This window comes from Dysidea avara, chromosome 10, assembly GCF_963678975.1.
Source record: "Dysidea avara chromosome 10, odDysAvar1.4, whole genome shotgun sequence".
Lineage (NCBI taxonomy): Eukaryota > Metazoa > Porifera > Demospongiae > Dictyoceratida > Dysideidae > Dysidea > Dysidea avara.
The window spans coordinates 22,695,075-22,813,618 of record NC_089281.1 but is presented as its reverse complement, the minus strand read 5'-3'; the positions used below and the strand labels follow the sequence as shown (position 1 = coordinate 22,813,618).

Sequence of the window (118,544 nt, the reverse complement as noted above, 5' to 3'; positions counted from 1 at the left end):
AAGAGAGGCTCCTATGGAGACTACTAACACTTCAAATTGACTACCTCCGTTACATACTCGTGATTCCATAAAATTCTTATCATTAAACATTCAAAGTATTACAAATTTAATTTTTAATTTTTATTTGTTTAACCAAAAGGTAAGGTGAATACAAAAGGCAAATATGCCTATATGAGTACCACCTACAAAAAACGATACAATACAAAACCAAAGAACTAAGGATACATTACAAAGACAATTACAGTACAGTGAAATAAAAAATTTTACATTAAAAACATACATGACTTAACCAGAAACAAAATTGTAAAGCATTCGCCTAAAAGTAGTGCGAGTAAGAAAGAATCATTTTGGGAACTTCTGGAACATGAAAAACCTGATTTTATCTGCTTATGTGAAACTTGGCTGAACAATAACATTCTAAACAATGAAATTTTACCCCCTAATTACAACGTGTACCGATGTGATCGTGCTGATGGTTACGGTGGAGTTCTTATAGGAGTTACTTGTGACATTTTGTCTGATTTGATTGATGCACCTCCACATTTGGAAATTTGTTCTGTATCGCTTAAACTATCTAGTAATGTTAAGTTAATAGCTATCTGTGCATATAGGCCACCTCGTGCGGATGCAACATACCAAGCTAACTTGTGTAATTACATAATTGACATAGTTGACAAACATCCAGAGGAAACTGTATGTTGTTATGGTGATTTTAACTTACCAGACATCGACTGGGAAAACGAATCAGTTACATCTCACAGATACCCTCTCGAAATTAATGATCTTGCCTTAAACATGTCCACAGAATGTGGATTCTCACAACTGGTCAATTTTCCCACTCGAAGACCCAATACACTTGACTTATTTTTTACCTCCCACCCATCTCTTGTGGAACAGTGTATGCCACTGCCTGAAATTAGTGATCATTGTGCTATTTTGACTACCATGAAATTAACAATTACCTACCAAAAGTCTGTGGGCCACAAAGTTTATCTTTGGAAGCAAGCTAATTTACAAGAAATGAAGAAAAGTATGGTGGAGTTTTCCTCCAAACTTACACAAGATTATTCTATTGAAACACCTGTAGAAGTACTATGGTCACTATTTCATAACAAATTATTAAGTCTGTTAAACACATTTGTCCCATCAAAGATCAAACACACTAGCAACCTTAAGCTTTGGATAAATCATAAGATCAAACAGTTGAGAAGACATAAACAAAAGGCCTACAACAAGGCCAGACAAACGAATTTATCACTACACTGGACACAATTTAAAGATCTTAAAAGACAAATGCAAAGAGAATGTCGTAAGTCTTATAACAAGTATATGTCTGACATTATCCATGATTCATATGTAAATAGTAAAAAGAAAAAGTTATTTAATCCCTACGGAAAGACTATTGTGGTGTACCAACTTTACAAAAAGATGGACTTCGGCATGATGATAACCAAGCTAAAGCTAGTATTTTAAACCAGTATTTTTCCTCAGTTTTTAGTAATGATGAACATCTCCAACCACCCCCGGATATGGGGTCTAGCCCCTATCCAGATATACCTAATATTGAGATCTGTTGTGAAGGAATCACTTGCTTACTTAATGATCTAGACCCATCAAAATCCCATGGTCCTGATGAGGTACCTGCTAGATTACTGAAATCCATGGCTGCTGAAATTTCTCCTAGCTTGAAGCTGATATTCTCTGCTTCCCTTCATCAAGGTGCCATCCCACAAATTTGGAAACAGGCTATCGTGACACCCTTATTTAAAAAAAGGTGATAGATCTAACCCCTCAAATTATCGACCAATATCACTTACGTGTATATGCTGTAAAGTTCTGGAACATATTGTACATACAAACATCATGTCTCACTTCTCTGACCACAGTGTACTCTCTGAATCCCAATTTGGATTTCGTAAGAATTATTCAGCTGAATTACAATTAATAAAAACATCTCATGATTTTGCTTCTAGCTTAAACAACAAAGGCCAAACTGATGCCATATTACTAGATTTTAGCAAGGCTTTTGACCGAGTACCGCATCACTTACTGCTCACAAAGCTTCAACATTATGGTGTAAGTGGTAACATCTTGAACTGGATTACTGACTTTTTGGACAGCCGTACTCAGCGTGTGGTATGTGGTGGTGTCGCCTCTAAACCTATAAACGTAACTAGTGGCGTACCTCAGGGAAGTGTGTTGGGACCATTATTATTTTTAGCATATATTAATGATATCACCACCAATTTATCATCTTCCTGTCGTTTATTCGCTGATGACTGTATTTTGTACAGAAAGATTGATACACCGGATGATGCTAAAATACTTCAAGAAGACTTGAGAAAACTGGAAATATGGGAAGAGACCTGGGGGATGAAATTCAATATAGAGAAATGCATGATATTAACAATCACATTAAAACATAATCCTTACATTACGGGATACACCCTCCATGGCAAAAAACTGAATCCTGTTGTAAATGCTAAATACTTGGGTATCAATTTTGATAGCAAGCTTACATTCAATCATCATGTGGTCACTGTTTGCCAAAAAGCTAATAACACTTTAGCATTCTTACGAAGAAAATCTGAAACACTGTAACCAAAGAGTTAAGCTAGATGCCTACAAGATATTTGTTCTACCAATTATAAACTATGCTGCGACAGTTTGGTCCCCACACATGCAATACTACATCAATAAACTAGAAGCTATTCAGAAGCGTGCTGCTCGTTTTATTGTGTCAAATTACCGCAGATTAAGTAGTATATCACATATCCTAAATTCACTAAAGTTAAAATCCATAGTGTACCACCATACAAGGCTTCGTCTCTTGATGTTCTACAAGATTGTCAATCACCTAGTAGAGCTTCCTATCCCCAGTTATATTGTACATTCTACAAGATGTTTACGAGGAAACCAGGATAAATTCATCTAACCATCTGCTACTGTTGATGCATACAAATTTAGTTTTTACCCAAGATCAATTACCCTATGGAATCAACTACTAATCAATGATATTTTTTCCCTAAATGATTTTGATAGTATTCTTCAATCAACACTGACACATTCAATGAAAAACAGTAATTAATAATCTAAAGACATTGTTTTTATACTCAAATTTGTGAGTTTTAAAATCATAAATATATATATATATATATATATATAGATAATAGACGGGTGTCTATTATCTATGGTATTACGTTTACAGCCTGAAACGCCCGTGAAACTCATTTCTTAGATAAACGCGCATCCGCCACGGAAATCACGCGCACCAATAAGTAAAGTTAGGTGCGGCCATGTCGATGATCAAGAGGCTCAGTATTCAAGGTATCGTGTACAATTAACGCCACCTTACGTGTGAAAAAAGTTAACAATACTAGGTATCCGGTGTTATGCCCCTGGGGAAGATCAGCGAGTAGAAATCAATTTCAGGACACCACTAACTGTCATCTATGGCGCTAACGGAACGGGCAAAACAGTAAGCATTTCATGAGAAATCGCGTATTGCGTAAGAATTTTGAAATGTGACCCAATTTTGGAAAACCATCCTTTTTGGCACATTGGTCAATTTTCTCTTTTGTAGAAAGTGAGGGTACTTATTTTGTGTTAAAATTTCAGCTTAATATCTTAGAGATATAGTCAATTTACCGTCTAATACATTATAAACTAACTTTTCATATATAATGCATTGAGGGATTAGGTCACTCCAAATAGATTCTCTTAGTTTCCCATCCTGGACTCAGGCATATTTAAGCTTGTTCCTTCCTTTTTGAGTTGTAAAAGTAACACAAACCTGCCGACTTGATATCACTGCTGACATGTGAGCTGACGCTGTTGCAAGATGGCTTTTACTGAGCCTGTACTTTATGCAAGAATAACCAGAAGATTACAGAATAATGGAATATTTAGAGCTGATAGTAACCAGATGGACAGGAAACAGAGAAGTTATTTGGAATGTCCTTAAGTGTGACAAATGTGACTGGATCTGCAAGAATCCCATATGTTAGTGCAAGCCTAATTTTTCCGAAATCGAAAAAAACCCATAAATTTTGAGTGCTTTTCACAATGAAGGAAGGTGGTAATGGCAAATACCTTGGTACCATCGTTGGTCCCCAAAGCAAGAGGAGTTCAGAAATCTTTTGTTTCGTGTCAGTGCTCCCAAGGAGACAAGCATTAGTCTGCCTTGCATTGGACGAGCAGTTTACTATCTTTTTTTCACATTTTGCATTTGCCTTGGTCGTAGGAAGGGCCTGTAAGGCAAAATTTACCCAGCAATGGATTCACCTGTTCCGATGGTGTAAGTTTCATCTTGGTATAGGATTGCATTCATAATAAGTTATTACCATTGCCTGTAGTTTATTTTCTGTATTGTCACTGTACAAATTGATTTTCCTGTTGTTGCCACATTGTAGCGTTGTATCTTCAAAAGTTCAAGGCTTCTAGTGCTGAAACTTTAGTTGACCATTCCTTTGGTTATCTAGATAAAGAAAATGTAATAAAATGGTATTCAAAAATGCACTAACATATGGATCCGGTCACAAATGGTAACAAATCACTTTGTTTATAAATAATTCCATTCCTACTACCATCTAAAAAATACATAAAGAGACTTCTGGTAGCTAAATCAATTGTTTTTTATCCTTTTCTTCAATTAAATTACATAATTATATAATTATATCATTGTTATTTTAACCATTCTATTACCTGAACAAATCACCCCATTTGTAAGTTAATTGGTGTGTGAAATCACTGAATGGTCTGATAAAATCATCCATATATCTCCTAGCAGAAATAAGTTTGGGTGTGAGATTTTACAGCAAGAAGGATATTGCTTTATCCAGATGTGCAAAAAGTTAATTTTTAAAAAAAAATTGTCAATTGAGTTTTTCTGCAACTTTGGATGGTTTTCCAAAATCTGGTCACAAATGTGGTTGCATGGTACGGAATTTTTTCAACGGGGATGAAATCCACAGTACTGTATAGACCTTTTTGTTTCTGTTTGAACACCTGCGTATTGGAAGCTACAGACATTTTTGCTTCCATTTGAACACTTGTGCATTGAGTGAACCACATGACATGTAATAATTAAGGAATAGTTACTGTAATCACGCATCCAAGCTTCTGTTTGAACACCTGTGTATTGCGTGATTACAGTAACTATGCCTTATTGCACCTATCAATGTCAAGTCCCACCCCCACCCCCTCGGGGGTACCCATACACCTGATGGGGATTTGACATCTACATCTTGTCCCACCTCAGGGGCTTTTGAAGGTGGCAGTTTGCTGAACCAAAAATTATTTTAATAGGTAAATCAAATCCCCTATATAAACCCCTCTTTTGGGGTGGTGGCGCCTGCCCCTTCACAAAAAGGAAGGGTCTGGTCACTCTAGCATTCAAAATTTGTAGCGTGTACTCCAATCAGATTGCGTTGTTGGCAATTAGTAAATTTTTGTGACATTTGTTTTGGAGCTATCGTACAGAATTATGTGATATGTAGAAGAGTTTGTTACGAAGTTTTGTGAAGATGCGTTATGAACTAAGGCTGCTTTGTGAAGATGCGTTATGACTAAGGCTGCTTGTAGTTGACAATAGAGTGTTCTTTAAAAGGACAAAAGATGGAGGTAGTATGAGGTCTTTTAGTTGGAACTGATGTACTCATGATGTCACCTAAAGTATCTTTGTTTGTGTTAGCAGCCATTTGTTATCCTATTTCTCGAACTACTTACTGTTAGACGTGCCATTCTTGCTGCCATTATTGTGATGTCATTGTCTAATTACATCCCATAGTTATAAATCTGTAATGTTAGAGTGACTAGACTCTTCCTCTTTTTGCAAACGGACATCGCCAGACTAGGTGGGGACATAGTGAGGTTTGACAAGCTTCTTAGCTCCAGTACTGGGAAATTTGACAGTAGACTTTGTCAAATCCGCTGTATTGCCCCACCCTACCCAGGGGTGGAGCACGACATTGATATAGTATGTACAAGTTGAGCTGGATCCTGAAAAACAGCTTAAAATTAAAAGTGGTTTTTTTTCTCAAGAGGGTAAACATTTTAGCCAACCAGATGATTAATGGTAACAGCAAAGATGTCAACAACAGACATGTGCAGTTTGACTCCATTAAAAGTTTGGGAAAGAGCTGCAATGAACACAGCAGTTTTATGGCTTCCCATAGAAAATGTATGACAAAAATTTTGATTGGCATATTATGTCAGACATTTGAACAAAAAAATTTTGAAATATTTTTAGTGGGTCAAGCAGTACTACAAATGAGCCAAATTTCAAGATCGTGTGTAATTGCATCCATGAGTTATTAAATGTTTTTGAGGATCCAGCTCAACGCGTACATACTATAGGTGCATAATCATTACGTGTCACGTGGTTCACTCAATATGCAAGTATTCAAACGGAAGCTAAAAGGTCTGTACAACTAGTCTAGCACAGCCAGACCACTTTTTGTTTTGTATTGAATCTATAGTAGTCTGGCTGCGTGAGACTAACATGATGTCATGATGTGGTTATTGAGTCACCCAGGGGGGTGGGGTTCCCGCATCCCTACACAATGAAAAAAGAAAAAGTAGTCAAGCAGGAGACTATTTGCTAGGAGGAGACAAGTGGACCAAATACTGCCAACCAGGGCTGCTGAAAGTATATTTATTTGAGTGAGATAATATGACCTGCCCATCTGCACTTAGACAATGGCATTTGGAGAATGCTTTGATATTTGCAGGGTTTCATAGGTGCTAGGGAAGACACCTAACCACAAACAAATTATATACTTTGTGGGTTACAAAATTTCAGTTACAGGTGCCATCGTCTACACTAATACATGCTTGCTAGGATTCTTCAATGGATAATCACCCTCAGGAATGGTGTAATAATCAGCCTCAGTGATCATAATACATTATTTGTTTGGGGTTGTTTATCCGCTGAAGAATCCTAGCACTGCATGTCTTACCTATACTAAATGCTGGTGGGAACGGGATGGAAATGGAAAGCGAGAATGGGAACGACCAGGGGATAAATGTCATCACGTGAATATACAGGTTGGATTTTACTGCACAATATTTTCTTATATATACACTAATCTATGACAGCTATAGTCCATCAATTCACAGGCGTCCCTGGTGGGATAGTGAACTAAACTTTCTAGACTGCACTATTAGGTGGCTGTTCTATTAGAGTGTTTCAATCGTTTTAGCAAAAGGATCCAACAATGCTGCAAAGGAGCATTTTGCTATTAATCCATCCTGTATGACCTTTATCAGGTATTTTCCCTTAGTCGTTCCCATTTCCGTCCCGTTCCAGTTTTTGTAGACTTCTACTTACCTACTAAATGTAGTTTGCAGAAAATCTAATGGAAAGCTTGACCAGATATAAAATAAAACTGTATATTTTATGGTGCTCTATATACAATGTTACAGACCATCATTGAATGTCTCAAGTACGTTGCTACTGGAGATATGCCACCTAACAGCAAAGGAGGTGCTTTTGTTTATGATCCCAATATTGCTGGGAAGTGTGAAGTAATGGCACAAGTGAAGCTGGAGTTTAAAGATACTGCTAAGAATGAAGTTACCTGTTCCCGTTCACTTCGGGCTACTCAAAAAGTGAGTGCAAAAAGTATGGCTACGCAAAATTAAAGTATTGACCGTAAAATTAAACCCAATGAAACAAGGAAGGTTGTAAATGCTCACTAATATAGCTTTACATGTAGACGACCACCATCATTGTATTTTCTATGATTCCTACTCGATTTCCTAAGAGCTAAGGAATGTGGTGGTTATTATGGTGTCCTTTAAAATGTATTAAGCCTATGGGAGTGAGGTAAGAAACTTTCACAGGAGCTTTAAGTGTACCATTTTTCTTGTTATGAGACAAATTATAATCTTCAGGTTGTTAGCATCATAATGGTATATTGTTAGTGGAGATTTGTTGTTTTATAAAGCAGTAAGAAGCGGCTTTATCATGGGAAAATACTCTAGTGACATTGTTTTCAGCATGTAGAAAATCTACTTAGTGAGAAAAACGTTGTTACTATGTTTCTAGGGAACAATGCTATGTGATATTTCATCATGGATATAGGTGATCTTTCACTGCATGCTGTGATTCCATCAATACTAGACAATGTTATATATAATAGGTTTAGTGGCCATGTTTTGTTACCTATACTTATAACAGTGAAACTACCTTGCTTCAGGAAAGATGCAGGCTTTACACTTGAGATATCACTACCAGTTGACACAAGATCGCTGATTTCTCGATCACAACACAGCGTGTGTTTCCAACTTTCATGTCATTATTGTATTGTACTATAGTGAAGATACATCTTTATAAGTTGAATAAATGGTATGGTTGGGTTCCCACGAAGTGTAAAGATCTTAGTCTTCAAAACATGTAAAGACCTCCCAAAGGACACAGGATGTTGTGCAACCCATCATTACCATACTGTAAATACTTTAGATTGTTTGGAAATCCAGTTTACTTTTTTGAAAATTATAACTGGTGAACGCACACGTACCACATAAAGGGAAGACATCTATAAAGTTAATTCACATTAGGGCTGAAATTATTATGGATTTTTAGTATTTGTTGAGCAAGATCCTAAGTGCTAGCCTTACCAAAATGATACAGTGACCAAATTCATCATCTGCCTGCCTCATCTCTCTCTGTCTCTCTCTCTCACACACACACACACACACACACACACACACACACACACACACACACACACACACACACACACACACACACACACACACACATGCACACATGCACGCACACACAACACACCCTTATCCCTGCTAAGGGACCTCCCCCAACATGAAAGGAGGAGATAAAGTCAAATGGTTTGGCAGTTCACATGTAAATCTTTATTTAATATGTACTGTTAGCTAAATCCTCAAATCCAAAGCAATCATAATGAAACCAGTACTCACAATAGTTGGACCAATGTTTATATAAATATTTCTGTTCTTTACTTGCAAAGACTGAATTAACAGTTCAAAGTGTTTGGTTATTCACTTGTTCCTTTATGTGGCAGAATCTTTTTAATTGCAATTTCATATACTCTTAGTGCTGAATAGCTTGCATTAGTATGTATAAATACCTGTCAGATTGTGTTTTGTTATGTGTGTGCTTTGGTAAGGAAGAATTGTTTGTACTAGAGTTTATGATCTGTAGAACCTTTCTTTTTTCATAGTTCAGTATACACTGCGAACAGGGTAGGTAAACAGAGAAGATGTAATCAAAGTCTGCTAACCACTACTGGGAGAAAAATTCTTAGCTGTGTTTGGATATCAGTTTTCTTAGTCACCTTTTGTGGATGTCTGCTTCTTTTACAGCCAAACTCAGTATAAAATGGGCTCACTCATGTCATGTATCTTTTGGAGTTCTAACAATATTGTGTACACTTTGTGGTTTCCTTTCACTTAGAATTACATTCATTATCATCATCTCTGTCTTGAAACTAGTATTTGCATCAATCCCTCTCACTTAAATTAATGCCATAAAATTATTTTAGCATCTGTACTAGTCAAACAACTGCTTGACTTAAAAAAGCATCATGCATGAGCACACCCCTAAACTATTTACTGAACAAAGGAGTTTATCCAAGACCACCAAAACTGAGATATCCTAATAAAGCAGTCTTTCTAATACAACAGCTGGTAAGGAGTTTATCCAAGACCACCAAAACTGAGATATCCTAATAAAGCAGTCTTTCTAATACAACAGCTGGTATTTAGCCACATGCATCTAGAACTGTTCTATAATAAAAACAAACTAGTCAGGGCTTCATTTTAAGGGTGATCACTCCCCAATACTTGACATGTGTATTTTGACAGGTACAGTAGCTGAGAGCTGTACCTAAGAATGCACTGGGAACAATAATCACTTCTAGTTATTCTCAGGTACCTGAAAATGTACCAGAAGCAATCTGAGATAGTCTATAGAATAATTCTGGGGAGCATGAAATGTTGTGTACATACACACACATAGTAAGCACATGGATCTTACACCATCGCCCCCTTACCCCATAAAACCTTGTTTTCCCCTCCCCCTCCCCTTGTATCATTTCCTAGATGAAGCTCTGCTAGTGTAGTGTGTGAATTTTCCAGATTGCACGTATGTGTATTGTCACAATAGGATAGAGGTCCACTGAAAAATGAGACAATCGACTCGTCCATGCTAAAGATAGAAGATGGGAAGGTATTATGTACAGTGTCTGCATAGCACAAACTGCTACATGGAAATAATTTTTCAGAAAATAAAAATAACTTCACGTTGTGGTGATATGAATTCAGAGGTAACTAGAAATTTTCATATGCATTTTTTATGGTACAGAAAAATGTTCAGTAACAATCTATTAAAGCATATAAAAACTTTAATTTATTGTATGCTATTACCATTGTTTTAGATGGCTAGACGTTTAGGTGTGTCCAAGGCTGTACTCAAAAACGTCCTCTTCTGCCACCAGGAGGATTCATACTGGTATGTATGCACGTGCATATACATATCTTGCTGTGTGCATGCAGTGTGTGTGGCACTCTGTGTGGACTTGAAAGCCTTATTACTAAATCTCAAAGTATACCATACTCTATATACTCTATATAATAATTCTCAATAATGCATATATCAAAACAAATGGTAGTAGCCCGAGAATCTTGTGCATATGTTATTAAGAAGTACAAAAATAATGTAATTTTCAATCCCATGTTTCTTTTTCCAAATAGATCATTGTTTATTGTTGAATTTTACACCAAACTGGGTAGTTCCCATGCCAGGTTTGTGGAGAATTTTCCATATGTATGTAGCATGACCAATAGAATTCTTCCTTGTCTCTTCATAATATGTGCAAAATCACCATAAAGAACAGTTTCAGTTGTCACTGTAAAGCTTTGATAATAAAATAATAATAATAAAATTTAATCTTTCCTACACTTAAGGAAGATCCCAAGGAGGAGTTAAAGCATAAAAACCAACAAACACATGACTAATAAAGTGATTGATGCTCTACAGTGAATTATATTAACAACTGATTGATAAAATAGCACATGCTGTCTTGAATAATTCTGTTATTGCTATAGAAACACAGAAATGTGAAAGAAAGGCTGAGCTATATATATCTAATCAAAAACAGCCAAGCTGTAAAAAAAGGTGCGGCCCCCAAAAAGGCCATGGTGAAAAAAGATGTGAAATCCAAGGTGGCGGCCAAGAAATGGCTGTGATGGTAGGTTAATGGTAAAAATTTTAATAACGACAATTCAGGTGAATTTGATGCCAAGACCAAGTGGCACAAAATTCATCTGAATTGTCGTTATTAAAATTTTTACCATTAACCTACCATCACAGCCATTTCTTGGCCGCCACCTTGGATTTCACGTCTTTTTTCACCATGGCCTTTTTGGGGGCCGCACCTTTTTTTACAGCTTGGCTGTTTTTGATTAGATATCACTTCTTTTTGTATTTGTATACTGCAAAGCCAGCCTATGGCTGGCTTTGGGGCTTTTTTAACCCATGTGTTTTTTTATTTACCACAGGAATAAGAAAAGAACTTATAGAAGATTTTTAATACTTCAATTACTTTTGATTTTATTAGTAATTATACAAATTATATACATATATTTATTACATGCCCATTATTCCCCACAGTATATTTTTTAGCAGCTGATCTCTCTACTGGGTGACTTAAAATATAGCTGAACTATATACAGGATGGTTTCTTTGTAGCTGAACTCTCTACAAGATAAATTCTTCTAGCTGATTTCTCTACAGGGTGATTTGTTTCTAGCTGAACTGTCTACAGGTAATTTGTTTGCAGTTAAACTTTCTACATCCATGGTGGTTTCTTTGTAGCTGAACTCTCTACATGATGGTTTCTTTGTAGCTGAACTCTCTACAAGGTGACTTCTTCTAGCTGAACTCTCTACAGGGTGATTTCTTTGTAGCTGAACTTTCCACATGATGGTTTCTTTGTAGCTGAACTCTCTACAAGGTGACCTCTTCTAGCTGATCTCTCTACAGGGTGATTTGTTTCTAGCTGAACTCTCTACAGGTGATTTGTTTGCAGCTAAACTCTCTACATGGTGCTTTCTTTGTAGCTGAACTCTCTACATGTTGGTTTTTTTGTAGCGAAACTCTCTACAAAGTGACTTCTTCTAGCTGAACTCTCTACAGGTGATTTGTTGGCAGCAAAACTCTCTACATCCATGGTGGTTTCTTTGTAGCTGAACTCTCTACATGATGGTTTCTTTGTAGCTGAACTCTCTACAAGGTGACTTCTTCTAGCTGAACTCTCTACAGGGTGATTTCTTTGTAGCTGAACTCTCCACCTGATGGTTTCTTTGTAGCTGAACTCTCTACAAGGTGACCTCTTCTAGCTGATCTCTCTACAGGGTTATTTGTTTCTAGCTGAACTCTCTGCATGTGATTTGTTTGCAGCTAAACTCTCTACATGGTGTTTTCTTTGTAGCTGAACTCTCCACATGACGGTTTCTTTGTAGCTGAACTCTCTACAAGGTGACTTCTTCTAGCTGAACTCTCTACAGGTGATTTGTTTGTAGCTGAACTCTCTACAGGTGATTTGTTTGCAGCTAAACTCTCTACATGGTGCTTTCTTTGTAGCTGAACTCTCTACATAACGGTTTCTTTGTAGCTGAACTCTCTACAAGGTGACCTCTTCTAGCTGATTTCTCTACAGGGTGATTTGTTTCTAGCTGAACTCTCTACAGGTGATTTGTTTGCAGCTAAACTCTCTACATGGTGCTTTCTTTGTAGCTGAACTCTCTACATAACGGTTTCTTTGTAGCTGAACTCTCTACAAGGTGATCTCTTCTAACTGATTTCTCTACAGGGTGATTTGTTTCTAGCTGAACTCTCTACAGGTTATTTGTTTGCAGCTAAACTCTCTACATCTATGGTGGTTTCTTTGTAACTGAACTCTCTACATGATGGTTTCTTTGTAACTGAACTCTCTACAAGGTGACTTCTTCTAGCTGAACTCTCTACAGGGTGATTTCTTTGTAGCTGAACTCTCCACCTGATGGTTTCTTTGTAGCTGAACTCTCTACAAGGTGACCTCTTCTAGCTGATCTCTCTACAGGGTGATTTGTTTCTAGCTGAACTCTCTACAGGTGATTTGTTTGCAGCTAAACTCTCTACACGGTGCTTTCTTTGTAGCTGAACTCTCTACAAGGTGACTTCTTCTAGCTGAACTCTCTACAGGGTGATTTCTTTGTAGCTGAACTCTTTAGGTGGTGATTTCTTTGTAGCTGAACTCTCTCCAAGGTGACCTCTTCTAGCTGATCTCTCTACGGCGTGATTTGTTTCTAGCTGAACTCTCTACAGGTGATTTGTTTGCAGCTAAACTCTCTACATGGTGCTTTCTTTGTAGCTGAACTCTCTACATGATGGTTTCTTTGTAGCTGAACTCTCTACAAGGTAACTTCTTCTAGCTGATCCCTCTACAGGGCGATTTGCTTGTTGTTGAATTCTCTACACGGTAATTTGTTTGAGGCTGAACTCTCTCTTCTTTGTAGCTGAACTCTCTACAAGGTGACTTTTTCTAGCTGAACTCTATACAGAGTAATTTGTTTGCAGCTGAACTCTCTACATGATGGTTTCTTTGTAGCTGAACTCTCTATAAGGTGACCTCTTCTATAGCTGAACTCTTTACATGGTGTCTAGTTTCTACCTGATCTCTCTACAGGGTGATTTGTTTGCAGCTGAAATCTCTACAGGGTGATTTGCTTGTAGCTGAACTTCTTACATTGTGTCTAGTTTCTAGCTGATCTCCACAGTGTGATTTGTTTGTAGCTGATCTCTCTACAAGTTGATTTGTGTGTAGCTGATCTCTCTGCAGGTTGATTTGTTTGTAACTGATCTCTCTACAGGGCAATTTGTTTGTAGCTGAACTCTTTATAAGGTGATTTGATCTCTCTGCAGGTTGATTTGTGTATAGCTGAACTCTCTAAAGGGTGATTTGCTTGTAGCTGAACTCCTTACATTGTGTCTAGTTCCTAGCTGATCTCTCTACAGGGTGATTTGTTTGTAGTTGATCTCTCTGCACATTGATTTGTTTGTAGCTGAACTCTCTACAAGGTGATTTGTTTGTAGCTGATCTCTCTACAAGTTGATTTGTTTGTTGCTGATCACTCTAAAGATTGATTTGTTTGTAGCTGAACTCTCTGCAAAGTGTTTTGTTTGTAGCTGATCTCTCTACAGGATAATTTGTTTGTAGCTGAGCTCTCTGCACAGTGATTTGTGTGTAGCTGAATTCTCTAGAGAATGATTTAATTGTAGGTGAACTCTCTACAGGGTGCATGACTTGTTTATAGCTGAACTCTCTTTAGTGTGACTTGTAATGTTCTGAATCTCTACAGTGATATAATTGTAGCTTAATTCTCCACAGGGTGACTTGCTTCTTGCTTAACTGTCTATAAGATTAACTGTTTGCAGCTGAAGTCCCTACAGAATAACTTGTAATGTAATAGAATTCTATAATGGAGTAAATAAATTAGCTGAATGCTCTATTAGGGTGACTGTTCTATTAGAGTATCTCGATCTCGCATTTGCTACACAGAGTTGGCTTTCGAATCATAACTCAGTGGTTTGTAATCCAATTCTTCTATACTACTGCAAGGACTTTCTATGAAGATTATTCCAGCTATACACCGATTTTCAGCTCATTGCTCTTAGCGGTTTGCCTAGTAGGCGTAAAAACTAATACTTTTTTATTACTAAAAATCGATCGCGTATTGTGACACAGGTTGGATTTTGTGTCATATCGCCGTGGTCTTAATCTCGATTCCTTTCAAACTACCAAAAGGCACTCCTACGATGGTTACTCCATCTACATAGCAATTTTCAGCTCATTCCATGAAGCGGTTTACCCTGTAGGCGTGACAACAAATCGATCTTGTTTTACGCGAATAATCGGTCATAACTCCTGAACCATTCATCGGATTTGCACCAAATTTGATGCTAGGATGCGCCTTTGGACTCCCTTTCTGTGTGCCAAATTTCAAGGCGATCGGAGCACGCGTTTGCGTTTTATAGCAATTTTTGCAAGTGTGCGAAAAGACGAAGAAGAAGAAAAAAAAAACGAAGAAAAAAAAACGAAACTTTGGCCGCTCATATCTCGGAAATGGCTTGAGTGATTTCCTTCAAATTTGGAATGTAGACTCCCCTAGCTGGCGGGCAACTCTGCAGCAAATTTGGTTTCAATCGGATAAGCCATCACCGAGATACAAAAGTGTGAAAATGACGTTTTCTTTCTTCCTGTCAATATACTCACGGTGTGGCGCGCCGGCTTCTTGGGCCGCACGACACACTACCGTGTGTCTTGATATATATATAAGCCATACATGCAGCTTTGCTACTTGTAATTATAGTATAAAATCAGACACACTATGAAAAAATGAAAAGTCAAAAACTTTGCTAACTTACTGTAGTAATCACCTTTTACAGGCCACTTAGTGAAGGTAAAGCAGTGAAAGATGTATTTGATGAAATTTTTGCTTCAACACGGTAAGAATTTGTATTCATCAGTCCATAATTATGATCTATACAATTTTCTCAGATATCAAGTTTTATACAGCTAGATATATACTGCTGGTAAACTACTGTACAAATTAATCCCCCCAAAACAGCAAAGCTGTATAAAAGGGTGCAGCCTTTAAAAGCCTGGGTGAAAATTTTATGAAATTTAAAAGTGGCATCCAAGAAATAGCTGTAATGATGTTGATGCTAATAAATTCAATAGCAGCCATTGTTAAATTTATTAGCATTAACATCATCACCTTTGATTTCACAACTTTTTCACCCTGGCTTTGAAGGCCTCACCCTTTTTATAGTTTGTTTGTTTTGTGTGGATTTCACTTCTTTTTGTATTTTATAGGGCCAGCGTATGGCTGACTTTTGGGTTTGATTTTTCCACAGTTCTTCTTATCATACAGTACAATAGTACTGTATAGTAGGGACGATGAAGGTGTGGGCGTGGTCCACGAAAAAAATCTATCCAAAGTCATCTTCAGAAATCCTTCACGGCCGTTTCACAGTATTCCAAACCCAAATGTGTTTTCAGAGCGACCTGAAACATTTCCGACAAGGTGCTACGAAATTTAAAAAAAATATTATTTTAGCGAATTTTCTACTGCCTCACTTCCTGCCTCACTTCCTGCCTCACTGATGCGTTCAGTCAAACGTAGCGGAAAACTGGCTACAACTACAGCCTTGCTTCTTTGGCGGAAATGCTTCGAATTTTGTGAAGAAAAAACCTCTCACAATATTAAATAGCTACGATGTGTGCGCTACTGTCTTACTGTTTTATTTTTGATCCTTCTTTATCGTGGCCACATCTCTCATGGGTACGGCTTCCATCAAAGCACGCACACCACAGCGCCCCAACATATTGGAATAAACATGTAGCATAATTGTAGAAAGCATGTGATTTTAATGTTGGGATACACCTCGGGATATGCTGCTGCCCGTTCAACATCAGCACTACACGTGTAAGGATTAGAGTGTTTGCTTTGGCTCGAAGGTGGTTTCTTTTCCGAGTTTAAAAACCGGTTGTATATGACGCCTCTCTACAGACTCTATGGGTAGCTTTCCCAGAGCACTTTTCAGGGGTACTACAACTGAAAAACACCATAGTAGGCCTCATAGGCTCGCATATCTCATCTAGAAAGTGGGCGTGACCCATACTCACGTGAACTAAAAGTAAGAGCAGCCCTGAGGCTTTGTTGAGAGAATTAGTGGAAAATAATACTGTAGACACACTGAAAAACAGTTGAAAAGATACTTCTGTGGGTAATGTGTTGTTTAAAGCGGTTTGTTAAAAATCCGCATCCTTAGGAACGTTTAGCTGTGTATTTTGTGAATTGCAGAGGGGGGTGAATTACTAAATACGATTATTCAATAAAATTTACAACAAAAAGTACACAAACAAGTGCAAGTAAAAATTAGGAATTTTCCATATGAGTAGGGACTGCAGCAATAAAAAGCACTGAAACAAGCCGCTGAGATAAAACACAACTGAATGATTGCATTTTAATCCCTACTTTAGCCTGCTATGATGTATGGTTAAAGTAGGGATTAAAATGCAATCAATCAGTTTTGTTTTGTCTCAGCGGCTTGTTTCAGCGCTTTTTATTGCTGCAGTCCCTACTCATATGGAAAATTCCTAATTTTTTCTTGCACTTGTCTATATAGACACAGTGATGATTATTGAAGACAGAATTATAAATGTATTATATTGTTTTATTTGAATATTTGTTAATATTATTGTCGTACTGTAATAGAGTGCACATCTTCTTAATAGAACGTACATAGAACAATCTAGAATTTCTATTGGTAGATCTATAACATTTATTAAACAGATTTCAATTTTATGAAGTAGAAAGTAAGTGAGATGAACAGCCAAGATAGCAGTGGAGGATCTGGGTATTATAGGTATATGCAGGTCCCTGGTTTGAACCCTAGTAATTTTTTTTGTCGACTTCTGTGCACTTTTTTACCCTACTGTGGCTGCTCTATTATCAACCCCACGATTTTACACCTTTTTGATTTTTGCTTTGTAACTTTGTAGTGTAACTCCATTGTTTTTCAAATCATCAAAAAGCACTGGTATGATGATCAGCCTAAGTGCACACTGAATTTCAAACTATTCCCATATGCAGTTTACCCGTAGCCTTGACAAAAGTTTGATTTTTACACAAAGAAACATTCATAACACCATGTATATTTGTCAGATTCATAGCAAACTTAGTACATGAATTTACTTTTATATGCTCTTTATGTGTGCCTAAGTTCAAGGCAATCAAGATACATGTTTGCATTTTATAGCAACTTTTGCAAAATACAAGAAAAGAAATCTAAGCCCTGTAGACCCCTTTTGGGCTTAAGAAAAATGTATTAAACTTTTGAATGCCAAGATCTAGCAAATGGCTGGTGAAAATTTAATTTAATTTGCTGTGTGGCCTGCCCTACCTGGTAGACAGCTATAATGCAATAATGATTGTGCTTGGAGGAGGGACCATGGAGCTATGCATGCGTGATATTTGCATTTTCTTTCTTCCTGTTAATATACACATGGTATGGTGCACCGGCTTTCTGTGTGTCTTGACATACCTGCTGTATTGTTACAGTACACTGGGATTTGAGCTAATAGAATATCAGAAACTAAGGTTATGATATACCTGGGAAAAATGCATGTCTATTTGCATACTTGTTATACACTAAAGCCAGTCTTCAATCATGGAGCAAGTGTTTTTACTCACAGCCGTAAATTCATTTTTGTTTGTCAAATTACAGTATTCAATGTAACCATTTTGCATTGTTTTGTGATGAGAAAGACACATGAAGGATATGTTATGGGCTATCATTAAAAGGTTGACTGCCAATCAAAAATTTTTGAGAAGATCATAAAACCAGTCTAACAGATGAAAGGTTTAAAGTGAATGTAAACCCCTTCATATTTAATGTTTCAAGTTATTGTAAACACAGGGGGTAAGCCTAGAGCCCATACATTGTTCACACTCCCAGTATCACTACCTTGTTTTTTCACCACACTAGACAGCAAAATCTGTAGGCTCTATGGGCATTTCTGGGACATAGCGATAATTTTATTAGGGGTTGTGGAAGTGTTTTTGGCATGCTTCTTCCAGGTGACAGAGAAGCTGGCTTTGATAGAGCTTGTTTCACTCGGAGAAAGACTAAAAGTTTGCTAGAACTTCTTCACAAACAGAGAATCTCTTCCACAAGTCCTAGTTGTTTACTTACTTTTGTTAAAATTTTAAGAGTTCGTTAATTTGTTAGTCTAGTTTTTGGTAGCAGTTATTTTATACAATGCCACCATATCGTGGAGCGAACACCCAACCATAGTTGTTGTTCTACAAGCACAAGTAATTGTGTTTTTAATAAAGTTGTTGAAATTATTCATCTCTGCTTGGTTTTGTAATTTCCATGCCCGCACTTACCATACAGTATTACAGTACAATAGTACTGTATAGTAGGGACCGCAAAGGTGTGGGCATGGCGCATGAAAAACATCACCCAAAAACCAGCCTCATTTTCCCTGACGACAATGAAGCAGTATTGGTTAGGTAAAACTAAGCCCAAACAAGCCTACAGATTGACCTGAAATGCTTTTACAAGTTGCTACGGATTTTTTTTTTTAATTATTAAACAGAATTTCTGCTGGCTGACTAAGTAACTGACTGATGCCTTCAGACAAGCATAACTTGATAACAGCTAAGGCTACAAGCTTGATTTGTTCACTGTTCAACGTCGCTTCCGCCCAAGAGGTGCCTTTTGGCATACTGCAGTATGTACAATGCATTCTTCATGGACTTACCAGTGTCCTCCTTTGTGTCCCATTCATCTTTGCTGACAGCGAATAGTGTTGATTTGGCGGTAGTACGTGATGGCTTCCCTTCGTAACAGAAATCATCCATATTTTTCATAGTGGCTACTTTGATTGCAGAGGTGCTTTTCAAACGTACAGTTCTTGATTCGTACTGCTGTGTAACGGGTTGAACATAGCTGACAGCGAAGCATAATGGATACTTCACTTTTCAGATGATAACTAATAGCTGGGGTGCATGGCACCATTTCTTTCTTTTGATGAGGTATGCGTGGGTTTACCAGTCATAATAATTTTATTTTACAAAAAAAGTTAACAAACAAGCACACACAAAAAATTTGGGATTTTCAACAGAGTAGGGACCATAACACATCAATAAAAAGTACTGAAACAAGCTGGAGTAGTGCACGATATAAATCACAGTGAAACAATAAGAAATTTATATCCTTACTGTGCTCAAGATACCATAATGGAAATGCACGGTAGGAATTTAACACTTCTTATTGTTTTGCTGTGATTCAATATCATGCACTACTCCAGCTTGTTTCAGTACTTTTTATCAATGTATTATGGTCCCTACTCTAGTTGAAAATTCCAATTCTTTTGTGTACTTGTTGTAATATACCTTAAACCATAATCACAATACTATATAGACTGACCAGTAATCTAGACCATCATAATTTGCTAGTTGTAAATATAGCATTTGCTACAACAGCAGGAGCTACATTTTTTCACCACTGGTCGTGAGGTTATGGTTGGTTCAAAACCTTTTTGTCATTTTTAGAAGCTTGATGCTAAATTTGGAATCTAATGCATAGTAAAAAATTTCTTCTATGAAAATATTTTGTCACGTAAACTTTAAATGACTACATTATTGAGGATACCATTTTTAAGAATTTCTACTACCATACTTGATGACAAATCATAAACTTTAATAATATGATAAGATTATATGCATGAGTGTAATGTGGAAAACAAAAGTGGGAGTTACTATTGATTCTGCGATAAGACAAGATGCTTTTATAGCAGATGCACACACATGCAGTTTGAGGGAATATGTATATTATATTTGTAACCAGAATGCAGTTCTATAGTAATTAACATCTAAATTGGCATATTTTAGTTACACCAAGGCGTTAGAGAAGGTGAGAAAGCTTCAACAAGAACAGGTATGTAGTTAAGTGTATGCTATACTTATGGTAGCATTTTTGCCTACAGAATTCTGATTGTAAAGTGTATAGAAGTCAGTTACCATTTTTGAAAGATAGAAAAGAAGAAGCTGCTAAAGTAGTTCATTTTCTGGCAATGACATCAGTTTTTGATATCCTGGCATATTTTGTAGATACAAGCAAACTTATCAGAAGTACAAAAGGAAATAGAATCATCTCAGGCCTCCATTTCAGACATTGATGAACAGTTAAAACCCATAGAGGTAAACATTTGGTTGTATTTAATAATACATATACTGCACAAAACCACAAAACAGTAGATTAGTTCTCACAGTACACTTTACATGTAGACGTTCATTATAATTCACAGTACATTACCAAGAGTGTATAAGGAATTAGGGATCATCATATAGTACAGTAGTACTATTAGGGATCATGGAGGTTTAGGTTTTTCTGGCCAAAAGCATCACCTTTCACAATACCATCCTGGTGCTTTGGCAGTATTGGCTAGGTATAACCAAGCCCAAAAGTGCAACCCTAAATGCTTCCAATAGGTAGCTACAAATTTTTTTTTCGATTGGATTTTCTACTGCACTAACTGCCTGCCTGCCTGCCTGCCTGCCTGCCTGCCTGCCTGCCTGCCTGCCTGCCTGCCTGCCTGCCTGCCTGCCTGCCTGCCTGCCTGCCTGCCTGCCTGCCTGCCTGCCTGCCTGCCTGCCTGCCTGCCTGCCTGCCTGCCTGCCTGCCTGCCTGCCTGCCTGCCTGCCTGCCTGCCTGCCTGCCTGCCTGCCTGCCTGCCTGCCTGCCTGCCTGCCTGCCTGCCTGCCTGCCTGCCTGCCTGCCTTCATACAAGTGTAACTCGATAACGGGTAAGGCTACAGGCTTTATTTTGTCACTGTTCAACATCGCTTCATCCATTGATGTGCCTTTTGGCGGCATACTGCAGTACGTAAAATGCACGTATCATGGACTTACCTTTGTCTTCCTTTGTGTCCCATTTCTTTTTGCTAACAGTCCAAAGTGTTAATTCGCAGTAGCGCGATGCATGGCTTCCCATTTGTAAATGAAAATCGTCCGTATTTTTCATGGTGACTTGACTGATTGCAGCGGAATCTTCAAACGCTGTGTAATGTGCTGTAAATAGGTGAAAGCAAAGCGTAAAAGCCACTTCACTTTTCAAGTTAGTAATAATGATAGTTGGGATGCATGTATCGTCCATATTTTTCATGGTGGCTGGATTGATTGCAGAGGCATTTCTCCTGCTGTTCTTCATTTGTAGCACTGTACAACAGGCTGGATATAGCTGAAAGCAAAGCATAATAGCCACTTCACTTTCGAGTCAACAATTAATAGCTGGGGTGCATGTTCAGACAGAAACATTACCTCTGGTGCCATCCTTTCTTTTGATGCGGTATGCGTGGATTCACCAGTCATAATAATGGTACAAAAAAGTAAACAAACAAGTTTAGGAATTTTAAGTTCATAGAAAAAAAGGTAGGGAAACAAGGGAGATCGCCTACACCTGCAGATATACCAATGAAAATTTAATCCCTAATTCAATCATGGGTGTAGACTGAAGTAGGGATTAAATGTTCACTGGTATATCTGCAGGTGTAGGCAACCTCCCTTGTTTCCCTACTTTTTTCTATGATCCCTAATCAAACTTAAAATTCCTAATTTTTTGTTATACTTGCAGAAAAAAAAGTAATAATAAATATCTTACACCTGCAGATATACTAGTAGACGTACTTTAGTCTATACCCATGACTGAATTGGGGATTAAATGTCCACTAGTGTATCTTCAGGTGTAGGCGACCTCCCTTGTTTTACTACTTTTTATTTTTATGATCCCTAATTGAACTTAAAATTCTTAATTTTCCTTTACTTGTTTGTTTACTTTTTGTAACATTATTATGACTGGTGAATCCACGCATACTGCATTAGAACAACAAGAATGGTGCCATGCAGGCTTATTGAACACATGCCCCAGATATCAACTACTGAAATAGCAAAGTGGCCATTACACTTCATTTTCCTTGTCATTTCAGCTATGTTCAGTCCGTTACACAGCATTACAAATGAAGAAACACTAGAAAAAGCACCTCTGCAATCAATCATTTGCAACGGAAAACTTGGAAACTTGGACGATTCCCATCAAACATAGGAAGACCATCATGTGGCACTACCACGAATCGACACCTTGTGCTGTAAACGCAAATATAAATGGGACACAAAGGAGGACACCGTAAAGTCCATGAAGCATAAGGCACCAGTAGAGCTGAAACAACGTTTACAGTGAAAAAATCAAGCCCGTAGCTTTAGCCATTATCAAGTTATGCTTGTCTGAAGGCATCAGTCAGTCAGGCAGTCAGGCAGTCAGTCAGTAGAAAATTCCACTTTTTAAATTTCATAGCAACTTTTTGGAAGTGTTTCAGGTCGTACTGAGGACACTTTTGGGCTTGGTTGTACTTAACCAATACTGTCAAGATGCTGTGAGGTTGTGTCACGAGGACGATATTGAACTACTCTCAATACAAGAAATTCAACAACTGATACAAAAATAATAGAGTCTCTCTTACAAAACATAGCCCTATTGTGTGTACATCAACAAGTCACAAGTGTTAATAATTACAAAGGTTTCATTACAAGTGTAGATATTTACAAAGACTGTATTACTCAATGTCATACATACTGTTACACTATCCCCCTTTCTCTAGAAGACGTTCCGTCTTTCCTTAATGGCAAATAAAGCTGTCATAACGTGATGGGGGCCTTCTATCTCTAGAAGGGTATCGAGTGCTGGGGGCTGCAGCTGTTAAGGGCATTGCTGGCCCGGAGTGTTACCAATTGTCATCCTCTTCCAATAAGTCAAGGTGTTCACCAATGGCAGGTGTGTGAGACTGGGTGACGTTATGTCTGTCTGTTGACAGACTGTCTGCTGATACAGGATTGTCTATTGTTGTTGTAGAGTCAAATCTCATGTTAGCTGGGCAAGGCTTGAGGTGATCAAAATGGACTACTTTACATTGTCTTCTTCCATTGAGTTTTTGAATGCGGTAGGTGGCTTCTGATAGTTGTTTGACTATCTTGTATGGTCCAGTCCATGGATGGTAAAGCTTACGTGATACTCCTCTGCCTGTGAATGGGGAATGTAGCCAAACAAGAGTGCCTCGCTCATATGGTTTCCCATGTATTTTCTGGTCTTAAAATTCTTTTTGGCATTGATGTGTTGTTGCCAATCGTTCTCTCACTAAAGCAAATGCTGTTGTTAGTCTTTCCTTCAGTGTATTGGCATATTCAGATGGAGATTAAGCGGCATGATGTTCTTCTGTCCCATACATAATGTCTAAAGGTAGTCTGGCTTGCCGACCAAACATAAGGTAAAATGGGGTATAGCCAGTGGACGCTATTATAAGCCATACACACCTTACGAATATGCTTCTCCCAATCAAATGGGTGATCACTTGCACAAGTAGCCAACATGTTAAGCAACGTTCTATTAAATTGCTCAACTAGTCCATCGCATTGAGGGTGGTAAGGGGTAGTCCTTGTTTTGTTAATGTGTAACAGCTTGCATACTTCTCCCATCAGCTGAGATTCAAATTGTGCACCCTGATCTGAATGTAGCTGCTCTGGGATAGAGTATTGAAGAAAAATCTTGTCAACTAACTTCTATGCAACAGTAACAGCCTTTTGATTGAGGACTGGGAGAGCTTCCATCCATTGGTAAAGTAGTCACCCACTACTAGAATGTATGAATTACCACTTGGACTCTCTGGCAATGGTCCTACCAAATCCATGCCATAACTTGTGTAGGGTAGCCTGCCTTAATTGTTCCCATGGGTGCTCTTCGTACTGGTGTAGGGGTCTTTCTGGTTGCACAGTCTTTACAAGTCAGGCACCAATTACATACATCATTGTAATGGCCAGGCCAATAGAATCTCTCCTTTAACCGGTGTAAAGTCTTCTCTTGACCCAGATGGCCACCACTTATTCCTTCATGAGCTTCCTGCAGAATTTCATCCCTTAAATTATGTGGTACCACCAATTGCAACCATCCCTCATCACGACTAGGGTGAACAAACTGTCTCCATAAGATGTCATTTCTAACAGTTAACTGCTCCCACTGCTGTAATAATCTACGGTACTCTAGGTCTTTACCTTTGGTCTGATCTTGTGTAGGTTTCTGGTTCCTCTCACGTGCAAGTAGCAGTTCACCAATGCAGGGATCATTAAGCTGAAAATTTCTAATATTCTGGACTGAGTAACCACCTGTACAATTGGAGGTTGATATTGCAGCAATTCGCTCTTCAGGTTTGTCCAAGTGTGACTCTCTTCCACACTGGTTACATGGTAACCGTGACAATGCATCTGCATTATTATGCTTCTGCCCTGGTCGATGAATGATATTAAAGTGATAACCCTGTAAAGTCTCAAGCCATCTGGCCATTTGCTCCTCAGGAGATCTAAAGTTCTGAAGCCACGCTAGTGCTCCATGATCAGTTTGCACTGTAAAGTTGAGACCAACAAGGTACTGACGGAAATGTTTCATAAAGGTGACAACTGCTAGTAGTTCCTTGCGGATCACACAATAGTTACGCTCTGCCTTATTCAAGGTGCAGCTGGCATAGGCAATAACATGTTCACTGCCATCCTGGTGAATCTGGGATAGCACAGCTCCAATACCAGTATCGCTGGCATCAGTATCTAACACAAAGGGGCTTGACCAGTCAGGTAGAGCTAGAATTGGGGCTGAGGTAAGACAAGTCTTCAAGGCAATAAATGCATTTTGGCAGTCTTCATTCCATTGAAACTTAGTATGCTTCCCTGTAAGATGGTTGAGTGGCTTAGCAATTGTAGCAAAATTGTGAATAAATCGACGGTAGTAGTTTGCTAATCCAAGAAATTGTTGTACCTCTTGTACTGTACATGGAGCTGGCCATTCTTTTACCTTAGATGTCTTTTGAGGATCAGGTAGAAGTCCATGTGCAGAGACAACATGACCAAGGAAGTAAACTTCCTGTTGTAAGAACTGACATTTCCCAGGGTGTAGCTTCAGGCTAGCTTGCCTCAGCCTTTCAAATACAGCTTGTAGGTTTCTCATATGATCATCGAATGTTTTACCCATTATGATGATGTCGTCAATATAAACTAAACAAGCTGACCATTGAAGCCCTGCTAGCACTGAGTCCATTAGCCGTTGAAAAGTGGCAGACGCATTACATAATCCGAACAGCATAACATTAAACTCAAAGAGTCCTTCCTGTGTACAAAATGCTGTCTTTGTTTGGTGTTCTGGGGCCACTTCCGCTTGCCAATAACCACTTCTCAAGTCAAGTGTTGAAAACCACCTGGAGCCTGTTAGGGTGTCCAAACTGTCATCATCCCTGGGGAGGGGGTAGTCATCTTTGCAGGTGACTGCATTAAGCCTTCTATAATCTACACAAAACCTTGTTGACCCATCTTTCTTTGCCACTAACACAATTGGTGAAGCCCAAGGGCTCTGTGATAGTGATATAATATTTTTAGATAACATGTCCTGCAGTAAATTGTGCACAGTTTCTCTGCTAGGAAGAGGTACTCTCCTGGCTTGCTGATGGATGGGTGTGGCACTACCAGTGTCAATACTATGCTTTAATATTCCTGTGCGACCTAGTTTGTTTGGACTGTCTGCCAAGATGTCAGAGTAATGTGCCATCAGTGCAAGGAATTTCTCTTTTTGATCTGGTGTCACATCATCAGGTAGGGGCTTTGTCAAAGTCATTTGAAATGGTTCATCACTTTTCACTTCTTGGTCACTTTCCCATTTGAGATTTCACAAATACTGTGCTCTTCAACAGGCTCAGCATTAGCAATTTTCATGTTTTTGTGGAGTTTCACTGGTGTTAATTCTGTGTTCACTACCCTCACTACCATGTTACATTGATGAGGCACAACTATAGCTCTAGCAACTAATACAGGACTATCGGTACCTTCAACTAACCAAGTGCCTTGCTGCATTGTGTCAACATGGACCATCAGTTCCATTTCACTACATGGTGGCATTGTGACTGTTTCCTCTACTGTGACTTTCAGACATTGTGATTCATTGTATGTTTGCAGGAGTTGCAAGGGTACCAGTTTGTTTTGGATGTACATCTTCTCATTAGCAAGATCCAGCACACATTTGTTACTTTCCAAAAAATCTAGCCCTAGTATGGCTTCAGTTGTTATGTGGTCTGCTATCACAAACTCATGTTTGAACTTGATACCATTAATTGAAAATTGTATCACAGCAGAACCTCTAACACTAATTGGTATGCCATTCACCCCAACCAATCGATGTACAGTTACAGTCTTTAGCTTATGGTTTTGAGGTTTTATCTTATCCCAAACAGCACCTTGTAGGAGGGACACTCCTGCTCCAATGTCTACCAGGAAAGATACTGGAACGTCATTCATGCAGCATGGCAACAAAATAACTAGAAACATTGTTAATTGAAAAAGATTGAGCACTATGATTCAAAGGCTGTTCAGTTTTGGGCTCCTGGTTTCGCTCCTTTTGCTGGCTGTAGCTCCTCCCAGCTGCACATCCTCGAGCATAGTGGCCTGGCATTCCACATCAGTAGCACGTGATCTCTCTTGGTATGCCACGTTGTTGTCTAGGTTGTCTCAGTGGCCTCTGCTGTGTCTTGGCTGCGGCATCTGTGTTTCATGCTGCGGTCGTGTTATCTCCAGCTTCTCAATACGATCTAGCAGGTGCTGCAGTAGCGAATGTTCACTTATGGCTTGAAAAGGAGTCACTCGCGGTGTCAGAGTTGTAGCTGGTTCAAATGCAGTCTCATTCACAGCACGCACAGGTTGATCTTTTGGCAGGTATGACTCTAATTCAATGGTTGAACTCACAGCCTCTGGCAGGTTCTTGGGGCGACGTTGCTTCACAGCGAACGATATCTGTGGTGGATCTAACTGGTCTGGGTAACGGCTAAGGGCCAGCTGCTCACATGCTTCCAGTTGTAGAGTGGGAAAGGCCTTGTCAGTTAATCGACGTAAGTCATCTCCAAAATCTGCCCACGTTTCAGCACTCTTCTTCCTCCAAGTTTCAAATTCAGCTTTATAGAGCATGCGCTCACTTTCTGGTTCAAATCTTCCTTGTAGCGCCTTTTTATCAGTTGCATAAGATCCTTGGGTCTCGTGAGACAGTTGACCAAGTGCCACATGTACCTTTCCTGTGAGCCTAACTCACAACCAAAGTAGTTTACCGTTGTCGGTCCATTTATTCACGGCTGATACACTTTCAAAATGACTGATCCAGTGATCAAAATTATCATCTCCAGTAAACGTGTCTGGCAATACCAATGGCCGCGTAGGCTGAATGCATGATGCCCCCTCTCCATCAGTCATCTTCTTCTCTGTACTGAGCTAAACAAATTGCAAAGAAAACAACAGCAATGAATATCACACTGTACTTTTCCGGGTACTGTTAAATGAAACGAAACCACGGCACCACAGTTGAAACGTTTGCCAGTTCTGCCACGTGTAGCTCAGTCAGCACTCAGACTCCCTGCCTTGTCCGGTGTTGTCAAGATGTTTTGCTAATCCTGCCGACTACACCACTGTCACAAGGACGATATTGAACTACTCTTATTACAAGAAATTCAACAACTGATACAAAAATAATAGAGTCTCTCTTATAGCCCTATTGTGTGTGCATCAACAAGTCACAAGTGTTAATAATTACAAAGGCTTCATTGCAAGTGTAGATATTTACAAAGACTGTATTACTCAATGTCATACATACCGTTACAGTCGGTTTTAGGGTGATATTTTGGCTAAAAAAAGCCCAAACCTTCATGATCCTTAATTCTGCTAGACTGCTTTTACTGTGGTGTATGTGGGCAGAGAAATAGTACCATCATTTTGCAATTTCCAAATTCGACCACACACACACACACGCACAAAAGAAACGGTGGCCTGACTATGCCATTTTCTAATGAGAGTTAGAAGAGATGGAAAATGTTGTATTGATTGTATGGTTTTCAAAGTAACTTTAAAATGGATGCCATTAATAATAATTTACATTTTGCTTTGGCATCAGTTAACTCAGCAAAGTATTTAGGTGTCACAATAGATTCTAAGCTATCATTTAATGAGCATATTGATATAATCTGTAAGAAAGCTAACTCTACACTTTCTTTTCTTTGTAGAAAAGAAAGTTCTTGCCAGCATAAAATTAAATGTAAAACCTATCATTGACTATTCTGTATCAGTTTAGGTTCCTCATACTAACTGTGAGCTAGCTAAACTCAATCCAGTGTCATGGTGCTCGTTTTGTCATGTCTGAATATCACCACACCAGTAGTACCACACCCATGTTGTCATTGTTGCAGTGGTGCAGTACTGGTCACAACTCAAAGAAGTTTGTATAATGGTTTACAGAATTATTCATGAGATTGTTGATGTTCCACTTCTATTTGTCAGCCATCAAGACCATTAAGGGGAAACCAACTTAAATGCAGTCAGCAGTCTATGTAGACCTTACAAATTTCTTCCCTTACGCTCTGGAATAACTTACCTTTAGATATTGTCGATTACAGTTCATTAAATAATTTTAAGAACACGTTAAGTGTATATTAACTTGATTACCTCTTTTTTTCTCCCAATTGTTAATTATACTCATTAATATGAGGTTATGCAAATATATATATAATAATTTCTACATGATAGACAACATACAATGCCATTTAAGTGCTACTTACCTGCAAATCAACACCTTGCACGTAAGCAAAAAAAGACGTAAGTCAATGATGCATGCATGCATTGTTCCTCCTGTGGTATACGCCAAAAGGCATGTGTCAGGCCAAAGTAATGCCTGTAAGGCCAGGTAAACTTGTTTCTCACCCCCCTCCCCCCCCCCCCCACATTGCTCTTCATCCTACCACCTCAAAATTTCAGTATTGCTGTTATTATTAATCACATCAAAACTTCATAATGAACTCTTGATCACATGCACACATATTTTGATGCTGAGAATGCTGGCTATATCAAGACACACTGTAGTGTGTCATGCGGCCAAGAAGCCAGTGCACCACACCGTGAGTATATTGACAGGAAAAAAGAAAACAACTTTTTCACCCGTGCATAGCTCCATGGCCCTTTCTCCAAAGCACACCATTTTTGCATTATAGCTGTCCACCAGATAAGGTAGGCTACGCAGCAAATTTGATGAAATTCACACAGCCATTTGCGAGATATAGGCGTTCAAAGTTTTGTTTTAATTTCTTCTTGTTTTCTTCTTTTACCGTACGGGGGCTTCGATTTATTTTCACACACTTTGCAAAAATTGCTATAAAACACAAACGTGTAACTCAATTGCCTTGATCATTGGCACAAATGAAGAGCGTGTAATGGTGGATTCACATACCAAGTTTGCTGTGAATCTGAGGAATATCCAAGGAGTTATGAGCATTTATTCTCTTAAAAAAAGTTCAAACTTTTATCATGGCTACAGGATAAACCGAATATAGGAATAACTTGGAAATTAGTGTGTAGATAGGCTGATCATCGTAGCAGTACCTTTTGATAGTTTGAATAGCAATAGAGTTACAGCGACAAAGTTATAAAGCAAAAACCAAACAAGTGTAAAATCACGGGATTGAGATACTCTAATAGAGCAGTCAATACAGGGTAAAAAAGATGTACAAAAAATGTCAAAAAACCTTACCAGAGTTTGAACCAGGGACCTCCATACCTAACACCTGCATCCTTAACCACTGAACCATTGCTACCTTGGCTGATCATCTCACTTAATTTCTGCTTTGAAAACAAATTTCTAGTTTAAATCTGCTTATAATAATCAAACGTTTGTAATTTCATAGATCTACCAATAGAAGTTCTAGATTGTTCTAGAACATTCTATGTATGTTCTATTAGAAGTCCTCAAAAAAATGTGCACTCTATTAGAGTATTACAATAATATTATCAAATTTTGAATTAAATCATGCAATGCAATACATTTATAAGCCTGTCTTCAATAATCATCATTGTGTCTGCATAGAAAAGAAGAAATATGAGTAAAAACAAACCTCAAAGTCCTGGTTTTGGGGCCTTATAAAGTACAAAAAGAAGTGAAATCCACACAAAAACAGCCAAGCTGTGAAAAAATAGTGCAGCCTTAAAAACCTGGGTGAAAAAAAGTTGTGAAATCAAAGGTGGTGGCCAAGAAATGGCTGCAATGATGTTAATGCTAAAAAATTTTAATAATGGCTGTGTTCATTGTTAAACGTTTATTAGCATTGCAGTCATTTCTTGGCCACCACCTTTGATTTCACAACTTTTTTCACCCAGGCTTTTTAAGGCTGCACCATTTTTTCACAGCTTGGCTGTTTTTGTGTGGATATCAGTTACAAAAAAACATATCTTGTACTTCAACAGGCTATAAAATGTTAGTACATGTATTAGCTTTTAGAAGGCTGCTAACCTTTATAGTGACAGATAGCCAGGAGCTGGCAAGGGGAGGGGTGCAAACAGGCTGGTTGGGGAGAGCAGATTCTCTTGTTAGTTGCTGTATTTTTTTTAAGTAGCAATGATCACTCCTTAGTAGGTTGATTTTTGTCATTATTGCCTTAGCAGATGTCTAAAAAGCAGTTTAAAAGGCTATAAAGTCTTAAACACCAGCGACACGATGATTGTTTTTAGAGGTGCTTAGTACATACAAAGGTGTTTGTTGACAGTTTGACAGCTGTTTTATCTTTGATTTCAGGTGAGTTTGCAATAAATGGTGTCATCCTGGATCTGCCACTGATGATAGCCAGCTAAAACTGTGGTTGGGGGAATTTTCTTTAATAACAAATAATAAAATATGACCACCAAATTTTGTAGATGAGAAACATTTAAAAAAGAACCATGAGTTAGCTATTTTCAAGGTGTATACATTCGTCTGGGAGAATTAAATTAGTTTCATGATCCACTGTACAATAATTGTTACACCCAATCTCTAATGCATCAATTTGCTGTTTGTAATTGAAGGAGTTACATAATTTACCTTTAAGTGTTGTTAATTGTAGCTTTATGTATTTAACATGAGTAATATCAAGAGTACATAATATTTTAATAGCTTCTTATGACAAATGCATGTCTGCTTTATTTTATCAGGATGAATTAAATGAGTTGGCTGGAAAGCAAATGGATTTTAATGAGAAAAACCAACACATTAGTAAGACCATAATCACAGATGTAACACTTTAGGTGTTTTTACACTATAATTGTAATGTTGACTCTCTAATGTATATCTTAGCTGCACTTAGAAGTAAGAAGGAACAATTAGAAAAAAACCAATGGCAACTGCAAGAAAAGATTGGTCACACTATAACTGGTACAATGTATTATAATGATTGTATTGTGAATATTCTCTAAATAGATAGTCTGGTTGAAGTACAATGTAGCCATAAGGATTATGAGAAACAGGTGGAAAAGGAAAAGAAGCAATTACAAGAGGTCTGCAATGTTAATGGTTTAATATTACCATATGTATACAAAATTTTAAGGTACAATTGCAGATTACGATTTTCACAGTTTTATTCTCGGGATCACTTGTTTCTTATACTCAAGTTAACTATTGTGTGACAAGTAAAACTTCTTCAGCTAATTAACTATAGCCAACTGACACGCACCTCTTTATAGTAGTTATTGTTTGGGGTACTTGTTTAGTTGTATCTGGCACCATTCTTACCTTTGATACAAAGTACTGTATGTGTAAAAGTTAAGTATGCAAATACAATATATGAATTCATCTGGATAAACAAGTCATTCATTTATGTAAGAAAACTTTCAATTGCTTTGATAGAGCATCTTTTACTCTAATAGAACACACACCTGTTGACAGCTAACCACTTGTGTTTGATATTAGATGGTTCCTAACAACACATTGCAAATTTATGTATTTTATATATTTCAGTGTGAAATTAGTATAAAGCAATTAGAATCTGAGAAGGAAAGAGTAGATGAGAAACGAGACCAGCTATTAAAAGATCAAGGTAGATGGCGTTCAAAAGCAGAAGTATGTGAGACCATGTTTTGGGACCTAAATAATGATACTCTTGCATTTTCAGGATAACAAAAAGAATGTCAATGACCGGAACTGTCTTGTCTGTGATCTTTCTACTAAACATGGAATTGATGGTAATGTTGGTGTTTAATATTAGTTTTTTTGCATAATGCGTACGACCTAATTTTGCTTTCTGTTCTAGTCTCATCAAATCAATCTCAATCTAGTGCAGAACAGTTTCTTTCATTACTGACTCAACAAAGAAAGTCAAAAGAACGTACTGCTCATACAAAACAGGTACAAATACAATTAAATGTATATACTTGCAGTTACACACAATTCTTGTAGGAGGAATGCAGTGAAAAGATTACTGCATTACAAAATCAGTTGAATACTTTAAAGGCAGATCAAGCCAAATACAATGGATCAAAAGAAATAAAGAGTGGACAAATGGTATAGACATGATCAAGTTAAAAGTCCACAAAGCTAATGTAAATTATAATCAAAACTATCACTAAATTTTCACTTCTTTATGGATTCATTGCTAGAAATAAGAATCAGAGATTGTCATAAGATATTGTAATATTGTAATGGTTTTCCCACTGAATATATGTATACAGTTAATTTGTCCTGCATTTTAGTAAGACATTTCTAGAAGAAATGTAACCAATGGTGGACTATTATTTGTAACACTTTGCAATTTATATGAAGCACTTTTGTCTGTGTGTACGTGTGTAGAAGGAAAATGAAACAAAAACTATTGCTATTGATGAAGAATTGAAGAACATTGCTGAACTGGACACTACTACAATAGAAGCTGTTGAAAGGGAATTACAAGAAGCAGTAAGTAGCTAATGTGCTGTACATTGTGTAGTTCCCTATGCTCTATCTAATACAAAGAGCATTTATATTTCCTTGGAGTAAAAGTCTTTGTACATACATGATTGTATGCATAAAAAAAATTTCAAGTTAATAAAATTGATGTGTAACTTCTTAAAGTCTTATAAATAGTACTATCTAATCCAAAACAGCCAAGCTGTAAAAAAAGAGTGCGGCCCTCAGAAAGGCTATGGTGAAAAAAGATGTGAAATCCAAGGTGGCGGCCAAGAAATGGCTGTGATGGTTGGTTAATGGTAAAAATTTTAATAACGACAATTCAGGTGAATTTTGTGCCAAGACCAAATTCACTTGAACTGTCCTTATTAAAATTTTTACCATTAACCTGGCTACCATCACAGCCATTTCTTGGCTGCCACCTTGGATTTCACATCTTTTTTCACCTTAGCCTTTCTGAGGGCCGTACTCTTTTTTTACAGCTTGGCTGTTTTGGATTAGATTTCACTTCTTTCTGTATTTGTATATACCCCAAAGCCGGCCTATGGCCAATTTTAGGGCTTTTTAACCTATCATTTTTTTCTTTACCACAGGAAGAAGAAACGATGAAGCAGGGTGATTTCTTTGTAGCTGAATTCTCTACAAGGTGATCCTTCTAGCTGATCTCTCTACCAGATGGCTTGTTTGTAGCTGAACTCTCTACAGGGTGATTTTTTTGTAGCTGAACTCTCTACAAGGTAACTTCTTCTAGCTGATCTTTCTACAGGGTGATTTGTTTGTAGCTGAATTCTCTACAGGGCGATTTGTTTGCAGCTGAACTCTCTACATGGTAGTTTCTTTGTAGCTGAACTCTCTACAATATAACTTCTTCTAGCTGAACTCTCTACAGGATGACTTGTTTCTAGCTGATCTCTCTACAGGGTGACTTGTTCCTAGCTGAACTCTCTACAGGTGATTTGTTTGCAGCTGAACTCTTTTACATGGTGGTTTCTTTGTAGCTGACTTCTTCTAGCTTATCTCTCTACAGGATGACTTGTTTCTAACTGAACTCTCTACAGTGTGATCTGTTCATAGCGGAACTTTCTACTGGGTGATTTGTTTGCAGCTGGGCTCTCTGCATGATGGTTTCTTTGTAACTGAACTCTCTACAAGGTAACTTCTTCTAGCTGATCTCTCTACAGGGCAATTTGTTTGTAGCTGAATTCTCTACAGGTGATTTGTTTGAGCCGAACTTTCTACATGATGGTTTCTTTGTAGCTGAACTCTCTATTAGGTACCTTCTTCTAGCTGATCTGACTACAGGGTGACTTTTTTGTAGCTGAATTCCCTACAGAATAACTTGCAATGTAATATAATCGAGTAAATTATTAAAGCAGCTGAATGCTTTATTAGGGTGACTGTTCTATTAGAGTATCTCGATCTCGCATTTGCTATACGTAGTTGCCTTTGAATCATAACTCAGTGGTTTGTAATCCGATTCTTCTGTACTACTGCAAGGACTTTCTATGATGATTATTCCAGCTACATACTGATTTTCAGCTCGTTGCTCTAAGCGGTTTGCCTGGTAGACACGAAAACTAATAATTTTTTTTATTCATAAAAATCAATCGCGTAATTTTGACACAGGTTGCGTTTTGTGTCATATCTCCATGGTCTTTATCCCGATTCCTTTCAAACCACAAAAAAGGCACTCCTATGATGGTTGCTCCATCTACATATCAATTTTCAACTGACTCCTCCAAGGGGTTTACCCTGTAGGCGTGACAGACCTTCGATCTTATTTTACGCAAATAATCGGTCATAACTCCGTGAATGTTCATCGGATTCCTACCAAAGTTGGTACGGAGATCCGCCTTAATACGCCCTTCAAGTGTGCCAAATTTCAGCCCGATCCAAGCACGCATTCGTGTTTTATGGCGGATTTTACGAAGTGTGCGAAATGAAGAAGAAAGAAAAAAAAACGAAGAAATTAAAACGAAATTTTGTTTGTTCGTATCTCGGAAATGGCTGGAGCGATTTTCTTCAAATTTGGTGTGGACTCCCCTAACTGGCCGGAACTTCTCTAGCAAATTTGGTTCCAATTAGATAAAGGATCACAGAGCTACATAGGTGTGAAAATTGCGTTTTCTTTCTTCCTGTTAATATACTCACGGGTGACGCGCCGGCTTCTTGGGCCGCACAACACACTACCATGTGTCTTGATATCATGAAGGTTTGGGCTTTTCTAGCCAAAAATATCACACTAAAACCATTCTCACAATACCTTCATGGTAGGTATAACCAAGCCCAAATGTGCCTTCAGTGCAACCTGAAATGCTTCCCATAGGCTGCTACTTTTTTTTTTTAATTATTCAGTGGAATTTTCTACTGGCTGCCTTCAGACAAGTGTAACTCGATAACAGCTAAGCTGGCCCAGGCTATATACTGGGTTGATTTTTTCACTGTTTGGCATCACTTTACTCCGACGGGTGCCTTTTGGCATACTGCAGTACATGCATACTTCATGGACTTACCTGTGTCCTCCTTTACGAGAAGCAGGGTAGAGATGTACATATGATCAAAAATAAACTTGTAGAATACTGACACAGAGTTAGACACTCTCCCCTATAAAATAATATTATGAACTCTTGCTTGGAATATAACAAATGTAAGGATAAATGTGACTGGATCTGCAACATAGAAGTTTTTATGCTTTACAAGAAAACTTAGCTACAACTGCAACATACTTGCAACCTTTTCAGGATTATACGAATGCAACAATGCTATGGCAGCTCAATAATGTGGAAATAGAATGTATACCAAGCTTCAAATATCCAGAAGCTATCTTGGAAACAACTATAGCTATAGTGCTGAGAATTGAAGCACATTCATCAACATAATATTATAATGCTAAAAAATTTAGAACACACTTTATGATTCTAAAGCCATGCTTTAGCTACCCCAATAAACTTGGTCACATGATATTTTGAAGAAAGAGTACATGGTTATGTAGCAATTGCCTATAAGGGTACTAGCAGCAACTACAGCATGCTGAAAGAATGGTTTACTGAAGTGTGCATTGTATATGCAATGTATCATTGCTGCATGTCCTGTGAAAAGGCTGCAAGGTAAGCAGTACAAGTTACGTAGCCATCTTATAAAGCATAAGTTAAACTAGCTAGTGTACCAATGGCTTCTATATTCAATCCATCTGAAAGTGGTGACCTTAGTCATGTGGCAACAATTTTTAGCTCAATTTCCAGTCTTTCCCTCTCGATTTTTATGTACTTCCCATAGTAGCAGCTAGTCTTCAAATATTGGGCTGTCAATCCGTAATCCACTGATCTGTGATCTGCTATATACAGATACCCCCTAAATGCACACAACATTATCAATTAATTTAATTTAGGTAATTGTCATTTCATTTATTCTGTAATTAATTTTCAATTATTAACGTATTTGTTTAAATCTGTTACTATGGAAGAATAAAGATTTTCAATTACACTTTTCAACTATTTGTAGTTTGTTCATCTTGTTTCTTGTAAAAGAAATTTAAGCCTTAAAGCTGCTCTTTTTATTTTTGTACACATATAAGAATTAAGGACATACCCCTTTTAACTCAATCGATTTGCTACTTCTGCAATGGTGGATCCAGGATAGGGCATTTGGGGTAAATGTCCCCCCCTCCCTCACCTTGTGGAGTAGCTACTTTTTTGATTAAAATACTCAGGCCAAGATCAACTTATAAATCATGAAAATATGCACAATTCACTAGTATTTATTATTACAAATTCACCTAAAACCAAGCAAATCCGTCAAACTAGCTGTGAAATTTAACCAGCACCTTTGTACGTCCTAAGCGCCTCTAAAAATAATTATTGTGTTGCTACTTTTAAAGACATTAATAGCCTTTTAAGACTTCATAACCATCTGCAAAGGCTAAAATGGCCAAAACAACAGTGAGACACTACTAAGAGGTGATTATTGCTGCTTTGAAAATGCTACAACTAAAAAGAAATCTGGCTCAATCTCCCCAGCCAGCCTGTGTGTGCCCCTCCTTTTGCCAGCTCCTGTATCCGTCCCTGTTCTGGTAGTTTATGAGAAAACCTATGTAGCTTTTGGCCAGGATTGGTCTGGCTGTGAGTAACCTAGTTTAAAAAGTGCACACATTTGGCTATATTTACTAGTATATTTAAAAATTAGGGATCCAAGTGATAAAAAGTAGTGAAACAAGGGATGAATGATAGTATTACAGCATACGTAGCTCGGTGGGAAAATCCCTACATTGGCATGTTATAACAATCATTGTGTTCAATGCCAAAGTAGGGATTTTCCCATCAAGCTATGCTGTAATGCCATCATTCATCTATTGTTTCACTACTTTTTATTGCCTGGATCCCTACTTCATTTTTAAATATTAATAATTTTTAGTATACTAGTTTGGTTTTTTTTTTGTTATAGCATACAGCTATATGACAAGTGTGACTGTTCTATTAGGATGGCTGCTGTATTAGAGTATCTCGAATCAGCCTTCACCTACTCAACCACAATGACCACAACCCCTTACTATTGTATTCATAATGTTAGTGTAGTGAAAATATGGAATAGTGACATGCCCCTGGTAAATAGATGTGTGGTTCCTGCACTCAATCGTTATTAATCAAACAAGTTTGTTAATGGATGTTGTCTTGAATCTATTGTGAAGTTACAGGTATCTATTGAGCGAAATAGTTTTGTGGCGTCGAAATATGCTCCTCAGGAAAGATGGTGATACAGAAAATTAATGTTTTGATATGGTTTCTTTGCATCAAGAAGAAGACAACCAGCCTGATTGAAGATAAAAGGAAAGACAAGGTGCAAAGGTCACACACTCGTTGGGACCCCAAAAGGCACATGCCACTGGTAAGTTTGTTATTGTGGCATAAAATAATGGTCGTGTTCTGCTTCGTTTGACTTCCAGCCTTGCAACTGTGGTCAGGCAGGCAGGCTGGCAAAAATTCAAGTTTGGGTGATTTTTTAAAAATTGTATATCTGGTCACCTGTAAGTGTTTTCTTATTTTTAATGCTGTATTTGATGTTACATGGACTAATATTATTCCGTAAAGGTAATTTTTTTCATATAAGATGTCTCTAAGATAGTTTTTAAAAGCGATATTTTAGGCAGCACGCGTCACTTTTGGAGGGATCCCTAGTTATCCATACTACTGTACTGTTTGATTCAGTTGTGTATGGTACTATGTAGTATTGAGGCCCATGTTAACAGAATCTAGTGACAATCTTGTGTCTGAAAGTTTAAGCCACTCTAAATACTGAGTCATATTATTGATAGTAATGCTCATTAAGTGCTGCTTCATTGACAAGTCTATGTGGTTTCTTGGTAATTGTTATATAGAACTTCCATTATGTGAACTACCATCATGGTTGAAGTTGTAGTATTCTACCTTTATTATTTTATCTGTCACACACTGTGCAGGAGGATAAACTAAAGAAGCTTCAGGAAAATACAGATGCTGGTTCATTAGAGTACACGTCACTGCAGAATCAAAGAAAATTGATAGATGACAGAGTATCAAAGTTGGAGGAAGAACTGGGCAAGCTATACAGCCTTACTACTCTGAAGAAGAGAAAGAAAGAGACTGAAAGTACAGTTAATAATCTGTAAGTCCATACCTAACATCTGTGTATGTATGTACTGTATACCAAAACAGCCAGGCTATGAAAGAGGGTGCAACCTTCAATGGTGGCAGTCACCTTTGATTTCATAATGGCCATCAGGGCTTATGAAAAAAATTTAGCATTAGGACAGATTTCCTAATAAACTTGCAGTTGGTTGGGCATGGTCAGACAAATATGTAGTTTGCTGAACACACTAATACCCTGTATAGTGCTTTTGCCTGTTGTGCTGCCAGTCATAGCCACAAAATTGTTGTACAGCTGATTGTATAGGTTAGTACAGCAGAGGGGTTGGCATTGGTACATTTGTGTTCCCCCCTTGGTTTGCAAGAATGTATATAACATCTCCTAGCAACCAACTCATAGTTGTTGAATAAACAGTCATGCGCAGCTCAGACAGTAGACTTCCCCTATTATACTTTGAAAAGACATAATGTTCTGCAAAATCCAATTATGTTCAGAAAATGGGCAGTTTGTCAGGAATTTGTCTGTTGTCCAACCATTATCATAAGCCCTGGGTTATGCTTTTTACCCACAGCTTGGCTGGTTTAGTATGGATATCACTTCTTGCATTTGCCAGCTGCAAAGCTGACCAACTTAACCATCATTGAATAAATTCTACCAATGTATGAATAGTTATCTCTGTTGTATATTCCTGTACAATAAAGACAGGTAAAGCAAGCCACAAAGCCAGCCGCATAACATGTATGTAATATCTCTTGTTCCTGGGTGGGCACGTGCCCTCCCAAATTTCCCTATGACAGCAGTGCCTGCTCGATGTTGTTAATATGAACAACTGAACAACAAACAAGTAGTGCATACCTTGGCAACGCGATATTTTTGTTGTAAATCAGCTGTTGATATTGAGATGAGTTCAGTAGTTACATCATGCGATCCAAGTAGTTTCAGTGCTTTCTACTTAGCACACAGTATCATGTGGTCCAAATTTTAAGTGGGGAAGAGAGAGGAACACGAGTAAGTAGGGAATCCAGTCTGTTTTTTACATCTGGAATGCAGAGTTGTGAGTAGCAACATAGATTCTTTTGTTTGCAGGGTTAAGTGACCTAAAATGATAAACAAAAATTAAATTCTCTTGTGGTACAAGTCAGTTGGAGACGAAAATTACAATCGGTGGCTGATTAAGCCATACAATTACATCAAGAGTCAGGAGGCTGGAGTATAAAGAACTGTGTACAAGTACAGATGAGTTAAAAGAGAACAAGACAAGGAGGTGTAATAAGTTTTCGTTTAGCTTTTATATTATTCATGCAGTAGCATTAGACTAGTGAAATAAGCAGCGGCGTAGCATATTATTAGCTAGCTAGATACGTTAATGCAATTTTTGAAACAGTTTCTAAACCAAATGTATGTAGAGTACACTAAGGATGGACTCATATCAGTTTTGTGCTACATATTAGTTGCATGGGGTGAAATGTGTGGGTGAGTGTGCCCACCCATCCCTGAAGGCCTGGCTACGCCACTGATTGGATCCCTGCTTCATTTTAAAATTATATTTAAAAGCACAACTATGATATATACATAAGACTATTACTGTATAACAGCTTATTTTCAAAGGAGTTTAATTTTTGAGTTATTTGAAGAACACAGCTTCTACGAAAATTTAACTGTTCGAATATAAAGCTGCCTTGTGCCAGGTAGGCTGAATTCTGTCCACTATTAAACAGAACTTCACATCTCGGGTAGACAAAATACAGAGCAAATACATGATATCTCCTTCTGTACCTGGTAGCCAGGCCAACGCCTTTAGTTTCTATACAACGGCCACTGGCGCCCACAGCAAATCAACAGTAAAGATTACTCGTTTCCCATCAGCAAAACCACCTTTCCTATAGAGTGGAGCAGTCTATATTTCTTTATAATACAATAACACTAAATGAATGTCTCAATTTCGATTGTACCGCTATGCGTAGTCACCGTCTTTACTTAATTTAATGTGTGCACTTACAAAAAATAATTTTAGTGGCACTAAGCATGACAATAGGACATTTGAAAATTATACCTTCGAAATTTATTTTAGCAGCTGCTCTTCGAAAATTTCCTATTCAAAATTAACCTGTTATACGGTATATTAGATTAGCTGTTATGTTACGGTGGCTATTTTATTAGGGAATTGTTGCTGATTTTGTGGTAGAAGCACCCAGTGTGATAGATCATTAAGGAGTACGGTCGTTGTTTTCTGTTTGTGTAATTAAGTGCAACTATTTGCTCCCTCTTATAGTAACTTAATACACTTTAAATATTGTGGCATATATACACGCCTGTAAGGGAAAGTGTTGATATGATTTCCTTTAATGTAAGATTGGCAATGAAAGGTAAAGGCAAGGCACAGATGGTGAACATTTGTCAGAGCCTGAAAAGGCACATGTCCATGTGAATTTGTTATTATGATTGGATTAAAAATGGTAGCTGTACAATATGTCATATAGCCTCTAGGCTTTTGAGTGTAGTCAGGCTGGAAGGCAAAGGTTTTGACAATTTTTAACTTCAATACTGGTGATTTTCTTAGTTTTAGCAATAGATTTTATGTTAGATATGATAAGATTCATCTTAGAAGGCATTTTGTCATGTAAAATACTTCTATAGTGATCTTTGATGGCACTATTTTTGGGGATGCCAATTTTCTTAAGAAAACTCTCTGCTATACAATATTATCATGTTGTATGATACAACTCTGTAACTGTTTAACAGACTTACATATAAGTTAATCACCTTTAATTATTGGCTTGTGTAAATTAAGGTGAACTTTGAGAGTGTGCAGCATAAGTTTTCAACTATCGGCATGTAGGTACCAATTTTTAGTACTCATTAAGTGAATGGACTACCTAATATATGGAGATTATCCAGTATCACAGTAGGCTGCTTTACCCTATAAACATTTCTCACAATCATTTTAATTCAGTACTAAAGTGCTCCACCAGCTTTGCTTGCTAACAGTGAGGTTCCATTAAAATAAGTTTCTATTGGAAACCAGTATAGTTTTCTGTGTAACCTAAATGTTTCTTAAATGGCTAGCCTCATCTTCTGTGCATGGGGTTTTCCAAGGGTTGTGTACACTATCAGGAAACAACTTCACTGTGTGGACTACCAATCCTGAACGGAAATTCCACTGTAAAATCATCCTATTTGGAGAAAGCTACAGTCTTGTTTACTGTTGTACTGATAGTAATATGCTGTTGGTTTGTGGAGCTACATGACACGCTACCATGTAATACTTTGTTATTTGTAGTATGACTGGTATGGAAGAAACTTTAAGGCAAATCTTTGATGTGATGCCTACAGTGGATGCTCTTGAATCTGAGTTGTGTACTAAAAAGCAGTAAGTAAATAAAATGTTGTGTTGCTTATTTAGGGGTATAAAATGAGAAGTGGCTTAGTCATCTGAATAAGTAAAGTTCCTAACTTAACCAAATTTTGTACCATATGGTGTGTGAATTGCTCATACTGGTTTGACTTATGGTGGTGTTTCCCTTCCAATTTTTTTTTTTGTTTTTTTTATTTTAGCCTCCTATTTATGCCATTAACTTTTAAATCTAGATTAGACAATTATTGGTCTGTAATAGGATATGGATACTGCGAAAGGCCTCAGACCTAATGTGTATACATTGTTTTATCCATTAATAAATAAATTAATTAATTAATTTAGCTTACATACGTATCACCAACCACAATAACAATAAACATATTATTGATTACTAGATTACTTGAAAGCAAGGATTACTAAAACAATGTGCACATAACCAGGAGAGATACTGTATATTGAAAATCATTCACGGAAGAAAAAAGTTGCAATCTAAGCAAATATTTTCTTGTATATTTTTCTATTTCATATCTATAGTAAAAATATCTTTCTTTCTGAGAATCTGCTCATTCCTGTAGAGGGCGTATATAACTGTACAGAACCTCTAACCCTCCTTGCATGATTTCATACCTTAGTTCAGCATTTATACAGCAAGTTGGAATAATTATACTGAGGTTGGTAGTAGTGTTTGAATCAGGCAGTGATCATGTAGGGTGTGTAGCCAGCTTTAATCAAGAGGCTATAAATTTTACACCACGCTTATAAACTGCTATGCACAATGCTACACACTGCCATGTGATTTGAGCCGAGATGCAAATGTGAATAGGTGCCAGTGGAAGAAAATCAGTGTTACTCATGAGAAATAGGGCAAATACTTCAGCGATTCACTATGGTGTGCTTAGTGTGCGCACATGATTGACCGGTTGTAGACACACACCTGATTCATAAATTGCTTCACACAATAAAATCACAAACGTTTTCTCACAAATGAGAAAAAGATACATAGTAAATCATTCATATAATATTTTCTTTTGTGAATCATTTCCAATATATGGTATTAGGACAGGCACTCTATGCAAAATACATTTTCTATAACATCCATTTTGTTGGTTTTTACAGTAGAGTCTCTATTATCATACTACAAGCATCTTAAGGACCAAAGTGCCAAAGTGTGCTGTATTTCCATACAGTAGCAAGGGTTTTGTATGCAGTTATAAAAATAATGATTTATTTCATGCTCAACCACACCTACTCAGAACAACCTCTTAACAATGCTTAAAGGTATGTTCAATGATTTGCAACCGACCATCATCTTATACAGCTCCATAAAACACTTTTGTAATTGAACTAAGCATTTGTAATTGCTTACTGGTATGGTAATACCCTGACATTATTTTTAGACATACATTGCACCATCCTTAAATTATGATGAATGTTAGGTCGTGTAAAAAGAAACTGAAGAGTCTTGATGAAAAGCTACGGCAAACTCAAGAAAGGAAGACAAAACTTGTGTTTCATCAGGACATTTTAAGGTGCGTACATATTTTAAATACTGTATAAGGAAATTATGCCTAAATCCATAGTGATGTCTACAGAAGATGCATTTATAATCATGAACCACAGTAGTGGTTCATAATAAAGATCGCCTACGTTTTTTTCTGAAATCCTAATAGAACACTCACCTAAACATCACCTTAGAAACCTCTTCCAACCTCAAAAGAAGCCTTAGAAGTCAATTTGTAAAAGTTTAGGTCCACTAGCAATTATGAAATCAAAAGGACCTGATAAAAGGACTTTTTAAAGGCCTTTTTTTCTACAGGCCTACAGCAAACTCCTCCTTTGGGGAAGAAAACCATGTAGAATTAAAGGGAATGCTATTATGTACAGGATTTAGCAACTGCCATGGTTGTGGAGTGAGTCATTCTTCATGTCCACAACCTATTTTTAAATGCATATTGCAATGTTAACATCCACTTTGAAGCAAATTTGCTTCTTGTAGAGGCTCTGATCTTCTGACTTAGTCTCTACTAGAGAGTAAACTAAAGTATGCATGAATATGTGTTAATAAATATCCAATCTATTCATTTTAACATGTTCATTTGGAAACCCTATCATTATCTATATTTAACCACAGTATATACTGTTGTTGTGTACCACTAAGTATTTGACTTATTGTGACCACATAGCATTTATCAGAAGCCGTACAACTGCTGACCACGGCATGCTATACACTGCCTATAGCAAAGCTATATAGTACATATACATTCAATTGTAAGGAAACAATACACTGGTGTTTGTTAACTTTGACAGTTTGTAGCTATCTACTTAACAGATAATGTACATGATGACTAACTTGATATACACGCTTAGTACTGTGTAATATCAAGCACCACCAGCACCTCTTATTATCATGTTAGCTATCCATAAATGGATTTATAAAAATGAACAAACTAGTGTAAAAATAATTAAAACATGGGAATGGGGATCGCTAAAAAAGTAAAGAAACAAAAGTCAAACAAGCCAGCATGCTAAACACACAGAGATCTCTATTTGGATTTAAATAAACATTTATACAGAAGCATTCTCAGTACTTATCTGCCCCTGAATTACGGAAAATACTGTAGTTTCTACCATATCCATTGAATCCAAATAGAAACTCTGTGTGTTTAACATGCTGGCTTGTTTGATTGACTCTTGTTTCTTTACTTTTTTCAGCAATCTCTATACCCATGTTTTAAATTAATTTTACACTAGTAGAAATATTCATGTGTTAAAACATTAATTTTAGGTTCACCCATCAATCTATACACATAATGTGTGTACAGTGTATATATATTAGTATACCATGGCTGTGAGGTATACATATATAATCCCGAGGAGTTGTATATAGCAAAACAGCCAAGCTGTGAAAAACGGTGTGGCCCCCAAAAAGCCAGGGTGAAAAAAATTGTGAAATCAAAACTGGATTGGTAGACTATTAATTTGGCGAATGGTTGCATCTAGGTCACAAGCAAAGTAATTCTATTTTGGCAAACAGTTACAATTTGCTTAAATCCTTGCTGATCAAACCACATATACTCATGCCCAGCCAGGCCTGCGCAAACACCATCTGGTAACAACAACGCTTGAATTTCTTGGGCTCAGAATGTGATCTAGCCAAACTATTGGCTGGCCAATCAGAATCAAGGATTTGCATAATCATGTAATAGAGGCAATCTCTTTTTATCTTGTATTAGTAGAAAATATTGTTTCATTTTTGGTGAAACATTGAGTCACAATTCTTCAATATTTAAGGTGAGATTGGAAAGCACAATTTGACAGCAGACGTCTTAAACAACCTAGGTGAAAACTTGTAATAAATGGCTTTAAATTGTCTGCTTTTCATATTCACACAATTATGCGACTTGTCAATTCTAACTAGCCAGCCAATATTTTGGCTGGATCACACTTCCAGGCCAAGTATTGCCACCAGACTTGAAATTTCTGTGCATATAATTTGTGGTTTTTCAAGTTGGCTTCCTTTATTGTAGTGTATAGCATAATTAACACAATACGGAATTTATTAATTACAATATTTAATTAGCTAGCTGAATAAATTAATAGCATAGTGTTTGTACAAACTAAATTTTATACATTGTTGATTATTTGCCATTTTGTAAGGGACTCAGGATAGTATTAACTGCATGGGCACCTGATATTAGAAGTAGCACATCAACATGTTTCTTTACCATAGTAATAAGAGAAATACTTTTATTTGTATAGTTACGTGCCTATTAGTATTTGCACTGTTTTGCTGTTTATAATTTTACAATTGTAGTATTATTATATCGTAGCTAAACAGTTATTTAACTTGTTACATAGCTGAAAATTCTACAGGGTGACATGATACATAGCTAAACACTCAACAGGATGACTTTTGTAGCATAGCAGAACGTTCTACAGGGTGACTTGTTACAGTAAGGAATTGAATGCTTACACATAACTAAGTGCTCAACAGGGTGATTTTTATGTAGCTGAACATTCTACAGGCTGACTTGCTACATAGCTGTTACATAGCTGAATGCTCTACAGGATGACTTGTTATTGCTGACTTTTTACACTGTAGCTGAGCACGATATTACCCAAAAAGCACACAACTCTGCAACTTTGTTGATTAATCGTAAAACAGTGGCAATAATACAGCAGTAATATAGTACAACAGTAGCAATGAACAGCATTACAATTTCACCAGCAAACTACCAGGCAGTACAATGATAAAGCAGCCTATTTATAGTCTTAGTCTGAGGTCATAAGGTTAATTGAAGAATATTCCAGAATCTGCCAGATGTGTAAAGTTTACTATTTTATTCAACATTGTTTTTTTGTTGTTGTTGTTTTTTTTACCGTTCTACAACTTAAGTCAGCAGTACTGTTTGTTATTTCAGTTTTGACCTTTATTCCAGTAGCTGAATGCTTTAACAGGGTGACTAGGCTAGCAGAACTACAAGTGATAAAAAGTAGTGAAACAAGAGATAGATGATGGTATTACAGCATAGCTTGATGGGAAAATCCCTACATTGGCATGTTATAACAATCATTTTGTTCAATGCCAAAATAGGAGTCCCACCTGGACCACCTGGACCTTCAACTGCTATGTGAGACATGGGCAGTTGAGCATTTGCTTCCCCAGGTACCCATTGATGTTACAGCTGGGTGGGCTGCTTCCCAGTTGGCACCAGGCCACTCAGGTCCCCATTTTAACAGCTGGGTAGACTGGAGCAATGTGAGTAAAGTTTCTTGCTCAAGGAAACAACAACGACACCAGCTGGGAATCAAACCTGGAACCTTTCAATTACCAGGCCGGGTGCCGTAACCACTTGGCTATGCTGCCCTCCCACACACACACACACACACACACTTTGTGCTATATCCCCATAACCTTTATCTCAATTTCAAACCATCAAAAGACACTCCTATGATGGTTAATCTCCATGTATCTACAAATCGATTTTCAACTTGCTTCTTAAAGAAATTTACCCTGTTGGCACAACAACAAATTAGTCTTTTTATGTGAATAATTAGTCATAACTCTCTATGTGGGATAGCTACATATTCATATGGATGTACGCATAGACACATGTATACATGTATATATATATATATGTACGTACTTACACATGTGTATAGCGAGAAGATGGAAAATCTCAAGAAAGAGAAAGACGGTTAGTCCATAAAAGATTACAGTGGAATTTGTCTTAAAGGGCCACCTGTATAGAAAGGCCACCTGTCTAAAAATGCCAACTTTAAATTTCCCTAGTGAGACATTTCTACTTTAACACAACTGTATAAAACACATTAAGCCCATGGCCCATAGGTGACCTGCATAGACAAGCTCCACTGTATACATTATGGTGATTCCTAGTATATATGTGTACTAATAGAGCTTCAACTAAAGATACACAAAGTGTGTAATGGGAATGATTACCAATTTCTGGTAACCAAAGTGCAAGAAGATATTGAATCAATTCAAGCGTAAGTTATGTACGCTATCTCTATATTATTGTACTGATGCTGCTTGCTACATGTAATGTATAAATGATATGCAAATAATGTTTGAATCAGGCATATACATGATCATGAAAACTTTGCCCTAAGTCAATTACTGGGCAGAAACTTGTAGACATATAAATACTGGAACAAACCGTATAACAGGAATGATTCATGGAAGGAATCATTTGCAAAATACCTTGTTTTTTTATTCACGAGAAAACGTTCATGAAAGTAATTTAGCTGATCAGGTGCACCAATCAGATTTGAACACATATGGTTTTAAAATATCAGCAGATAGCCACTGGTATATGTCAGCAGATAGCCACTGGTATCGATAGAAGCAAGGATGGAAGCTAGTGTGACAAATTACATGCATGGGTATTACATATATCAACACAACCATTTATAGGTGAAGTTCTGATTTGTGGAAGACAGGAGGATAACAGCCACGATAGATACACTTGGCAAAATGATGTATGGCTGTAGTTGTGTGTATACTTTCAAATCACAAAAAGTTCACGCTACAATGGTCAGCCTATCTGCATACTGGTTTTTAACTTGTTTCTGTCAGTAGTTTATGCTGCAGGCGTGACAAAAAAGATTGCACTTGTAATTTTGAAAATCACTCGTAACTTTGTGCCACTTTTACCAATATATGCACCAATTGGAAGATATACGCACTATAATATGCTAATTATGCCCTCCAAATTTGAAAACAATCCAATAAATCTTGCAGGAATTCTGACAATTTTTTAAAGTGATGCTAAAAGAAAAATTAACAGGTGATGAAGAAAAATATGATGAACTTTGAAGGCATGTATCTCGAAGACAGCTGGACCAATTTAGCTCAAATTTGGTATGGAAGATATCCCACCCTGAGGAGTGTTTCACAGAAAAAATAAGCTATTTCTGTCTATCCATTACCAAGGTACAAATGCATGAAAATTGTGTTTTCTTGGTTCCCGTTGCACAACAACCACACAACACACTATTGTGTGTCCTGATGTAATGTTTCTACAACCTCAATATTTAAGAGTGAAACAGTGATGAAAGCATGATAAAACAACACTGGCCTCAAAACTTCTTCATTTCTATATATATTCAAAAGGGCCACGTATATAGTAACATTCTGAAAGCAATGTGAATGACATTTCCTATAGGTTTTATAGGTGTTTAAATAGCTGGTAGAAATGGCAAATTACACTCTTATTTTTCAAACCACCTCAATATGAACCAGGCATGCACCACATGTCTAGATTAAAATGTATTCCAAATTTATTTGAGTGTGCACTACAATGCTGACTTTATATTTTTTGTATAGTAACATTGCAGCACTTCAAGGATCTGTTCCTTTTTTAAAGGAATGTCTGGAAAAAGCACAGACATCGAAGAAGTGTCCAGTCTGTACTAGAAGCCTTGATAGTTGGTCAGATATGGAGACCGTAATCAATATGGTAATGATTTTGTAGATGAATGTATATAAATTTTCATGCTTCCATGCTATTTAGCTTTCAAGTAGGATTACTGAAAGTATACCTCGCCAGCTTCATGATCACTTGAAAGAGCATCAAGAGAAACACAAATGTTTGCAAAACTTGAAGCCTTCAATAGACCAAGTATGTTTATTTTACCATGAACCATAATATAGAACGCTTATGTTCCTTGTCAAGACTCTAATGGAACACACACCTAAAAACCACATTTGAAAGCATGTTACTGATTCAATTCAAAACCAATTTTTAAAGGTTATATACACAAGAAGTTGTGACAATAATGACTTCCTACCAGAAGGAGTTCCACTAGGTAGTATTTTGGCCCTTTATTGTTTTTGGTTTGCATCAATGATCTACCTGTCCTGAACACATCTTGTCCTCCATACAATTACTATTTGCAGATGACACAAAATGCTTCAAGACCATTACCACCTTTAATGACAGCACAGAACTACAAAAATACTTAAATGTTCCTAGTGGATGAGTGTCTAAATTAAATTAAATTAAATTTTTCTGTATGCTGTAAAGCAAATGGTTATGCAATAAGCAGTGTAACTGGTAATCAATAAAATGTTCTATGTTAAAGGCATAAGCCAATGTCCATTGGAGCATCTCAGAATACTCATCAAGCTTTTTTCATAAAGACCAATGCTATTTATAATTATCACCATCTTACAATGTGTATCCATCACAATATTACATGTAAGATTTATTATATGTGACATTTTTAAGTGTTATAGGTTTAGAAGAGTTTGATATTTCCAGTTGTGTGTAGTTTAACTTGTGGAATTGATGTTTGACTCTTGGTCTTTTTTTTCACAGCAAATTCTCTGTTTTTTTGTTGTTTTTTTTCCTTTATTTTAATATTATTTTTATCTTATATACAAATTTACTTACTGTTATGTGTATATATATATACATTGCATCATAGTTGGAAAAAATAGATTCTGATAAAACCCCTTCTAACAATAAAGTTTTGTTATCAACTAACAAGGAACTACAATCAGTGGATGGGGAACTGCAGAAGGTTATTTATTGTGCTTTCTTTTTTCATGTTTTATACATAGTGGTGGTTTGAAAAAGAGGTGGTCTACAAAATGGCTGCAAAACTTGCCAGTGCTTTAACTGATCTGTATACAAGAGTTGGAAGTTTATTAGGATTAAACATGTTCTATCCTAATAAACTCTGCAATTCTCATATAGATCAGGTACATTTTGGAGAGATATATGAGCATGCATATATCCCTCCAGATATGAAGTGAATTGGATAAAGTATGAGTGAGTTGCAGAAATGGAAAAATTACAAAGAAAATAATGTAAATGTTTAAAACTACATATTATGTGTGTTATAGACAACTGTATATTACTATGTCCCACCTGAGGAAATTTACACAGAAATAGTGCTGAGCAATATACCGACTATATTTTGATACCGTCTAATTTCTGAACACTGCAATACTGTGGATTTAAAAAGCAGTCTTACTATATCTGTATGTAGTGTTCATATAAAAGGATATGGATCATCATACAATAATCAACTTGCCAGCACAATATTGTCTAAAGTAAAAATGTTTAGAAACTGTATTTTTGTACTTGGATCTAGTAGTAGAGGTCTAAAATGACATCTAACTAAGACATACCAATAATATAGTTGTACCGCAATATCAATTTACAATATTGTACCATCTATGAAATATCAAAACCGCTCAGCACTACACAGAAAACATGATCTGTTTCCATCTAGGTGTGGAAATCTGGTTGCTGTATAATGCATACTGGTCTAGCACTGGTTTCCTTGGATGAATGACACACTACCATGTGTCTGAGGCTTTGTACATGCATGTGCACAAGATTTGTGTTGAAACTTGTTATGCACCTGAATTTCTTTTTATATAGCTAAAAGCGGAAATATTACCTTACAACAATACTCTGAAGCAAATTCATTCTATTGAGCCAAAAATGTCAATATTGCTTCACCATTATGAAGAATTGAAGAAGCAGGAACAGAAAGTTGTAACAGAAGAAGACAAACTTGGAGATCTCCTTTCTGCTGGACGTAACGATTGTGTGGTGAGGGAAGAACGTCAAAACGCTCTCAAAGAACAGTAAGTGTATGTATGTCTGTTATATGTACAGCATACACTGTGCATATGCTGTATGTGTCGCAACCAAATTTATAATCCATGACCCATTATAAAATGGGTCATGCAAGAATATATAACTTACACCAAGGTTCCAAAATCATGTGAATAGACTATATATGTATCTCACATGAGACACACACATATACAGTATCTCAACTAGCTATACGTGTTCATGGCTGCAACTGGCTACCAAGGTTAATGATTGAATGTGTAATATTTGTTATAAAATTTCATTACAGTAAATAGTGAGATAGTATATATAGCTGATACAGACTTAGACTAAATGCAGCCCAAATCTATAGATATAGTCAATCAATGTTAAAAGTTACAGTTTCATTAGCCAGCTACAGGAAAGCACAACAGCCACACCTCATGTCACACACATGCATGTAAACTCTCAAACTTTCACAATAGTACTTATTAACAGGTAGAATAAAAGGAACTCCAGAAGTGCTTCATCAGTATAAACTTTAACTATAGTTGTATGTATTGTGCAGGAGATCCAAGACACTGTAACAGTCTATAAAGAACTTTGTATGGGAGTATCAAAGTAAAAAAGTGTTCTATATTCACCATAAAAGCCCAAGTGTTCTATATTGGGCAGTTATAGAACACTTTAATAGACCACAGTTCTATATGTATATGTTAAAGCATAGCCGCGAGTGCTATATGAAAAATTAAGCACGAGGTGCGTGGCCGAGATGCTAATAAAGCACGAGGTGAAGCCGAGTGCTTTATTAGCATCAAGGCCAAGCGCCGAGTGCTTTATTTTTCATATAGCACAAGCAAGGCTATGCTTTAATTGATTTATGGAACTTTCTAGTCGTGTAGCTTCGCCATACACTAGGACTCGCAATTAACACATGTTGCACGAACTATAAGCAGCCTGAATGCACACAAACTAGTTTAACAAAGTAACTCACATGTATAGTTTGGCATGGAAGACGTTCCTCGCGTATTTTGGCAGGTTTTGCTTGCAACCCACAATCGATTCTATTGTGAGTCACATGGCAAAATATTTCTGTGATATCTCCAGGACTTGTCCGTTTACATTAACAAACGTAACAGCAACGTTACCTTCTCCCACACATCATCGAAGCATTTAAGTATGTCTATAAAAGCAATCCAGTGGTAGAGTTCGTATTGGCTGGGGTGATTGATCACTCAGCGCGGCGAGGCTATCAGCCTTCACCCGTGTGGGTAATTAGTTGTACTGGCGTGAGCCCTGATAATAGCCTGCACTAAGGCACGTGGGCAACTGTGCTTTATTGCCCACAAAGAGTGCTTTATTGCACCTCAAAGAGTGCTTTATTCGTTCAATAAAGCACTCTCTGTGGTGCAATGAAGCACTCTTTGTGGTCATGAAGCACTGTTGGCCGGCTGAGAGTGTACTTTATAAAATTTAAAGTACACTTTTTCCTTTGATCTTGCCCACGCAAAGTTCTATAACAGGTAGTTATAATAGAACTGCCAGGTCTATTATGTAGGCTGATAGCCTACTTTGAGTGTGTAATCACTCATTCTGGCCAGTACAACCAATCAACCAAGCTAATGTAGACTGCGCTGGCTGACCAGTCAACCCAACCAGTGAGAACAGGACCACTGGATTTAATTTATAGACACACTTGAAGATTTCGATGATGGCTGCTGTGGTCAGCAGCAGTGAACGTTCTTAGTACGTTTTGCTCACATAAACAGACGAGTCCTAGGAATATCACGGAAATATGCTTATTAAAATACCACAATCAAAAACTTTTAGTATTGAGAAGATGGACTAGACTCACAAAACAACTAATGAAGGTGCAACGCAGGCGAAACACAGGCGCAATGCCTATTCTACCGATGATAACACTCCTCCATGAGTTTCTAATTGTTTCGTGTGTCTTGTGTGTACCTCAAGTTGACAGTCCTCTATACCAGATAAAGCACTGCTTTTCGCTCATGCTATATGGGAAATATAACACTCAAAGAGTGGTCTCGAGACATCTCTTACCCACTCTTTTCATGCTATATTTCCTGTATAACATTCGCGGCAGTGCTTTATCTAGTACTTATATTACTATATGTATAGCTGCATGTTACACTTATGCAAAGCAGGAGAATCAGGAAAATCAGGAGCCTTCATTCACGATCAGTGGGTTGATAACTGCTATCCAATGTACCCATTTCAAAATTAGTGGACCCATTGTAAAACAGGCAACCGGTGGATCAAATTTCAAATCATGCAGGTCATAAGATATGCATACATTTATTATTATTCAGTTACTTACAAGTTGTTCAGTAGAATTGTGTAAGGTTTGCCAATAAATATGAATTGGCAGGAGTATTGCCAAAATTTCCTGGGGGTTCAATTCAGAAACCAACATGTGGAGTGCAACTCTGATGCCAGTTTTAAACCAATTTTGCTAAATGTGCCCTTTGGTAATAATGGATATGTGCATGCATCTACCTAGCTGAAGACTTACACACTGTTGTTATTACCTAAACTACAGCTGACTGTACTGTGTGAATTTATACAGAGCTAGCTAGTTTTGTGTAGCTGAACTTTCACTTCAACACATTTCTTCTGTGTCAGATCTCTTTGCTGACAAGTAATAGACTCATGTAAATATCAAGAGTCAGTAATCACAAATCTCAGGACATCTGGTATTCCAATTAATTCACACACATGTACATAACTGAACTATTATCAACTCTTTAACTTATCATACAATACAGTAGTACTGTATTAGGCATAACCAAGCCCATGAATGTTTTCAGAGTGACCCCAACCCTTCCAACGCATTTCTGATTGACCGACCAACCAACCGACCAATTGACTGACTGACCAACCAAGTGATGACTGATGCCTCCAGCCAAGCATAATTCAACTATGGATATGGGCTTGATTTCTTCACTGTTTGATATCACTTTGGTCCCAGAAGTGCCTTTTTGCTAATTTCAGCAGCTACACTACACGTATCGTGGAGTTACCTTTGTCCTCCTTTATGTCTGATTTCTTTCTCCACTACCATATAAGTTTTAATTGGTGGTAACATGTGGCATGCATGGGTTAAGTGCTTTAATTTTCATAACATGACTGGATTGATTGCAAAGGCGCTTCTTGTACTTTCTTCATTTGTAACTCTGTCTGAAATAGAATGGCCACTTCACATTTCAGTGACACATTAAGGTGTAAGTTTACATAGTGAATGGCACAGGCACTTCTCGTACTGTTCTTCATTTTTTTTTTTTTTGAAAAAGAAGCAGAATAGTCCAGTTGCATGTAAGGCCTTAAGAATGCAATCAGCATTAATTGCCCATTGCACAGCCACTGGATGCTGTGGATTCCCATAAAAATGTGTTGAAGCCATTTGGAAAACGATGATAACTTACAGTAAAACTTCCGATACTTACAGAGTATATGGTATGTTCCAATTTTCTTTTACATAGAAGAGTCTAAAGGCTTTTTCACCGCTGATATTCGTAAGTTCAGAGTTCAAGAATGCCAACAAATCTTAACAATAAGCTTTGTAGCGAATCACTTTGCAGGAAAGCACTGAATTGACATAACAGCCAACTAAGTTAATAGGGTGTTCAGCAAGCCAAGATACATTGTCCAGGTAATTGTAACACTTGTTCTTGTATTATACCTTTGGTAGACAGCGAAAACAATCAGCTTCCTGTGTATTTCATCTCCGAAAAACATATTCATCACTATTTCCAAGCTTTACTGGCTCATAACTCGCTATTGGCTTAGCATATTTACAGCAGACAAACATCACCGGGCATAGAAATCAATGTAGTTTCCAGTTATGCTTAAAAAACTCAGGTACCTCCTTTAGATTCAAGGTGACAATAGATTTTGTGTCCGTGGTTGTCTGTTTCCCAATGGTTTCTGTACATTTTTATGCCTAACCACAGCATCCAGTGGTTGTGCAAATGTAATTAAAAGATCAATTACAATACTTCCCCTTACATGCAACTGGACTATTGCCATTGCACTCTACATTTCAGTAATTTATTGTTGGGGTGTGTATTTAGTTGCACAATTAATTTACAATACACATGGTGCCGTTCTTTCCTTTGATTCGGTATACGACAGTTCACCAATAAAAGTAAATAAACAAGTGTAAGGAAAATTAAAAATTTTACATTAAGTAAGGATCATAGAAATAAAAAGCAATGAACAATCAGAGGTTATCTACACCTGCAGCTATACTAGTTGACATTTAATCCCTACTTCAATCATGGCTATACATACTATTTGACATGCAGGCTGCATATGACTGAAGTAGGAATTAAATGTCCACTGGTATAGCTGCAGGTGTAGATGACCTCCCTTGTTTCATTGCTTTATATTTCCATGATTCCTACTCAAGTTTAAAATTTCTAAGCACTTGTATGTGAATCATGCATATGTATAAAACAACCACTGAGTAATATTTCATTGTTGCATTATAACCTTTTGATTTCCAATCATAGCTCTCCTAAATTTGCACTATTCCAACAAGGATTACATATTCATGATGTTTTTGAGATTTGGTTTTGTTATTACTGTAATTAAATCCTCTTGAGTGCACTTTTCTGTAAGTTATGATTATTATAATTAAGGACCAGATAACCTATTATTTTGTTGTGCCTGCTATCTAGAACTTTGTATAAGTTAGTGTTGTTTTAGTAAGGACTTTTAATTTTAGTTTTAGTTATAGTCATAGTCAGTTTCGTCAATAATTTTAGTTTTAGTTTTAGTTATAGTAATTTTTCTTAATTCCTTTTAGTTATTGATTTAGTTATGGCTATAGTCTCTGTGTTATTTTAGTTTTAGTTATAGTTTTAGTTAAAAATGTGAAAATCTTTTAGTTATAGTTATAGTTTTAGTAACATTTCTAAAAACATTTTAGTTTTAGTTATAGTTTTAGTTGTACATAAGAAAATCTTTTAGTTTTAGTTATAGTTTTAGTAGTCTTTTCCATTCTTTTTAGTTTTAGATTTAAAATATTCTGTTGTATTTAGTTATAGATTTGCTTTTAGTTATATTTTAGTTTTAGTTAACTAATACATATTTGTCTTACTAAAAATACTTTTAGTTTTAGTTATAGCTAACTAAACCACCATCAGGTCACAAACTATAGCATATATTGATGTTTGGATGTTACATTTAGCAGTACAGTTTCATTCTGTGCTTTGTTCCACCTGTAGAGCATATGTGAACTTGTACATGCAGTGGTCTGAGCAACATAGTGTTGTTTTAGTAAAGTGTTTTAGTTTTAGTTGTAGTCATAGTCAGTTCAATAATTTTAGTTTTAGTTATAGTAATCCTTCTTAATTCATTTTAGTTATAGATTTAGTTATGGTTATATTGTCTTTGTTATTTTAGTTATAATTTTAGTTTTAGTTAAGAACATGAAATCTTTTAGTTTTAGTTATAATTTTAGTTATCTTTCTTAGTTTTAGTTTTACTAAATTATTCTGCTGTTTTTTAGTTATAGTTTTAGTTAACTAATGCATATTTGCCTTACTAAAAGTACTTTTAGTTTTAGTTATAGTTAACTAAAACAACACTAGTATAAGTGATGGAGGTACTCTAGCAGAACAGTCACAAACAGTGGCAGTCAGATGTAGGTATGAGTTTTAAACTATTTGAACTGTTTCCTTGGCTTTTAACATACAACTTGATCAGGTGGTTTCCTAATCAAGGAATATTGTGTGGGGCAATCTTTACTAATTTGGTCTCATGATATGTGGCCACTGGTTTCTTGAATTAAATCAATGAAATAGTATGGAAGATCCATCTTAACTGGTCATGATAACAAAGTGGTCTCATTACAAGGTAACTACTAAGCGAGGTTTCACATACATGTAGAATAATGATGTTTATCTTATTATAAAATATGGCTTCCTTGTGAAGCGATCCTTTATCTCTGTTAAACTAATTAATCCATTCATTAAATATTATTGAAATCCCTGAACTCAAATAGTGTACTGTACTTGCATGGCTAACCATTATACATATTTTCCTGAGCACACCAGCAAAACTGGCTACTTCTGTAGTAGTAGTAATAATTAATATACATATAATACATACTAATGCTGAAACGATTATTCAGTTATTTGACTATTTGGTCGGTATGACACTATTTGATTCATTAACACACTATTCGAATAATCGTTAGCATTTTGTACACTGTATTTAGATGGGAAAGCTAGCCTTGAAACTTAAGATTGTGAATGAAGTGATGTATCTATGCTGTAAAAATTCTACTTTAGGAAAGATAGAAATATATAGCTTTGTAGGGTTTACCTTGCTCCCTAACAAAAAGTTTCAGTACTTATTCAATAGAAGTATAAGCTTAAAGAATAATCGAATATTCGGTCGATTTGTTCACAACCATTCGAATAGTATTCGTTTCAGCACTAATACGTACCGTATCATATAATACAGTAGAAATTGTATATCAGGGATCATGAAGGTTTGCACTTTCTCACAAATATATATATATATATATTGGCCAGAAACCAGCCCCACAATAAATTCAGGATGCCTTGGCAGTATTGCTTAGGTATAAGCCCAAAAGTGCCTTCAGTACAAACCGAAACGCTTGCTACAAAACTTTTTTTTATTTAAAGGAATTTTCTACTACTTGACTGACTTGCTTACTAAAGCGTAACTCAATAACAGCTAAGGCTATGGGTTTGATTTTTTCACTGTACGCAAACACCCCTAAAACTATTATCATTTATTGCAAAATTTAAGTTTCATAGAATTACTTGTACTTGACTGTAATTTGGTGTACATTTTAGCCAGTAGGAGCCTTTTCTCTTAATTTTCACATTTCTCTTGTTTATGTTTAAACCTAACTTGCACTCATGTGTGCTTTCCTTGAGTGTCACACTTTATTACTAACAAACACATTATTTTTTTTAGAAAAGAGGTCGGGATAAAAATGGACCACAAATACAAAGAAATGGAACTAGAGGGAAAAATACTGAAATTACAGGAGAAGAAGGTTACATTAATTATTTATATCATGGTATAAACAACTTGTGAAATGCAGATCAAGATCATTGAATCAATGAAAAGGAGAGATGAATTAGCTAAACAGAAAGCGGACTTGATGTCAAGAACTGAAAAGCTGAAAATGGAAATAGAAGTACTGTTGCAGTTGAAATTAAACAAAATGTATCTTTTTGTTAATAGGAAATAGATAACAATATAAAAACAATACAAAGGAAGAATGAAGTGCTTGAGGCTAAGATAGAATTAGTTAAAAGAGAAATGAATGAAGCCTGTGCACAGAGAAAAGCTGAGGTATGAAAACATTGGAATATGTACATGAACACAAAAATTAGATACATATAGGACCAGGAAAGCCATTGCAGACACACCATATACAAGTGTCTAATATTCAGGAACCAAAAAATTAATTTATGTTAAACCTTACTACAAGTATAAGATGTTTAGGTATTGATAACTAGATATCCTGTGATTTTAACTGGCCACACTTGAAAATAGTTTTGTTCAATATAATCAGTTGAGTTCATAACAATAATTGTGTAAGCTGTGGTTTCAATTTTTCTGTGCTTGTACCACATCTTCCATACCGAATTCAGTCCAGCCATTTCCAAGATACAAGTTTTACTATTTGTATGTTGTATTCTGCTAATCATCTAATTCCCCCTTTTTGTAACACTCAGAAGTTTGCATAACTCAAGTATACCTTAGTTGATTTACTTCTTCAAATTTGAAGTTAGTAGATACTTATTACAGTAGCAAACCTCACATTAGTACAACACTATAACCAGAAGATATGAGATTACATATACCTCAAACCTGGCTACAGGCCAGCTTTGAGGAGGCTGGCCTTGAGGCTTGCTTTTCCCAATAGTTTTTATTATTCTGCAGGTAAATTGCAGAACTAGTCACAGTTTCATGCATCACTTTTTATTGTGCTCAAAACAGTCAGTTTGAAAAGTGTAACTTATAATTTTTATTAGAACAAAGGACTATCCAATTGGAGTAACAACTTTTACATGTTTGGTTTTCGTATTTTACTCCTCGGCCTTTAATCTGAATTACAAAGAAGTTTGTATGCATTTTAATAGTTTAACAAGGTTTGCAAGCAACTTCAACAAGGAGTTTGGGCAATAAGAGTAGTAAAAACACATAGTAAGGACCACAAAGGAGTAGGCATGGTCCTCGAAATAACATCACCCAAAAACCAGCCTCAATTTTCCCTGACAATGATGAGGTAACAGAATTTTCTACTGACTGTCTGACTGACTGATTACCTGACTGATGCTTTCAGACAAGTGTAACTTGATAACGGCTAAGGCTACGGGCTTGATTTATTCACTGTTCGACGTTGCTTCGGCTCGAGAGGTGCCTTTTGGCATACCGCAGTACGTACAATGCATTCTTCATGGACTTACTAGTGTCCTCCCTTGTGTCCCATTCATCTTTGCTGACAACAAAAAGTGTTGATTTGGTGATAGCATGTGATGGCTTCCCTTCGTAACAGAAATCGTCTGTATTTTTCATAGTAGCTGTTTTGATTGCAGAGGTGCTTTTCGAACAGTTCTCGATTCGTACTGCTGTGTAACGGGTTGAACACAGCTGACAACAAAACGTAATGGATACTTCACTTTTCAGACAACAATTGATATAACTGGGATGCACGGCACCATTTCTTTCGGTATGCATGGATTGCAGAGGTGCTTTTCGAACAATTCTAGATCCAAAATGCTGTGTAGCATAGCTGACAATGAAGCGTAATGGATACTTCACTTTTCAGATGATAATTGATATAGCTGGGGCACGCAGCGCCATTTCAGATGTGGTATGCGCGGGGTTCACCAGTCATAACAATAATATTTACAAAGAAAGTTAACAAACAAGTACACAGAAAATTTTGGAATTTTCAACTAGAGTAGGGACCATAGTACATCGATAAAAAGTATTGAAACAAGCTGGAGTAGTGCACAATATTAAATCACAGTAAAACAATAAGAAGTGTTATATCCTTACTGTGCTCAAATGGAAATGCACAGTAGGGATATAACAACTTCGTATTGTTTTACTGTGATTTAATATCGTGCTTGTTTCAATACTTTTTATGTATGTGCTGTGGTCCATACTCTAGTTGAAAATTACAAATTTTTCTGTGTACTTGTTATGTGTAACTCATCAGTGCTACATCTACAATGCATGCAAAAATAATATTCTGATAACCATCCTTAAATTATATTGCCAAACCAATAATTGTAGCCCATCCAATATAGGAATCCACACCCATGTTTCTGTATGATTTTTGTTGTAAAGTTGATTATAAAGAATTATACTTAGCATGTTTGCAGTGCTTCAACAATAGATGATAGTACATTTCAACAGTAATAAATGTTATACAGGAGATCTCACTCATAAACATTGTCATGCAGGGGCACACAAGCATGTACGTATCTTTTGCATTATTCGTATATCTGTATCTAGCTGTCATATTATGTATACACTACATGGCATGCGTATACATTCTTGATTGTTGGATTGGATTATTAACAATGGCCTTAACTAGTTTTCATAAATTACAGTGTTGCATTGATGCCTGGATCGGAATATCAGGATATACTAACTGTAGTTTTGCTAATTGAAATTTAATAAATTAAACAGAGTTAACATAGAAGCTACGAGTTTCTCCAGGTACGAGAAAGGTGTGCACTCCACACTGCTTAAACCAGTAAACAGGTTTAACCACTCCAATATGTAATCCTATAACAACAGTTTAGTTAAACTTCTAGCTGCTGGTGAGAGCTCAACCTTTTCGCTCAACTGAAATTCAGCTCAACTGAGATTTCGCTGCGAGACAAAGATGTGCAGGCAATAATTCTTGGTTTGGCTACTCATAGGGAGTGTATTGAAAGTGTGACACAATGGGTGGCTCTATCTACACAACCCAATGCTTCTCCAACCCTGGATGCTGCTATTGGTTCTTCTCAGAACCTCTCTCGGCCACCTCCTCCAGCTCAGGACGCTTCTTCTCAGAATCAGCCTCAACCATCTCTCGAGGCCAACCAAGGTATGTGCCCTTTTAACTCGATATGTGTGACCATATATGCAAGATTAACATGAACTAGCCTCCTCTAGCATACTCGCTCGTAGTTCCTCCCAGGCCTTATGGGAGTGACATCATTTTAGTAACTTTTCTCTACTTCTCTGGCTATTTAGTTGTTTGTTTTCATACCATGTTTCTCTTAATATAGGGGCAGTTATACATGCATGTATGTTTATAGCTAATGGTCTGTGTTACTATATAGCTTCTCCACATAGTATTGACTGTTTATAGGCCCCCTATCCTGTTTTTGTATACCTATTCTGTAGGATAATGGACTAGTCATGTTCATTTGAGGTGCACCCCACAGGTGTCGTCAAACAATTCAGCCGGTGGAGCCATGCTGCTGGTCAGCTTGCAGGCAAGTGGTTGATACCCATCGAATCGTATTGTATGCTGGAAACTCAGACATGCCAATCTGGGCATGCATCTATACATGTGTGCATAGCTAGATGCTGCTGGCTTGTGGGCTTACCTTTCATTTGCCAAGAAACTGAGCTCCCTTTAAGTTCCTCTCAATCTTTGCAAATGGGCTGCATGAGGCCAGTCTCAAATCTCTGTGTGAGGTACATAGGGTTTACTTGCACACACTAAGCATTCAGCTATGTGCACATGCTCATAGTGTCTGGGCAAACAAAGGCCACAGGTGGCTTCTACAGGATAACCAAGGTCAAGGAGTATATGCTAGGTTGCACACAATTTACACATGTTGTCTTCATACATGTATGCATTGTGTCGAGTGTGTATGCTGTGCAGGAACACTATCTAGCAGTCAATTATTGTCTACCTCATAGGTAACCGTCTGGCTAATGTCCCATCAGCGCAGAAGCTCGCAGCCAACCAAGTGGGACAGCTTGCTTCTAGTATCCCTAGCACATCCCAGCACTTGGCAACTGAACCAAGAGTAGTACTTGAAGTATGGCAGTTGCAGCAGCTATCCAACCCCTCTGTGTGTATTGGAGGAGCCCTCCCCTCTATCCCAAAGAAATTGATAGAGAAAATCCAAACAGGCCAGTATGTGGACTTTGCAGAGTTTAAAGGACGGATCCAGACACCCCTGTGCACAGATAGGTACAGCTGGACAATGTCACAGGGGCTAAGAAGCTGATCCCGGACTTCCCAACTTGGACTTCAGGAATTCCTTGTACTTATTAATGTTGTGTTACGTTACAGCTTGTTGCCCAAGGCAAACAGAACGTATGCTGTGAGATGTTCAGTTTGGCTGATTTGACAGTCAGATGCAGTAGCTATAATGTTCATTCAAGATAACTATCTAGCTACCCAGCACCTCCTTGGTATCAGCGGGCACACTGTCTCGGCTTTTCAGATGCAAAGACACTAGGCATAGTTAAGATAGCTCTCCTTCCAGTACTGTAGCCGCTCTAGCCTTAACGAAGTGTGTCTGACGTTAATGAATCCTTATCGTTACTATCTCTATTTGTCTAGAACTGGATCAGCCTGTGTTGCCCGTCACCAACAGACTCAGAGAGCTGTACCAATGCTGCAACTTACTACCAGATGGCTCACCCAGACTTCCGGAGCACTGCTGTGTTGACAAAGGTTTTCGCATTGGCTTTAAGCCCAAGGCAGGCTCACCACTAAAGTCTGCAAGGTGTAACTTACTCTCAACAATGGATCATCCGAGAGAAGTATCAGCTTTAGAGGTAGCAGCTCGTCATGTTGTCAAGTTAGACTCGCCTTGCCAAGAACAAGAGTGGGACTGGCCTTGCCAAGCACAAGAGTGAGGCGTTCACCTCAGCCCACTAGGAGTGATCCCATAAAAAGGTAGACCAAGGCAGTGACGCCTCATCATAGGGCCATCCAGCGTGAGTGTCAACGACGGGATCTCACAGGAGCTCTGCTCCTGCCAACATTCCACTGTAGCAGACGCAACCAGACAAGTACTTGTGGCGGGCAAGGGAACACCGCTTGCCAAGATGGACATCAAGCATGCATATCGCAATATTCCAGTAGCCGGGAAGACCGCTATTTACTCTGCTTTCAGTGGAATGAAAACGGTGCTTCCATTTTAACTCAGATTCCTATCTACGGAGATAGTTGATGCTCACTTGTGGATTGTGAGGCAGAATGGCGCTACATGGGGTATTCACTATATTGATTATTTTCTCACGATCAGGGCCCCTAACTCCTCAGAATGCTTTTGTAATGTAGCCATCATGCAGGCAGTGTGTGTGAGCAGGCGGGCTCCCAATTGAACCAACCAAGTCCATCAGCCCTGTCTCCTACCATTGTTTTTCTGGGGATTGAGATTGACACAATCTAAGGCGTCTTGAGACTTCCAGTGGACAAATTTACGGCACTGAAGGACATCCTAAAGTGTGGGGGTGGTGCAAGGTCATGTCAAAAAGAAGAATTGCTGTCTTTAAATGGGCTCCTGGCTTACGCAAGTAAAGTGGTGAAGGAGAGCTGGATCTTTCTGCAGAGACTCATTGACCTTGCATCCAAGTTTGATCAGTCCATGACCATGAGATCCAGCTGAATGTAGAGGCACAGTCTGACATAAAATGGTAGTTTCAATTTGCAGAGCCGTGGAATGGTGTGTAAATTCTGGAGTCCCTGGTTCCTAAGCCCCCAGGGCATACACTAACCTCAGATGCATCAGGATCGTGGGATTGTGGAGTGTTCTGGGAATCCCACTGGTTGCAATTGGAGTGGACAGGCATACTTATTGATGCTCACATATCTATCAAAGAGCTCATTCCAGTTGTACTGGTCATGGCACTTTGGGGTCATCTCTGGACAGGTAAATCGATACATGTGCTCTCTGACAACATGGCATCTGTAGCAGCAATTAACAACCATTCATCCAAAGACACAGGCATGGGTCATTTCTTCTGTTTGTTAGCATTTATACTGGCTCATTTTTATTGCCAACTCTCTGCTCATCACATTTCAGGATTCCATAACACAGTGTCTGATGCCTTGTCTCACTTCATTTCACTCTGTACACCCACAGGCTCCAACAGCCATTCCATCAGAACTAATGCACCTGTTACTACTAGAGGCGCCAAACTGGGCATCATTTCACTGGACAGTGCTGTGGAATGATATTTTCCACAGGGGATAGCATCAGCCACCAGAAGAGTGTACAACACAGGAAGAAGTTTACTCAACTATGTAATCAGTTACATATTTCTCCGTTACCCTCCCCTGAACCCTTACTTTGTAAGTTTGTATCATACTTAGCCTTAAATGGCATCTCCCATAATACTATCAAAGTATATTTATCGGTGGTTCACCAGTTACACATTCAGCAAGATTACTCGCCGCCTGACATTTCAAATGCCTAGACTTCAGCAAGTTCTACGGGGGATAAAAAGTTCTGGTGCATCATCTTAGGCAGTCAAAACCGGCCAGAACATCTATCAATTACCCCAACCATCTTTCATGCCATCAAAACTCAATGGGAGCTACAGCCCCTCACAACAGATGGAATTATGCTGTGGGCTGCTTTCACTACATGCTTCTTTGGGTTTATGCAGTCTGGAAAACTATGCTCAGGCTTGCACAATGACCATTCGGCCAGGGCTGAACTACCAGAAACCATCCCTCATTCGCATCCACCTAAAGATATCAAAGACTGACCCCTTTTTTTCTGGAACAGGTGCAGTACTGTCATGGTGCTGACAGGGACCAGGCCCATTCTTCCACTTTTCATCAGGGGCACCTTTGGCTCATCCCCAGTTTGTCTCGAAACTCCAGCAAGCCCTATATGAGGCTGGAATCCCACCTAAGGGCTTCTCAGGTCACAGTTTTCACCCAGGAGCAGCCATCACTGCAGCTCAAAAGGGTATCTCAGAAACGCATATAGAAAACTGGGTCACTGGAAGAGTCAGGCATATCAGCGCTACATCAAAACCCCTCACTCACACTTGGAAACTCTATGTCTTCAGATGCTCCCGTTTCAAGCAATCAGGAACAGTTGTAGGGGTGACACTACTCATTTATGCTGAATTAGGAACACAGTATTGCCATGTACGTACAGTCTCATGTATTTATCATGTATAATATGTCTGGTGCTTATTATGAACAGTCATATAGCAGCTAGTAGATGTAATAGTTATACCACGGGCACGAGTACTTTGCCTGATATATACGCACAAGCCCGAGGGCTGCAGGCCTGAGGGCGAGTGCGTATATACAGGCAAAGTACAAGTGCCCGTGGTATAACTAATGTGTTCTACTTTAACATGCAGATAGAGGTGTGCAATATATCGAAAATTTATCAATATCGTGCAGTATTATTATCGTATCAAATTCGATATTGTAAATGCTGATCTCGGTATTTTATCGATTAATCAATATATCGAGAAAATTTAGATAAAGTTACAGTATTTTGGTCTGTGATTGCACAATCGTGCTAGAAATAAAGGTCTGTTATGTGCAATTTAGCCATTTTAAAAGCTTATCTACCAGTTTCCTAGGCTTGTTAGTAGTACTATATAATGGTTTTAGTGGATCTATTGTATTTAAAGCACATCTATAAATATCAGCCACCCACGCAATTAATCCACCCACACCATTTAATTAATTATCGATATCACGCTATTTTACTAATTATCTATCGATATCGTATCGAAATCAAAATCCTGATATCACACACCCCTACATGCAGACTTGCCTACTTGGCAAAATCTTTAGCTGCTATACCCTTCTCTATAATAGGGAACCAAGTAAGCTGTGATTGTGGGATTGAATTTTGCCAAACAAACTGTGATTGTGGGATTCAATTTTAATACATCAAATGGTAGTTTGATTTTACTTTTGCTAATACAGCAGACTAGTGTTAATTATGTACTACATTTACAAAAGGAAAAAAACAAAATACTGTTTGATGTATTAAAATTGAATCCCACAATCACAGCTTGTTTGGCAAAATTCAATCCCACAATCACAGTTTGCTTGCTTCCCTATATAAGAGAAGAGAGATAAAATATAACATCAAAGAAATCTAATGATTTCTGGATATAGTGTGCACTCCTATAGGTATGCAATGTCTCAAGTAAACAAGATAATATATGCACTATAGCAGTGTGTATATCTCAGTGTTTAATTAAGGGTGCTCTGTACAGTTCCGTGTATGACTTCCCATAAATTATGTTTTCTGCTATAACTTACGAACGGTTTAAACCATTCTGCTAAACTCTTTTTATTTACAATAAGCTATCACCACTGTTCAGTTTAGTCCAAATCCCATGTCTTAACTTGCTGTAGAAGGCGAGTTATAATTTTTCGCTTCAAACTAGAACTACTCCCACAGTTTACGCCCTAGAGATTTGATTCTTTAAAAATATGTTATTGAAAACTGTACAAGCAAACGTGCGTTTCTATTTTTGTTCTCCGGCTTCTCAGTTATCAGATACTCTTCTTCCGCTTTTGTGTTGGCACTAATCAGTCTTCTTTACCTCCACGTCATTCCTCGCCAGAAGGGGCTATCAAAAAACGACAAACGCTCTTTTAATGCATAAATACCCTCGTTGCCCATCTGAAATTTTCATGCCTATCGGGTCTAAAATGATAAACTGGTTCTAATTTTAGTATCAAAGTGTAGAAACTGAGGTGCCTGCAGCTGTTCTATGGCCATGCACAGTTATTGTTTCTTAATTGCATAACCAGAAGATAATCGGTCAATTACGGATCGCTATATTCATTAGACCACGATGAAGAAGATACAACACTTACTTCACTTCCTTCATGTATATCGCTCTTCTTTCTTCATTTGTGGCAGGTTATTTCATCATAAAAGACATTTTCTCATTAGTCTTGCGTAGCCAGACCCTTTTCTTTCTTTTGTGTGGGGGTGGGGAAAGAAAAGGGTCTGGTGAACATAGTATAGCATCATCGTTGGGCTATCCCGAGATTGTGGGGATTCTACTGCGCAGCTTCCTGATTGTTGATTGGCACGAATGACATGATTTGGTAATATTTGCGTCTTTTGCATCCTGTTATCATAGCTACTACTGAAATATCTATGGTAACAGGATGCAAATGCAACAGATCACATCATTTGCACCAAACAACAATCCGGAAGCTGCACAGTAGAATCCCCACAATCTCGGGATAGCCCAACAACGATGCTATACTATGTTCACCAGACCCTTTTCTTTCCCGCCCCCACACAAAAGAAAGAAAGGATCTGGCTACGCGAGACTATTTTCTCGTTGGGCACGCCACACGTTAAACAAGCCACAGACTAATTAGATAATTACTGGTGACCATGGGAATCCATTAGTAAATCCCAGTTGTGCTAACCTCAGAAGCCATACACGGAACTGTACAGAGCACCCTTAACAAGATATATGCACTGGTAGCAGTGCGTATATCTCATTAACATTTTGAGTCAGTGCAATATATGATATGTATGCACTGGCTTTCCTTTGATCTGAGGTGTGAAAGTGGTACATATGTAATATATAAACCATGGCTACAAGGTGTATTGCACTTATATACACCCCAACTCCGAAGTCAGAGGAAGTTTACTGTTGATAAATGCCGAGGCGAAGCCGAGGTGTTTATCAACAGTAAACTTCCAATGACTGAGGAGGAGGGGTGTATATATGTGCAATACACCGAAGTGAGCCATGGTTCATATGATATAATTATACCATGTTTCTAAATTAATCCGCACTACATTACTTACTAACAACCCATATGCACACAACCCAACTTAAAGTATATACTTACACTTAATTCGCCATAGTTTGGCATGATAGACACACTGGTATCGTTCCTCTCGCAATTCAGCTTGCTCACAATGAAGAATCGAATTGATTGTGGGACTTAGTAAACATATCTCTGTATATCCCCAGGACTTATTCGTTTATATCAACAAACGTAGGAGCAACGTTACTTGCTGCCACCCATTATCAAAGTATCAAGGTATGGTTATAAAATGAATCCAGTGGTTGGACTCTTACTGGTTGGGGTGATTGATCACCTAGCGCGATGAGGGCTATTAGCCTGAGTCATCTGGGTGATTAGTCAGGCATCATTCGCCTGCCCACATCAGGCTATCAGCCTGTAATCATGACACAGTAATGTGTCACATGACTTCCCAGGTGAGTATATATATATATGTACTAGATAAAGCACTGCCGCGAGTGCTATACGGGAAATATAGCACGAAAAGAGTGGGCGAGAGACAAATATAGCACGAGGCGAAGCCGAGTGCTATATTTCGTCTCGAGACCACTCTTTGAGTGCTATATTTCACGTATAGCACGAGCGAAAGGCAGTGCTTTATCTGGTATAGAGAACTGTCAACTTGAGGTACACACAAGACACACGAAACAATTAGAAACTCACGGAGGGGTGTTATCATCGGAGAATAAGCATTGCGCCTGTGTTTCTCCTGCGTTGCACTGTGCTACGCCTTCATTAGTCGTTTTGTGAGTCTAGTCCGTCTTCTCAATACGTAAAGTTTTTGATTGTGGTATATTAATAAGCATATTTCCGTGATATTCCTAGGACTCGTCCGTTTATGTGAGCAAAACGTACTAAGAACGTTCACTGCTGCTGACCACAAGAAACCATCATCGAAATCTTCAAGTGTGTCTATAAATAAAATCCAGTGGTTTTCATCTTACTGGTTGGGTTGACTGGTCAGCCAGCACAGTCAGGCTATCAGCCTACACTGGCTTGGTTGATTGGTTGTACTGACCAAAATGAGTGATTACTCACTCAAAGTAGGCTATCAGCCTACAAAATAGACCTAGCAGTTCTATAACTACCTGATAAAGAACTGTGGTCTACTAAAGTGTTCTGTAACTGCCCAAAGTGTTCTATAACTGCCCAATATAGAACACTTGCACCTTTATGGCGAATATAGAACACTTTTTTGCTTTGATACTCCCACACAAAGTTCTTTATATATATATATATACTCACCTGTGGGTTTGGGGTGTATATGCCCTATATGCAACCAGCGGCACCTTTGAAGTTTCACATGATCATATACCATGATCACGTGAAACTTCAAAGGTGCCGCTGGTTGCATATAGGGCATATACACCCCAAACCCACAGGTGAGTATATATATACCTACCTACCTGAGGTGAGTATATATACTCACCTGCGATGTCACGTGACACATTACTGTATCACGATTACGGGCTGATAGCCCGAAGTGGGCGGGCGAACGACGCCCATGCTAGCATGACTAATCACCCAGATGACTCAGGCTAATAGCCTTCGTCACGCTAGGCGATCAATCACCCCAGCCAGTAAGAGTCCATCCACTGGACTCATTTTATACCCATACCTAGCGACTTCGATGATGGGTGGCAGCAAGTAACGTTGCTCCTACGTTTGTTGATATGAACGGACAAGTCCTGGTGATATACAGAGATATGTTTACTAAGTCCCACAATCAATGTGATTCTTCATTGTGAGAGCTGAATTGTGAGAGGAACGTTTCCAGCGTGTCTACCATGCCAAACTATGGCGAATAAGTGTAAGTATATACTTTAAGTTGGTTTGTGTGCATATGGGTTGTTAGTAAGTAATGTAGTGCGGATTAATTTAGAAACATGGTATATGTAATATATAAACCATGGCTACGAGGTGTATTGCACTTATCAACAGTAAACTTCCGATGACTGAGGAGGAGGGGTGTATATAAGTGCAATACACTGAAGTGAGCCATGGTTCATATGATATATACCATGTTTCTAAATTAATCCGCACTATATTACTTACTAACAACCCATATGCACACAAACCAACTTAAAGTATATACTTACACTTAATTCGCCATAGTTTGGCATGGTAGACACACTGGTAGCGTTCCTCTTGCAATTCAGCACACAATGAAGAATCGAATTGATTGTGGGACTTAGTAAACATATCTCCGTATATTCCCAGGACTTGTCCATTCATATCAACAAACGTAGGAGCAACGTTACTTGCTGCAACCTATCATCGAAGTCGCAAGGTATGGTTATAAAATACCTTTCCAGCTATAAGTCATTAAGTCCAAGTCCTTGAAATTAGGTTAGGTAATCCTAAGGCTGCAGCACATGTTGCTGTAGACCTTCAGTGCTGGTCACTGTAAAGTGTTAACAATAAATACTTTAGGTTTAAGGAAGAAAATCCATCCCTCCTGAAGGAAGACTGAGTGTGGCCCCGACTAAACATTGGGTGACCTGCAGTTCGAATCCTGGGGTTGGAGGGATTTTTTTCCTTACTTTGGCCCCTTTTCTGTTACACCTTTCCAGCTATAAGTCATTAAGTCTAAGTCCTTGAATGTTAGGTAATCCTAAGGCTGCAGAACATGTTGTTGTAGACCGCCTTCAGTGCTGGTCACTGTAAAGTGTTAATAATAAAATGAATCCAGTGGTTGGACTCTTACTGGCTGGGGTGATTGATCACCTAGCGTGACAAAGGCCATTAGCCTGAGTCATCTGGGTGATTAGTCATGCTAGTGTGGGCGTCGTTCGTCCGCCCACGTTGGGCTATCAGCCCGTAATTGTGACACAGTAATGTGTCATGTGACTTCCCAGGTGGGTATATATATACGTACTTGCCTGGGTGAGTATATATATACTCACCTTAGGTAGGTATATTTATACTCACCTGTGGGTTGAGGTGTATATGCCCTATATGCAACCAGCGGCGCCTTTGAAGTTTCACGTGATCATGGTATATATATATATGTAACACTTTCACACCTCAGATCAAAGGAGCCGCCCGGGCTACATTTCGTATGTAGCCCAGCTAGCCAGGCTACATACGAAATGTAGCCGGTCTACAACTGGGCAGTGATTATATAGACGTTGATGCTGAAATCGATTGTGGGGATCAATCAACACTTACGTGATTAGGATGCACGACTTGGATTTTGCTATGAAAACCACTCAAACAGAGAGTGTTTTGTTATCCTTGCCATCCTACGAGTTGAAAAACATTGGGCTAAGGTGAAAACTAGTGCTATAACTTATTCATCAATCATTTCCGCACGTTTTTGAACACAGACATGTCCCAATCACGAAGCTACCACTCTGCAGGGAGTAACCACTCTACAAGCAAGCTTACCTGCCTAGGCCTTCAACGAACTGTGTAGTGTTTCCATAAACGATTGAATAGCACTGATTAAAACACTAAACTCGTGTAACGGAAATTCTCCGTGATATCTCTAGGATATGTCCATTTATCATAACCGAACATAACCAGAACGTACTAGCTGCTGACCCATAATCAAAGATTTTAGGTATGCATATATAATACATCCAGTGGCTGCACTCATATTGGCTTGGGTGATTGATCGCCCTGTACAAGCTATCAACCTAATAAGTGTTACATATTAGCTGTAACATGGGAATTCGGGCTTTGCCTCATATGTATGCCCCCTGCCCTCGGGCAGTCAGGCATACATGTTACAACTATTACACACACACACACGTATATATATACCATGATCATGTGAAACTTCAAAGGCACCACTGGTTGCATATAGGGCATATACACCCCAAACCCACAGATGAGTACAGTAGACCCTCGGTTATCTGACCCTCGTTTATCCGTACCCTCGTTTATCCGAAATTGGAATTGACTGTTCTATTAGAGTATTTTAAGTATAAGTGTACGTTCTATTAGAGTATTTCAACAGAGCTCTGTATATAAATGTATGGGCTTCAGTTATCCAAACAATTCACTTACCTGAACACTTTTATCATTGCCTGAAAACAAAGGAGTTCGAATAATCGAGGGTCCACTGTATATATATGCCTACCTGAGGTGAGTATATACCTAGGTAAGTATATATATATACTCACCTGGGAAGTCATGTGACACATTACTGTGTCACAATTACAGGCTGATATCCCAATGTAGGTGGGAGAATGACGCCCGCACTAGCATGACTAATCACCCAGATGACTCAAGCTAATAGCCTTAGTCGCGCTAGGTGATCAATCACCCAGCCAGTCAGTAAGAGTCCAACCACTGGATTCATTTTATAACCATACCTCGATACTTCAATAATGGGTGGCAGCAAGTAACGTTGCTCCTACGTTTGTTGATATAAACAGACAAGTCCTGGGGATATACAGAGATATGTTTCCTCAGTCCCACAATCAATTCATTTCTTCATTGTGAGCAAGCTGAATTGCGAGAGGAACGATACCAGTGTGTCTACCATGTCAAACTATGGCAAATTAAGTGTAAGTATATTTTAAGTTGGGTTGTGTGCATATGGGTTGTTAATAAGTAATGTAATGTGGATTAATTTAGAAACATGGTATAATTATATCATATGAACCATAGCTCACTTTGGTGTATTACACTTATATACACCCTGACTCCAAAGTCAGAGGAAGTTTACTGTTGATAAATGCCTTGGCAAATATATTACATTATATATATATATATATATATACACCCTCTGTGTAGGCCTGCGCCTATTATGCCGGCATAATCTTGAGAATAATAGGTCACCAATTTCAAGAGAATAATTCCGGAATAATAGGATGGCTACAGGCATAATTTTAGAATAATCGAACGACCACGGGAGAAATCGGTGGAATTAGGGGGCGTGTCTCTTCTTTATTACCTAGAAGAAAGAGTTAAGCTACTACAAATAATATAAAGCTGACAGGAGTGTTGGCTGAAAGGAGCTGAAAAACCTCTAAAGATCGATATACTCTAATAGAGCAGTCAGATCGTTTCATGTTAACAATCTGCAACCAGCATCAGGGATTTAACTACATGATTATCTGCAATTCTGAAACTTGTACATCTTATACCAGTGTATCTTCTTCAACATTATTATCTACCTAACTTAGTAGCTATACAGTAGTTACAGCTTGTTATTATAATACACTAATAATTAAATATACTTGAATTATTACTGTAGATAGCTATTCTAAGTCTGCTGTAACTATTATGGATAGAAAAATGATGTGTAAGGTGGAATGCTTCATATATGGCTATTAATAATCTGGACAAAACTACTTATAGCAGCATCTTGAAAACTAAGCAACTATAGCCACAGATATATACTGAATGAGAATAATTATGGAATAATAGGCTGGATACAAGAATAACAAAAAGAATAATAGGAGAATTTTTTGGGAAATTCTGGAAAGAATAATAGGTAAAATTTTTAGCATAATAGGCTCAAGCCTACCTCTGTGTATGCTTCATCGCATACCACAGTACTCATGTGATTTTTTTTTAATATGTATTTTCTACACAGGGCCACCGGCTGCCTATAGGTATTTGGTCTTTGCGGAGTCCCAGCATACTGTAATGCACCTCATGGAGAGATTAACTATTCCTATGTGAAAAGGCATGGAAGGTTGAGTCAGGCTAGAATCTTTGGGTAGAAGCTTTGGGGTGGTACAAAGATTGGTGAACCAGCGTATACTGCTCTGAAGACGCATCATGTCATAAAAATTACGTCAGAGAATAGATGTACTACAGCTATAATCTCGTTATATCCCTTCAGTCTCTGCAACATGCAGAGACTCAATGTTTACGTCTTCAAGCATCTATCCAAATTCAGCTATAGCTGGAGAGTATGGCCAAAGCTAAGGGGAAATGTAGCTATGTGGGCAGAATAGCACTCCCTTTAGCTCTAGGACTACCATGCGTGCACCTGACCTTCCTTCCAAATGTCCTTTACTGTAGTACCAGTGGTCTAAGGCCACACCCCTGTGGGTTTCAATTAAGTATAAAGTTGTGCAACTATGTTAATCACATTATGATTTAATTTACCATACATTAGTCCCAATAGTAGGAGTCCCAATAGTAGGAGTCCCAATAGTAGGAGTCCCAATAGTAGGAGTCCCAAATCACATGGTTTGTTTCTGTAATTGCACTGTACTGTAAAGTAGCCAATAAAAAAAAAACAGAATTACACAAGCCTTTTAAGTGCAACGAGAAAGTTATATATTGAATAGCCAAACTGACAACAAAAGCCTTTTAAGTACAACAAATGTTGATATTTTTAGTAGCCAATCTGAATTGCTAACATTTAAATGCATCAGCAAAAATATTATCCAAACAGATTAAGAAACCTTTTAAGTGCTGAAATAATGATGCAATCACCTGTTAGAAGTTGATGGCCACAGAGAACTGGATAGATGTGTACTAAGGGTGATCACTATGTGATTAGTAGGCAATCACACACATTTTCGTACAATTAGGGAATAATTGTACTTGTAACAGCCAAAATTACACTTGGCTTCCCCTCGTGCAATTTTGACTGATTGACTGATACCAGTACAAATATTCCCTAATTGCACTCAAATGTGTGTGTGATTATCTATACATATTGGTATTGTGATGATCAGTACCATATGGCAAAACAGTTACGAATATATACACATGCCATATAGTGCATATGATAGCTATGTGAATTTTTATAAAAGTGAGGAAAAGTTTTTGTTTACTGCATATGTAATAGTTGTATCATGTACCCGAGTGATTTGCCTGATATGTACACCCAAGCTTGAGGGCTGTTCAAGCTCGAGGGCCGTTAGGCCCGAGAGTGTGGGTGTACATATCAGGCAAATCATGAGGGCACGTGATACAACTGATATGTACCATGTAGGCTAATAGCCTACTGTGGTGGGCGACTAATCGCCCAAGCCAATACAAGGCAACCCGCTGGATTTATTGTATAGACAGTCTTGTAAAATTTGATTATGGGTCAGCAACAAGTAACGTTGCAGTTACGTTTGTTAACATAAACGGGGAAAATCCTATGAATATCACGGAAACACTCAATTTTGCGATTTAACAAGTGTTTCAAAGTTGCTACATCGTTTAACCACTGTTTACAACGTTTTCTAAACATCCAGAGGGGTAAGCTTCGCTGTAGAGTGGTTACCTCGTGATATACAAAAAGTGGGTGTGGTACATAATCAAACACGCAGACGCTCGATTGTATATTAACCATGACACTAGTTCTCACCTTAAACTTCTGTTTGTCAACTCATAGGGTGGTAAGGGTGTCGAATCGCCTCCGTCTGAGTGCTGTAGAATGCAAAATTGGATTCATGGTTTTCATCATGTGAGCAATAATAAACTCCCACAATCGAATACTGCCAGGATTCTTATAAGAACAAACAACATTACCAAGGCCATGGTACATTTAAGTTAAACCATGGCCAGGCCATGATTTAACTTAAATGTACCATGGCAAGCCAGGGTTTATGAGATATGTACCCTGGAATTCTCCTTTGAAGTTAGGTGGTTTCATGGTACTTACATATATGTATGCATACATCTTTGTATGCTTTTGGTGTGTTTCATGTGTATGTTATGTGTATACACTAATATGTGTTTACTTACTTAGGTTGATGAAATTTGTAGTAATGAAAGCAAGCTAGAATGGCTGGTACAGGAAATAAATAGGTATCTGTATTAATTTTGTAGAATGTCCCTGTTCAATGGTTTAATGTACTGCATGTATGCACACATTTAAGTGTTTTGTGACAGCTATCACCAATTCGGAGAGGAACAAAAACTAAAACAATGTGAGGATGAAGTGACTAAGTGTGACCAAACAACTAAAGAACACAACCAGAAGAGAAGTGCTTTACAGAATGAAGTTGATAGGATGCGAGAGAAACAAGCCAATGTCATGGTAACAACTTATTACATGTCCCATTACCTACTATTTTGGTGAATATGAATAATCACTCTGTCTTGAAGTATTGAACTACAGTAAAACCTGTCTATTCAGGTCACTGTATAATAAGATTACCTGTCTAAACTGCGGCCATTTAGCCTGCCTCACCTGCATTTTAGGGTCTGGAAATTTTGGCTCAAAGGCAACTGAAATAGACAGGTGTCACTGTATCTTGGAATTGAAGGATCCTACTTTTTTGTTATGTAGAATTATTTTAAGTATTGATCTATGTTGCTATTGTAGATCAAATTGAGAGAGTACAAGGACACCATTCAGTACCTCGAGCAACGTGACGAAATTAATGGTATTGATGAGGAGATACGAGAAATTGATACATATCTAAGGGAGCATGGAATAGAAGATTATGATGGGTGGGGGGGGCTACCTTAATAATTTACTGCTATAATTTTTTATTGACATACAGCAAGTGTAATAAGAGGAAGGAAGATACTAACATACTAAAAGAAAAGGTTGATAATTTATGAATAGAACCCCTTGATGTCATATTCATGATTCAATAGCGAGCTCATCAAAAAGGGCTACAGTCAAGCTGGGAGGATAATGCACAGCAACTTCAGCAAAATCTTGATGGTGAATCATATAAAGATGCTGAAACCAAATATCTGTGCAAAGCTGCAGAAATCAAGGTACTGCATGTTGTACACCTCCATGGTGACATTTGCTTTGCTATTATCTTGTGCAACTTGGTACACATACCCAGAGAAGTGTCATGAAATATTTGGACCCCATTTTGTGTCACCTTGAAATACTTTATCCCCCCTAGCATTGGATGTGCAGTACTTATCATTTGTATTATAGCAATATTTTATCTAAAATTGTCATATAATCAGGCACCAATTTTAGCTAATAACCATTCTTCCAGGCTAGATAGACTGCCTTTTCCATAGCCAGCTAGATGTGGGATGATATGGAAAGATCTTTTAGTCAGGGGAGCTAGCCCAGTTCGATTGAGTATGCAAAGCATTTATACTTTCTATCTAGAGTGGTCTGGGGTATTCTTAAATTTTAAGCAATCTAAGATCAAATCTGAAATCAAAGGCAATTTCACATGCTGACTGTTCTATTACATCATTGTTAAGTAATTAAAATCATAAATTGTCCAATAGGGAGGCTGGCACCCCTGTTGTCTTCCCCCTTTCTAAGTTACTACAGCTTTTACTGTGTTGGTCTATAGTTCAAATCATGTTGAAGTTGAACAACATAATAGGCGCTCTTTTTGAGGCCAATGCAAGCAAGCCTTTATGGTAAACAATTCCCATGTTTGAAAGTGGTGAGGCTCTTGCCTCACTTGTTGCACCTACTCTCATGATGCTCCTACAATTCTGTTAGTAAGAAGACAAGTAGCTAATCAAGACAAACGGCAGTGTGTTGCACTGCCAAAAAAGCTGGTGCACCAAATTGTGAATTGTATTGAAAGGAAGAAAGTAAATGCATTTTTCACGCATGCATAGCTAGCATGGTCCCTTTTCAAAAGCACACAATTTTAGCATTATAGCTGCCCTCCACCTTCAGCACCCCCACACCAAAATCACCATGTGTATTTGTAAAATACAAGCCGTCAAAATTAGACTTAATTTCTTCATTTTTTCCGTGTTTTTTAGGAGCCTAATTTTTCGCATGCTTTACGAAAGCCGGTATAAAATGCAACCTGATTACAGTGAAATTTGCATACATTTAGGGCATATCAGGGTGAATTATCATACCAAGTCTGGTGCAAATCTTCCGATAACTATTCACAGAATTTCTCACAAAAAAATTGAGTTTTTGTCACGTCTGTGGGATAAACCACTTATGGGAATAACTTGAAAATTGTTCTGTGTATAGGTCAATCAACATAACTCAAACCTTTTATGGTTTAAAAAGAAATCACGGTGACAGCTATAGTTTAAAAACCATAAATTGCAGTGGTCAAAATATTCTAATATACATAACAGTCACCAAGTGACAAAAGGTGCACAAAAATTATTCAAAAAAACTCTTCAGAGTTTGAACCAGGTGCCTCCATACCTACCCTTAACCACTAAAGTGCTGTTATCAGCTGCTCACCTCACTTTATTTCAAATCTATTCATAATATCATGGATCTACCAATGGAACCTCAAAAGCATTCTATGTGTGTTCTATAAAAGCCCTCAAAAATTGTGCACTCTATTAGAGTATTACCAAAAGAAACATATGGTCAGATAAAATCTACAATGCAATAAATACTACTTCTGTCTTCATAATGATCATTGTGCCTGTAGATAAGAAGAAATTGGGTAAAAACAAGCCTAAAATACAAAAAGAAGATGAAATCCATGCAATTTGTAAAACAGGTGCAGCCTTCAAAAGCCTGGGTCAAAAAAAAGTTATGAAATCAAAGGTGGCAGCCAGGAAATAGCCGCAATGATATTAATACCAATAAATTGCACAACTTTTTTCACCCAGACTTTTGAAGACTGGCTTTTTTACAGCTTGGCTGTTTTTGAAATCAAAACATGATGGCCAGGATATGGTTGCAGTGTTAGTAACGCCAATGCTGCCACCTTTGATTTCATAGTATTTTCATCCAGTCTTTAAAGGCCAAACCCCTTTTTACAGCTTGGCTGTTTTTTGCATGGATTTCATATATAAGAGCTGGCCATGAGTTAGCATTGGATACCAACATTTCATCTTATCTACATATACAAAGGAGATTATGGAAGACGTAGAGGTGCACCGATATCAATATCGGCATCGGTACCGATATCGTGATATCGGCATCGGTACCGATATCGTGATATCGGTATCGGTGAAAGTTGACTTTTTAGCAGATATGAGCAGATATTACACATAAGTACTATAATTGTCCGAAGTATGCTATAGTTGACTTGGTAGCACAATGGTTATAAAGTGTTGGGCTGAAGTTGTAGAGGTTTTCATGATGGTCAGGGTCAAATCCTGAGTTAGTTACACTTGTTTCTTCTTTTTTGCACACCTTTTTATCATCACCTTTTCACAATTCTTTGTTATTTTTCTTTACATAGGTTTTAAGTGACCACCTTTTAAGTTTTTTGCCACTTTTTTAAACATTTATTGTAGTGTCCATACTGAAAACCTTTTATTTTCAGATATTGGTACCGATATCGGAATTGGTAATTTTTGTAGCCAATGTATCGGTATATTGGAAAATTTCCATATTGGTGCACCTCTAGAAGACAGAAGTTACAATTGTATTGTATTGTATTGTATTGTATTGTATAGTTTGTTAGGCTATTTGTTAATATTTTTGTAATACTCTAATAGAGTGCACATATTTTCGGCAACTATATAAATGCAGTAAATAACTATAAACAACCCCAAAGGAATGATGTAGTAATCACTAACCCGGAAGAGCAAGGCCCTCGGTGATTGCATTCCTTCAGGTTGGTGATTATTACATCATTTCTTCCAGTTGGTGATTATTTCGTCATCCTGAAGAATCCTGTAGCACTGCATGTCTTAGGAACATTGCCCATTTTACAGAAGTTTCATGAACAATGTAAGGAGGTAATGATTTGGGCTGGGCATTACAGAGTAGAACAAAACCATTGTTTGATGAAGGTAGGACCTCAACGAAGAAACAAATGTTACCATTCTACAGCATGCATACAGCATTTTTTAATTTTGGTATGTAGATGGCACATTTGAATACGAGCAATGATTTCTGCAATAAATTGGCTGCATAATTTTAATAAGTTATTTTTTGATCTTGTCTAGAAGCAACAATAACTTAATTATATAGTCCATATCCTATCATGATAACGTTTACTTATTTCTGGTTGATGTTTTTTGGTGACAATGCAAGCCTTTAAGTGACCCTTACTATTACATACTATCATGCTCAATGATAATCTCCATTAAATTCTATTAGGCTATTGAGGTGACAAATTCTGACTTGAATAAATTCTACAAAGCACTAGACAGGTAAAGTAGCTATACAATGTATTTCCTTATGATTTATGATTTCCAGAGCAATCACTCAGTATCACCAAGCCAAGATGGATGAGGTCAACAAGAACATACAAGAACTTTGGATTCAGATTTACAAGGGAGGAGGTACAAAAGCAACTTTTGTATACTACCAAAATCCAAGCTACGGAGGTTCACCTATAGCTAGGGGTAATTGTGACTGGATCCAGTGTTGGGGGTAACGCATTACTTATGTAACGAGTTATGTAATATTATTACTTTTGTGGTAACTAAGTAATATAACGAAATATACTATAAAAGCTAGTAATATTACTTACAAATGTAACACGTTACCTAAGTAATGAAGTTACTGTAATGAATAATAATTTTATTACTACAAGTAATGAAGTTGATAATCTCATTACTAATCCACTGATACCACCTAGCTGCAACAAAGTAATGAAGCCCACCTCGAACTAATGAATGAAGCTTATCGACCAGTTACTTTCTCTTGAATACAATTATAACCAAGATTTACACACAACGCAATCATGTCACGTGATAAGGTGGTAGTTGCACACATGACAGCTTAAGGCTGTGGACACAAATATTATTATAGTTTAACTTACTTTCTTTTATGGGTAATATGTAACTGTATCTAGTTGCAAGTAATAGTATTATGTAATGAGTTACTTTTGAAAAGTAATTGTCCCAACACTGCTGGATCTAGGACAACTGGTTTTATCACCCATAAAACACAAACGCAAACCTTTATGAATGCATTATCAAATTTCACTGTCACAGTCAACCAGTGTTTTAGTGGTCTGCTTTTGCTTGCTGCTTTTTCCACTTGGTGGCAAGCCATCTGGGGCCTTGATAGAGCCCTGGCCTACTAGGAGATAGCTGTGTGTGGCTTTACAGCTTCATAGTATTGAATAATGACATGTGATATAAATTTCCTATCATTTTAGCCAGTTTTGAACCCTGAATGGCCCTTAACTTGACCTCCTCTTTACTTTTGTAAACAGCCTCTTGCCACTCTTCTGGCCCCACTACCCACCTCTTTTAGAGCTCGCCTGATACAGTCAACCTCAGTTTTAAAACTATCTAAAATGGTAGGAAACTTAGCTGTTCACTACTTGTTTAGTGGATGATCTGGAAGGTATAATAAAAAAATAGTTGTAAAACATGTGATTTGGTATGCATAGTTACAATTAACCATTGGTAAGTTACAACACTCTGAATACTTAAAACTGATACTTGTAAATGGGTGATAAGACCGGTTTCCCAGAGACAGTCATAATTTTTGGGAACAGTTTTGTTATGTTTATGAATTATACAATTAATCCCATGGGTAGTAGTTCAATTATATAAGGTTTGGGTTAAGTTTTATCATACAGTGTGGTATAGTACTTGTAGTATCTCATGTATAGTTCACAACAAGAAGATTAACAATTCATAATCAACTGTAAACAATCATGCAACTACAGCAAACAGCTAGGATGGAATGACACTTACAACCCATACACATGCACTTACAATCACAATATTACATCATACACTATATAAAGTCAGTTACGTCACTACAGTACTATATAGTAAAAATCATGTACTTTCACACAAAAAAAAATATTGACAAGAAATCTGCTTTACCATACTTTCATGGTACTTTGGCAGTATGTTTGGTTAGGTATGAACTCAGTTCAACTAAAAATATTTCCAGTAAGTTGCTACAAACATTTAGTTTTGTAGTTTAGTGGAATTTTCTACACACTAACTATTCCCTTCAGAGCAGCATAATTCAATAACTGTTAAGGCTATGGACTTGATTTTTAACTGTTAGTTGTTGCTTCAGCTCAACAGGCGCATTTTGACATACCACTGTATGTACAATGCACGTATCAAGATTGTCTAATTTTTGTACCACAGTCAAAGTAATTAGCAGATTGATTGTAAGCTGGTTTCACATATTGTTCTCTCTGTGTAATGGGCAGCAAATACTGCATGGATGGCTACACTGCTTATCAGTAATGGGTATGGGGTGCACATTTTGTCATACAATTATAGCCTTGTCCATTATTTCTTTTGATTCAGTGTTATAGAAATTCACAAATGATGAATCTTGTTACAAAAAATTAACAAACACGCTACTGAAAATTGGGAATTTTACCAAGTAGTGGGGGGGGGGGGGGGGCTGAAGTGCAAATGTAATCTCTACTTCAGCCATTGTAGTTTACTGCTAAGTATATAAGCTTAGGATTTTACCCTGCACTTTTATTGTAATAAACCCTCAAGCTAATATAATCTAAACCAAAACAGCCAAGCTGTAAAAAAGTGCGGCCCCCAAAATGGCCAGGATGAAAAAAGATGTGAAATCCAAGGTGGCGGCCAAGAAATGGCTGTGATGGTAGTTAATGGCAAAAATTTTAATTACGACAATTCAGATGAATTTGCATTGCCTCCTCCACTAGGATTCGGCATCAAATTCACCTGGATTGTTGTAATTAAAGCCTTTTGCCATTAACCTACCATCACAGCCATTTCTTGGCCACCGCCTTGGATTTTACATCTTTTTTCATCCTGGCTATTTTGGGGGCCGCACTCTTTTTTTACAGCTTGGCTGTTTTGGTTTAGATATCACTTCTTTTTGTATTGCAAGCCACAAAGCCAGCCATTAACTAGCTTTGGTGCTTCCTTCTAACTTGCTTTTTTTTCTTTTCTGCAGGAATTGTGGAACAAAGGAAGAAATGTTGTATACAGTTTTTTGTCTGATTAAAAGTATTTGTATATTTAACAATGAAAGATAATCATACTGTAGGTAATAAGGTGACTTCTTATACATAACTGAACTGTAGCTAAACTCCCATTGTTTGTAGCTGAACTCTTTTCAGAGTGACTTGTTTCTAGCTGAACTTTCTACATGGTGATTTGTTTCCAACACATATATTTCTACAGGATGATTTGTTTGTAGCTGATCCCTATAAGGTAACTTGTATCTAGCTGATATCTCTACAGGGTTACTTGTTTGTAACTGATCTCTCTACAGGGTGATTTGTTCGTAGCTGAACCCTCTACATGTTGGTTTCTGTGTAGCTGAACTCTCTACAAGATAACTTCTTCTAGCTGATCTCTCTACAGGTTGACTTGTTTGTAGCTGAACTTTCAACTTGATGGTTTCTTTGTAGCTGAATTCTCTACAAGGTAACTTCTTCTAGCTGATCTTTCTACAGGGTGACTTGTTTGTAGTCAAACTATGGTTTCTTTGTAGCTAAACTCTCTACAAGATGATTTGTTTCTAGCTGATCTCTCTATAGGGTAATTTGTTTGTAGCTGAACTCTCTACAAGGTGATCTGTTTGCAGCTGAACTCTCTACGGGGTGTTTTTTGTAGCTGAACTCTCTACAAGGTGACTTCTTCTATCTGATCTCTCTACAGTGTGATTTGTTTGTAGCTGAACTCTCTACAAGGTGACGTTTTCTAGCTGAGCTCTCTCTTATTTCTAGATGACCTCTCTACAGAGTAACTTGTTAGTCTAGCTGAAGTCTTTACATGGTGGATTTTGGTTGTTAAACTCTCTGAATGAAGACTTGTTTGTAGCAGAACTTCTACAGAGTAAATTGTTTGTAGCTGAACTCTCTACAGGGTGCATGACTTGTTTATAGCTGAACTCTCTTCAGTGTGACTTGCTTCTTGTTGAACTGTCTATAAGATTAACTGTTTGCAGCTGAACTCCCTACAGAATAACTTGTAATGTAATAGAATTCTATAATGGAGTAAATAAATTAGCTGAATGCTCTATTAGGGTGACTGTTCTATTAGAGTATCTCGATCTCACATTTACCACACGGAGTTGGCTTTCGAACCATAACTCAGTGGTTTGTAATCCGATTCTTCTGTACTACTGCAAGGATCTTCTATGAAGATTATTCCAGCTATACACCGATTTTCAGCTCATTGCTCTAAGCGGTTTTCCTAGTAGGCGTAAAAACTAATACTTTTTTATTCATAAAAATCGATCGCGTAATTGTGACACAGGTTGGATTTTGTGTCATATCTCCATGGTCTTTATCCCGATTCCTTTCAAACCACCAAAAGGCACTCCTACGATGGTTACTCCATCTACATAGCAATTTTCAACTCATTCCATGAGCGGTTTACCCTGTAGGCGTGACAACAAATCGATCTTGTTTTAAGCGAATAATCGGTCATAACTCCCGAACGATTCATCGGATTTGCACTAAATTTGATGATAGGATTCGCCTTTGGACTCACTTTCTGTGTACCAAATTTCAAGGCAATCGGAGCACGCGTTTGCGTTTTATAGCAGTTTTTGCAAGTGTGCGAAAACACGAAGAAGGAAAAAAAATCGAAACTTTGGCAGCTCGTATCTCGGAAATGGCTGGAGCGAGTTCCTTCAAATTTGGTATGTAGACTCCCCTGGCTGGCGGGCAACTCTGTAGTAAATTTGGTTCCAATCGGATAAGGGATCACCGAGATACAAAAGTGTGAAAATGACGTTTTCTTTCTTCTTGTCAATATACCCACGGTATGGCGCGCCGGCTTCTTGGGCCGCACGACACACTATCGTGTGCCTTGATGTCATTGGTAGTGCAGGACTTGAATAACAACCTTAAGAAAACATACACTGTTGAAAAGAAATAAGCTAGCAGCAACTAAGAACCAAGTCGATTCGAGACAAAACTTGCATACTCAGTGATTTGCCAACCATGCAGCCAAGTGCTGCTTTGCTCTAAGCACAGTGCTCAAACTTATGTAGACTAGCTTGCAAATTTCCTAACACTTAAGCTAGGTAGACCAATATTAACACTGTCTTACATTGGAAACTGTCAAGCAGCTAGCAGTGGCAGCATAGTGGGTAGGACTTTGATTTGTTACAAACAGTAGTGAGTTTAAGGTTAAAAGTTTCCAGAAATTTGTTTGTTTTTTTTACATGTTTTAAGTTAGCCCCCCAAAAAATTTGCTTGGTAAAGTCTGTGTATTGTGTCTGATGTTTAGTTCACATGCATCCTCATGACCAGTATACACTGTATGATTTCAATTAAAAGAAGGCTGTATGTGATGTTGAAGGTGCAAATTCTTGTAAATACTGATAACTGTTTTCTTTCTGGATTTGACAGGCTGTATAGATATTTCAGAACTTTTAACATCCTTGCATCCTTAGTCGGTATTAATAACAAAGTGTTTTGATTTGAAAAGTGAGCATGGCAGGTTATGACTCTCTATTAAATTACAGTCCTTGTTTTAGCGTATAAGAAATCTGTCTTTGTTCAACTATCTTGTTATGGATTAATTGGTGGGTGGTGAATTGATAAAGTAAACCAGAGATATTACACCTTTGAAATCATGGTGCAAATATATGTACTAGGGCCCAAACAAACTTGGATTATCAACGTTCAAATATTCATTAACTATAAGTTTACGAATCTTTCAAACTTTTAAATAGAACTGGTTCCTGTATACAAAATTACAACATAATATGTATATCTCACTAGTTTGCAACACACGCAGTTGTACTGACTCAACACTTTACTGAAAAAAATTAAAGTATAAAGATACTCATGATTACTAGGTTTTAAAAAAAATCACTACTGCTATACAGACGACTGCATAGATACTAGAATTCTAGTATCTATGATGGTTGGCACAACATGAAAACTTTAAAACCTCACAGTTTACTTTATATAGGCATGGTCTGTGATCACCACTAAACCATAAACACATAACTTAATTAAATACCAAAACACCATAAGTCTAGTTTCCCCCGCATCATTAAGGAATACAACATGATTGATAGGTTAACTATAAACCCACATTCAAATGTTCATTCAAACTGGCTGTACCATAGTAATATGGATTTAGCCATACCCTGCTGTCATCACCTGATCGTGTCATATTCTCAGATATTGATAACATTGAGATACAGTCAGATAACGAATTAGAAGAACATTCTGATATTACTGCACGTCGTCGTGTATTTCACTACAGGGTGAGTATAGTTACCAGTGTTGTGATAGTTTTGTGGTAAAGTTTTGCATTATGTTTTCTTATATGCTGGTCTAGTAACATGGGTAACTATTAGGTTGTTATGCACAAAGGAAACAGAACTAAAATGAATATGAGAGGACGGTGTAGTGCTGGTCAAAAGGTATACCCACAATGATATTAGCATTGTTATTGCAATTTTCTCCACCAGATGCTGGCTTCACTTGTAATACGCTTAGCATTAGCTGAAACATTTTGTTTTCATTGTGGAGTGTTGGCACTAGATGAACCAACCACTAATCTTGATGAAGAGAATTCTAAGGCATTAGCAGAAGCTCTCTCAGAGTAAGTATAGTGTGGCATGCTTTAATTCAACTTTGATGTGGTATGAGTTAAGTATATATTACCCGACTTGTTGGCAGTGGTGACAACCTAGACAGACAGATGCAGACAGAGAGGAGTTGAAATGATGTCTGTCTGACTATCTGTCCATCCGTCCATCATGCTGCTTACTTGCCAATCTCTACATAACATACAAAATAGGAACCTTTACTTGCTATACAGTAGCTATTGCAAATAGTGTTGGCTATATAAATACATAGTACATTAAGAAATAATAATTTTAAAATGAATTAGGGATCTAAGCGATAAAAAGTAGTGAAACGAGAGACGAATGATGGTATTACAACATAGCTCTGTGGAGAAATCCATGTTATAACAATTATTTTGTTCAATGCCAAAGTAGGGATTTTCCCACAGAGCTATGTTATAATACCATCATTCATCTCTTGTTTCACTACTTTTTATCGTTTAGATCCCTACCTCATTTTTAAATTAATAATTTTTAATGTACTACTTTTGTTTAAGTATTAATTTTTTGCTATAGCTACAGCTATGATATGCACATGTGATTGCTTTATTAGAATATTGAACATAGCTGTTGTATTAGGGTGACTGCTTTATTAGAGTATCTTGAGTAGGCCTGAAATGTTTAAGGGGTGCAGTCATGACACCTTGTTTTTCACCATGCTACCAATAAAAAGCATGTATTTAATGGTCAATCATACAGCTAGATAATTAAGAGGCGTGTCCCTTGATCATTGTTGGTCCAGCTATACTAGATCGTAAAGGGACATGTCACTGGTCCAGCTAGTTTGTAAAAGATCCTATTGTGCAGGTACAGTGTCTACTAGAGTTGCAACGATACAGTTTGTAGACGTATCAATATATTGCCTCTGGTGTATCACGATATATTGCGCGATACAAAGTGGAGTCTAAGCAATGGTCTATGTTGTTTTTTAATGTTGCTTTATTGTTTTAAGAGAAATAAGTGAGCTAATTTTTCTTTGAGAAGCATTGCATACTATTCAGTTTAACCACAATGTACAATAATTTGATTGTCAGCCATGTTAATAAGCCACGATATGTCGATATATCACGATACATGATATATTGATACTGTTTGACTTTGTATCGATACAGCGATATTGTCTTAAAGCAATACGATACACGATATATCAATATATTGTTGCATCTCTAGTGTCTACCAACTGTCTACCAGTAATGTATCAGCATGAGCACTTTAAATAAATTTGTGGCATCAAAGTGCTGTGGAGGAAGACGTTTAATTTGTTTGTGTGTGTGTGTGTGTGTGTGCGTGTGTGTGTATCCCTTATTACATGTGTTATCTATTGAGGTATTAAGTAGTGATGCAGAAAATTAATGCCTTAATACGATTTCCTAGCATGAAGAAGAAAACTACAAGCAAATTGAAGGTAAAAGGAAATGCAAGGCACAGAGAGCAAGCAAGGTACATGCCACTGGTGAGTTTGTTGTTATGACAAAAAAAATGATGGTCATACGATGCATCATTAGCCCATAGCCTTGCGAATGTGGTCAGGCTGACAGACCAAAAATCAGGTTTGGACGATTTAATATTAGAGCTTACACATGTTTTTTTTGTAGATTTAATGTTATGTTCGACTTTGAATACACTAACACTGTTCCATAAAGTTACTTTTTGCCCTTTAAAATGTTTCTAGGGTGGTTTTTAGAGGCAGCATTTTGATGGGCACCACTCAATATTGGGGCAATTCCAACTAAACAGTACGGGATTACGCATGTACTGGTAGCGCTATTTACCAGTTGGTTAAGGCCTTAAAATAGTTTCAAGCCATTTCTGACATTGTGATGTAACCAAGAATCATTAGTAAGTTAATAGACAGGTCTACATTGAAAAGTAAGTTTCAATTTGTATATGTGAAAGATCAACATACAGTAGATGGTAAAATATGCATTATCATCTTAATGGCTTTCATTTTATCCAATTCTGTCTAGCCTCATTACAGCCAGAAAGGATCTGCTATCTCATTTCCAGTTGGTGGTTATTACACATGATCCCGAGTTTGTAGAGATGATGGGACGTTCTGACCATGTGGATGACTATATAAAGCTTGAACGAAAGGAGTAAGGTGTATAAGAAACTTTTAAAAATTGTTTATTTGTTTTATTTGGAACAGTGAAACTACCATTGTTAAATCATGCAAGTATTGATCTCAAACCCATCATTTACAAACTATTAACCTATTACAGTGTTGTACGGTGCAAATTATTTTTGTAAGAATGAAAGTTTATGTATATTTTTACTCAACTTGAGTAGTTGAGATATTGTGAGTTGTATAGATTGTTTTCTTAACTATAACTTGTTTCCCTTCATTGCATTGATGAGGCTTGATCTAGAAATTCACTTCACACAGCAACGATCTACCTGTGACAATGAGCTCCCATGCACCTATTTGCTTTGCATTTACCATGACTACTCATGCACTGATGGGAAAAGTGTCATCATTTCTGGAACAACTACTACATTAGTAGGAGAATTGCCCCTATCAGATTATCCTATTAGACAGCAAGCAAGGACTTTCAATGCAAGGCAACAAACAGCTGTGGTGCTTATAAACAGAATAATGAACCAAAACTGTCAACATACAGATGTGAATAGATAAGTATAGATACACACATGATTTTAAAATTCAAAGTTGCCATCACCTAAAAGCTACAAACTTGAATTTTATACCCAGTCCAGCATACTATATGAACAAGAATCACATATAGCAAGCAAGAATGCATACAACCATGGTAGGTATGCAAATGATATAAAATAGCCAAGAGACTCTTTAGAAGCTCCAGCTTTATCAATTAAATGACTGTACTCACACAAAAAGGACACCAGGGTAATTATACAATTCCTGTGCTGTGTTACAGTAGGTTAGTGGCATTCCAAATTTCCTAAGTATTCCAGTGAGCAGACTAAGGAACTGAGTGGCATGACTGTAGTGTAAATGTGGTGTATTGGCAGAGGAGGTTGGCCTTGTGTCACCACCCAACATTTTAATTTGTGTAGCTTTCATCTTATAAATTCAGTGATTGTATGATGTGCAAATTTAAACTGCCATGGTTCAGCAGAAGCTTATAAATGCCTATTTGATATTGTTTAAGTCCATTTCATATAATTATACTAGCAAAATAAAAAGCATAATAGGCTGAAGTGATATGCCATGCTAGCATATTAAGTGGATATTTCAAACTATGGATTCCATGAAAATAGATCGACACTCTCTAATAGAACAGTCACTTTGTAGTGAAATACTCTAGAGCATTTACTGATTAAGTAGTAACAAGCATAATGGGAACACTGGAGAGCATAATAGGTAAACTTTTTGTTTGGGAAATTCCTAGCTGAAAGTATTTTGAGCATAATTGATTCAGGCCTATAATATTGTTATTATCATCGTATTCAGGTTAATTATTTTGTGTTTTTATAACATGTATATGGCTTATAAAACATTTTATTCCATTATTTAATCAATAATCATAAATTTCTATATTCGTGCTATATGTAGCGAGTCACACCCACCTATACATGCAGACCTGCCAGGCTTTTATTAAAGCTCTTTCACTCAGTTCTGCAGACTTCAGTGCTAGTGATGGCTTCAAAGACATTATTATCATCTGTGTTTGCATTAAATTCTGATTAGAAACCACCCATTACTTTAATAGGTGGTTTCTGATCATGATATTAATGCAAACACAGATGATGTGCAAAGTATACTCTCAGTACAAACCGCCTGTGTATAGCTAACCGGCTATTACTGTTCGAAAAGCGATTTCTTGTCATTTATATATGTAATTCAGTTTGTGCATGCATGCATGCGCGCGCGTGTGTGTGTGTGTTGCTATTCTGAGGGATCTGCAATACATATCGATACGGAACTGAATTATTATATTGTTACTGAGCAGACAGCATGCACAGCTGATATGCTCAGCAATCATAAAAAATGAATTTAGCTATGTATATAGACTAGTTACAAAGATTACAGTTATTGAGTTCCATACAATGTTTGCAGTTCCGCTGAAAGAGTCAATATATTGTTGCTCTCAACAGGGGCGTAGCCAGCCAATATTTGATGGTTAGGCATAACATCAACTTAACTATTTATTTTACAGACTTTGCCAAAGCCTTCGACAAGGTTCCTCATCAGCGTTTACTTTATAAGTTGAAATGGTATCACTGTGAAAAAAGAGGGATATAAGATGGTATTTCCAGTGGCTTATTGAATACAAAAAAGCTTGATATAACCTGTATTATACTAACAATCTCATGTAAGGCTTTAGTTAATGTGTTAAACATACTGAAACCATATATGTGATGGTATAGTGTGGGTATTATATTCGATATAAACTTTTTCAGGTAATGTGGTAAATAAAATATGTAATAGTATAGTATGCATTATACTAAACTATAACATGAGTATAATATAGGGTTTATATTAAGGCTTATTTGTATTCAATAAGCCACTGGAAATACCATATTATATCCCACCTTTTTCACAGTGTATGGCATAGACAACAATATTTATCAGTGGATTAAATCTTTTCTAACAAATCGTCATCAACAAGTAATCATAGATGGCTCAATTTCTTCTCCAATTCCAGTTACTTCCGGAGTTCCACAAGGCACAGTCCTAGGTCCCATACTGTTTTCAATATACATAAATGATCTACCAGAAGTCATCAAACACTCCACAATAAGACTATTTGCTGATGACTGCATATTATACAGACAAATTAAATGTACAGAAGATGCTATTTTACTCCAAAGCGACATTAACTCCTTTATGGAATGGGCCTCGATATGGCAAATGAAACTCAACGTAGATAAATGTCACAGCATGAGTGTAACCCTAAGTAAGCTTTATACTATCTCAAGAACCTATTACATGGATAACTCTCCCTTGTCCCAAGTTGACAGTTGCAAGTACTTAGGTGTCATCATCCAATCAGACCTAAAATGGAACATGCATGTCAACTACATAACAGCTAAAGCCAACAAAACATTGGGATTTCTCAAACGTAATATCTCATGTGCCTCAATCCATGCTAAGAAATTAGCATACACCGTATTTATTCGTTCCCAACTCGAATATGCTGCAACAGTGTGGGCACCCTGGCAGTCTACCTTAATATCCCGGTTAGAGCAGATACAACGAAGAGCAGCCCGGTTTGTGACCAATACATACACACGTGACCCTACTGTTAGCGTAACTAACCTTATGGACCAGCTGGACTGGGAATCACTTGAAAGCAGACGATTAAAATTAAGATTATCCATGATGTACAAAATTATCCACAATGAAATTGACATCCCATTTGATTTGTATACTAACTTTGCAACATATTCCAGTACAAGAAATTATCATCCTTTTAACCTCCTATCATTGCAAGCATCAAAGACCTCATTTTTTCCAGCAACAATTTCACTTTGGAATGATTTACCTAACCTAGCTAAAGACTCTAATTTACTTGAAGTATTTAAATCTATAATTTACTTATTGAATTATTTATTTTTTTGTGATTTGTCTGTACATTTTTCTTCATTTCTAAAGTTGTACAGTATAGGTAAATAATAATAAAAACTACACACACGAGAAACACGCTCACTTTCATGTGAGACATTATCAAAGAAAAATATAAAAGTGTATGCACACAAGGCCTACAGCTACCTATACTAGTGTAAATAAATGCTGCTTGCATGCATGCAAACATTTACTAGCTACATGCTATCTATTAAACTTGTAGGGCAAGCATCCACCGACGATCGCCGTAGTTGAGTATCACGTGACATCAAACTGCTGAACCTACAAGAACCAACAAGGTAAACAGTTCATCACATATTTATCACAATCAACTGGCAGTATAGTTTACAGACCAACCACCATAGCGATATGAAATGCTTTCAATTAAACGCCACATGGTCCCAAATGAAGGCCGGGGCGCTAATTTATGAACTATAACACAAATATCAGCATGCCAAGAAAGCTTCGTCCCAGACTTACAGCAGCCAATGTACATTTTGTATGAATCTAGTGTAAACCACAACTCGGTTAATCAGCACAATTTGTGCACGTGACGCTTTATAATGACTTGACCTCCAGCTCCACTTGCATGCCGTGTTATTATAATATCTAGAAGAGTCACGTTTTCCTGTTTTCTTTCATCAGCAGTAAGGTAGGCTATACGGTACTTTCCTTATCAAAAAAAATATGCTTGACAAATCCACTGAAACGAAATCTTTTACTGCCAGCACCATCCACACTGAATCCTACTGACGATTATCACTCACTGTGACTCAGAAATACAGTACCACGACTGTAGTGTACCACGCTTTGACTCCATTTTAAATTTAAACCGCGCCAAGGAGCATGGCACGTGCGCCTTTTATAGGGACTTCCTAAGGGATTTTCCGCGTAATTGATCACGTGATATACCATCTATCTCGATCCCTGCTGAAGTCATGGTTCAAGAAATGAGGTACATGTTTACGCTTTACAGTATCAAAGTAGGGTGATTTTGTGTGCTGCTGTGAATCCTCGCGTGAATCTTAAGCTACTTGTGATGATTGGGCAAAAGTTTGTGATGGTTGGGCAAGAAACTGTGATGGTTGGGCAAATGCCCGCCCATGCCCACCCTTGGCTACGCCACTGGCTCTCAATGATGGAAGATGGTAAGTTGCAGGGGCGGATCCAGGGGGGGGGGGGGGCTTTGGGGGCTGAAGCCCCCCCCCCCCCTTCATATTTAGGCTTTACTTGATCAATATGCTGAGTATTATAATGAAATTTTGTCTTAGCATAATTATATGATCACTAATAATAATATACAAATACCCATAAAACCACCTTATAAACATCTTTCCAAGGTATTATCAGTGGATTTATGCTAAAGTTTATGTAACAAGGACCCGGATCAGCATTGGAGGTGTACAAGATCGAGATACTCTAATAGAGCAGTCAGCTAACTACTCTAATAGAACATTCACTGGAAACATGTAGTTGGTTCTGTTATGGAATTTTTTCAAATCTGCCTGCACCTATACATATATACAATGAAGTGCATTGGTTTGTTTAAAGGGCTTCATTCATCCACTTGTGTAGTTAATATATATGGCAATACTTAATTCAGGTACACAATTTTCATTGAAAATGCTCTCAGATTCAATCTTGTATTGTTCAAATTTCAAAATTTTCCATGTTCAACATTATATTATTCTAACATGCACGTATTCAGTGTTGTGCAATTGTGAGAGGGGTGCATCGTGTACTTGGTTGTCTGTACCTACCCAAACATTTTGAATAGCAAAATGCTTTAGAAAGCCATACCTATAATCTAAAGGCAGTATATGAAATATCTACAGGCAGAAAATATTATGAATTTTATGTGGAAATGTTTCCAAATTGCAGTATTTTAGCATCTATTTTTCAAAAATTTCCTGGGGGGGGCATGCCACCAGACCCCCCTAGTTCCAGCATGCTTTGCATGCTGGGAAGTGTGCTTTGCACACCTCTACCCAACAGATTAGTACCTTGAGTTAGCCCCCCTCCTTTTATAAATCCTAGATCCGCCCCTGAGTTGTTCCAATCCTTAGGAGAAAAGGCTCTGTTGGTATGAATAGGTGGATGAGTTTGGTAGAATAAAACGATGTGCATGGGTGATATAGTCTGGTGGATCTTGTCATTGAAATAAAATGAGGAGGAATTGACAGTGAATAATCTTGATGCAGTGGCGGATCTAGGATTTTTAAAAGGAGGTTTCTGAAAGTTGGTGTAGCTGAATAAGGCATTTCTCCGGAAAATTTTGAGACTTTAGAAGTTCTGCATGAGATTGGATTTTAGGCTATTTTTAGTTACCAATTGCAATAAATCCAATGCTTTAAATAAATGTTATATAGCTAACTATATAGGGCAAAGATGGTGGCTACAAGCTGTAGCTTTGATTGCTCTATTAGAGTATTTACTTGACTGCTCTATTAGAGTATCTCGATCGTTTTTAATGCAGTGAGAGATGAAAAGTGAAGTGTTGCCGAGGGTTTAATAGCTAAAAATGGTGTTAGTTAAGTGCAACTGCATGCATGCTATACTGAAATACAGTGGTATGTAGTTGTTTGCTATGACAAATTGTCAGTGCAACAATGTTTATATATTTATACTGCCACTGAGCTAAATTTAAAAGGGGTTTCTGTCGAAACCCCAGAAACCCCTCTAGATCCGCCACTGTGATGTATAATTTTAAAAAGTGCTTGTAATCTGGATATTTTACGTCTCAGCTGAAGGCTTGGCCAAGAAAGATGCTGTAGCTAACATAGCTGTGACTGAGCTGAATCGATTGAAATATATCGATACACCAAATAAGTATCACAATACGATACTGTACTTAGAAAATATCGATATATCAAAGTTTTCTAGCAGAACAGTCAGTGATTGTAACAGTGATCTACTCGATACTAGCCTCTCTATTTACCTGTGCTATAAAATTGAACGTTACGAGAAGCCACACAAATATGCGTGTATAAGTGCTGCTGTGATGGCTAAAATATTCTTACCCTGGTCTTCCAAAAACAGTAGTTGTTACACTTTAAGTATAAAGAACTGCACCATTAAGCAGTAAACAAATCTGCTGTATGTACTAGCCATGCATCTTAAATTGACAACTTATCAAAATGCGGACTAATCCGGACCCTTTGTGGGAGCACGTGTTAAAATGTTTGTGGTAGCTAATTGCCTGGATAGTGTAATAGAGGCAGGTAGGTCTACCCAGGTACAGGGTTTTGGTATTTTCTGACGGTTATGCAATATTAGACAGACATAGTTGATACCATCATAATAAATGAGACATGTATATACATTTACAAATTCAGTAACCCTCGGTCACATGCGACCACAAGGCTGGTGATCAAGTGATACCAACGTGGGCATGGCAAGGGAGAAAAGTAATTACAATTACAAACAAAAACAGCAATTACGAAACAAAACAAAAATATTAAATTACAAGTACATTATCACAACCACTCTCGGCAATCCCTTGCCATAAAAATCCTCTGGGATGCAGTCATACAAACCTTCGAGGCATCATCCAGCATCCGTCGAACCAGTGACCTTGTGATATTGATGTCCTTATCAATAAAATGTAGTACATTGTAAGTGTTAGTGACTGAAAATTGCTGGAAGTGACCTAAAACGCTGATCTCAAGAGTCTCATAAAAGTTGGTAACATTTAACCGATCTAGCTCTGATAGAATTTGGTGGTATTCAGCCTTATTTTGTTTACGAGATCTAGCCTGCTCAAGATGGTGGGCACTGTCCAATGGACATGTCAGTTCAAATAAAAGTATACTAGAAGTGACGGTATTATGGATAACAATGTCTGGTCTAAAGGGGGTCACAATCACATTAGGTGGAAGTGTAGATGGGGGTGACTCACTGGCTCGCAAGTTAGGAAGGTCAGCATAAACCCGGATATAGGGCAAGTCAATGTAAACCCCTATGAAACTGTCGACCAAAGACCGAATGACTAAATCATGCCGATAAGTGTACCTTTCCTGAGATAACGCAACCGGACAGCCCCCCAAGACATGAGCAGTAGTCGGACGTGAGGAATCACAAAGTACGCATTTTGCATGACACTGTATATGCCACCTTCGCAAATTCATGGCAGTTGGCAGAGTGTCCGAAGCCGCCCGCAAAAGAAATGACAGCTGACCAGGATGCATACTGGATAGTAATCGGTTCCAAGTTCGACAAGAGGTCTCAAGCTCGGCAGAGTCTGCAAACTTGCACTGAACAGAAAGTGTTTGAAGATGATCCTCAGAGGTAGATTTAACCTCGCTAAGTAGCTGAGTCTTAGCTGTCACATACAATGATCTCGCAGTAGGTAATGAAGAGAGTTGCTTCCTGGCTGTGGATAGGATGGAATAATCACAATCCTGAAATTGCAGAAATTCTTGCCCTAAATGTAGATGCACGCCGAGCTCTTGGAGCTTAGGGTCTGAGGAAGCACTGATACATGACAACAAGCTAATCTTGGCCTCCCTTGTAACATTAGATACACTTGGGCAGCATATCCCCGGGTAATAAAGGACTACACGTGTTGCACTTCTTGGTAGATGTAGCCATCTTTTCAAGTAGCGAGTAGCCATAGACTCCATCTTCGATATGGCAGTAGGTGTAACTGCATCCACACTAAGGTGGAAACGCAACAGTGATAAAATGTAGTTTCGATAAATCCAAAGTTTGTATTCTCCACGTATGCGCAGGGTGTCAGTAGCTGATAGTAATCCTGTTATCCGGCCTACCATACCTTTATTAGCAGATCTCTTTGTAGCACTTAATGATACACCAATAAGCTTTCCTAAAAACTTTGTGCCGCCTTCAGTAATTGACCTTGTAACACCTTTAGATAAAACTATTCCTTTCTGCAAACACTTAGAGCCGTCGAATAGGTACGATATACACTTCACAGGTTTGAAAGATAGATCCAAGTCTAATGCTCTACGGTCAACTGTTTGAAGAACACTAACATGTATATCAAAGTTATCAGAAACCAACGTAACATCATCAGCATAACCCATCACTGAATGCTCACTGGAGTTAACTACTTTCAATGAAGGCCTCCATTTAGCTTTACTGGTGACCAGATCTGTCTCAAGAGGAACGAATTTCCTAGCTCTTTTAGAACAGGGTAACCACTGCGTCCTATTGAGATCAACTGTTTCATATACCACTTGTCCATTATCCTCACTATACACAATCTTACAAGATCCATCTGTGTAGTACTCATCAACATAAGCTTTGTACCATCCTGGCAATTCTCCATTGTCTTCAGTCCATTTTATATACACATAGGTACCAACAGGTGGAAGCATCTCAGTGTCCTTGATCTTCAACTGAAACTGATAGCCGTAGGAGGAGTTCAATGATTCTGCTAGCTTGAGAACAGGGTTGAACACAAGTAGGAAGATTATAGGAGAGAGTGTGTCTCCCTGAAAAACACCTCGTTTAAAAGGTATCTGGTCTGTTTCCCAAGAATTACCCTTAACGATGACAAACAACTGTGAATAAAAGGATTGAACGTAATCTTTAAAAGAAGGTGGCACTTTTACTGCTTCCAGCATATCAAAAATCAGTTGGTGGGATACAGAGCCGAAAGCATTCTTCAAGTCGAGGAAAGTCACCATCAGTGGCTTTCTATTTGTCAAAGCATCCTCCATGATAGCAGATAGAGAGTATATGTGCTCAAACACACCCGGCAAGCCAGAAACAAAACCCTTCTGGATACTAGTATCTATAACATTGTTTGCTCTCAAGTAAATCTCAAGATAGCGGCTCAGAATCTTATGAAATAACTTCCCCACCACACAAGTAAGGGCAATTGGACGGAAGTTAGATGGATCACTGGTATCACCAGATTTATGGATAAGCCTTAACCGGGCAACTCCCCAGCTAGGTGGAGCAGTTCCTGTCTCAAGTAATTTATTAAACAGGGTAGCCATGAAATGATGACTTGACGGAAGGTGGTAAAGATGGTAATAGGTGATGCCATCCATTCCTGGAGCAGACTGCATAGAGCAGTGTTTCAATGTAGATTTCACTAATACGCTCTCCGCGGTATGTTATTGCGCATGCGTGGCGGGATAATTGGGGTATTTAAATGAATGATTGGCTGCTACGGCAATTCTAGGCCGTTTATCAAGCTACTGTTGCTTCATTTTCCCTCGTTCGAAATGTCTACTTCTGGAGCAACTGTCACGGTTATAAACCCTCCAGTCACTTCAATGGTAGTCTCGCTCCCAGGGGGCGAGACTACTTCAATGGTTGGTGGTGGAAACAGTGGAAGTAGAGGAAGATCCAGCTGCTCGTTAGCTACCGCTACTTTGGAGACGAATGCTAAACTGGACCGTATCTTCCACATGGTGACCGCATCCCAGGCAACGATTCAGCAGTCTATTGAGGCCTTAAGGGTTGAGTTTCGGAAGGAACAGGAAGAAACTGCAGAGAGAGCAGCTAAGAAAGCTCGTCTTTCAGCAGAAGTGACTTTCAGAAAGAAAGGCAATGAGAGGCAGTTCCGCTTCAACGAGTCGCTCCAGGAAAATCTTCGTGTAGCTTATGTGAGGCTTGAGGACGGGTTACGAGCTCCGGCCGGGCTCTCCTTGCTCTCCCCCTGTGTCGTCCGAGCTCCGGCAAGCACAACTTGCAATAGAGGAAGGTATGCGTCTGTTGAAACTTCGTCAGAAGGCTATTAGGTTGGCGGACTGCTCAGAGTTCGGTTGGTCACTTGTTGCTGAGTATGACACTAACGATTTGGCTGATGATAGTGACGACGAGAGGAAAGCCGAGAAGGCTGCGGAAAGGAAAGCAGCAATAGCTAAGAAGAAGCGCGGTCGTTCCGCGCAGCAGTCTACCGGTTTTGGGCGTGAGGCCCCATCGAATCGCTTCCCACAGGGAAGCCGTAGGATGCCGGAAGTGGTTCCAGTACAGGCCACACCTGTTGTGCTTCCTGGTCGTCAAGCGCGCTCAGTTTCAGGCGCCTGTTTCTATTGTGGGGAGTTTGGCCACTTCAGGAGAAATTGTCCCAAGGCACCAGGAGGAGCAGCTGCAGCATCTAAATAGTATCCTTTTGAATGTGACATACACAGTGACTGTGATTTGTATGACTTACTGCCAGTTAGCAACCCTGATTTTGAAGGGAAGGGCCCTGATGCTGGCCTCAATGGCCCTATTTGGGAGTTAGATGTTGATGAACTTCATAGTGTACAGGTCCAAGGAGGCCTCAGGCAACATATAAGGTTTTGGATAGGTGTTTTGAATGCCCCTGATCGGGTAGTGGATGCAATTCAGTATGGCTATGTGTTGCCTTTGTTTTCTTTACCAACGCCATATTTTGGTTGTAACCATTTGGCTAATTGTGACTTTGTTTCCCTGGCAATCCAAGACAACGTTGAAACCGGGTCACTACTGCTGACCCGGATGACCCACTGACCCGGATGTGACCCGGATTAATTAAAGCCGAGACGTGTTTCGGCTAGTCTCGGGCGAGCGAACGAGTCTACATTTTGAGCGTTTGATTAAATATTGCAACTTCAGCCTAGCTGTAGGTTGAAGACCAAAAAAAAAAAAAAGGTCTTCACCTACTGACAATAGCTAGCTACCCCTCACCATAGATACCCTCAGTTTCGTGCTACATACTGCACTTACTAACAAATAGGCGTGGCTGAGCATATGTTGGTAATGCGATAAGTGGGCGTGGCTCACGAAAGAGCTACGCGATAGCGTTTATAAGTTCCACGTCGTCAAACGAACAATTTCCTTTCTCACGTGATCCAATCTGGGTCAGACCCGGATAAATTGTAAACCGGGTCAGACCCGGATGACCCGGAGAAAATGTGACCCGGATGACCCGACCCGGTTTCAACGCTGATCCAAGAATTGCTAGTCAATAACTGTATTGCTAAGGTTTACTTTCATCCTTTTATATGTAGTCCTTTGTCAGTTGTTGATGGACCCAGTAAGAAATGTCTGGTGATTAATCTCAGACACCTCAACCAGTTCCTGTGGAAGCAGAGTTTTAAACATGAAGACCCGAGTGAAGACCTTAGAACAGCTCTGATGTTATTTGAAAAAGGTGATAAGGCATTTACGTTTGACCTGAAGTCTGGTTATCACCATGTTGACATCCACGAAAACTGTTGGAATTATTTAGGCTTTATGTGGCCTGTGAATAAAGTCCAGACTTATTTTGTGTTTAAAGTCCTTCCATTTAGCTTGTATTCAGCATGCTACTTTGTTTTTTACTAAGCTTCTGAGACCATTAGTTAAGTATTGGAGGGGACATGGTTATAAGATAGTGGTATATTTAGATGACGGTGTTTGCTCTGTAGAAGCTGAAAGGGCCTAAGCTGCCAGTAGATTTGTTCAGGAGTCCCTGGCTAATGCTGGCTTTGTGGCTCGCCCTACGAAGTCCCAGTGGGTTCCTTCCTACCAGGTGTCTTGGTTAGGGTTTGATATCAATCTAGAGGCAGGCCAGATTATTGTCCCCACAGATAAGGTGCATGCTCTTAGAAGTTTGGTGTCTTCTGCAATTAAGACAGTAGTGCTTCCTGCCCGTCATATCACTAGGATCATTGGGAAGATAATTTCTTTGTCCCTTGCAGTGGGCCCAGTTAGTCGACTCATGACTCGTAGTTTGTATACAGTGATTAATGAGTGTTATACCTGGAGTGACATGTTGTCACTTAGTCCAGAGGCTCTCTGTGAGTTACACTTTTGGGAAGCAAATCTTCAGGAGCATGACTCTCAGCCTTTATGGTGTCAGCCCAGGTGCTGTAAGAATTGTGTATTCTGATGCTAGCGATACAGGATTTGGTGGGTATATTGTTGAACATGGTCAGTATGTGGCGCACAGCCATTGGGATGCTGTAGAGGCCCAACAGAGCTGAGCTTAAAGGTGTCAGGCTGGTTCTTCAATCATTGATATCAAAACTTCAAAATTGTTAAGTGGCTTACTGATAACCAAAATGTTTCCCGGATTCTTCTGGTGGGTAGTAAAAACCCGGCCCTTCAACTGGAGGCCCTAGGTATATTTTCCTTGTGTGTACAGTGTGTCTGTTGAGCCTGAGTGGATACCTCGTAATGAGAACCAAATAGCTGTCACATACAAGACTTTGATGATTAGCAATTACACCCAAGTGTGTTTTGCTGGTTGAACAGTAGATGGGGCCCGTGTACGGTTGATCGTTTTGCGAGCTTTTATAATACTCAACTACCCAGGTTTAATAGCCGTTTCTGTAACCCAGGGTCTGAGGCTGTAGATTGTTCACATGTGATTGGACTGGTGAAATGAATTGGTGATGTCCCCCAGTCTACCTCATTCCACGTTTGCTAAGGCATGCTCAGAACTGTAAGTGCAGGGGTATCATTGTACTACCTCATTGGCCATCAGCCCCATTTGGCCTCTAATTTGTCCAGATGGTAGTCATCTTGCTTCTTTTGTCAGGGATTGGTGTGGCCTGCCCCTGTTTGACCATTTGTTTTTGCCTGGTAGGTGTACCTCGGGGTTCTTTTCTGGTTCAAGGCCCACAACTCGTATTCTTGGCTTGTTATTGGATTTTAACATGCCTGTTGGTGACCCTCTGAAAACCATGTGTCATATTCATTGAATTATAATAGCTAATAAAAATATTAAAAATAAATAAATAAAATTAAAAACAAATATTCTTATGCAAGTTGCATATGATTGAGAATGTGTTCTGTTCATTAAGCCAATCCCAGGCAGGTAGTATACATAGAATTAATGTAATGAGCACCCTTCTGCTACACCAACAGTTGGTATATTTACACATGTTTAAGGCAAGTGCTGTGTGCCAGCTACTGTCGGTCAGTGTGCTGAGATGCTTTTGTGTTAAGCATTGGTTTGTGTTGTTCCAGCCACTATCGGTCAGTGTGCTGAGATGCTTCTATGGTAAGCATTGGTCTATGTTGTGTGTTGAGCCAGTCACTGTCAGTCAGTGTGCTGAGATGCTTCTGTGGCAAGCATCGGTCTATGTTGTGTGTTGAGCCAGCCACTGTCGGTCAGTGTGCTGAGATGCTTCTGTGGTAAGCATTGGTCTATGTTGTGTGTTGAGCCAGTCACTGTCGGTCAGTGTGCTGAGATGCTTCTGTGTTAAGCATTGGTTTGTGTTGTGCCAGCCACTGTAGGCCAGTGTGCTGAGATGCTTCTGTGGCAAGCATTGGTCTATGTTGTGTGTTGAGCCAGCCACTGTCAGTCAGTGTGCTGAGATGCTTCTGTGGTAAGCATTGGTCTATGTTGTGTGTTGAGCCAGCCACTATCAGTCAGTGTGCTGAGATGCTTCTATTGGTCTGTGTTGTGTCAGCCACTGTAGGTCAGTGTGCTGAGATGCTTCCATGCTAAGCAGTTGTCTGCCTGTTATTGTGATGGGCTTTTTGAATATTTATTGCAATAAAATCATGTGTATTTTGCAGTGGTACAAGGCCAGACAGTATGGCAAGAATTATTGTGCATGGAAGATCCCCATCTTAAGTGCTTGGCCAAGAGCTTGTTTACTACAGTTCTCAACAGTAAGGCTCCTTCTACAACTAAGAAGTACATGCATGTATCGCTGGAGGAAATGGGCCCAGTCCCTTAGCAATATCAACGTGCTTCCAGTAAAGCCAGTTCACCTGGCATTGTATCTTCAACACTTGGGAGATTTTAAGCAGTCCCGAGCAGCTGTGGAGGAAGCTACATATGCTATTGCCTGGATTCATCAAATGGCAGGGTTGCCGTCACCTTCCAGCAATCCGTTGGTATATAGAGTGTGTCTATATCCGGGTGTATGTGGCTTGCAGTGCTAAAGTTACTTGCCCAGTTGCAATGCTTAAGCGATATATGGACATGGGTGGTTTGTCAAACTCCTCTGGAATATTGTTCCGTCCGCTGGCAAAATAGGGTGAGCAGCTGCGTCCATCTGGCCAATTGTCACACACTCGTATACGAGAGCTGTTGTTGGACAAGTTGGAATCTCTTGGGTTCTCTAAGTCAGATTTTCAGCCTTAGGTCAGGAGGTGCTACTGCTGCAGCTCAAGCTGGAATACCAGACAGATTATTCAAGAGGCATGGTCATTGGTCCTCAGATAGTGCCAAGGATGGCTATGGTAAAGACTTAGTTGCTTCTCTCTTAGAAGTTACACAAAGATTAGGCATCTGAGCCTTATATATACTGAGTCCCGCTCTTTGTACCTCTAGAGTGTGTCTATATACATAGCAAGTGCCAGTGCTTGGTGCACAACCAGGCCAACCCAAGTGTCTGTGTGTGTTGTGGCATGCAATGGAGTTTAGCAGGGAGTGGTATTTTCTGTCGGTTATGCAATATTAGACTCTCCGCGGTACGTTATTGCGCATGTGTGGTGGGATAATTAGGGGTATTTAAATGAATGATTGGTTGCTAGGGCAATTCTAGGCCGTTTACCAAGCTACTGTTGCTTCATTTTTATTGAGGGGATGTTAGTGTGTAATGGATGTGATGTGTGGTGTTGACTTCAGTTAATTTTTTAATTTATTTTTTCCTTTACAGACATTAGCTAGATGATGAGCCTACTCAGTTGGACTAGACTCTGGACTATTATATATGTATTCATCCATGTGCTTAATCTTGCTTGTGGTTATTGTTATTGCAGTTTGTGTTCGAGAGTGATGCACATGTGGTGCTACAGCTGCATGCATCATGTATGGTTTTTTCCTCCAGCTGTTCTTTTCTACCCATGTGGTTTTCCAAAATTTAGGCAAAACCGATACTTTATTGTTGCAGACCCTGCTGTAGCATCATACAGGTCTACAAATCACTGACCACATGGCAGTTATTAATGTGTTGGATAGTGTTTCCAGTATCTATGGTGTTTCATAGTTAGCTGTGTTTTTCCAAGATCTTGCGGTATAGCTACGAGGCGCAATGCGCTAACAATGCGCACGCATGTGAGTTACGAAATTTGTAAGTTACAGCGATAGAGAGTTAAATAATGTACTGTTAATACTTATGTTAGTCTTCTACTGTTCATTAATTAATCAATACTAAACTGAACAAAACGACATGCAAAACCGAGTCAGCACTGCCCTATTCGTCAGATGCGCGCGCATTGTTAGCGCATGGCGCTTTGTACACGGCAAGATCTTGGAAAAATACAGTACTAAAAATCATATCAGAACACACTAGCTATATTAGTCACATCAGTGTAATACTGTAGTTTATCAGCATTCACTGAATAAAGAAATTTGTATACACAGTGAATGTAGAATCAGTGTGGGCTCTTTAAGATACAGATAAATTGGCTATTGTTACACCTATTAGCTATAATATACCAGTTATAACTAGCCATGACCACTTCATTATAGTATCGTGATACAATAGTTTATTGATGGTGATACGTGATACACAAAATGCACTGTATTGCAGAACACTAGTTGCTATATTGTCTTGCTCTGTGTTCATATATGCATGTATGTTTAGTTTGTAGTTTTTGTTTTTTTTGTATCACTCCAACAATACAGGGGCGGATCCAGAGTTTGGAAAGAGGGGGGGCACCTTTCTAAAAAACGGTTGAAGACCAAAAAAAACTTGCTGAAAACCAGTTGAAGACCAAAAAAAAAAAAAAAAAAGGTTATGACAATAATAGCTAGTTATCCTTACCAACTATATCACGTCTGTTATGTAAAATAAAATCTAGCTTCATAGGTAAGCTACACTGCCTCATGAACATTGTGACTGCTCTATTAGAGTATCTCGATCTTGTATGCAATTTCTTGAAGGGGGGGGGGGGGGGGGGGGGGGCATTTGCCCCAAATGCCCCATCCTGGATCCGCCACTGCAATATGTACTGATTGTTGTGAGTATAAAACAATAAACCAATCAATCACTGTGAAGATTCAATGAAAATGCCAGAAAACATGCAGTATATGGGCTACTGAAAGTTGATGCATTTGTATAATTTAAATTCTTGCATGTTTCTTGCCCTTCAAATGAGACTATTACAGTACACCTGCATGACTGCTCTATAGTTAAAACTGCAATTTATTTATAGTGTTACGCTAGCCACTGTTGAATCACCTAGTACACATGTTCAAATAAATACACTGCCTTCTCAATAATTAATACAACAACTAAATACAACAGCACACATATAGCTACATCATATTGTTTATTCTACAGCAAGAAACCATATTAAAGATAATTATGTAATACTCGTGTGAGTGCATGGAATAATTTAATAGCAAATAATTTATACAGTTATACACATGCAGACCAAAATCTAAATTGCTGTTATAAAGTGTAAACAAGCTGTTGTACAGGAGTCCATGTAAAGTTGCTTCTACATAATTATGCATCTATACCATTGCTAAGTTTTTTGATGTGAAAATTTTCACTTCCTGCATTAGTAAGAGCAAGAGTTCATAATATAAAGTAGTAAGAGAGAGTGTCCTTAATATTGTATATTATAAACTCTTGGTAAGAGTTTATATATAAACTCTCTATTTAGTATATACATACAATAATTAATCTTTTGAGTTCATAAAACATATATTCCTTATCCCAGCGAAAGTCTGCATTATGTTGAATAAAGCACACATGTTACTTGGCAAGCTCTGCATGTGTGCATTTCTTGAGCACAGTAGGGATATAGCTAATTTACTGTGATTTAATATCATGCACTACTCCAGTTTGTTTCAGTACTTTTTACTGATGCACTATGGTTTCACTCTAGTTGAAAATTCCAAATTTTTTGTGTACTTGTTTGTAAAATATTATTGTGACTGGTGAACCCATGCATACCGTACCATGGCACCGCACTCCTCCAGCTATCAATTATGTGAAGTATCTATTACGTTTTGTTGTCAGTTATGTTCAACCTGTTACACAGCATTACGAATCAAGAACTGTTCAAAAATCGCATCTGCAGTCAAAGTAGCCACTAAGAAAAATACGGACAATTTCTGTTATGAAGGGAAGCCATCATATGCTACTGCCAAATTGACACTTTTCGCTGTCAGCAAAGATGCAGAGGAGATATGACACGCACACATGAGTGCATACATTTTGTACAGGGAAGCTATTTCTTGGGGTTATCAATGAAAAATATGTGCCGATCGAACTCTTTTCTTATGCTTAATTCAATGGTGCAATTAACCCCATTCAACCCCAGTGGTTCAGTTTCAATATACACAGCTTATTGGAGGAACCATCACATGATGAATAATTAACTATACAAAATAAAGCCAAGCAGCAAGTTGGGAAGAGAAAACCAGTGAAAATCAACTACACAAGTGTCTAGGTAGCTTTGCAGTCCATCAAATCTTGATCTCGCCAATGCAAAGTACTTTAATTGTCCTTGTTGTATGAGCTGATGATTACACAGTAAACTGCAAAGTTTTGTAGGAAATATTAACTTTCAATAGGGATCGGAAATGTCAACATGTTACTAAGCATTCTTAGTAAGTCAAAGGATGTGAGTTTTGATCTCACACAGGATTGTAAGGATCTTTGGATTCCCGGCTTGATTGTGCAGAACCATTTTCACAGATTAAATTTATCTACCTATATACCTCTTCCTTTTAGTTCCTGAAATTTGCTCACTGTGAAAGATTTCATGTGTGCATGTGCAGATAGTTGTATCCTGTATATCATTCAATACTTTAAGTCAAAGTGTTAGATCCTCCAAGTGGTAACACACTATAGCAATGCAAATGTTACAAAAGGACTATGCTAGTCGCATGGGGACACCATTTCAAAAGATGCATATGGTGTCTATGTTTAAGGAAAAACAAAAAAAATTGAGCATTGTGAATGTAAAATTTCAATAGTGATTCTATCAACTACTCAAAGTGATAGTGCTTGATTAAAATTAACTATGTTATTTAGTACCTTGACAGTTGACAAGGTAACTTCTATGTTTGCACATTTGTAGATCACCGTTGGTTACAGATCACATAAGAGACCTGATAGGCTCCATGTAGAAAACAAAATTGATCCTAAACCAAGACTGTTCACAATAGCTGAAGACCCAACCAGGTTAGTTTTTAAATACTTTTCCTACTGCAGCCATGCAGTAGCATGTACAATGTAACCACACAATTTACAAATTGTATAATCCGTTGCATTATCATGTGAAGTTTTTAAGACAATACCTCAGTATTACTACATATAGGTATTGCCCTTGAATGGCTACTATACAAAAAATGGATGGAAAGGTAGGCATTTGGACTCATGCCATGCACTTATTGAGATATAGGTTTTACTACTATTGCACAGCCCTAACTGTAATCCATTACACATGCATGTGCTAGGGCTCTGCAATATACCTATCTTTAGTCATACCAAGGTATTAACAAAGTCACAATACATATTGGGCAAACCGAGATACCGTAACATCGAAAATACCATAGTGGCTAACAGTAAAATACAAGGAATTAGGATGTTGTGGCATCAAAATAAACTGTGTTCAAACATTTTTATCTCAATAATTGATATTACCTTGATAATGATGTGACAACGTAGTTGTGAACACAGTTTTACATATCATATTTACTTGGTTAAACACTGCACTTTCAGTAGTAGCCGTACTTGAGTGGTGTTATTTTGAAAATATGGGTTTCAACATTGTTTTCCAGCATCTAGTGTTAGTCAAATTCAAATAGTCGCTGCATCAATTTTATAAACTAAGGTAATAAAATTCCATGGCGTTTAACCAAGTAAATATGATAATTATTGACATAAAGTCACATAGTGCTTGTTAAGCTAGAAATTTTATGACTTGACACTTTCCACAAGTTTTCCATCTGACTGTGGTTGATTTACAATAGAATACGAAGATTTACTATTTTCTCAATATTCAAATTTATTATCTTATTTATATTTAAAATAGGATAATCTTTTTATATCATACAGTACAATAGTACTGTACAGTAGGGACCACAAAGGAGTAGGCGTGGCCCACGAAATAATATCACCCAAAAAACAGCCTCAATTTTCCCTGGTGACAATGAGACAGTATTGGTTAGGTAAAACTAAGCCCAAACAAGCTTTCAGATCGACCCAAAACGCTTTCAACAAGTTATGGAATTTTAAAAATAATTTATTTAACAGAATTTTCTACTGACTGACTGAGTAAGTAACTGACTGACCAACTAATGCCTTCAGACATGAGTAACTCGATAACAGCTAAGGCTACGGGCTTGATTTTTTCACTGTTCGACATCACTTCGGCCCGACAGGTGCCTTTTGGCATACCGTAGTACATACAATGCATTCTTCATGGACTTATCAGTGTCCTCCTTTGTGTCCTATTCATCTTTGCTGACAGCGAAAGGTGTCGATTTGGCAGTAGCACGTGATGGCTTCCCTTCATAACAGAAATTGTCCATATTTTTCATAGCAGCTATTTTGATAGCAGTTCGAACAGTTCTTGATTCGTACTGCTGTGTAACTGGTTGAGCATTGCCGACAACGAAGTGTAATGGATACTTCACTTTTCAGAAAATAATTAATATAACTGGGGTGCACGGCACCATTTCTTTCTTTTGGTATGCATGGATTGCAAAATTGCTTTTTGAAAAGTTCTTGATTTAAAATGCTGTGTACCGGGTTGAACATAGCTAACAATGAAGCATAATAGATACTTCACTTTTCAGATGATCATTGGGGCGCATGGCGCCATTTCAGATGTGGTATGCGTGGATTCACCAGTCATAATAATTATTTTACAAAAAAAGTTAACAGACAAGTACACAGAAAAATTTGGAATTTTCAACTCTAGTAGAGTAGGGACCATAACACATTGATAAAAAGTACTGAAACAAGCTGGAGTAGTGCACGATATTAAATCACAGTAAAACAATAAGAAGTGTTATATCCCTACTGTGCATTTTCATTATGGTATCTTGGAGCACAACACTTCTTATTGTTTTACTGTGATTTAATATCGTGCACTACTCCAGTTTGTTTCAGTACTTTTTAGCAATGTGTTATGGTCCCTACTCTAGTTGAAAATTCCAATTTTTTCTGTATACTTGTCTAAATAATCTCCCAGCCCTATACAGTAGAACCTGTATAAAGTGGATACCTCAAGAGTTGCATGGGACCCTGTGTCCTGGTTTTCATTTATATACCAAGGGATTCTTTAAGTCTTCAGATATTGAGTGTCTAGAGAGACTTATTTCCATTTTTTGAACCAAAAAGGGACTTTAAAATGTTCCGTGCAAAATTAATACACAAAAGAATGTTATGATCTCCTGATACACACTGTACTCATTGTGGTATTGTTTGTTTATACTTTAAAAACTTTTGACTACAGGTTTCTAACATATCATTGTTTACTGTATAAAGATACATCATGGTGTAATACTGAACAATGAAGGTACAAACTCAATCTGTTGTGGATAAAAGTAAATAATTGAACAATAAATGGCTACATATAAAGTGTAATGGATATTTCCAGAGGAGGTTGGATGCGTTCACATGAGCTATACCTTAATTGCATTCTTTGATTAGGTATTTCAAGTGATTGTCAATAGTCACAATACAAAACTGAAAAATGGTGGGGCTCGCTGGGGATCATTAGATATTCAGATTGTCCTTCATGTAAGCTTCAAGGCAAATTGTTTTGTAATCAGTGCTCGAAGTCTGGGTGAAATTAGTATGTTGTAGTTTGGTGTACACTACTTCACCAACCTTCACGTACGTATTATATTATCGAAACACGAGATGATCTAGTGATTTATTCTGAGATCGTGATGTATTAACTTTCTCAACAAAAGCGATTTTGTGTAATTTGTTTTAGTGGCGCTTAAAGCATGTCCAACCTCCTCTGGGATATTTCAGTCAACTAATTCTTATATACATGGCCTTTGATCTACATTTGTTATTGTTCACTATTCAAAGTGATTCGATTGGATTTTTATTAATTTGTGAAATTCACAGGGGAGAGTCAAAGCCTATAAGAACACCCCCAAACAAATAATACAAAATTTACACAACACAAACTACAAAAGTTTATAGTTATTGTTGATCCTATACACATAATGTAGGGTGGTACTACTCCAGCTTATGCTTGAGAGGGGTAGCTATAGCACACATGACCCCATTACCTCCAGTAAAGTATTTACTGGCACCCTGAGTCCCTGATCCTAGCGAGGCTTAAAGAGTTAAGTGTGCATACCATTAGTTGCTGTCCAAATTATGAGCTTAATCATGTTACATAGGCATTTTTGTGGACCTCTAAGTGGTTTTACATTGTGTCTACAGTATTGTCAACTAAATTGTATTAGTCAACAGTTACTGTATTGCTCAATTCCTTCTTTATAGTGATAACTATTTGTGTATTGTATTTAGCTAAATTATGAATTTTGAGATCTGTTAAATTATAGTTTTTGTTAAATTTCTTATAGGTTGTTGTTACAGTACCCACCAGATGTCAGTACTTCTTGCAAAATACAAATTCTGTTATTGTTGTTTTTAGTTGATTTCATGTAATTATATCAGTCAGATTGTATGCAGAGTTCCACTGCACATTATACTGGTATATATGCAGGTACTTGTTACTGTAGACTTGTACACTTGCAGATATGAGTGTGATGTATATATATAAAAGGTCAAAACCCATGGAATTGTATATACTACATGATGTACAGTTGTAGATGTGTACATTTAATTCCTGTTGCATAGGCAGTAGAAAATGAACATAAAAATGAGTACAGCAGGGTTATTTCTTTACCACGACGAAGATGATGGATCATTTTGATGAGCTATCCACAGCATGAGGCAGGAGTGTTTGTTATATACCTCCATTCTTTCCTTTGATGTGGTTTGCATTGGTTCACCACAGTTATAAATTATGCTCCAATAAAGTGTAAGTAAAAAAAATTATATTTGAGTAGGGATCATAGCAATGGAACAATCGGGGTCATCTACACTTGCAGCTATTTGTACTAGTGGACATTTTTACTTCGTTCATAGCGATACTCATGTATATGACTGAAGTAGAAATTAAATGTCCATTAGTAAGTATAGCTGCAGGTGTAGATGACCTCCCTAGTTTCATTGCTTTTTACTCCTATGATCCCTACTCAAATTTAAAATTTTATTTACACTTAATTGTATTTCTATGGATGATGTCAAAGAAATTTCAATGTTACATTACGAATTTGTATTAATGTACAATGCAAATATTAGATGTGGGATAATTTAGATAAATCAGATGGTGCATTCTCAGGTGTAGTTCATAGCTATGTTATGCAGTGCTAGTGATAGTTCAGAAGATGTTAATGGATGGTTTCTGATCAGATTTAACTCAAACACAGATGATGTGCAAATTAAGTACTCGTACCCTCAGCTTGTATATGCATGCAGTAAAGTAGCTACTCCTCTGCTGATGTAGCTACTTTATACAGAATTACTTATCAATGCTTGAATAATGTAAAAAATGGAAAATTAAATAGCGATAAATGTACTGTATTTATAATAGTTGTACTGTTTCCCTCTATACAGCCATTATTTCCCAAAATACACTTATATTCCTTCTTATCATCAATAGTACCAACACATGTACAACAACTAAAATAGATATACACACCATATAATGGACCTTATCCGCAATGACGTCAAAGCACAAAATGGCAGCCAATAGTGTGGACACTTTTGTACAGAGGCTATTGGGAGAGATGGCGATTCACTATGTTAACGTTTACATACTGCAGCAAGGAGAAAGGTGAGGCATACATACTTAATTACAAGGCAAATGAGCGTGGTTTTGCGTCAATAGCAAACTTAAGTCTGGTTTCGTCTGGTGGGACTATTTCGCATCGCCACATCACACTAACTAGCCTTTTACCTTTATTATCCAATAGTTCCATGTCGTAAAATCTGCAAAAAAAAGCTCATTTTAGTGATTACATACGAAGTGCCCACACTAAACACAGCCATTTTGTCAATTACGACGTCAATGCGGATAAGGTCCATTATAATTTTATCCTTACAAGAATTATCCAGTTGTTTACAAATTAAGTGTGAATGCATGCATAATTACAAAAACAGGTTTAATAATTTCAAAGTGTTATTATAATGTACTTCATACATTTTAGCAAGAGAAACTTTATATAATTTTATAATATTTCTGACATCACTTTGATCATTCACATCACATTGATGACTGATCACTCGCATCACTTGAATAATTCACATCACTTCAATTACTCAAGCATCACTTTTGTATATAAACCTTGCTGCATTGCACAAAGTCATAATAAGTTGCATGTCTTTTAAACAGTCCTCCCGCTGTCACCTTGTAATAAAATACTTGCTGAAATTAATCCTATAGGCTAACAACTGCTGTTTGCTGGCTAGCTGCGATGGAAACAATCCAGTGTTCAAAAATTGCAGTGTTTTGAAGAAGCAGGTGACTAGCTGTACCAAAGCCTTGGGATGACCTAAGCAAAGTAGAGTTAAACTTAGCACAGGATGATTTCAAATTGGCACACCCCTCCCCAGCCAGTGAGACCCAAAATTGAAGCATTATGATGAATAGTCAAAGATGCATGGAGCAAGCTATACATGTTTTCAACATGAGTTGAGCTTGAAAATTATCTAGATAAGTCAGTGTTGCCTCAGAGCAGAACCATATTCTAACACAAAACAAATCCAATTGCAAACAGAGTTGAACACTGATATAACTGGCCCATCCAGATGTTGCTTTCCATGACTTAGTACATTGTCAATATGTTTAATTTCTGCCAAGTAAGAGAACAGTTGACATTTGTATAAATTCGAGGACTCTAACTGAGGATATTTCAGGAATGCAAACATCATTTAAAAATATATGATGATGGTTGGAAATGTCTGAATCATTCACATCATTTGAATCACATCACTTGAATCACTCACATTACTTTGATCACTCCATGTACAGCTCTTGATAACTTGGATCACTCACATCACTTTGATAAGTCATATTGCTTAGAGTATTCACACATAATTTGGATCACTCACATCACAAATTACATCACTTCAATCACGTTCACTCACATCATTTTGATATCAAAACTTGCGTCACTTGTTTAACTCGTATCACTTGGATCACTCATATCACTTTGATCATTCACGTTACTTGAATCACATCATTTGAAATCAATTAACACTCAAGTCACTTGCATAACTCACATCTTATATTCACAATATTAACTTTTGAATTTTGATCCCTCATACACATTACTTGATCATGCACATCACTCACATAATTTTGATCATGCACATGTTGCTTGATATGAACACTCCTATCACTTATACAATTCATATCACTTTTATTACTCACATCACTTTGATTACTCATATCACTGGTCGCTCATGTTGATTGGATCACTAACATCATTTTGATTTGAACACTTGCATCAATTGGATCACTCATGCACATCACTTTGAGGCTTTGATCACACACATTGCTTAAATCACTCACACATAACTTGATCACTCACATCAGACCAGGAAGCCGGGGATTTGGGGAGGGGTTAAAAAGAGGTCCACAATTTTAGTATATTAAAAGTCCAATTTTCACTATATAGCAAAAGACAAACCTAAAATTTCCATTTTAGGCCACATAAACTTCATTATTAGTTTCTCATCCTCCTGTACTCAAAATAGCAGTGTGGGAGGGCAGATTTTTATTCTATTCTTACTAACCAAATAGCTGAATTAGCTAGCTAAAAGCTAAAATGACTCAGAATGCAGTTTTCTTAGACTGCTCTAGCAAAGTAGCAACTTTAGAAAGTGCTGGATAGTTGCACTCAGCTACCAGTGGTGTAAAAATATCCTTAATGAGGTAAGAAAAACAGCCATGCAGGTGGGGATAAAAAAAATATGTGGCCTTAGTACCTATTTTCAGAGATTTTCCTGAATGGCATGTCCCCAGACCCCCCTAGCTTCGCACGCTCTACACAAAAGGTCCACCTAGTCTTTTCATCTACCTAGATAAAAGTCTGGCTATGGCTCTGTTGATCACTAACATTATTTTAATCACTCACATCACTTTAATCACTCACATCACTTTGATCTCTCACATCACTGATCATTCACATTGCTCACATCATTTTGATATCGATGCTTACATCACTTTGATCACTAGCTCACATCACAATCACTTGGATCATTCACATCACATAATTTTGATCACTCACTTTGATCATTTACATAACTTTGACCACTCACATCACTTTGATCATTCACATCACATATCACTGACATCATTTTGATCTCTCACATCACTTTTATCACTCATATTACTTGAATCACTCATTCACATCACTGATCATTCATATCACTTGAATAATTCATTACTTTGATCACTAACTCACTTAGATCACTCACATCACTTTGGTCCTCATATCACTTTGATTACTTTCAATTACATCACATCACTCACATCAAACACTTTTATCATCCACTTTGATCGCTCTGATAACTTACATAACCTTGATCACTCACATCACTTCGATCTTTCACATTACTTGAATTACTCACATAACTTTGATCACTCACATCACTTTGATCTCTTTGAACATTTACATCACTAATCATTCACATCACTTTGACCACTCATATCACTTTGATCACTTGAATCACTCACATCACTTTAATCACTCACATAACTTTGATCTCTCAGATTATTTGAATTACTCACATCACTTTGGTCCTCACATCACTTTGATCTCTCAGATTACTTGAATTACTCACATCTCACATTACTAGACTTACTCACATCACTTTGATTACCCACATTATTTGAATTACTTACATCACTTTGATCACTTACATCACTTTGATCACTCACATCACTTCGATCTCTCACATTACTTGGATCACTGTCATCACTTTGATGACTCAGATCACTCACATTATTTGAACTACTTACATCACTTTGATCATGCACAACACTTTGATCTCACATTACTTGGATCACTCACATCACTTCAATCTCTCACATTACTTAATTGGGTCACTCACATCACTTTGATTATTCACATTATTTGAATTACTTACATTACTTTGATCACTCACATCACTTTGATCTGTCACATTACTTGGATCATTCACATCATCACTTTGATCTCTCACATTACTTGAATTACTCACATAACTTCGATCACGCACATCACTTTGATCACGCATATCACTTTGATTTCTCACATCACTTTGAACACTTACATCACTCACATCACTGATCATTCACATCACTTTGATCACTCAAATCACTTTGATTGCTTGAATTACTCGCATAATCTTGATCACTCATATCACTTTGATCTCTCACTTTACTTGAATTACTCACATAACTTCGATCATGCACATCACTTTGATTACCCACATCACTTTGATCTCTCACATTACTTGAATTACTCACATAACTTTGATCATACACATCACTTTACATTATTTGAATTACATCACTTCGATCTCTCACATTACTTGGATCACTTACATCACTTTGACCACTCACATTACTTGAATTACTCACATAACTTTGATCACTCACATCACTTTGATTACCCACATTATTTAAATTACATCACTTTGATCACTCACATCACTTTGATTGCTTGAATTACTCATATCATCTTGATCACTCACATCACTTTGATCTCTCACATTACTTAAATTATTCACATAACTTTGATCACTTACATCACTTTGATCTCTCACATTACTTACATAACTTTGATCATTTACATCACTTTGATCACTCACATCACTATGATCTCTTACATCACTTTGATCTCTCACATTACCTGAATTACTCACATAACTTTGATCACGCACATCACTTTGATTACCTACATTATCAAGACACACGGTAGTGTGTCGTGCGGCCCAAGAAGCCGGCGCACCATACCGTGAGTATATTTACAGGAAGAAAGAAAATGTTATTTTCACACCTATGTAGCTGTGTGATCCCTTATCTGATTGGAACCAGTTTCATTGCAGAGGTGCCCACCAGGTAGGCCACGCCACATACCAAATTTGAAGGAAATCGTCCCAGCCATTTCTGAAATATGAGTGGCCAAAGTTTTGTTTTAATTTCTTCATTTTTTTTCTTCTTAAGCTGTAGGGGAGCTATGGGGGCTTCAATTTCTTTTCGCACACTTTGCAAAAATTACTATAAAACACAAACTTGTAACTCCATTGTATCGACACTTGGCACAAGTAAAGAGTGTATAAAGGTACATTCACATACCAAGTTTGCCATGAATCTGATAAATATCCAAGGAGTTTATTCAAGTAAAAAAAAAATGAAACTTTTGTCACGGCTACAGGGTAAACTGAGTAGAGGAATAACTTGAAAATTTGTGTGTGCATAGGCTGATCATCGTAGGAGTGCCTTTTGGTGGTTAGAACAGCAACAGATTTACAGCTACAAAATTATAAAGTAAAAATTGAGCAAGTGTAAAAATCGCGGAATCGAGATACTCTAATAGAGCAGTCACTGGGGGTGAAAAAAAGGTGCATAAAAAATGTCGAAAAAAATCAACTGATCATGACCAGACTTCAAACCAACAACCTCCATACCTAATGCCTGTATCCTTAACCACTGAACCACTGCTATCTCGGCTGATCACTTCACTTAATTTCTACCTTATAAATGAAAATTCTAGCTTAATAAGTAAAACTGATCTACCAATAGAAAATCTAGGTTGTTCTAGAACATTCTATGTGTGTTCTATTAAATGATTTCAGCGAAAGTAAAAACGTGTGCTCTATTAGAGCATTAGCACCATACTATTGTTGCAACACTTTGAGGCTCAATCTAGTAGCTATTTCATCAAATCAGAGCCATTTTCATATTGATCAGTGGTATATTTGTAGTATTAACTTAGTTTCGCCCCCCAGGAGGTCTGCAAGCAGATTAGTATGACTAACTGGTGCCAAGCATCATCATCATAATTCATAATCATTATAATAAGTGCTATGCTAGCAAAACTTGTGATACAACAGTCTGGAAATCATATCCCAGTAAAAAGGTGCGTTTGTTTAAAGTTGAGCAACTGCATCTTTTCATGTTTGCATGAAAAATCGAGATACTCTAATAGAACAGTCACTGCAAAATTATGATTGAATGCTCTGATTGATTGATTTGTGACTGGGATAGGCAGCTGGTTGCTGATAGCATTCCAGGGAGCTGAAACATTACAGCTCCAGTACAATAACTAAGTAGGTAGTTACACAAGTAAGTTAGCTAATATACATAAAATAATAAGTAGCTAGGTCCAGCCTTGGTTGTCAGTGAAAATAATCAGAAAATTCATTGAGTGAATCAGATTCAATAATTCAGTGGGGTAATTTGTTCCAATCTCGGATGGTCTCTAAGGTCTATGTCATTAATGTACAGTAAGAACATTAGGGGTCCAAGGACAGTGCCCTGGGGGACACCAAACAATACTTTTTTTGAGCTAGATGTGCAACCTTCAACTAAGACTCTTTGTGCTCTGGAGGTGAGCCAGAACTTGCTCTAGTCAATGCTATGGCCTTGACGTAGCGTCAAAACCTTGGTTTTGAAAATACAAAAAGAAATGAAATTAACTCAAAAACAGCCAAGCTGTAAAAAAAGAGTGCAGCCCTCAAAAGTCTAGGTGTGTGCGTTGTTAAAACTTATTAGCATTAACATCATAACAACCATTTCTTGGCCGCCACCTTTGATTTCACAACTTTTTTCACCCAGGCTTTTGAGGGTCGCACTCTTTTTTTACAACTTGGCTGTTTTTGAGTGGGTTTGAATTACATCACTCACATCACTTCGATCTCTCACATTACTTGGATCACTTACATCACTTTGACCGCTCACATCACTTTGATCTCTTACATCACTTTGGTCTCTCACATTACTTGAATTACTCACATAACTTGATCACTCACATCACTTTGATTACCCAGAATTACATCACTTTGATCACTCACATCACTTTGATCTCTCACATTACTTGGATCACTTTGACCACTCACATCACTTTGATCTCTTACATCACTTGAATTACTCACATAACTTTTGATCACTCACATCACTTCGATCTCACATTACTTGGACACTTGCATCACTTTGATCACTCACATCACTTCGATCTCACATTACTTGGACACTTGCATCACTTTGATCACTCACATCACTTTGATTACCCACATTATTTGAATTACTTACATCACTTTAATCTCTCGCATTATTTGGATCACTTACATCACTCACATCACCAATCATTTACATCGCTTTGATTACTTGAATTACTCAAATCATCTTGATCATTCACATCACTTTGATCACTCACATCACTTTGATTACTTGAATTATTCACATCATCTTGATCACTCACATCACTTTGATCTCTCACATTACTTGAATTACTCACATAAATTTGATCACTTACACTGGCGGATA

At 37.7% G+C, this 118,544-nt stretch overlaps 2 protein-coding genes across 5 annotated transcripts; one reads left to right on the top strand and one right to left on the bottom strand.

Annotated features, from left to right (window-relative positions):
* The first annotated feature begins 3,246 nt into the window (after positions 1 to 3,246).
* On the top strand, positions 3,247 to 88,910 carry LOC136236529 (DNA repair protein RAD50.L-like). Of its 4 annotated transcripts, none has more exons than XM_066026706.1 (42): positions 3,247 to 3,327; positions 3,381 to 3,478; positions 7,426 to 7,611; positions 10,148 to 10,210; positions 10,266 to 10,307; positions 10,419 to 10,492; positions 15,470 to 15,529; positions 20,491 to 20,536; positions 20,586 to 20,654; positions 20,710 to 20,799; positions 31,670 to 31,730; positions 31,812 to 31,889; positions 31,935 to 32,011; positions 32,472 to 32,573; positions 32,626 to 32,695; positions 32,764 to 32,858; positions 32,910 to 33,014; positions 33,300 to 33,404; positions 38,848 to 39,032; positions 42,295 to 42,384; positions 43,806 to 43,898; positions 47,533 to 47,567; positions 47,787 to 47,877; positions 49,217 to 49,349; positions 49,404 to 49,511; positions 50,320 to 50,415; positions 51,285 to 51,493; positions 58,440 to 58,521; positions 58,570 to 58,665; positions 58,713 to 58,823; positions 75,938 to 75,996; positions 76,081 to 76,228; positions 76,517 to 76,644; positions 76,698 to 76,743; positions 76,795 to 76,920; positions 80,165 to 80,217; positions 80,264 to 80,349; positions 86,124 to 86,209; positions 86,303 to 86,368; positions 86,417 to 86,550; positions 88,543 to 88,671; positions 88,725 to 88,910. In XM_066026706.1, the coding sequence occupies exons 1-42, from the start codon at positions 3,297 to 3,299 to the stop codon at positions 88,756 to 88,758; spliced, it is 3,876 nt and encodes a 1,291-aa protein (XP_065882778.1). In that variant the 5' UTR covers positions 3,247 to 3,296; the 3' UTR covers positions 88,759 to 88,910. The 4 variants fall into 4 exon arrangements, 3 of the variants coding, with proteins under 3 accessions (XP_065882778.1, XP_065882779.1, XP_065882780.1); XM_066026707.1 differs by lacking the exons at positions 88,543 to 88,671; positions 88,725 to 88,910 and adding exons at positions 87,950 to 88,028; positions 88,081 to 88,494; XM_066026708.1 differs by lacking the exon at positions 15,470 to 15,529.
* A 2,570-nt stretch (positions 88,911 to 91,480) lies between these two features.
* LOC136236854 (uncharacterized) lies at positions 91,481 to 98,140 on the bottom strand. Its single transcript, XM_066027085.1, has 2 exons — positions 95,694 to 98,140; positions 91,481 to 91,550 (listed from the first exon to the last, which is right to left on the bottom strand). The coding sequence occupies exons 1-2, from the start codon at positions 98,138 to 98,140 to the stop codon at positions 91,481 to 91,483; spliced, it is 2,517 nt and encodes an 838-aa protein (XP_065883157.1).
* Positions 98,141 to 118,544: the final 20,404 nt, after the last annotated feature.

What these genes read in the sequence shown, in the direction of transcription:
- LOC136236529 (XM_066026706.1), top strand. Translation starts at nt 3,297, where the DNA reads ATGTCGATGATCAAGAGGCTCAGTATTCAAG. An exon ending in GTGGTGATATGAATTCAGAG is followed by an intron (nt 10,308 to 10,418) that starts GTAACTAGAAAT and finishes CCATTGTTTTAG; the next exon opens with ATGGCTAGACGTTTAGGTGT. An exon ending in TCAGATTTACAAGGGAGGAG is followed by an intron (nt 80,350 to 86,123) that starts GTACAAAAGCAA and finishes TCATATTCTCAG; the next exon opens with ATATTGATAACATTGAGATA.
- LOC136236854 (XM_066027085.1), bottom strand. Translation starts at nt 98,140, where the DNA reads ATGGATGGCATCACCTATTACCATCTTTACCACCTTCCGTCAAGTCAT. An exon ending in AAGGACATCAATATCACAAG is followed by an intron (nt 91,551 to 95,693) that starts GTCACTGGTTCG and finishes GTTCCATTTTAG; the next exon opens with GTCTGATTGGATGATGACAC.